The 125,056-nt window shown below is 39.5% G+C and overlaps 2 protein-coding genes across 6 annotated transcripts; one reads left to right on the forward strand and one right to left on the reverse strand.

Moving 5' to 3' along the window:
* The first annotated feature begins 29,821 nt into the window (after positions 1 to 29,821).
* Positions 29,822 to 45,946, forward strand: ACTA2 (actin alpha 2, smooth muscle). Its single transcript, XM_004464534.5, has 9 exons — positions 29,822 to 30,426; positions 34,533 to 34,687; positions 36,154 to 36,282; positions 38,124 to 38,234; positions 39,502 to 39,586; positions 39,976 to 40,137; positions 41,559 to 41,750; positions 42,938 to 43,119; positions 45,656 to 45,946. Exons 2-9 carry the CDS (start codon positions 34,559 to 34,561, stop codon positions 45,797 to 45,799), a joined length of 1,134 nt encoding a protein of 377 aa, XP_004464591.1. The 5' UTR covers positions 29,822 to 30,426; positions 34,533 to 34,558; the 3' UTR covers positions 45,800 to 45,946.
* A 13,434-nt stretch (positions 45,947 to 59,380) lies between these two features.
* Positions 59,381 to 101,149, reverse strand: STAMBPL1 (STAM binding protein like 1). Of its 5 annotated transcripts, XM_004464535.5 has the most exons (12): positions 100,498 to 100,902; positions 98,628 to 98,742; positions 79,569 to 79,650; positions 75,472 to 75,689; positions 73,119 to 73,194; positions 71,303 to 71,398; positions 68,962 to 69,319; positions 67,769 to 67,893; positions 65,734 to 65,871; positions 61,849 to 61,961; positions 60,406 to 60,505; positions 59,381 to 59,680 (listed from the first exon to the last, which is right to left on the reverse strand). In XM_004464535.5, exons 3-12 carry the CDS (start codon positions 79,596 to 79,598, stop codon positions 59,624 to 59,626), a joined length of 1,311 nt encoding a protein of 436 aa, XP_004464592.1. In that variant the 5' UTR covers positions 79,599 to 79,650; positions 98,628 to 98,742; positions 100,498 to 100,902; the 3' UTR covers positions 59,381 to 59,623. The 5 variants fall into 5 exon arrangements, with proteins under 5 accessions (XP_004464592.1, XP_071071889.1, XP_004464595.1 ...); XM_071215788.1 differs by lacking the exons at positions 98,628 to 98,742; positions 100,498 to 100,902 and adding an exon at positions 101,091 to 101,149; XM_004464538.5 differs by lacking the exon at positions 98,628 to 98,742.
* Between the last annotated feature and the right edge of the window lie 23,907 nt (positions 101,150 to 125,056).

Consider the following 125,056-nt stretch of genomic DNA (forward strand, 5'->3'; position numbering starts at 1 on the left):
ATTTACTCTGATACTAATGCATCCTGTCATAATTGTTAAATGCATTGAGTGCTAATTACATGCTAGGCATTCCATTAAACAATTTGCATCATTCCATATAATTTTCAAAAGTCTGATTATTTTCCCCATTTTAAAGATGAAATTGGAGAAACTAAGGTAATAGTCAGGGTCACAAAACCAGCAAGTAGCTTATCTGGGATTTGAATCCAGCTCAGAAAACTCCAGTCTGAACTCTAGACCGCCATACTTTCTGCTGCTTGTCCGGAATGACTGTGCCACTCACACCTCTCCCGCCCATCACGGAGAATGACATGGACTATTTTTTTTTAACCCCCCCTCTCATGGCTTTTTGCATGCCCTTTCACTGTGCATTCTTCTGTGTCTGTATTTATTTTATTTCCCCTCCCCCCTTGCAGCTTGCTTGCTGTCTGCTCTGTGTTCATTCTCTGCAGCACTCTTCTGTGTTTTTGCTTGTCTCCTTTTTTTTTGTTGCGTCACCTTGCTGAATTAGCTCTCCATGGCAGCTTGCAGACTGGGTGGAGCTCCACGGTGCTTGGGGGCTGGGGGGGGCGGGGCTCTCTGCAGCATGCAGGTGAGCCTGCCTTCACAAGGAGGCCCCAGGACGTGAACCCAGGGCTTCCCATATGGTAGACGGGAGCCCAACTGATTGAGCCACAGCCGCTTCCCATGTAGACTATTATTTAAAAGTAGGGGCCTCACTTCACATATGTGTTGCCCTTGCGTCCTTAAAGCACTAATCAGGTTCCCCAAAATGCTTCCTAATTAGAAGGAAAGATTTATTTTACTGAAACCTTAAGTGAGCTATGCCAAGGTCAATGGTCAGGTGGAATTTCATGAGAACACTTTTATTACATAATAACCATTAGCTGATCTGACTACCAGAAGAATTCATTTTGAAAAAGACTACCAACATTTAATAAATTGAGTGCTCTGACCATTGCATTTTCCCTATTTTCAAATTAATTGGGTAAGTCTACAGCTTTAATCTCCCTTTCAATATACAAAGTACTTGAATTAAAGTGCAAACTCTTTGAACATCTCTTTTGGGAAAAATACCAAGAATATCTATTTGCTGATGATTTCCTAAATAGAGGGCTTGAGAACCTGGCTTTTTTACCAGAAATTCAAGCCAATAACAATATCACTTTAGTCAGATTACATTTACGGGCTATCTCAATGTCTGGTTTAATCCCAGTTTTAAAATTTAATATCTATGACTCTAATGTATATATTTATGTAAATATACAAACCATAAAGGAAAATATGTATGTATGTGTATATATACCCACTTGGATTTGGCCTGGCCAAAACTAGTTTCTCAGGTAAATATTTGGAAAAGGCTTTGGTTTGGTTACAAAAATGAATATGAATTTTATTCAAGTGTGTGAAATGAATGAACTATTTGGGGTTCATTGAGTTTAAGTACTTTGTTCCTGAAAAAAGGATGATCCATGGTAAAGAGATTTTTGTAGGACTGGGGGGCAAGGCCAATAGTGCATCCCAAATAGGGCCTAGTTGACAGAGCCCCTGCCTCACATTCGTGAGTACTTGATAAATTGATTCATCAAGATAAAATAGTATTTTTCTATAGAAAGAGGAAGGAAGAGACAATTTCTAATAGGAAAGAGGCCTCTTCGTAGAGAACTCCAATGAAAGGTTTCACAATCATCCCCTGGTAATCTCTGGGTCTGTCTACTCACTTGCCCCACTAGGACATTCCTCTTCTAGTACCTGTCAGAGCTGTTCAGATGGTGATGATGACCTGGAGATCCCCAAGTGTGGAAATCCATTAGGTCTGTGGCAGGAATCCCCAGGGTCAGTCTTTATGGGCTCCATCTCCAAAGCAGTGCCAGGAATTATTCCCACAAGGAATTTCTGATTCAGTGGGTAATACTTAGGAAATGAGGTGGGAGTGGGGAAGGCCCAGCAAAGTGAAAATAGAAAACTGAAATTTAAAAGTTAAAATTATTTTTGGAAAGACTGAGGACATACAAGTGTAGCTTTTATAGTAAAATAAGATAAACACAAACTCCATACTTATGGATTTAATCTTGCTTTCATATTCTGCAGTGGCTCTTTCCACAGCTTGGCCCTCAGACAAACACACACATATACACATAAACAAAATCTTTGTATCTGCCATCTACAATAGAATGTTACAAACTGTCTTTAGGATTCTTACTTCAAATAGATATTAGGGAAATGGATTAGAAATAGATTCAAAGATAAATGGAGTGCTCGTTTTAATAGCAAAGACACTAGTAAAATAGAAATAGTACAGAATATATTAAAGCAATAATTATACTATTGTATGGGGTTTATAATGCACATTATAACAGCATGGGGGATACATGGATTTATTTATTTATTTTCCCTTTTCTTTTCTTTTTAAATTTGTTTTCTTTTTTTTAAAAAATACATAGATCACACAAAAAAAGGTTACAGTAAAAATTATAAGAAGCTCCCATATACCCCACACCCCACCCCACCCGACTTCTCCCACATCAACAACCTCTTTCATCATTGTGGCATGTTCATTGCATTTGGTGAATACATTTTGGAGCACTGCTGCACCACATGGATTCTAGTTTACATTGTAGAGTGCACTCTCCCCCAGTCCATTCAGTGGGTTATGGCAGGATATATAATGTCCTGCATCTGTCCCTGCAATATCATTCAGGACAACTCGAAGTCCTGAAAATGCCCCCACATCACACCTCTCCTTTCTTCTCCATGCCCTCAACAACTCCTGTGGCCACTGTCTCCACATTAATGATACAGTTTCTTCCATTGCTAGAGTCAAAACAGTTCTATGGTAGAATACCAGTAAGTCCACTCTAATCCATATTTTATTCCTCCATCCTGTGGACCGTGGGATGGTGATGTCCACTCCACCTCTAAATCTAGAGGGAGCTTAGATCCCATATGGCTGATGGATGCGATTTTCCTGCTTGCAGTTGTAGGCACTCTTGGTTCCCTGGTGTGGTGGTTGACCATTCTCACCTCCCTGTTAGCTGACATGGGTAAGTCCAATGAACCAGGGAGTAGGTGTTACAACTCTGCTGAGGCTCAGAGTCTAGCTGGCCCATGGCCAGTCCAGAGATTCAAGTCTCCTGAGTATACATCAACCCCAATGCCAACCACAGGTTCAGTAAAAGTGACAGAATAGGCACGTGTAGAAAGATCACATCTGAGTCCAACTCAATTACACTCAGGAGCACAAATTCCAAAGTAGGGCCCACTGGCAAGGCATTGAACTCCAGAGCCATCTGCCATGACCATAGAACCTGTGTGTCTCTGTAGCCTTGAGGAGCACCAGGGATACATGGATTTAAACGTTTGTAAGGTTTCTACATTTTCCTTGAAGTGGCACATTATTATCTTTAAGTGGAAAGAGTATATTTAATGCAAAAAGACATTGTTAAAAAGCCAACAGATAAATTAAAAATAAATTTAGAAAATATGTAATAATACAAAAGAAGGCAGGCAGGGAGAGAGATGAAAATCAGATGAGACAAACAAAAAATAAAACATAAAATGGTAGCCCCAAATCCAACCATATTGCATTAAATGTTAACAGGCTAACAAATGAATGAGGATCAATTGTTTCCCTGTTCCCCACATTCCTCTTGTGAGATCAGTCACTATTATAAATAATAGCTGACAATCTCTCATTTTTCTGCTGCCTGAAAATCAGCCAATAGCTGAACTTAAGCCCTTCTCCCCTTAGTTGCTAGCAATTTTAGAAGAATTTTTATTCATTTGAAATGGCCAATTTATGTGGTCCTATCGGGCAGCAGTTTTCTACTTCTCAGAAACTATAAATCTGCTTAAACTATTAGAGAGGCTATAGACAGACACATCAACTCACCAGGAGCATGCCCCATTCTTTGCTGCTTTCTAGGTAAAAATCATGCAACAAGAGCAAGAAGAGGTTTATGAAACAGAAAAATTGCTGAAGTGACTCTTGGTATGACCATGTCTGCATTATAGTCCCATTTGCAAATGTCCTATCAGTTAAAAAGAAATAGATTTCTTTAAATGTTTGGCTTTTGGACATTTCTCATGGCTTCTGACACATCCACAAAAAAAATATCAAACTGAAACGTTCTGGGAGGGAGGGAGTTAATCAAACACAGAGATTTGGACCTAAACCCTCAGCAGATGGGATTCAAGCAAACATATCTTAGCAACTTCTATTTGCCCAAACACTCATATTCTAATTTGAATTTAAATGGACTGTGTTGATAAATATTGAAACAGATTAATAAGACTCCATCCCATTGACACTGCTCACAAAACGTGTTGTATAGGGTTTCTCATTTTGTTTGTGTTTGCCCTTAACTGTGCTTATTTCATGAGGTTAATGCTTTGGGGGAAAAAAGCAAATATATCATCTATTATCCCATGCACTTGGAACTGAAATATCCTTTTTGGTGGCTGAATCTTTGAATTTCCAGCCAAGGTGCTCTGGAAATCCCTTTCTTGACTAAATCCTTAAATATTTGTACAGTGGTTAAAAATTGGATTCCATTATTTATGAAGATGTCCATTTGTGCCTTTTATGGATAAGGGCAAGAGAAGACAAGGTTTGTCATTATATCTTCTTTGCACATTTGCCTTTGGAAGGTGCAATCCCAATGTCAGACATAACCTTAGACAGGTCTCTGCCAAATTTTGGATTTGTAAATACAAAATGAAGAATTTTAGAGCTATGCAGACTTTCCAAATTTTGGACTATCCAAATGAAATTTTACTAGTTGTGTATAATTTCCTTCCTCCCAATCCCCAGCACTCCTTACTCATCTGAGTTGTGTTTACCTAGAACAAAACATATTCAGATGGTCAGCACCATAACCAATTGCCCTCCCTAACCAGCAAGTCTCAGAGCTCCAACAAAGCCTGGGCGTCTGGCTAGATAAAAGTGGTGTCAGGAGCCAAGAGAATGATGACTCATCAATAAGCTGCATTTGAACAGGACTCAGCAATGGGCTACATTTGAACAGAGCTCAGCCAAGAAAACAATCATGTCCAGCAAAACTTTGCTAGGGGCCTGGTAGGGAGTATCTAGAGGATAGAATAGGAGGCAGAGATTGGGAAGACACTTCTTGGAAAGACATGTACCTGAAGGGGGTGCTGACACTGCCTGTGAGTGGAGAAGAGCTGGTAGGTACCTTGATCCAGGTACATGAAAGTAACCATTATATCCTTCATTTTAACACCAAACGTAAGGGATTTACGGATTGTCTGAAAATTGGAATAACCTCTAGAAACTCATCCAAATCCATCTTTTTGTTTAGTAAACTTTTTATTTTGAAATAATTTCAAACTTACAAACAGTTGCAAAAATAATACAAAGCCCATATACAGAGCTCCAACTTACCCCTTCCCAACCCAGACAGTTATATCCACCAATTTTTAACATTTTTTCGTATTTGCCCTATCGTTCCATCTATCCATCTATCCATCCATCCATCATCAATCCATTCATCCATCCATTCCTCTTTTCCTCTATTCATCCATCCATCTTTATCTGTCTTCTTGTCTATTAGTGTATTTTCTAAATATTTGAGAATAGGTTGTATATGTCATGCTCCTTGAACACTTAATACTTCCATGTAACTTTCCTAAGAACAAAGATAATAACTTGTGCAACTACCTTAAATATGGTTATTGGGAGTGACTGTGGCTTAAGTGGTTGAGAACCTCTTCCCACAGGGAGGTCTTGGGTTTGGTCCACAGTACTTCCTAAAACAGAAACAACAAACAAACAAACAAATGAAAAAACAACTCAAGGGAGATGATGGGACTCAGTGGTTCAACCTTAGTCTCCCACATACGAGGTCCCATGTTCAAGCCCTGGCCCTGGTGTCTCAAAAAATAAAAATACAGTTATCAAGTTCAAGAAATTTAACATTGATATAAAGCTTGCAGTCTCTATTCCAATTATTTCATATGTCCCAATAATATCCTTTTGAGCCTTTTCTCCTCTGTTATTAAATCCAGTCGGAGATCATGTATTACATTTCATTGTTATTGTCTCTTAAGCTTCTCTTTAACTGTGAAAACACATATACAACATGAACTTTTGCACCTCAGCCACTCCCAGGTGTACAATTCAGTGGGATTAATCACATTCATAAAGTTGCACTACCCTCACCACCATACCTTATGAGAAGTATCCTGTCACCCCTAACAGAAACCCTATACCCATTACGCATTAACTCTTTATTCTCCCTTCCCTTTTCCCCTGGTAACCTATAGTCTATTTTCTGTCTCTGCATTGTCTTGCTCTTTCATGTAAGTGGAGTCATCCAATATCTGTTCTTTTATGTCTGACTTATTTCCCTCAACATGATGTTTTCAAGTTCATCCATGTAGTAGCATGTATCAGACCTTCATTTCTGTTTAGGGCTGAATAATATTCCATTGTGTGTTTATACCACATTTTCTTTATCCATTTATTTTCTGATGGACATTTGGACAGCTTCCACCTTTTGGCTATTATGAGTTGTACTGCTAAGAACATTGCTGTACAGATAGTTGTCCAAGTTCCTGATTTCAATTATTTTGTACATATATATGTAGCAGTGGAATTGCTGAGTCACATGGCAGTCCTATGTTTAACTTTGGAGGCGTTTCCAAACTCTTTTCTATGTGGCTGCCCCATTTTGCATTATACTAAGGTTCTTATTTCTCAGCATCTTCATCAGCATTGGCTAGTTTCCCTTTTTAAAAATACTATTCATTCTAGTGGAAGTGATTGGTATCTCTTTGTGGTTTTGATTTATATTTTCCTAATGGCTAATGATATTGAGCATCTTCTCATGTACTTATTAGACATTTATATAACTTCTTTGGGAAATGTCTTTTCAAGTCATTTACTCATTTTTATTGAGGTTATTTCTCTTTTTGTTGTTGAGTTGTAGGAGTTCTTTATATCCTACATATTAAACACTTATCAGATATATGGTTTCAAAATATTTTCTCCCATTTTATTTTATTTTTTTCACTTTCTTGGTAATGTCATTTGATGCACAAAAGTTTTTCATTTTGATGAAATTCCATTTATCTATTTTTTTCTTTTGTTACTTGTGCTTTCAGTATAAAGTCTAAGACTCCATTGCTTAATACAAGTTCCTAAAGATATTTTCCTGTCTTCTTCTAAGAGTTTTATAGTTTTAGTCCTTATATTTAGGTCACTTTCAGTTACTTTTTTAATATGATGTGAGGTAAGGATTTACTTTCTCTCTTTTACATGTACATATCCAAGCTTCCCAGGAAATTCATCTTTATTTCCAGTTATCAGTGCAGTTATATATGAAGTTTAACATCAGCATACTTTTCATAAAGTGCCACTTCATGATGGGTTAGATCCATTCATTCATTCATCCATTAATTTATTAATCATAAACAGCTGGGCAGAGTTCATAATTTACCAACATCCATGTAAAAAATATTTACTGAGCACTGTGATAGATATTGGAAATACCAGGATGAATAGTCATATGGAGTTCCTGCTCTAACCTAGTGAAGAAAGCAGATATTAATGAAATAAGCATATATAAATATATTATTACAAGCTATTATAAGTACCATGAAAGAAAAATGGAGTGATGTTAAAAAATATTTCAAGGTCTAGTTGGGAGGGTGGTCAGGGAAGTCTTCTTGAGAAAGTGGTCATCTGGAATGTCTGTAAAACCTGAACAGGAGTAAAGCAGCCCCAATATGATTGTGATAGATGAAGGCTAAAGCTTTGAAATATGCCCATTCTGGGCAAATTTTCTTGGACTTACAAGGTCTTTCAAATAGAGACATCAGAGGCACATTGAGACAGATCAGTTGCCAAGCCTACAGCATGGGTTTGGGCACAGCCACTGCTCCAAGACATACCAGAATGTGGAAAATTCATTTTATCCAACATAGTATTTTTCAGATGCAGTGTTGGCACTCAAGACCTTTTATGGGAGATAGGGAGATGACAAGGTGAGCAGGGCATTTGAAAAATCTATTTTAATCCTATGGAAACAGCAACATGCTCCAATTTTCTCCACCCCTACTATTTATCATTTGGGATTATACTTCTTAGCTCAACAATCAAGATCCTACTTATGAAAGTTAGAATTTGGTCTTCAGTACTATCCAGCAAGAGAGAGAGGAAAAAAAGATGAAGTCTTAATACAACACACATACAGCTTTCCAAAACCTCTTTATTTTATGTTTTCTGTGGTGCTTCTCTTTATTCAGAAAGCTCTTTTACCAAGATGGATTTTCCATCTGTATATGGTCTGGGAAAAAAATCAAACAAACTTTACAAGAATGCCAAACCCATATAGAGTTTGACAGATGAAACTTTTCCTTCTCAAAGTCTGGGAAATCCTCTCTCCACATCTTCTTTCCAAGAATGCAGCTTTAAAAGAGATGACTGAGGTCTAGGGACCTGTTGAAGTCAAAATATGTACACATTCTCTTACTAGAAAAGATTTCTAGACAGAAATCCCTAAATCAACAATTGCCTGAACCATTTTTAGTGAAGCCTCATTCCAGGCCAGCCAGTAAGAATGAACAAGGAAAAGACTCTGTGATTCAGAAGCTGCCTTCCCTTATAAAGTCAACATTCTCCGTAGTGGTATTTTGACTACTTTTGGAGGAGGGTTTGCCTTTATCCAGTTCTCTGAAGAAGGGAGAATTTTCTGCTCTTCTCTACCAAAAAAATTACTCCATCGACAAATGAGTGCACAAAATGCAGACCATAACTGCATTCTTTCAGGTCAGTAAAGTGCCTGTGTTACCAGTGTTCACAGCTGGTTTCTGGATAATGTTCTTGTTGTCATGGATTCAGGAAAACAAATACATTTTTAATTGTCTCATTATGAGTTTTAAACCCAAGGTAACCAGAGACTCTGCATGTAGATTTGCCAGGGCCTGTCCCTATAAGGAATTACCTATATATTTACATATTCTTGCTGAAAAATACAAAAGCACATTAAATGTATAGATCTGACCACAAAAACCATAATTAGATATTCTGGTTAGTCAAATGTTCTGAGAAAAATGAGGACTTCTCTGTCTAACATATCTGAGGTACCAGTTTTCAAAGATGTAATTAAATATACAAAATACAGGTTAAATACAAATAATTATGCATGCAAAAATGACTGAATTGAACACTTTACTTCTGAAGAAATGTCAGGACCATTAAATGCCTTAAGGTCACAACTAGAAAACCCCAATTATTGTTATAAGAGGTTCAAAAAAGCAGCTGTTATCTGAGCACTAGAGTTGTTTGAATCCAGGATAAAATACAAACTTTCAGTATGAAGTTCATACAGATAAATTCTTAAAATATCCCTTTGTAAAAAAAAAATCACATTTAATTTATTTCAAGTATTGTCCTGAGTAGGAAGACTGAATATGTAAACTGTCATTGCTGACTGAATTAATTCACAGAGATTGAGACTGTTTGCCCTTTAATGACTTTCACTAGAAACAGCTAATAGTAAGAAAATCATGAAACAAAATGTTCTATTTCATATGTTCATCTTTCAACTTTAAAAGTTTAAGAAGTAGGGATCTTTTTTTTTTTAAAGATTTATTTATTTATTTCTCTCCCTTCCCCGCCCCGCCCCCCCCCCCTGCAGTTGTCTGTTCTCTGTGTCTATTTGCTGCGTGTTCTTTTTTCTTTGTCCACTTCTGTTATTGTCAGCCGCACCAGGAATCTGTGTTTCTTTTTGTTGCATCATCTTGTTGTGTCAGCTCTCCATGTGTGCAGCACCATTCCTGGGCAGGCTGCGCTTTCTTTTGCACTGGGTGTCTCTCCTTACGGGGTGCACTCCTTGAGCGTGGGGCTCCCCTATGCAGGCACACCCCTGTGTGGTAGGGCACTCCTTGCGCGCATCAGCACTGCACGTGGGCCTGCTCCACACGGGTTAAGGAGGCCCGGGGTTTGAACTGTGGACCTCCCATGTGGTAGACGGATGCCATAACCATTGGGCCAAGTCTGCTTCCTGAGAATCATGGATCTTTAATCCTATTTTTGTCAGTGTTTGAAGGTTGCTAGGACATGCTGCATTTAGCAATTTAAGAAATGTGGATTGCAATGAAATGCACAAAGGAATGGATCAATGCTGAGAATATAATATTGAAAGTTACCAATACTAAATATTACACTGTGCTGTCTCCTCAGACCTCACAACGACCTGATGAAGTAGGTATTATATCATTCCCATTTTACAGATGAGAAAGCTGAGGTGTAGAGATGTTAGATGATTTGCCTGATGATTTAACGTAAGTTGGTGGAAAACAAGGGTTTGAATCCAGCCTGAATCCAAAGCCCATACTCTTGCCTCTACTTTATGATGTCCGTCATGACAGATAAAGAATCTTGGCCTGTTCCAAGTATCAAATTCCAATCGGGTTTTAAAGAAGTGGGAGGGCCTCAGAGTGAAATTACCCTATAGGGTCTCAATTTTGGTGGACAGGAAGTGAATGCCTTGAATTCCGTATTGCCTCTTTTAGAATTCTTTCAGTATCCAAAGATATCTCCTAGGGCCCTTCCTGTTTGCTTTCTTTCCTAGGAGCTAAAGTATGTCTGATTGCTAACATGAGTATTTGTGTAACCTCCTTGAAACTTCTTGATGCACAATCTGCCCTTACTTAGGCTGCTTTACTCTCTGTGGGATCTTCGCACTCAAGCCTCCGTATCTTCTAATGGAACCCTAAATCTCCATGCTTTCCACATCGCTCCGGACACCGAGCATTTAAGCAGCTCCCAACACCTGATACTTGCCTGAATTAATCCCAATTTGCTGATGACTGATAATGTGCCCCATTGGTAGGCATGTTAAAGTTTTCAAAACACTTGACTATTTTATAGCTTTGACCTGTTCAGCCTCTGCTTGAGCAGGTATCACTGCTGTTTTACAGATGAGGAAAATGAGGTTCAATTGACTTGCCCAAGTCACACAACCAATAGGTGATATTGCTACTGGCACCTGGGGCAGAGTTTTAGTCACTGTACCGGAGTCATACTTTCCTTTTATATGACTGATCAGCCTTTTCTGCCTATTACCTCACAGTTGTCAACTGGAAAGTTTCTACTTTCTATTAATATTTTCAAATTCAATATTTCAGTCAGATATTATTAGAGGTAGAAAGAACATTAAAACATATTAGTCTAGGAAGCGGCTGTGGCCCAATCAGTTGGCTCCCGTCTACCATATGGGAGGCCCTGGGTTTGCGTCCTGGGGCTTCCTTGTGAAGGTAGGTTTACCTGCACACTGCAGAGACACCACCCTGGGTGCAGCAGAGTGCCACCTGGCCCTCAAGCACCGCAGAGGGCCAGCTCAGCAAGGTGACACAACAAAGAAAGGGAGAGAAGTAAAACTGCAGAGGAGCGCTCAGCGAACGGACACAAGGAGCAGACAGCAAGCAAGCCGCGGGGCAGGGGGGCGGGGAATAAATAAAAATAATACAGACACAGAAGAACGCACAGCGAATGGACACAGAGAGCAGACAGCACGCAAAAAAAAAGCTGCAAAGGGGGCAATAAAACAAACAAACAAATGTTATCAGTCTATACTCGTATAGTTATGGATGACAAAAGTAAGCCAGTGGGGTTAGTGAACTGTTCCAAGCCGCACAGATAATTCACGGCAGAGTCTAAACTAGAATACGCACCCCCAGTCTAGTCCCATCTCCTTATTCATCCATATGTCTGTCACCCACTCTGTTTTCTGGGAGCATAGCCTGGGACCTGGAAGTCAACCAGAAGCAAATTCAATGCTAGCAACAATGAATCGCCCTTCATTACTTTTGTACAATTTTGTGAGCTCTGTGTCACATTATCATCCTGCCCTCTGTCCCAGTGGTTCTGATAGGCTGCTGTTTAAATGCAGAGCTCCAGGCCCTACTCCAGGAAGTTTGACTCAGCTGAAGCCCAGGAATGTACATTTTAAACAAACTCCCCGAGTGATTGCTCTGACTATGTTTATATGTTTAGGCTACCACTTTAAGAAACTCCACTCCCACTGTTTTAAAGGACTCAGGGGGGCAGTGGTTACATTTAAGGAACACTTTACTTTTCAGAAGGCTGTCCCAGAGACCAACCAAATTCTTATCAATACTCGATTAGCAGCAAATCAGCCAAAACAAAAGACTGTGAGTCATCTGATGAGGCTACTCTTCCTTTAGTAAAGGGCACCTTTGCTAAGAAATCCCTAGGAAAATCTGCACTTTATGGAAGGAGAAGGAGAAGCCTGACGGGGCATCCTTGTGTGCTTTGCCTAACACCTGACCTCCTGAACCACAGCCCAACCTACTTGGCTGAGGGACTTTTTTCTGTGCAGTGAGTTTCAAGTTGATGTATATTGGTACACCTAACGTACTTGACCTCCTAAGGCAGAACACTAGGCAGCCACACTCTGTTTACAGAAAATAGAGCAAAGCTGTCATGTTGTAATAATCCAGAAATGTGCTAAAGAAAGCCTAGAGCTACGGAACCTCTCTTATCTTATGCATCCTATCTGTTCTTAAAATAAACTGGGGAAACTTTCTGAAAATAACAATGTCTGAGATGATCATTGTAGCTCTTTTAAGGCTTGGGGAAAATAGGAAATTGCATAACTTCATTCCTGAGCTCCCACTATGTGTGCCAGGGCAGAGTGCCCTAAGAGAATGACCAGCACAACAGCTACCTCCAAAAGTGTGCAACCTAAAGGGGATGCAGGGCAAACGTGGGGAGATAGAAGAGTTTGCAACAAGTAACTATGCTGAAGGAATTACTGCAGTGATTAGAGTGTTATCCGCTTGGAAAAATGAGTCTACTATTTCCTGTAGATGAATTTGAACAGACTTTTAAAATAAAATGATTTAGCAGAATAAGAGGGGGAAGGCATCCCAGGCTCTGGAAATGGAATGCATGAGGGTTTAGAGGCTGGACTGTATGAATCTGTGAGCTGTGAGCAAAGGGGAAGCTTAGGACATTAAAAACATTTGTGAAGCTTGGAATGAAAATTGCAAGGGGGCAGAAAATGAAGGGAGAAGAAGGGAGCCTCCTGCGACGGCTTGCTCGGTCGGTAGAGGCGGGGTCTGGCTGCGGACGAGGGGTCGGTCTAGCTTGGGACGAGGGGTCGGTCCCGCTTGGGACGAGGGATCGGTCCCGCTTGGGACGAGGGGTCGGTCTGGCAGCAGACGAGGGGTCGGTCTCACAGGGGTTGCGCGGTTCGGCTGACGGGGTTGCCCGGAGAAGCCGGCGACGAGGGGGTCGCCCGGAGAAGCAGGGGACGAACTGGGGACAAGGGAGGCCAGGCCCTTGTCCGCGGCTCTCAGGACTGGAGGGCGCAGGGCAGAAGAACTACCGCGGAGACGAGGTAAACACGCAAGTCCAACTTAATTGAGGGAGAGGCAACAGTTTTATAGGGGCTGGGGAAGGCTGATTGGTCAAAGCCACGCCCTGTTCTGATTGGTTGCTGGAGAAAGGTCAGTGGGAGGTACTGGACGGGGGAGGGGTGGTGATTAGGGATTGGCTGTCGCTGTTGCTGGGGGAAGGGGCAGGGTTTAGGGATTGGTGGCTGCTGTTGCTGGGGTAGAGGGCAGACTTGAGTTTCCCGCCTTGCGCCTGGCTGTTGCTGCTGTGGGGGGGGGGGGCAGACTGGAATTTTCCGCCCTGCGCCTGCGCAGGGAGAAAGAAGAAGAAGGGTGTTGCCTCATAAGGCATCGTGTGGCGCTATCCGGGAGGAGGGGCGACCGCGGAAGCATGGCTGCCGAGAAGGGGAGACCCGAGGGCACTCTGCGCCCATGCCGAGCTCCCTTCAGGGGTGGCGGTGAGTCCAACCAGCCACCCTATTATGGGGGCAGTGGCTTGGAATTAGGCCTACCACGGCCGCTCCCCCGCCGGGCCAGCAAACCACACTTCAGCCCGAGGGGTGACCGCAGCCTCCTTTGAAGTCTTCCTTTCCTTATGGTTTAATTCTTGTAGCTACATATAGGGAAAGAGGCCAGCTGATTCAAAATACATAGATAAAACATGCAAAATACACAGATACATAGTCCAAATTTAGGTAGGGCCTGCTAGGAGCAGGAATCAGAAGTGAGATACCAGAGTCAGGAAATGTTTTCATTTATCCAGAAAGTAATTAGAGGCTGCAGCATTGTAATAAAATTATTTGCAATTTGGACACAAAGGAATAAGAATTTTAAGAAAATCTACAAGAACCAAATGTGTATTGTATATCTTCATTCTTTACAAGCCACACTTGGACATAACTCTGATTACTCCAGAATCTATGTCCTTTTTGACTAAAAATGGTAATAACCAAGCTTGTTCATTCACCTTTTTTTTTTCAATAAACCTTGAATGAGAATGACTCTTGGCTGCCGACAAAAGTCAAATCCACCCTCAAAGGACAGAGCCTTGCCAACACTTCAGTTATTCAAAAGAATTTGCAGATAGTTTGAACCATATTTCCAAAGTGCAAGGGCCCAGAAGATCTGAGCAATGGTGGGCATTGTTGAAATAGTTTAACTTCCCAAGATAACTTCGAAAAGAGGAGCAAAACTTATTTGGCTATATAAACTCAGGTGAAAGTTAAAAAATAAAAATTCTCATTAGATTCTAATCACACCTGATTCTAGCAAGTTAGATTTGCTATTTAATCCCTTACTCCCAAATGGTAAGAAACTATTTCATTCATTTTATTATCTATGTAATAAGCACCATGCTTGGACACATGCCAGGCACTCAATAAATGTAAGTTCTGTTTTCCTGTGAGTCTTTGGAATTAATTCCAATTAATAAGAAAATATCAGGCATCTGCTCCAAATCCTGTGCTCCTCAAAAACTGTCCAGAGAATTGGCATCCTGGAAATGTCCCTGGATTTAAGAAATATATTCCATTTCATGATAAGGACTTGGTGGTCTGATGGTTGTTTCTCCTTATTTTAGACATGAAATAGTATGTTGCATTTTTATGTTCACACACACAGGATTTAACACCATCTGTGGTATTATCTTCAAAGAGATTGGCCCCAAAACTCTATGTTACTACTTCCTTCCACGTGAAAGTTGGAAAAAACACATATAAAAAGCTGGTAATGAAAGTTGGAGGATGTATATCTCAAATATCCTAAATTGAGAGTGTCCCATTCTCTGGGCTTATTGCCCTTTTATCCCTATTCTAGTCTATTGTTTAAAACCTTTATTTACTAATCCTTGATAGTATTTCATACTCTGTCTCCATTTTAAAAAATCAAACATCCGTTGAAGTACTGTAGGGTGGACTGCCGAGCACTAGTGTCATGTTTGGATTCATTGTTCTTGCTGTTTTCAGATCAGAGTTTATAGACTGGAGGCCCACAGAAAGTTTTGACTTAAACCCAGTTTCATTTTTATGTGAATTAATGCCATCATTTAAAAATGAAAAACTTTTGCATAAATCACAAATTCTGGCTTCACTTAAAAAGTGGAAAATCTGGCAACATGTCAACAGTGAAGAGGAGCTGAGTGAGGGCTGACTCCTCCAAGGGGAACCCAGGGCCACTAGTCAGTGCAGGCCCCATTTGGCCTTTTTGGCCATTCCTGCCCCTTTCTACATTTGGATTTGCAAAACTTGTTCCTAGGTTTTAGAACATAGGTGACTAACACATGGCAAAAATGTCACATAGAGGTTGTGCATACTTGAATAAATTAAGAAACAGAAAGGCAAATCAACACAGCAGTAATAGCCCTGTTATTTATATTTGCTGGGGCACCCCCTGACCTCAAGACTTGTGAATGTCTTCAAATTGTAATGCCTAGTACTTTCATATGGAGGTTTAGCAAACACTGTCTGAGAACAATAGCAAAGGGAAGATGACATGGAATGCCAGGACTAGAAGAAAGCTAAGAGGTAAATTAGCCTGTCAAATTTTTCATTTTATGAGTACCTGAGATTCAGAGATGTGAGGCTCTTGTTCCAGATCCCAATAGCTTCTTGAAAGTAAATACAGAACTGTGGAATCCCTACATCTTGGGTCTTTCTCTTACACCGTGGCTATTCTTTGTCTGCCTGCACCAGGTAAGTTTTCCTCTGATGAGTGTAAATCACCCAAGCTGAGAAAGTATCATGCTCTCTTAAGGCTGTGTATTTTTAACTGTTGATATTTTCTCATTTTTTAAGAAACAGAAGTGGGCAGTAGCACTCATCCAGATCTGACACTTAACCATGTCACTCATACTGTATCAAAGGTCTAAAGAGTCACCAAGTTAAAATGTACTTTAAAGGTCTTTTCTAATTTCCCACACAGCACAGGAATCTTTTACAAAATAGCCCTGAAACCGTCTTGCTTCTGTTTAATTAATTCAGTGAACACAGCACTCACTACTGCATAAGGCAATTTGTCCTTAATGTTATTAGGCTGTTAGAAACTTTAACCTAAGTTTCTAGGTGAGAGTGAATGATATTGTCTCCTTGCAGACACAACCCATGGATCCTAGTTAGAATTTCACGAGGAACATGGAAGACACCCGTTCTCCTATCTCATATCACATGAGCATGTAATGGTAACCCTTATATCTCCCCCCAAAATCCTCATTTCTAAGCATGCGCAGTTACTCAGAGAATGTGTGATCAGTCTTCTAGGCCTTCAAATCCTTACCGCACATTCTGGTCATTTCTTTGATTATTAAAATTTAACTCTACTGATCAATGAGAAACCCAAAGGCTCTGGCTACAGCTTTTCTATGACCTAGCAGGTGTCCAGGGAACAGAAATTCTATAGTTTATAAACAACAATAATAGAACATTCTTCCCTTGGGAAGACAGCTTTATTACAAGTTCAAGGCATCTACTAAACCACAAGTGAGTTTCTGAAACTACCTCTAACACTCTACTATAAATGTTCTCAGTGGTTCATCTGCCAAAATTCTTGCTGATGGTTTCTTCTTCAGCTTGCCCTTTCTTATTGTTCTCTGACCTCTGTGATTTCAACTGGAGTAGTTCCTTATTCTTCCTTACTGAGAGGATGCCTGTTGCTCTTCTCCTATACTATTTTGTAACAAGTCCTTCAGATAGATTTGGGGATTCTCTGTTCTTCTAAGAATTGTAGCTAGACTTCTCTTTAACCTCAGGTCCTAAATTTGTACAGACCTAAGTGTAAACCTTAAATTCACCACTTAGTAATGTTTACCTTGGGTAAGTTACTTAAACTTCTTCAGCCTCAGTGTCATAATTTTTTCAACTTCCAAAAAAAGTAACTGCCAAAGGCAAAGCATTACTTTAAGAATTCCTGTCCAGGCCCATTATTTTACTTAATCCTAAAAACAGACTCAAATATTTCTCCCATGTTCCAAAAGATGAATAAATGAGCATAGATTGGTTAAATGACATGACCAAGGTCTTCTTGTTAATGAAGAAAGTAAAAAAAATGCTGATCATATTTACATCTCATAAAACTAAGTACCATATTCTTTTTTAACCTTTAGCATTGATATAGTACCTTCTTTATATTTGCTGCAAAAAAAATTACAACTGTTAACTATAGTCTATAAGTTACATGTATTTTTCCCATCTATCACCATATTTTAACATCTGCTAATAGAGAACATTCTTGTATTTGTATTATTAACCACAATTCTCATCTACCACTAAAATAACTATATTATACAGTCCCTAGATTATCCTCTAGCTGTTTTCAATTAACATTAACCTCCCTAGACTAACCCTTTTCAGCCACAATTACATTTATAAATCAACAGTGTTATACTCATCAACTCTACCCACTTTACCATATTTAAAATCCACCTTATTAAACATTGTACAGACGTTCAGAATCCACTTTTCCTTCTCAATCCATATCTTATATCCTAGTAAATTATACTCTATAGTTAACCGTGTAAGTTTACTCATCATATTTAGTTCACATCAGTGAGACCATATAATATTTATACTTTTGTGTCTGGCTTATTTCACTCAGCATAATGTCCTCAAGCCTCATCCATGTTGTCATTTGCAGCCCAGGTTATTAAGAAATATATTAATAGTGCCTACCTTATCAGGTATTTGTAAGGATTAAATGAGACAATTCCTGGTAAATGCTGAGGTAGTGTCTGGTACATGGTAACTGCCTAGTAAGCATTCATTGTGTATTTATATGACAATATTATAGATCTGAAGTCTCCTATAATGCTTACATATCAGATGACCCTCTTCACACTGCCTCATATAAATCAGGATCCTTTGCTATATCACAGCACCCAGTACTCTAGCTGACACAGCTGATACTTTCTCCTCTTTAGCTGACTGTTCAGGCTGTCTATGACATCAGTCCAAAATGCTAAATATATTCTCCTTTGTATGGCTTTTTCCCCCTCCTCTACTATGCTGAGATTCAACCCTGAAACACTCCATGGTGGTAATATCAACAATTCTATTTATTCATTGCTTTGTGTCCAGACGATATGCAATTTGGTTTCTAGACTAAATAAGTGACTGTCAGTCAGTCTCCACAGAAGTCTAGTGAATCCACCATCCACCATGTCATCCACACTCAGATCAGAGAGTCATCGAGCTGGAAGGAGCTCCAGGACATCACATGGTCCAACCTCTTTAGACCAGTGTCCCAGTGACTCCCAAATTTTGGTATGAATAAGAATCATTGGGGATCCTATTAAAATAGATTCTTATCCAGATAATTTATGTAGATATTCTGCCCTCAAGGAGGTGGAGCATAACTTAGTATATGGGCTATGCATAGTGACTTCCTTCCAAAGAGTCGAGTATGGAAGGGGGGTGGACGGAAGGAGAAAAGGTAATTATATGGTGGAGAAACCTGACCAACACTACTGTGGCCAGGTGATCAAGGTCAACATCAATGGTGATAAGTCATCCTGAGAGGATATACCCTTGATATGAGTGATGAGAGTGGCATTTTATCTCTGGGGTCTTTTTCCCCAAAACACAAAAACCCAGTATGACCATAAGAAAAGTATTAGACATATCTCAATTGAGGGACCTCCTTGCTTTCAATGGCAAGTCAAAGTCATCAAAAAGGACAAATATTCTATGAGCTCACTGATATGAAATAATTAGAATAAACAAACTCATAGTGTCAGAATCTAGAATATAGATTCTAGAATATAGGGATGAGATGGGGAAAGGGAATAGGTGGTTAAGGCTTAGAACATACAGAGTTCCTGTTTGGAATGATAGAAATGTTTTGGTGATGGATGGTAACAATGGTCGTACAACATTGTGAACAAAATGAACAACAAAGAAATGTATGTCTGAATGTGGTTAAAAGGGGGAATTTTTAGGTTGTATAAATGGTAAAAGAATAAAAAGAAATTTTAACAACGCTTGGGCAGCTCTGCCTTTTTTCCTCTACCTGGAACAACATGCAAGTAAAACCTGAGCATTTATAAACTGTAATAGGGAATTGTACTCTGCAAATAAGTCCTCTTTATCTCTTTTCAGCCCATTTCCTCTCTATCTGGGACCCATAACCTGTTATTTTCTCCCATTTCTCTTTCCTCCCTCCTTAATAAATTACTGGCCTAACTAAACTGGCTTGCACTTAATTCATATTTTGTAGCTTAGCCAAGAACTTAGAGAAAATATGGCAACATAGTTGGTGGTGCCACCCAGGAGAAAAAGTATTGCTGTTAAAGTTAAAGGAATTCCCAGCTTGGTGCACTTATCCTGAGTGAAGTCAGCTGCCCAAGGAAGTGCCAGCTCACCAGAAGCATCTGACCTACAAGTGCCAGTCTTTGGATGGCCTAAAATACCTCTTCAAGAGACAAAGCTAAGTAGTAATCAATATCTTGTTAGCCATATGGGGACTTCACTCAGCTTCACCCAAGATGCCAGATTCGTCTTCCTCCCCCATGAAAGAATAGCTGGAGGGTTTTACACCTTGTCAGGTAGGGCCTACTGCCCCTAAACAGCAGGAAGTAATTACAGAAGAATGACCACTGCCCTTTAACACCCCTTTAAGAATAAAGGTGTAAACCCTCTGAAGGAGGGATTGAGGCCGGCTAGTGAAATAAGGAATTAATAGACAGATCCAGAACTTGACAGGAAGCCCACATGGCCATGAATACCTCACAAGATGGCTGCTGGAAGACTGTTGCAAGAACTCCCATTTAGACGGAGATTTCCCCCAGAATCAAGGAGAAGCCCAAGATATTCTCCAGGGGGCCTTGTCATTGGGTCCTCCCAGGGAATTGTGGGGTAATCAATCAAAACAGCAACCATCTGGGATTTCTCCCCTATCATTAGCAAAGGGGTAGAATAATTAATGGTTTAAATGGCAAGCACCAAAGTCAAAAGTCTCCTGCTCTAGCTTTTTTCCCCTGCCTGGAACGGCATGCAAGTAAAACCTGGGCATTTGTAATCTGTAATGGGGAATTGTAGTCTGTAAATCAGCCCTCTTTATCTCTTTTCAGCCCCTTTCCTCTCTACCTGGAATCCATAATCTATTATTTTCTCCCATTTCTCTTCCCTCCCTTCCTTAATAAATTACTGGCCTAACTAAAAATAAAAAACAATAAAATAATAAAATAAAAAACCTATGGAACTAGTGGATGGTAATACATAGTTAGTAACAACTAGTTTATAAATGTGGATGTGGCTGAAAATGGTAGTCTAGGTATGTAAATGTCAATTGACAGAATGCTAGAGAACAATCTAGGAACTGAATAGCACAGTAAACTAAGAGGTGGATGAGAATTGTGGTTGATAGTACAGATGTAAGAGTGCCCTTTGTGAGCTAGAGCAAAGGTACATCACTACTGTAGGGTGTTGGGAATATGGAGAAGCATGGGAAAAATACAGTTGGAGTGACCTATGGACTCTGGTTAGCAATAATAACATAATATTCTTGCATCTATGCAAAAGATGTATTGTGTTGATAATGTGGCAGTATGGAAAATGCGAGCCAAATGTACACTATGGATGGGGTAACAATCAGATATATTATCTTATCTGTAGCAAATGTTCTGCCACATTGTGGTGTGTTGATGGAGGGATGTTGTTTGGGAATTCTGCTCATGTGCATGATTGTTTTATAAGTTTACAACTTCTGTAAAAAAATACATTTAAAAAATAATAATGGGGTGGGTTGGGAGAAAAATACTTTGGTTAGTAGTAATATTTTGACAATGCTCTTTAATCATCAGTTCAAAAGGTTTAACATCAGTGCAAATTATTGGTGGTAGGGGTGAGTTAGGAGAGTCCTGTATGATGTTATATATGTTTGTTTTGTAAGTTCACAACTATTATTATACACTTATTGTTTATGTATGTTTATGTATGAGCGATATACTTCAATAAATTAGTTTAAAAAAAAACCCCATGGAACTACACTACACAAAGAGGGATCCCTAAGTTAAACCATGGACTATGGTTGATAGTATAATTATTAAAATGTGCTATCATCAATTGTAACAAATGTACCATACCAATGCAAGGTGTTAATGACAGGGTAGTATATGGGAATCTTGTATTTTATACAGGATTGTTTTGTAAACCCACAACTTCCCTAATTTAAAAAAAAATAAGGGAAATCTGAGATACACCATACCATATTAATGTAAGATACTAATAATAGGATAAAATGGGTAAGAAGTATGTGGGAATTCTACCATCTTCACTTTTCTGTACATCTAAAACTATATTAAATTAAAAAACTTATTTTTAAAATTCCAGGGCTTTTTTCTGGGATTGTAATTCAGGAAGTTGTGTATGTGCGGTAGGGGGAAGGGGTTGTGCAGAGGGAATTAGGTTTGTGCATTGTTAACACACTCTCCTGTTGATTTGATGTGGTCAGTTCATAGACCATGCCTAAGGATCCTGGTCTATTCTACTGATTCTCATCCTTAGCTACACATTGGATGCCTCTGTCCTAAACCCATAATTTTATTTAATTGGTCTGGAGTGTGGCTTGGGTTTTGAGATTTTTAAAAGGCCCTTAGATGATGCCAGTTGCAGCTAAGTTTAAAACTCACTTTCTGTATCTATGCTGTCCAATATGGAAGCCACTAGTCACATGTGGCTATTTAAAGTTAAATTAATTAAATTAATTACATTTAATATTCCTATTTGGGACAATGGAAAAGTTTGGTAATGGATGGTAGTGATGATAGCACAACATTGTGAATGTAATTAACACTCTTGAATTGTATATTTGAATGTAGTTAAAAGGGGAAATTTTAGCTTATGCATATGTTATTAGCATAAATTTTTTAAAAATCCATGGAACTGCACAACATTGAACCCTAAGTTAAACCAGGGACTATAGTCAGTAGTACAATTATAAAAACATGCTGTCATCAATTGTAATAAAATTACCACACCAGGGAAGTGGATATGACTCAAATGATTGAGCTCCTGCTTACTACATGGGAGGTCTATGGTTCGGTTCCCACTGCCTCCTACAGAAGACAGCGAGCTGATGCTGGGTGGGTGCACCAAGCTGATGAAACAAGATGACACAACAAGAGAAACAGGAGGAAGAACATAATGAAAGACGAAACAAAGCATGGAATGGAGGTTGCTTAAGTGATTAAGCTCCTCCCTCCCACTTTGGAGGTCCCAGGTTCAGTTCCTGGTGCCTCCTAAAGAAACAAAGAAGACAAACAGACACAGCATGTGCAAACAACGAGGGGTGGGGTGAAATAAATAAAATAAATCTTTTTTAAAAATTATTATACCAATGCAAATTGGGTGGTATATGGAAATCCTGTATTTCATGCATAATTTTTCTGTGTTTTATGCATAATTTTTCTGTAAACCTACAACTTTTCTAATAAAAATAAATAAATAAAATTTAAAAATGAGTTCCTAGCCAAATTTCAGTGATTGGTAGTCATGTGTGGCAAGTTTCTACTGTGTTGGACAGTGCCGATCTTGAACATATTCACCATCACAGGAAGTTCTGTTGGACAGCACTCACCTAGATCATTGGTGTGAAGTGGATACTTGTGGCCTTTTCAAGACATCTGAGAGGAGTCCCCAAAGATTTTCTATGGGTAGTACATAGTATGAAACTTTCTTATCATTGGTGAAGATCTGGATGATCAACTTGTCTTGGTTTGCTGGGGACTTCCTTGTTTTAGCTCCGGAGGTCTGGGGGTTTTTGCATCCAGGAGAGCTTCAACCAGGAGGAAGGTAGGAGGGTTAGGGTTAGTCAGGGAAGGAAAGAAGAGTTTGGTGCTGGAGAAGAACCCTCTCACTTGAATCAGCTGGTGTCAATTTTATCCTGTGTGCCTAGGATTTCGCAAGGCAACGATGTTGTACAGTGAGGTCATTCTGCCTTTGCATAACAGTGTAATCCCTCGCTCCCCATTGCCTTGGTGGACCCCAGCACCCAGGCTACTACCTAAACCCCTGTGTGTGCTCAAACTCAATCTCGTGTCACACTGTCTGAATTCGAATCCCTGATCCACCACTTAACTAGCTATGAGATCTTTGGCAAGATATTTGGCTTATCTGAACCCCTGTTTTCTCATTTATAAAATGATAATAATAGTATCTCTTATGGTTACTGGGGAGGTTAAATGAACTGCTGCACTTAGATCAAATAGCTCACTGTATGTCTGGTGAGTATTAATTGGTGTTAATATTATTTTCCATCTTCTCAGAATGTACTTGCCCTTTATTGTTGAAAGCATCTGTTAAAAATGTCCTGTGTTTGATTTAGTTCAGTTCAAGAAACACTTATTCAGTGTTCCAAGTTCCAGATGACACCAATTTAGTCTTGCCCTCACCCTTTATTGTCTGGCCTGCAGTTAGAAATATTATTGCAGAACAATGTAGTGATGTGATCACAGTGTGGTATGGGAACACAAAGAAGGGTCACTTAACAAAACAAGTCAGGGAGGGGCAGAGAAGGTTTCCTGGGGGAAGGGATAAAAATAGAGTTGAAGAGGATGAGTAGAGCATGCCAGAAGAAGAAATGGGGTGTGTGGTGGGACGGGGGAGGAGCGAGAAGAGTGAATGGGGAAAGATTGTTCCAGGCAAGACAGCATGAGCAAAGAACATAAACTATGAACTGGTCTGAACTGTTAATGGGAAAATCCGTTGTTACGTATTATTGGGACACCGCTGGAACACACTGCTGCTGAACAGGGGTCTATAAGGCGGAGACGTGGGGAAAATGTAAGTGACGTAATTCTTTTTGTCAGAGAAGTTATAGGTTTACAGAAAAATCATACATAAAATACAGAGTTTTCATATACCACTCAATTATTAACACCTTGCATTAGTGTTTTACATTTGTTACAATTTATAAAAGAACATTTTTATAATTGTACTATTAACTATAGTACATTGACTACAACAGGGTTCATTTTGTATAGAGTCTTGGTTTTTTTCATTTTTTCATTCTAGTTACATATGTATAACCAAAAGTTTCCCTTTTTTACCACATTCAAATATATAATTCAGTGCTGTTAATTATGTTCATGATGTTATGCTACCATCACCACCATCTATTACCAAAACTTTTCTATCACCCCAAACAGAAACTTTGTACAATTTAAGCATTAACTCCCCATTCCCTACCCCACTCCAGCCCCTGGTAATGTATATTCTAGTGACCAACTCTATGAATTTGCTTATTCTAGTTATTATTTAGCAGTTAGATCATCCAATATTTGTCTTTTTGTGTTTGGCTTCTTTCATTCAACATGATATTTTGAAGGTTCATCCATGTTGTCAAATGTAGCAGTTTGATATGGTTCATGAGTTCCAAAAATAGATATTGGATTATGTTTGTAAACCCATCTGCACCTGGGCATGATTAAATTTTGATTAAGGCTTAGACTGGGCCACATCAGTAGGGTGTCGAATCCCCGTACCTCAGTGGGGGGGCCTCACAGATAGAAGACATAGCAAAGGACAGAGTTGGAGTTTTGAGCTGGAGCCTGGGAAGTGAACACACAGGAGAAGAACACAGAGGAATAGAGATGGCTCCTTAGACACAGCAGAAGCCCTGGGGAGAGAGACAGAGCTGGTCACCTGATAGTCTACAGCTGGTCTTGTGGAGAGAGACAAGGCCTTTGAGAACCTCATAGTCTATAGCTGACCTTGTGGAGAAAACAGAGGTGCTGAGCCCAGAGAGAAATGAGCCCTGGGAAGAGAAGAACCCAGGAAGCCTGAACCCTGGCAGACATTGGCAGCCATCTTTTTCCAACATGTGGCAAAAGACTTTGGTGAGGGAAGTAACTTACCCTTTATGGCCTGGTAACTGTAAATTTCTACCCCGAATAAATATCCTTTATAAAAACCAACTGATTTCTGATATTTTACATCAATACCCTTAGGCTAATACATCACATGTAACAGAACTTCATTCCTTTTCACTGCTGAATAATATTCTAGTGTGTGTGTGTGTGTGTGTGTGTGTGTACCACATTCATCAGTTAATGAATACTTGGATTGCTTCCATCTTTTGTGAATAATGTTGCTATGAACATTGGTGTGCAATATCTGTTTGAGTCCCTGCTTTCAAATCTTTGGGGTATATACATAGAAGTGGGATTGCTAGGTCATATGGTAATTCTATATTTAATTTTCTGTAACTCAGCTTTTAAGGCTTTCTGCTTTTAATGGTAAAGTGTAATTTCCTAAATTATCTTTTAGTTACCAAAAAAAATTGTTAAAATTTGTTCTGCCTCCAAAATTTATCAGTGTGTTATTTTTTAATCTACCATGCATTTTGCTCTTCTACAATAAAATGAATAAGGTACTTGAAGATTTCCTCTGTGTCTTATAATTATGTTACCTTTTTTAGACGCCACAAAAAACTTAAAGGAGTGATAAAGGGCTAAAAACTCTGCTTTCCTAGTTGGCCTTTTTTAGACACAACAAAAAGCTTAAAGGAGTGAAAAAGGGCTAAAAACTCTGCTTTCCTAGTTGGCCTTTTTGGGATCATGGACAGACAACTTTACAGTTCTCTGATTCTTTTCCTCAGGGCAAATTTGTACACTAGCTCTTAAGTTTCATTTAAATATTAGTAAGTATATCTAAGGTCAACACCATTGGTGATAATAGTTTTTTTTGAAACTGAAAACTGTTACAAATGCCTTGACATGCCACAGGAAACACAATTGTGTAGAGGATGGGATGGCAGCGTGTACTAGATGGAATAATGATACCCTAAAATAAATGTCCACGTCCAAGTCCCAAAACCTTTGAATATGTTACCTTACATGGAAAAGGGGACTTTGAAGATTAAGTTAAGGATCTTGGAATGGGAAGATTATCCTGGATTACCCAGGTTAGTCAATGTAATCACAAAGATCCTTATAAGAGGAAGGCAAGAGTGTCAGAGATTTGAAGACATGATGCTGCTAGCTTTGAAGATGGAGAAAGGAGCAGTAGACACACAATGCAGATGGCTTCTAACAATGGAAAAGGCAAAGGAAACACTCTCCCCCAGAGCTTCCTGAATTAACACAGCCTTGCTGACACCTTGTGCTCAACCTAGTAAAAAAACCATTTCAGACTTCTCCCCTCTGGAACTGTATGACAATATATTTGTGTTGTTTTAAGCCACTGTTTATGGTTACTTGTTACAGTAGCAATGGGAAATAAGCTGTCACATTCCTCTGGTTAAGAGTTGACCTCTGTACTTTTGTTATCAAAAACAGTGTCTCTGTCACCTCTAGACTTAGGTTCCTCTTACAGTACATTGATGACAATAGTGATGATTATAATAATAGCTGATAATTACATGATGCTCCACAAGTTAGGCAGTGTTCTGGGCATGTGACATTTATTACCTCATCACATCCCACTACCACATTGGGGTAAGATACTATAACCTTATTTTACATGCAAGAAAGTTAAGCAGAGAGAACCCAGCATTAGTAAGTGCTGTATCTATAGCTTGAACTCTGGATCATAATCTCTTATGTATCACTCCAAAAATTCATACCTTTATACAAAGACCAGTTCTCATGGCCAGGAGTCACCAAGTTGCTCCTTCACATAGCATGTCATTTCTCTCACATTTTGTTTGCCAAGTGTCATCTGTTATGGGAGATTTCTTTGGGGATCTCAGATTTTGAAATAACAGGAAATTATGAAAATAAATAAACAACACCTACTGAAATAAATATATCTCTGAGTTGACAGCCCTTTTACCCCATTAAATCAAATTTCCTGTAAAGATTTCTGATTTTGCTTAAGTGAAGATCAGAACAGGGCTGGAAAATCCCCTATAGATATCGCTAAGGTTTTAGGGTTGAAATGATGGTCATTGTGCCAGTTTGATGAGCTCATCTGCTTTGTTTTTCTTAGGAGAAGTCAACCTTTGTTTCCACCCTGGAGAATTCTAAGAAAGGGAGATAGAAATGGTACTTCACTCTCACTGTATCTTCTCAGGCAAAAGGAATTGGCTAAAAGAGCAAAATACCTAATGAGTGTGATTGGTCTAAAGAAAACAATTCCTGTCCAAGTTTTCAGCAGCAGCAGAGATATTTTTTCTTACCACACATCCATATTATATGGATATTTCTAAGTATAGACATAGACTAATTTAATTCTACAAGGTACTGGGAATAAAGAATAATCAGTCAGGGAAGTGGACTTGGCCCAATGAATAAGGCGTCCGCCTACCACATGGGAGGTCCACGGTTCAAATCTCTGGCCTCCTTGACCTGTGTGAAGCTGGCCCATGCTCAGTGCTGATGCGCACAAGGAGTGACTGCCACGCAGGGGTGTCCTCCGCATAGGGAGCCCCACGCACAAGGAGTGTGCCCCATAAGGAGAGTCGCCCAGCACTAAAGAAAGTGCAGCCTGCCCAAGAACGGCATCACACACATGGAGACCTGACACAACAAGATGACGCAACAAAAAGAAACACAGACTCCTGGTGCTGCTGATAAGGATAGAAGCGGTAACAGAAGCACACACAGCGAATGAACACAGAGAGCAGACAACTTGTTGGGGGGGGGGAGCAGGGAGAAGGGGAGAGAAATAAATAAATTTTTTTAAAAAAAAGAATAATCACTCAAGAAACTTAGGAATTAACAGCACTGAGATATATGTCTGAATATGATTAAAAGGGGAAATGTTAGGTTGTTTATATGATAACAGAATTTTTTTTTAAATCCATGTAATCATACTACACAAACAGTGAACCCTACATTAAACCATGGACTTTAATTAATAGTATGACTATAAGCACATGCTATCGTCGGTTGTAACAAATGTTCCACGCCAATGCAAGTTGTTGGTGATGGGGTGATGTATGGGAATCCAATATGTTATACATGAATGGTTTGTAAACCCACAACTTCTCTAATTAAAAAAAAGAAACCCTTAGGTAATTATTGAGCATATGTTGCCTCTTCAGCTCTGGACTGAGTCTCAAAAAAGGATTAAAATTATTTGATTGTCCCAGACTTTAAGGAATTTACAATAAATCATCACTAAATAATGTTATCAAGATGGTGCGTGATGATTATAGAATAATGTGTCTGGAGATGATTCTTGAATTTGTGCTCGTATTATAGTTTGGAATTTATCTTACGGTTTCCCTGATCTGCAACCAAGTCATCAGACACTGCTATTTTTCTAATTGCTCCATAGCTCCTTGGATACATGGCTAAAAACACCGAGATATCAGACCACTCGACTGTAGATTTCTTTGTACACACACATACTCATCCAGTTCTGCTTTCTTTCACTGAAGAGACTTGGATGGTGTATGGAAGTATAAATCTCAAACCCAGACAATGAGAACATTTAATCACTTGCTCAGAAATTTATTTTCAGTTACAGGTCCATCCTGGTTAGCATCATAGATTAAAAAAAAAAAAACAAAACCATCTTGTAAGTAAAACTAAACCGGTCTGTCTGTTTATGGCATCATGGTTAGTCTGATTACTCTCAGGGCTGTTGATGGACACTACTATTATCAAGGAAGAAAATGATGTAAAAATCATAAAGATGAGTATGAAAAACTCTTTGACGGAACATTCATTTCGTAAAGGTACCATGAACTATACAGTCCTTGCTTGAGACAGAAGTGGGGGCAGGAGGAGATCCTGCCTCTATTCGAAGGGTCCCTCTAATCAAGAAAAATAGGGATTTTTTTGCTTCAGGCAATCCCTGTAATGAAATCCCAAATGCAACTTTCTGTTGTACTGTGAGGTCTTGACCATTCAGAAAGGTATGTTTTCAAGTTGGTGAAAACTAGACATGGCTGACAAATTCCTGAGCAATCCTGAAAAATCAGAAATCTAGTTTTGATGCGGTGTTAGACCATTTACAATTTTCTAATAATCAATGGTGCAATTTCTCAAAGATAAATATGTGTTTGTGTGCCTACCATAAATCAAACAGATCTGAGACAGTAACATGAATCAACAAATGGGCATGGCAATAAAATAAAGCCATTCATTCTGGGACTTTTCTCACATGTCAGCAGCCCAGAAATACTCCTGGCATTCATAAAAATATTTCTGTCACGATATTAGTTAGAACCTTGGCTTGGAGGAGAGTTGACAAATAGAACACTCCTGAAGCTATCCAGCAGCCCTTGGGAGTAAGAGCGTTAGGCCAGATTGTTATTCATTCTCTGCCTATTTATTACCTGTCAAATGGGTTAGTGGGGAGAGAGAAGCACAAGAGAGGTTTCCTTTGAACACCCTCCTTTCTCTCTAGTCAGTAAGTGGCCTTAATCATGATGCTAAGTTTCTCAATGACAAATGAGTAGACCCATCTAATGTTCCAAAGCACTAGAGGCATTATGGTAATACAAGCTTTCAAGTTCCTCTTTCAGAAACACAGCTGCCCAACCCTGCCTCTGCTCTATTCCTGGTTCCATTAACACCACTCATGGACTTGATTTCTGAAAACACTGCGACAACTATAAAATCATCATTCGACCTCTATATTTATGGGCAATTGAAGCAATCTCTTCATTGCAGTCGACCTTGATAGGAGAATTTTTTAAAAATCTGGATTCCTCAGGGGCAGCCAGTCCCTTTCTGCTCTCAGCTCATTAGGAAATGTCCTCAGATGCAAAGCGTGACAGCAGTCTGGCATCTTCGGAGGAATGTGTGCATCTTGCTGCATCTGCCCCATTACACCAGCTCAGTGTCTCTGGGCATTTCAGCAGTTGTTCTGCAGACTTGGGGCGTTTATCTCCCAGAGGCAGCTGAGCTGCCTCCCATTTCATGAGCTGAGCAGTGGAATGCAGTGGAAGAGACCCAGGCCTTGGGCCACCCAGATTAGAGAGTTTTGTGCTGAGGTCCCTATATGGTCGTGTTGGACTGAACGGCAGGCTCAAGTCTGACTTTGCTCCTTGTTTGGGAAGCGAGTGGGAGGGGAGCAGGCCAAGGGGCTATATAACCCTTCAGCTCTTGGCTTCCCTGAACACCGCCCAGAGCAGAGAAACCCGGCGAGCGCTGTCAGGGTAAGTGGCACCGGCCCAGGGATGTGACTTACAGATTCCAGCGGCTCTCTTACTGCCAAGTATAATCAAATGCCAGCTGCAGGGATTTGCCTGGGCTCATGCACTCTTGTGTTTTTGAATGAGGATTGTACTATTAAATGATGTTAGCTTTTAGCTCAAATTGTCTTACTATTAAAGACAACGCTAATACGGAGCTTGGTGTGGGGAAGGAGGTGAAGGGGACAATGGAATGAAATTTTTTTGATGCATGTCATCTGTAGAATCTGTTTATACTAAGCCAACAGCCTGAATCTTGCAGCAAATCATTACAGGCATGCAGCCCAGCTGTTTGCCACAGCTTATACATGTATTTATATTTAGGGACTGGAAACTCAGTGATTTGTTTGTGGTTCAGATTTGTGGCAGTGGTAGTGTTCATTAGACTATTTTTGGTGCAGCTATGGTGTTTGGAAGTAGGCTTTAGAAGTGAATGGAGGGTAATGGTCCAGTCTTTGATTTTGGCTAGCTTTGTGTATTTGCTTCTGGCTTCCTCTGGCACCAATTGGTAGTGTCTTGGGTGGAAAGGTTGTGTTTCTCCAGGGTGTCTGTGAGCTTACGTTTTAGGATGTGCATTGTGTGCAGCTGAGCGCAATGGGCAGGAGGCCAGCGAAATCTTCCTCTGCAAAGAGGGAGGGTGTAGAATATACATCTGACAGCTGTGTGTGTCTCAACCTACGGGATGGGATGTCTGGTTTGCATTTCTCTCAGCCTCAAGTTCCCCTCAGAGTGGTGAAGCGGGCATGATTGTGGAACCACCTCTGCCACCCCACGCTGAATTTAGCTATCAACCAGGGACTGGCTGTACTTCAGCCCGAGCGTTTTCACGCTGAGATTTTTCCTTCCATTTTGTGATTCATGACTAAATATGGTTTGGGTTTCAAGTCCCACGAGCTGGGAACTGTAACTTTTTCCCCTCCACCCCCTCCCATTAACTACTCATTTTTGGCACAAGATGCACTCTCTTCCACTGGAGCAAACCCCCTGACCCGGGTGGAGTTCCAAAAGCAGACATTCGCGCGTGTTTTACCTAATTAGGAAATGCTTTGCTCCAAACTCCACTTCTCATTCAGGTTAGGTAAGAGTTGTGAACCACTGAGTCCTGCTCCTTTCTTCCTGGGACACAGATTTCTTCTTCAATGGCAGCATACTTTTTAGAGATTATAAAACTCCTGGACATTTTTTTTTTCCAAATGAAAATACATTTACTGAATTTTGTGATTTCTCTGCATGCTTAGTGATGCGGATGCTTTGTTTGCTGTAGATAAATCATACTTCCAAGCCGTTCTTGACCCCCAAAATGAGATATTAAGAATCTCCCTATATTTACAGTACCCATACTTCCTTTATTTTCAGAGACCATCCTAATCCCAAATCTTTCATCCTGTTTTCAGCTCTTATTTTTGGTTTGGAAAGTCTGCCTGGCACATTCACAAGGCCTGCTGATCTCTTTGATGCTGGCTGCCTCTACCACATACTCCAGTCTCCTGGTGCTTCCTCCAGCTTGTCGATCTTACAGCTTTCACCTCTCTTCTAGCATCTTAATCTGCTAGGGAAAAGGCCAAATCACATGAATGCTAAACAAAATTGAGGGTCTAGAAAGAGGAGAAAAGGGTGGGAAAGGAAAAGGCAAGCCATTTAGAAGTCCTGTTTTCCATTCGTGCCTGCGGGATCTGCAAGTGGAGGCTTTTCATTCTGCCTGGAGCTGGTGTGGAAAGGAAGGAAAGGCACTAGAAGCCCGGAGAGGAGACAAAGTATAAACATTTTTAAAAGATCAATAACAATAATTTTTTAATAATATTGATAGTAATAATGAAACACATTTATTGAGAACTCAGTGTGTGAGCCACGATAGTTTTCAATGTTTAAAAAAATTTTTAATTCCCCAAAGAACTCTAGGGGGTATATACCAATATTAATGCTACCCTGTAGATAAGGATACTGAGATTTAGAGAAGTTAAATAACTTTCCTAAGTCACAATGCTTGTTAGAGGTGGAGTCCTGATTCAAACACAGACAGTCTGATGCCAGCATTGTAGCCACGCTGCTCTGTAATCTCTGTTGCCCTTACTTTACCAGCCTGAGAAACAGATAAATCATTAACTCCATGAGCCTCAGTTTTCTTATCTGTCAGCTGGAGATACAAGGCACTGCTCCGGCAGATCCAAGCAATGGGAAAGAGGCTGGCCTCGTAGAAATGGTCTGGCAGAAAGCCAACTGCGATAGCTTTTTTCTTGTTCTACTTCCCAGAAATTTCCTTAGCAGAGTTGACTTTTATACCCATGTAGGTGTATACTGAGCTCACCTATATAAAAGAAGAATCTTCCTCACCTGAAATCCTAACCAAGATCTCAATGCCAGGCAGAGAAATCCAGGTGTCTCTCTCTTTGAAGGCTACTTCCCCTTCCTTTTGCTTGGAAAATGGAAGGGATCCTGGACTGGAAACCAAGAGGCACCTGATGGTCAAGGGGATCTGACCTCAGGTTTGAGTTTTGCCTTTTATGCTCTGTGAACCCTTGAGAAATTCACTGCCCCCTACTTTTCTCTGGTTTGTAAAAACAAAGTTATTGGGTAAAAATGTTCTGCAATAGGCTTTCAATTTCCCAAATATATAAGTATATATTTCTACTCCAGTCTTTCAAATTTTGTCAAAATATTCAAGCATAAGAATGAGCTATTTGAAATAAATTATTTTATAACTGAAGCAATGCAAGATCAATTCAGAAAGTTTAGAAAATACTAGAAAACCCAGAGAAGAAAAATTTAAGACACCTATAAAACCCACTACTCCAAGATAACACCAGGACTCAACACATGGGTAAATATGATTACATTTTTTTGGAAGGCAAATAAAATTTTAATACGATCATAAAATGTTTATTTTCACTAACCTATTATTCTTATGTAAGGATATATCTTTAGCTTATCCTTTAATTTTTTTCCTTTTAACAGCAGCACAATATTCTACTACAGGATGCATAGTTCATCAGACTCACTTTCACTTGTTGGACTTTCAGATTTTCTAGATAGTGGCTTTTATTTATGGAGAATAATTATGGCCTTTAAAACTGAAAGCATATTCCTAGAAAATTTTGAATCACTCTAATGTTTTTCTGAAGGTAAAATAACAGTTCCAAGAGGCCAAAAGAGTTTTTTTTTTTAAAGATTTATTTATTTCTCTCCCCTTCCCGGCCCCCCCCCCCCCCCGGTTGTCTGTTCTCTGTGTCTATTTGCTGTCTCTTCTTTGTCCGCTTCTGTTGTTGTCAGTGGCACAGGAATCTGTGTTTCTTTTTTTGTTGTGTCGTCTTGCTGTGTCAGCTCTCTGTGTGTGCCGCACCATTCCTGGGCAGGCTGTACTTTCTTTTGCGCTGGGCGGCTCTCTTTACGGGGTGCACTCCTTGCGCATGGGGCTCCCCTACGCAGGGGACACCCCTGCGTAGCACGGCACTCCTTGCGCGCATCAGCACTGCGCATGGGCCAGCTCCACACGGGTCAAGGAGGCCCAGGGTTTGAACCGCAGACCTCCCATGTGGTAGACGGATGCCCTAACCACTGGGCCAAGTCTGCCGCCAAAAGAGATTTTTTTAAAAAACATTTTACCTTTGACATTTTCAGCATTTCAAAATTTTCATATGCCCATCCCTCCGAATCTACCATTTCAAAAAAAATTTGTTATAAAATATCTAGAAAAATGTGTTTGGATGAATTCAGACAACAAAATCTAGTTACTTCCTTAACATATGACAAGCAGCTTGTCCCTGTGAAGACCTGGTCTCATAGCCTGCTCTGCCCATCTGCTCTCTCGAGTCCGTCAATTCAATTCATTCACTTAGTCCATCTTTAAGGGGCTGCACTAGGAGCCAGTCGTGCATCATATTTTCAACCCATAAGAAGTTTACAGTCTAATGAAAACACTTGAGATAAATGCTGTGTTAGATAGTGGACTGCAGAGGAGAGTGCTTTAGCAGGACAGAGGAAGGCCCCCAAACCAGCTGGGAAGGTGGCAGTGGTCAGGTAAGCACCAAGGCTGCTCAGTTACAGCTGGGCTGGCCGCCTCCCTGTTTCCGCAGGACCCTGTGAGGAAGCTCCAGCAGCGATGTGTGAAGAAGAGGACAGCACCGCCCTGGTGTGTGACAATGGCTCTGGGCTCTGTAAGGCCGGCTTTGCTGGGGATGATGCTCCCAGGGCTGTTTTCCCATCGATTGTGGGCCGTCCCAGGCATCAGGTGAGCAGAATTCTGATGGAACAGGGAGAATAGGACTATGGATTAGGTCTCTCCTCATCCATGCATCTCCATGGATTGCCCAGAGGTTGTGCAACCTTGTTAAAAATATGCTTCCTAGATTTGATGTCCCTGAGTAAGTGTCCATTTCATATATGCTATAGACAGACTCTCAGAAAAAGGCTGCCTCTTTTTCATGTCCTTTTGTTTTGTTGTATTAAGGCAGGGCTAGTGGTGATGCGGGTCATGGCAGCCTGTAGTCAAACAGGCTTTTTTTTTTTTAACTTTTTATTGTAGTGACATATATATATAACACAAAAGTTCCCATTTTAACTTCTTTCAAGTGTACAATTCAGTGGTATTAACTACATTTGCAATTTTGTGCTACCACCACCACCATCCATTACCCAAACTCATATGTCCTTTTTGTCTAACATAGTCATCATCACCATCATCATCGTCACCAGAAATACTTAAGCATTACTCTGATGTATATAACATAACTACCCTTTGGAAAGAAGCTACAATAAAAACCTAGGTCCTTTACCCTCACAGAGCATGACGTTAGTTGAAAATAAGCATTGTTCTCAAATACAATTTTATATAATGTTAGCTGTCAACAAATATGTATCTTGTTAGCCATATGGTATTTGAGCCAATCTGACTAATGCTACCAGCTCTCAGTTGGGCTTACATTCACAAGAATATCTAATAGAGGCTTCCATTCCCTAGTGAATGAAATCTGTCTCTTTGTTGAAATGAATGCAATGGAGTTCAACAAAAGCCGTTAGTTTGTGGCTCTAAAGAAACCATGGCAGTTTTGTAATTCTAAAATAGTCTGTCCAGTGCAATTTAAAATCCTGTTATGTGACTCCTCTTTCCTTGTTTTAGTTTGACCTTAATGATGAAAAAAAAGGAGCACCTGACCAGCTCAGGCAAATGTTTTAATAGCTGGCTGGTATGTACTTACCCATTAGAAACCAAGCCTCAAGTAGCCATTTGTAGATTTATGTTTAAAATATAATAGTTTTATATCTTGGGTAGGTAACAACTCTAACAGTACAGTTTGAAGGATTTATGAGGGGCAAAATGCCATCTGAATAATATGTACAAGGTTCATATATTCCTTCAACAAATAATGTAGTGAGTGCCAAATATGGGCCAGGTGATTTTCTAGAGTGGAGAACAAGATAAACATGATCTCTGCCCTAACAGAACTTATCTGGGAGCATAGAAGATAAAAAACACAATAGAAAGTTACCTTACCAACAAGGTCTCTGGTTATTTGAAGGCTGACTCGGGCCTGTTTCAAGTCACTTGTGAGGATATTTAAGATCATAGTGACAGTAAATCGCATTGTACTGTTGCTGATCCCAAAAGAGGACGCTTTCTAAACCCTTTGTAATTTGACTGCAATCGATTCAAAAGTTGGGGGAAAGGCTGACTCCTAATGTGTTGAACTTTTTTAGGGGGTGATGGTGGGAATGGGTCAAAAAGACAGCTACGTGGGAGATGAAGCACAAAGCAAAAGAGGAATCCTGACCTTGAAGTACCCGATAGAACATGGCATCATCACCAACTGGGACGACATGGAAAAGGTACTGGGAGGTTCTCTGTAGGTCATGGTTCCTGTGGCATGGTTCCTGTGGCTCCTGATTCAAAACCTCACGCAATGACCTCAAAACTTAGCTCACACAAAGAAAACAAAACAAAACAAAGCAATTAACTAGCTTGCATTGCTCCGTTGTGCTTTTACTCTTTAGTGTTTATTCTGGATTATTACTAACTGAAAAAAAAAAGTCTAAAATAGTTTTTAAACCCATGCTTGATAGGGATAATGAGCTAAATGGAGGGAAACCATTTTACATATTAGAGAAGTAGACTTCTGCCAATAGTGGGAATTAATAGTCTGTGCTCAGGCTAACTAGATTGCCCTCCTAAGACAAGCATCCTCCAAATAGCATCCTACAGAAACTCTCCCTTCCATTTTCATCAGAAGCTGTGTGGCTACCCTCTCAGTGCAACACTGCTCAAGAGGAGTTGAAGAGCTAGGAATACACTTAACCCACCCATTCTTGACTTTTCTTTAATTAGCCCAGAAAAAAATTTTAGTGGTTTTTAACTTTGACTATAGAAAGACTTGTAATCTTGGGAATTTAGTATGCTTCTGAATGCCCCTCAAATTATTGAAGCACAATAGCAGCTAACAAAAGTTTTCAAATAAGTATTTTTAAAATGATCTCTTCTGTATTGCATTAAGTGAGGTCTTTATCTCCCAGTCTGATGTAAAAGAGCTAATGAAGAGAGCTAAATTCTAGGATTCTGATGTTTGTAATTAAGCATCACAGAAATACCAGTGATAAGAGAAAAAGCAGAAGAAATGGTGATGAAAGGGAAATTCTAAATCTGACAAAATTTTGAAAATACAGCAAAATATATTAAAGTCTGCTTTAATTCTGGGTGAACCTAATATTTCTGGTGGAGATTTTTCAGGCTTTTAAAAATTCTTTTTAATTAATTCAGCCTTTTTTATTTTATAATGATTTATTCTTTCTGGCACTCAGGAATTAAGGAGGGCACTCGCCGATAAGGGAAACACATTTATGTCCAAAGTACATGAACACAAATACACTATATGTGGACTCTGACTTTTTTTGAAACCCCTGAAGTCCAAAGTCTGACCCATAATAATGAAAGATTCAGACAGTGCCAAGAGACAGGCTCCTCCCTGGAGAGCCAAGCAGGAATGGAGGCTAAAGGCAGGGAGACCTGTCCTCTTCTCACCTTATACAGCAGAGGGCAGTTTGCCTAGAAGCACTAAGAATAGCAAATAGGTTTTCAGTTCAGCATCAATCTTTTATTCATTTGATTGTATATTCATTTATTTGTCTGTTTAGCAAATTAAGTCGTTTTCCATAAATCTTCTCTAAAATGGAAGGAGAAAGTAAAGAAGGTGATTTGATTAATAATAGCATTCAGTTGGTGCCAGGAACTGGACTGAATAGTGACTCCAGGATCACTTCTTTAATTATCGCAAAAACCCAATAAGTTACACACTAATGATTTTTCATCCTCATATTACCGATGGTGAGACTGAAGCTAAGCAGGGTTAAAACTGGCCTAATGCTTTTATAACCAAGAAGTGGCAGAGCTGGGATTTCAAGCCAAGTTTGACTCCAGAGCCTGTGCCTTAACCACATGTCACCCTGCCTCATGGACCTGGGCTCAGGTTTTTGCTCAGGTTTCACTTGTTAGATGTGAATCCTTAGGTAATTCTTTGAGCTTCAGTCTCAGCATTCATAAAATGGGGTCACATAATGAGCACTTGTAACCTTTCATATGGCCTGGTTTCATTTCTCTCATTATGCTCCCTTTTGGGGGTCTGCCCAACAACACCACATCAGTGTGTTTCTCCTCTTTCCCCTCAATTTCCTGCTAGATCTGGCATCACTCTTTCTACAATGAGCTGCGTGTTGCTCCTGAAGAGCATCCAACCCTTCTCACTGAGGCTCCCCTGAACCCCAAGGCCAATCGGGAGAAAATGACTCAGGTAAATATCCACCCAGGACCCAGCCATGGAATGATGTAGATGGCTTCTCCTATTGGTTTGGGAAAGTCCTGATTGAAAGGGGTTCGGCAGGACACCAGCGATAAGACCCGAATAAGCAGTCTACCATCAGACTGATGACTCTCCAGGAACTCAGAGATTCCAAAGAATAGAAATATCTTGATGGCACGCAAATCCTCACTGCAGGAACTGGCTTGTGGCCTTCTAGGTTAATTGGAAATTTAGGAGATTTAATTGAGAAGATGACATGTTTGAGTTGAAAATTTCTAGGAAGTTATTTCAAAATGCATTATAATATATGGTGAGAAAATCTGGTTCTGGAGTTAGATTAGGTTTGAAAACTGAGTCAGTCAGTTATCAGCCATGTGAACTTAAAGAACCCATTTAATTTCTCAGAGCCTTGGTTTCCTTTTCTAGAGATTGGGGATAATAGCATAATCTGTCAAAAGATTGATGTGATGATTAATGAGACAAAGTGATCAATGTGTTTCATGGTGCCTGATATAATAAACATTCAATAAATCATAGATACTGTCAGTATTGTTACTTCTCTGAGGCTCAAAAGTCTTTGCTTCAGTGGACCATCTTGTCTGTCCACCAGCCAAGAAGGTTTCTAGTTTGGATGAACTATTAACTAATAGCACCTACTATCAATTTAATCTTTTCCATGGGCAAGCACTGAACTAAGTGTTTCTCATGCATTATCTCATTAAATCCTAACAAAAACTTTGGGAGGCAGGAATTATTATTATTCTGATTACATAGATTAAGAAATCCAGATCTGGATACATTAGTTGGTTTTTCCCAAGGTCACACAGTTAGAAGTAGCAGAGCTTGGGAATTGACCCATGATCTTCCAGTCTTGGAGAATACTAAATGTAAATACTGGAGGGCCTTTACCTCAAAAGAACTCTTGGTGCTTATACAAACACATAAGTATAATATGAAGTCCATACTAGTCAGCAATTAGTTTGGTGAATTCTCCCAGGTCATGTTCAGCCTGGCCAGCTCATGTGTGTACTGCCTCCTCCCCTCCCCATCCTGTCAGGTCACCAAGTGATGGACTTCCCACTCAGACCTCCGTTTCTCCTCTCTGTGTGACCAACGCTGCCCTGGCCCTCCTTACCTTTGTCTCCTCTGCCCAGAACCAGACTGGCACATCTGCATTCATCAACAAGGCATGCTCCCCAGAACATTCTTAGTAAGACTGGCAAACGTTACTAACTTAGCTCTTTGGATTGCATTGCAGATTATGTTTGAGACATTCAATGTTCCAGCCATGTATGTGGCTATTCAGGCTGTGCTGTCCCTCTATGCCTCTGGACGTACAACTGGTAGGTGGCTGTGAGGAGTGGGGAACCTTGACTGAGTACATTGCCAGGTATGGGATATATGGGTTGTGATGGACGGGGAGTTGGTTGGAATTGAGAGGTCTGATACCAGATAAAAGATCTTTTTTTCACCTATATAAATAAAGGCTGTTGACCTCATATTTCTAGCAGAACTTTCTCTATTATCCTCTTTTGGCTATCCTGTTTTTTCATCTTCCCCAAGCCCTGCCCTACCTCTCCTTGCCTATTAAATACCCTCTTTCTCCCCTTTCAAATAAGATGCTTAGAAATCCCCCTCTCCCAAGACTTCCTTCGGCTCAACCAGAAGTCCAGTTGGAGTGACTACACTCCAATTGCAGAGGTGACTTTTTTTATTTCCAATTGTCTCCCAGGCATTGTGCTGGACTCTGGGGATGGTGTCACCCACAACGTGCCCATCTATGAGGGCTATGCCCTGCCCCATGCCATCATGCGTCTAGACCTGGCTGGCCGAGATCTCACGGACTACCTCATGAAGATCCTGACTGAGCGGGGCTATTCCTTCGTGACTACTGGTGAGACCTATGAGAGATAAAAGGAAGTGGGTGTCAGGGCAGCAAACTCCTCAGAGTAAGTTACAGGACCACGGGGACTCTGGAAGAAGAAGACAGGAGCCTTGCAATGGCAAGGCCTGACTCTAATGTGACACAGGACAAAACACATCCTTTCTTGCTATGTGAAATTACAAAATGATTATGTTATTTCCTTGAGGAGACAGTTATAGCCATTTAATATTATGAGACAGCTAGAGTCATATTATTTTATGATTTTTAATCCCCTCTGTTCACAAATAGAAAAGAGCACAGGGACCAAAGATAATGTGGTGTGTTGCTTACAGTCTTTGGGGACATCTAGATAGGGCTTGGGCCCAACTCTCCATTCACTAGCTATGTAACCTTGGACAAGTTACCCCACCTCACTAAGCCATAGTCTCTTCATGTGTAAGATAAGCATAATAATAGATGCTATCTCATGTAACTGTTGTGAGAATTAAATGAGAAAATACATGTAAAGTACATGGCACAAAGTATTCAATAATTTCACCTATTGTTAACACCAACCCAGCAGGCAGTGATAAATGTGTCTAAGCTCCTTCCATGAGGGGGCAGTGTCAACATTACTGGAAACATTGGTTGGTCCTCAGTGTCCATGGTTCTAGCTGCCCTCTCCTCACTATTTTGGTATTGCCCAGATGTTTGGGTTTCTGGATATGCCCGAGGCTTACTGTAGACTCCTTTTTGATCCCTGAAGATGTTAAAGTCTCCTTTTAAGGTTGAGAGTTGAATTAATTCCATTCTTCCTCTACTCTCCACAAAGAATCCCAAGACACCCCAAAAAGGTTCTCAGGGACTCAGAAGTAACCCATAGCTTAGCTCTTCAGAGGGCAAGGTATCTGCCTGCCCACTTCCTCTATCCCTCCTTCAATGTACATCCCTGGAGCCTTCTGGAATAGAACTGGTCCTGAGCCAGGGCGGGTCTCTTCCTAGAAGGTAATGAATGTGTCAAATGTTTGAGTTGGAATTTACCAATGCCAGGCAACAGGCTCTGAGGCTTTTTTAAAACTGTGAGACCTTATGACGAGCTGATGCAAAGACTTCCTCAGCAACTGAATCCAATATAACAATAAAACAATTAGAGCAGAGGTTGATTCATTACAAAAAGTTATTGTACAAGAGGACTTCTTGCTCTGTTTTCTCTGGTTAGCTTATTTTAATACCGTGCTTTGCATTTCCCAGCACTATTCATTAAGGACCTACTGTATGTGAGGCACTTTGCTAGGGACAGATGTGGTTCCATAGTGAACTTACAATTTAATTACCACCATGGATTTTAGAAGGCAGACTTACACACTTCTTTGAAGGAACATGTCATGTGGAATTGAAGCAAGGAGGTACAAAGGCTAACGTTTGCTGTGATATTTGCATCTCATTGATAGCTGAGCGTGAGATTGTCCGGGACATCAAGGAGAAACTGTGCTATGTAGCTCTGGACTTTGAAAATGAGATGGCCACTGCTGCGTCTTCCTCCTCCCTTGAGAAGAGCTACGAGCTGCCTGATGGGCAGGTGATTACCATCGGAAATGAGCGCTTCCGCTGTCCAGAGACTCTGTTCCAGCCATCTTTCATCGGTAGGCAACACATGTCCCTCCCCTGGGATGGGAGAGCTGCCTATTCTGCATCCAGCCAGCAGGATGCATCTTTAGCAGCCTGCACCGTTCTGCAGGTTGGGCATGTGACAGTGGTTTCTAAACCAGGCCAAGGGAGAAAAACTATCTAGTTTTTAAGGTGCAAGCTCTTAAGGAGGCCTGGAAAGGGTGTTTCCTCTCTAGGAAAACACTAATTATAAATATTATAGTCAAGTCAAAAGCTTTCTTAGTGCATGGTGAATGAATCAAATATTGTCTCTACTTAGGACATGGTGAAGCCACTGGTATGGGGTGTGGAGGGCATACTGAGAGTTTGGGAATGGTAGGAGAGAGCAAAATGGAAGAGCACCTAATGTGCCTGCCACCTCATTAATTTGATCTTGGGAGGCAGGTTAGCATAGTTCACAGAGGGCAGGCTCTGGGAGGTGGGGAGTCTGGGTTTTAATCTTATTCCACCACGTTTTACTTTTGTGATTTGGGGAATGCCACTTAATGGGAATTATAATGGTACCTATGTCATAGGGTGACTCTGAGAATGACATGGGAAGTGTAGAGCACTTAGCCCAGTGCCTGGCAAACAATAAGAAGTAGATATTGTTAGTAATTAATAATTAAATATTATTATTACTATAGTTTCTATTATTGTTATATCACATTTTGCAAAAGATGGAGGGCCAACTAGAGGTTCTTCTCAAAAGCGATGAGTAATTTTTAAAAAGTTCAGACAAATATAATTATCAGAATTGAAGAAAAATGAGGTTTTATCCAATTAGAATGAAACACTTTTCTGAAGGTTCAATACCATTTAGCTCTTAGTGGTACATACAAGGCAGTAGCTAAAGAGAGGATTGGGAGAATTCTGACCAATGCCAGTGATGTTATTGTAGAACCTTCTACTGGGATTTGGAAGGCTTTCACCTTTATTCAAACCATACACACTCGTGAGTGTATTAAAAAATGAGTGGTATTTTATTGTTGCCCCATCCTGGAGATGCTGCGGCAGGGCTCCCTCATTAGGCAGGAAGACTCTAGCATGAGTATTCCTGGATTGTCCCACCTGCCTAGCTTTCAGTCCATAGTAAGGTCACCCATTCGTTCAAGTATGGTCTTGCAGGTCTAACCTGGGTTTTAACCCCACCCAAAGACCATGACCTGGGTTTCTTTTCCAGGGATGGAATCTGCTGGCATCCATGAAACCACCTACAACAGCATCATGAAGTGTGATATCGACATCAGGAAGGACCTCTATGCTAACAATGTCCTCTCAGGGGGCACCACCATGTACCCTGGCATTGCTGACCGGATGCAGAAGGAGATCACGGCCCTAGCGCCCAGCACCATGAAGATCAAGGTACGGATCAGTAATGAGCCCCCAGCTGTGCCATTGTGGTGCCAGCTCTGTCACCAGATGTGAATGACTCTTCAGAGGCCACATCTTGGCCACGTGTTCACGGGTTCTTGGGCTAGGCTGTGGGTAAAAAATTAACATGTGTTATAATTTACATGTCAGTCTAGTTCATAAGAGAAGCTGAATTATTTTGCACTTAATTTGATATAACCAACCTTCTCCATCAACTACTTTCAGCAGCTGCAAAAAATGGTCAACAGAGCTTGCCACACATCCACATCTTTTTTTTTTTTGTCTTTTTTAATATAATTTTTTATTAGAGAAATTGTGGGTTTACAGAAAAATTATGCAGATAGTAGAGTTCCCATATATGTTCCACATCCTTTAAATATATATATATACATATATATATGTGAGGAGTTGTTTCTCCTCATTACAAATATAGTTCATCTCTCATCTGGAACATTTTAAAAATACAGATGAACCATACTTATTTCTGAAGCAATCTAAACACCATGGATTGAGTGGATTTAGTAGCATATCCTCCTTTTCCACTACTACCATGACCACATCGCAGTGGCCAGGAATTTGAATTTTATCTTTTGATATAGGTCCTTGAAAACACATAGTGACTCCAATGACCCAGCTCAGTTCCTGAGCCACCCAGCACTCTATCCTGTGGGAGTTTTGAGTCCAAGTGAAGAGACCTCAGAGATGAAATGGGAATCATTCCTTGGGGCAACCTGTGTGAGGACATCACAGAGCTAGTTCCACTATCTGAAATCAGAAGGCCATACTGAGATCCATTGACCCATATCACAGGGAGCAGGGGAAGGGGTCATTCTAGGTCAGCTTGCATACAGAAGAGCTTGCCACACAAGTTCTCTGTGATTCACACTCTCTTCTTTTTGTTTTTATTATTAATTTTGGGAAGGGTGTGCAGCAATCATAATTACAGGCAGTGAGCTAGACTGACATATGCACTCTCCCCAGTATAGGATGTGAAAGACTACAGGGTGAGTTGAGAGGGACTGATTTTGGAAGGATCTGTTTCTTGGACACGCCTCCAATCAGCTTTTACCTTCTCATCTCCCAAAACTGGAGGGAGAGAGGTGAAACCAGATGACATAGATGCCAGCCAATCTAGGTTAGGGGTAAATTACAGAGAGAGGTCGTAGAGAGAGCTGGGCAGTTCCTAGTTCTTCTAACTTGGCTTCTTACATAGAAATGAATGTGGAACTTCAGGTCACAGTGCAGTGAGGAAGTATAGAGAATGGTTATAAAAAGTAAGATGATAACATTAAGATGAAAAGATTAGGGAAAATTGAAATTGGAGAGGGGTGTATGGGAACTTTCTGCTCTCTCTTTGTAAAATTTCTGTAAATCTAAAAATATCCCCCAATAAAAAGTTTATCCCTAAAAATAAAAACAAAACACCTGAGACAGACTGGGTTTGAACATTGGCTCTGACACTTACTGGTACTTACAATTGGTGTGACCTGGACAAGTGATTTAGACATCTCTCAGCCTCCATTTCCTCATCTGTGTAATGGAAGCAATTTAATACTTACTTTTCCAGGTGGTTGTGAGAATTAAATGAGATAATACGTGTAAAATGCTTAGCCCTGTGCCTGGCACATAGTAAGAGCTCAATAAATGCCAACAATATTTATTAAAAAGAAATGCTTGATCAGAGTTCAAGGGACAAAAAGAAATTAAACCCTCCAACCACTGTTTCAGAGGCACCTTGTTTGTTGGCCCAGAGAGTCTACATTCATTTCTACCCTAAATTTCAAGTCTGGAGTAGAACCTCAAAGTGCCCAACTCTGGTGCTTTCTTGAGATGCCGCAGTGGATGAGCCCTCTGTCTGATTCACAGCTCTAGCTCCCAGGGCAGTCGTGAGTCTCTGTACCTAAACTATTGGTTCATGTAAGAAATGCCAGCATGCCCTTGCATGTCAGGCTTGTGCTGTAAGTCAGTGTGGCTCCCCGGAGACCACGCTCAGGGGGAACATTCATCCCCATGGGGGACCTAAACCCCTCAGTGCATCTCAGTGGGAGTTCAGAGAGCGGCAGTTGACTTAAGCAAGTGGACGAGCCCCAGTCCAGTAAGTGCTGGCAGGAATGAAAATTTCTGAAATTTCCATTCATGCCAGCACTTAGACAAGGTGTCTGTTTCTACAGAAAGGGTGTGTCGCGCTTAGTTCTGGGGTGGAGCTTATGTAAGAGACATGTCAGAACTCTTAAGTGGAGATCAGGGCAGATTTGGGGGCCCATTTCCAGTTTACCCAATAGTAGAGTGAATGTGGTAGAGGTGTTACAGCTGATGTGGAAGAGATCGTGGTGAAGGAGGCCAGAAACAAAGTATGTGCTCATTGAAAAATCTGTAAATCAGTGGCCTCTTTGCACCCCTCTGGCACCTACCAACCAACCGTGTCGCTGCTTTACATGGGACTACAGCCAAATCATGCAACTCAGACCAGGGTAGAACCTTGCTCCCAGGGCTCTAGATGACCTCGCTTTCTCTTCTTGACCAACAGATCATCGCCCCTCCGGAGCGCAAGTACTCTGTCTGGATCGGAGGCTCCATCCTGGCCTCTCTGTCCACCTTCCAACAGATGTGGATCAGCAAACAGGAGTACGACGAAGCCGGGCCCTCTATTGTCCACCGCAAATGCTTCTAAAACACTTCCCTGCGCTCTGTTTCTAGCACACAACTGTGAATGTTTTGTGGAATAACACATTCAGTTCCTTTCCAAGTCATTCCTAGCCAAAGCTTTGACTGGTTACCTATGTGTTTTTTAAATAAATCTGAAATATGTTACCGGTAACTTGCGGTGCGGGCCTCTGAATACCGCCCGGCTGGCTGCTCCTTTGTGTTAGGTCGAGCGCGCCTGCTTTAGGCGGCTCCCTCTAATGGCCCAATCGGAAATGACACAGAGGGGCTGGCTTCCCAGGCACATCCTCACAGTAGCACCGCAGGCTGCTACTGAGTGAAGTAAGCGGGAAAAATGCAAGAACATGTTGGAGACTGAAAAAAATAAATATGGGCTAAAGTGTTACCAATACCATAATATACACTGACTTCACAATTTTCCAAATGATTATATTACTTGGCAAACTGAATAACCCCAATACTGGTAGCCTGATTGGTTAAACCAAAAACATCTCTCTCTTTCTCTCACATCTCTCAATGTATATATGTATGTATATACATATATATGTATATACTTAAACAAGCACACATACTAAAAGAAGGTATGACTTTTAAATAAGGGGGAAAACGTGGTATTTTCAAAACATTGAGAAACACTGCCCTAAAATCTCACTACACACCTGGAACAGCTGTTTCCCATCTCCTGATCACTATCTGTCTCTGAAAAGGATTCTATGGATATATTCGTATCAGATGGGATGGAATGATAACAGTACTACCAAGGACATTATACTAAGGGCTTGGCACATTTATCTTATTTGCTTTTCAGAACTATGTAGGGGAAAACATAACCACTTTTATAGATGAGGAAACAAAGTTGCTCCAGAAATGCAATTAACTGGGGGAGCTGCCAACTTCAGCTGTTCCTTCGCCCATCTGGGCTAGGGCGGGACAAAGATAGAACACTATACCCTCCCAGTCCTGAAGGGTGTTAGTCTCAAAGCGCTTTTCTGCCCAGACTATTTGCCGTCCTCAACAGCTCTCCAGCAGGACACTGCTTGTCCTCCAGTGTGTAGATAACTGAGTGAAGCCAGAACACACTGGATGTTCCAGGGAGTGAGGGGTCTCTGTCTATAGCAGCGCCTTGTTGTGGAGACCCTGGAGCCCAGGATTCAGCTTTGTGTGGGACAGAAAACCCAAGCTTCTGGTATTTTCTGTGCCTGTCCACTTGTGGCTAGCTAACCAGGAGCAATACCACAAATAAGAACAGTTGACTTATACTGCTGCCTGCCACGTGCCATTTTGGTCTCATATTCACTACAGTCTTATGAATTTGGTGGTGTTACTGCCTTTTCACAGATGGGGAAACCAAGGCTTCAAGTGATTAAGGAATAGACCTGATACCACTCTACTGACACAGGTGGAACTTGAAGTTGGATCCAAACCTGTACTCATAGCCATTAGGCCAGCGTTTCTCAAAGGAGAGGCCACATAGATCAGCCTCATCTGGGGCTCATTGTAAATGGGCGGATTCCTGGGCCACACCTAAAGCCTGCCAAACCAGAATTTCTGGAGCTGAGGGCTGGGAACTTGAGCTTTAAACAGATTTCCTGGTGATTCTTATGCACGAGAATATTTGAGAACCATTGTAGCATGCTATTGAAGGAAATTTTCCAGTTGCAAATTAATACTTTCCAGGTAATGGTATTCCATACCTCAAGTCTTAAACTTAAGGATTAGCATAGAGATACCTGAGAATGGATCACTTTCTTAATTTAGGCAAATATCACCAAATATTTCCATCAACAGTTTACTTAAAACAGGAAGTCTGTTGTACTGTTGTACTTTACGTTAACCACCAGAGGGCATGCGCTCTTTGATAAACAGGGGCTTGGACTAGTTTCTCAAGAATTTGAAGCAGGCATGCCCAAATGTCAAAAATCAGGAAATCCAGAAGCACCCCTTGGATGTACATTAATGAAATACTTCTTACTTGTGCACCACCCAGCTGCAGTGCCCAGGCAGACGCTGAACCCTCTTCTCATAGATTTAGAATTCTTCCTCCTGATGCTCCAAGGTGCCCGGTTATTTAAAGTGGCAGACTCTGTTGGTGAGCTTCATAGGAATCTTCAGAGGTGATAAAACCACAACAAATAGGCTTTGCTATCTCCTGAATTGTCTTCTCTCCCCTAACGATAACAAATGAGACTAAAACTTCAGGAGCCTCCTTCCTCCTCTGTGACTGTCAGCTTTCCCGTGACAGGCTTAAGTAAAAGCCATTCCTGAAGGCCACGTGGGTTTCTAACACGAATCCACATTAAATAGCCTTTATGCTGTGGGTGGACGCATGAAAGGAGACATTATTTATTTTTAAAAAACAAATAATTCTCTATCGCCAGTGTGGCATCATTTGTGCAGCCAGGCTGAGCTCGAGTCTCCTTGGTAGAATTTCCAGCATAGAACAGCCTGAAGAAGGATTTCTGATTGTATTAAGGGAGGAGGCTGTCGGGACAACACACACTCGCAGGCTGACCGGAAGCCATTGTATGGTTCAGACTATTTTAAAAGATACGATTAGCCTGGGATGTGGTTCTTTCACACCAGAGTATTATTTGCGTACATTGTTAGCATCAAGTAAATGTTTATTCACAGGAGAGCCAAGTCGATTCAAGTAATACGAAGAGCACTTACTATGAGCTAAGACAGGGATAGGTGTGCAATTTGTTAAGAGTTCTACCTAGAAGGAGCTTACAGTCTAGCGAGGAAGACAGACAAGCAGATAAGGCACGTAGTAAGGGTTACAAAAGGGGAAATATATGAGGTAAGGAATCTTATCTCTACTGAGGACTTTAAACTGGGCCAGAGGCTCAGAGAAGGCCTCCCTAAGGAGGTCAGTGGAAGCTTAAAGAATGGGTAAGAGCTGGGAAACGGACTTTGGCCCAGTGGTTAGGGCGTCCGTCTACCATATGGGAGGTCCACGGTTCAAACCCCGGGCCTCCTTGACCCGTGTGGAGCTGGCCATGTGCAGTGCTGATATGCGCAAGGAGTGCCGTGCCACGCAAGGGTGTCCCCCGCGTGGGGGAGCCCCACGTGCAAGGAGTGCACCCGTGAGGAAAGCCGCCCAGCGTGAAAAGAAAGAGCAGCCTGCCCAGGAATGGCGCCGCCCACACTTCCCGTGCCGCTGACGACAACAGAAGCCGACAAAGAAACAAGACGCAGCAAATAGACACAAAGAACAGACAATCGGGGGAGGGGGGGAAATTAAATAAATAAATAAATCTTTAAAAAAAAAAAAAAAAAAAAAGAATAGGTAAGAGTTAGTTAGGCAAAAAACAGAACAAAAAACAGTGGGGCGAGTTTGCTTTTGGTGAGTTTGCGTTTGGGGAAGGGGAATTAGAGCACACAGGGGACATGCTCCAGACAGAGACTTTAGAAGTATGACTATGACCTGACTACAATTTTCCAAGGTAAAATACATAACATTTTCTCTGTGAAATGTCTGTCTTGAAATTAGACACCAATTACAAGCAATTAAGGCAATTCTGAGCTAGAAATTTGGTTTCTCTGATTTATTTGCCATTCTTGAGTATTTCTTCTCATCTTGCAGGTTAATTAAATTCTTTATCTCATTTTCAGAAATGTATCTCGGAAATGAAAACCCAAACACTACCACTGCTCGTGCTAATTTGTGATGGCTGCAGCTATTCCAGAATGTTCTTCTCATAGGAATTTCATGCCCTTTAAGGACTGAAGGGAATATAAATGGTGGGGTTTGCCTGATTGGGTTTGAAATATATCCTATCCTTAAGGAAAACAGATTCATACATAGTGTAGTGTATTGACATCTTTCAAAGCAGCCTAAAGGTTAAGTGTCCTTAAACAAATGTCCTACCTTGGAGAGAAATATGTGGTATTATAGACACTTCAAATCAAAAGTTCTTTCATATTCTGCTTTGATCATGTCCTTCTATTTCTTTGACTCCATATTTAGGTTTGTGTGTTTGTATATTTTGCCATGTTTACTATTTTCAAATGTATAATTCAGTGTCATTAATTACATTTACAACATTCTGCTACTATCAACACCATCCATTACCAAAACGTTTTCATCACCTAAAACAGAAACTCTACACCCATTAAACAGCATCTCCTTATTCCCACCCCCACCCTCCAGACTCTGGAATCTGAATTTGCTTGTTCTTGATATTTCATCTAAGTGGAATCATATAATAATTTTACAATAGTGCCAGGCATATTTCACTTAGCGTAATGTTTTCAAGGTTTGTCCCTGTTATAGCATGTATCAGGATTTCATTCTTTTTTTATAACTGAATATTATCCATTGTATAGCTACACCACATTTTATCCGTTTATCTGTCAATGAACACTTGGGTTGCTTCCACCACATTTAGTTTTAAGCCTTATTTCTTCTGTCTTTTCATCGAAACAATTACTTCCTCCTCCTTTAGATCTCTCTGCATATGCTACAAGCCAAGACTCCTTAAAAAATGGCCTGAGGGAAGCGGACTTGGCCCAGTGGTTAGGGCGTCCATCTACCACATGGGAGGTCCGCGGTTCAAACCCCAGGTCTCCTTGACCCGTGTGGAGCTGGCCCATGCGCAGTGCTGATGCGTGCAAGAAGTGCCGTGCCACGCTAGGGGAGTGCACCCATAAGGAGAGCTGCCCAGCGGGAAAGAAAGTGCAGCCTGCCCAGGAGTGGCACCGCCCACACTTCCCATGCCGCTGACGACAACAGAAGCAGACAAAGAAACAAGACGCAGCAAAAAGACACAGAGAACAGACAACCAGGGGAGGGGAGGGGAATTAAAAAAATAAATAAATCTTAAAAAAAAAAAAATAATGGCCTGAAATCACTTAGCTTTGGGCCTTCCTTTATAAAAGGCCATCATCTACTCACAAAATTATATCAAGCAGGTAAATCTTACCCCTCTAATTAGAATAAGCCCTTGTTCTTAAAAAAAAAAGTTATTTCACATGGATACTCCATTGTCATCTTTTCTTTTATGAATGCATTAACCATTGAATTTAATGGATAGCAAAGGTAGAATTTGAAAATTTTGTTACTGGTGGCTCTTGTTGCTTGTTCTCTCATTTGTATTTCTAATTCTATCCCTAAAATGTGCTGGCTGACTATTCCTGATCTTGACAAAGGCCTGGGATTGGTTTCTACAACAATAAGCATGATGAGAGTAAGTTTTAGAAGTCATCTGTATCTTAGTCAAACCTGATTTCATCATTCAAAATTTGACTTTAAAAGAAATTATAATGCATGACTTTGGGAAAAAATTCTATAAGCATTTTTTTTGCTTAAAGTAACCTGCTTAATTATTTAATCTGCATACATCCTTTCTGACAATCCCGAAAGTGAGATAACCTGTCCACAGCCTCATCCAAAGACAGCAATAGAGGGATGTTGTCATTTACTTTGCTCTCTTTGTATATCAGCCTTTATCTTAGAAGGAAGCATAATGGAGCTTATTCATTGAACAATCTGTAAATGCTTTTTCTCCTGAAAAACTACAGAGTAGAAATTTTAAACATCCTATTTAGACCCAAGAAAATGGATATAGCACTCATTCCATGGGTACTTCCTGGACCCCCACCTTCACCCTGAGAATGGCTAATTCTAGTAACCAATTTTGATTTTTCACAGTCAACTCGTTTATCTAATGCAGAGGCAAACCACTAGTAATCATCCTTGACTGACCAAAAAAAAAAAATCTAATTATTTCCATGTGCTTTTAGGATGTGTTTTGATACGGATAATAACCAAAGCAATTTACTTCAAAGAAACAAATTAAATAAAATCCGTCTGCAATTCTTTTAATCCACCCTCCTTCCCCCCAGGGTTCATCTCTGTTTTCTCTGCCTCATCCTCTGCATATCCCTACCTCCCTCACCCCAACACCATCCCATCCAAATTCTGACAAACCACAGTGACAGACCTTAAGAATATAAAGAGCTTCCTTTCTAGATAATGTTCTTTCCCCATGATTCTCTTGATCTTTTCCATTTTTAAAATATCTCCGTTGGTTATTCAAACATGCATTGTGGTAGTTTGTGACAGTGTTTTCCACAGAGAATATGTTCTTCAAGTGTCCATTTCTCTGGGTGTGGCCCCATTGTGGGTGGGATATTTTGATTAGGTTACTTCAGTTCAGGGCCTTTTGATGAGGTCACTTCAGTAAGCATGGCCCAGGGTGGGTCTTAATCCTCTTCCTGGAGTCCTTTATAAGAGAATGAAATTCAAAAGAAGAGAGAGAACCATGGACACAGGAAGCTGAAGGCAAGGAAGTCTGAAGAAGGGAGAGCCCAGTAAACACCACCACATGCCTTGTCTTGTGACAAGAGAGTCCAGAATCTCTGGCGCTGGTCTCTGGGGGGAAAGCATCACCTGCTGATACCTTGATTTGGACATTTTTCTCAGACTCAGAACTGTAAGCTTGTAGGCTAAAAAATCCCCATTGTAAAGGCAACCATAACTGGTATATTGCTTTTGACAGCACAGTAGACTAAAAGATACATGGATAGGGATTTTATTAAATTCCCATAATTATAAAAACATTATAAAATTAAAAGGACTATAATTATAAGATAATATTATAAAAATATATTATTTTAATTTTTTTAAACTTGCTTTTCAAGAAGTTTGTTCTTCCGTAAATTTGATTCCAATACCTAGTACAACTAAATCAATTTGGCTGTTCTTCTTAAAAACTATCTTTTAATGAGTAATTCCTTAAATCTATTTGAAGGCATTTTAACCCCAGATCAGAAGAAATATAAAATTAGCCATATACATTCTCCTGTGAATATTACTCTTTAATACAATAACTATGGGATCTAAGCAGATTTATAGCAGAGCCTCCAAATGGACTGCAAATAAACCAAAAATTAGCTTTTTGGCACTTGCCTTTTGATAATTTAAAAAAATAACCTTTTTAGCCATCAGAATTATGAATCTCTAACACCCACTATATGATGTTTTTGCCAGTGTACCAAAGGAAAATATATTCTTGCCTCATGAATAGCCAACATATTAGAAAAGGAAACAAATTTCTTAAAGGAACAGACACAAATTCTTTGCATATTTATTGTCTTCACAATAAATAACAAGTCCAATTTTTCTAAGAATAAGAAGCTGAAAACTGTATATTTTAATGAAATCACATGTGAAATATGAATATGGGTAAAACTGCATATATAAGACCATTTCTCTTTGAAGTGGAAAAATGTATATTAATACTACAAAATGATAACATCACACAAAAACATGCTAAGTGAAAGAACCTAGACATAAAGTACTATAAATTTTATGATTCCATTTATATAAAATGTCAATATAAATCAATTTATAAAGGATGAAATTGGACTAGTGGTTATGTAGGACTGGGGAAGGAATGCTAAGGGGTATAAAGTTTTTCATTTTGGAGTAAGGAAATTGTTTAAAAAATTTTGGGGGTGATGATGCACAACATTGTGATTACAATAAAAGCCATTGACAATACACTTCAGATAGATCATATGGTAAGTAAATATATCTCAATAAAACTGCTTAATATATTTTAAAGAAAGAAGCTGAAAGTGAGCCTTTCTTTTTTATTCCTTTATTATTGCCAAACACATGACATTTTTCAAGTGTCCTCTTCACAGAAGCCATTTTCTTGCTAGATAATTCTGCAAGAGATGCCTTAAGAGAAATATTTGCTTTTCACATTTTGGACTGCTTAACTGGTTTCTCAACAGAAACCTCACTCTAAGGCCAAAGCCTTTAATAATGCAGTCTTTGAAATTATTAATTTAGCTAGAACATGGAATGGAATGGGGGTAAATGAGGAAACTCTGAGTCAACTCTATGATGTGGCCTTAACTGACTTAAATTTGTTCCTTATGTTTCAACTTAGATAAAACACCAATTTCTCACAAGCAAAGTCCTAATAAAAAGAAACCAGGAACAATTTCAGTGACTGAGAATAATCCATACACATTCTGCATTTGCTTTTAAATGACTGACAAGGTCTACAGAGGAGAGAATGATTCCTATCAGAGCAGTAAGTATCCCCAGGAGAACAAAGAAAATCATTTCTAATTCAGCTGAGGAGGGGAGAGAAAGGGAGAGGAGGGGAGGAGAGGAAACAGTAAATGTTTATTGATTGCTTATTAGGTGCCAGACACTGTATACAAACAGACTAGCATGAAAAACCAAAGGAAATGCAGGCTAAATTGGTTCATTCTGTACAGAAACACACATTTGAAATGAACTTGAGAACTATCTCTGCTTTAAGAGGTAAGTAAGTAGCAGATAGCGCTCTGGAAATGACTTACATTCAAAAGAGGAAACTGTGCTCACATACTGTACTGTGAATGGAATCTTCCAAAGAACTTTCCTGGTCCATCACTCCTTGTGGGCCCAGGCTGACTCGCGTGCTATCTCCTTCCTGGCCAAACCACTGCCCAGTGGTGCGGGGACACTTCTGATGGTTCTTCTTTCAGACAGAGCCCCATGGGCCTTGGGGACTCATTCTTCCAGGCAAGGGCAGACGTCAAGCCTCTTTTGGCTCTGTGACAAGGTCCTTCGGGGAAGTCTGGTTAATTGGTTTGTACTTGGCAGTAAGAAAACCACACCCTCTTCAACAATATTTCAAACTTCACTTCAAGCCTGAGGTTTAGCTTCTCACTGCAAGGAAATGAAAGTGAGAAAAAATGCCCCCTCTCCTTTAGGGGACACAATATAACCTTGAGTGAAAAATGGGTTTTCTTCTAATTAGCTTTGCACACCCAGCCTCTCTGTTCTCTCCAGAAATCTAAGAAGTGAAATGCTCTTAGGCTTTCAAGTCAGTCTTCTGTCTCTAGGCACTGTTCATTGTCCATGTTCTTTTTCATCAGACACCTTTCTTTTTACCATTTTACACACTCTTGGTCTATGAATTTTTTTTTTTTTTTAAGATTATTTATTTCTGGGCCTCCACCCTCCCCACCCCCGTTGTTTTGCATTCACTGTCTGCTTTCTTTGTCCATTTACTATATGTTCTTCTGTGTCGACTTGTCTTCTCTTTAGGCAGCACCAGGAACCAATCCTGGGATCTTCTGGAGTGGGAGAGAGGCACTCAATCTATTGTGCTACCTCAGCTTGCTACACGGGCCAGCACTCCTGCACAGGCCAGCACTCCATGTGGGCCAGCTGTGTGGGCCAGCTCTCTGCTCAGGCCAGCTTGCCATATGGACCAACTTGCCTTCACCAGGTGGCCCCAGGAATCGAACCCTGGACTTCCTATATGGTAGACGGGAGCCCAATCCCTTGAGCCACTTCTGCTTCCCTAATGTATCTTTGATTTCTGCACTGAGGATATTACTCATCTCTCAGTGCTCTCTAGTCCCAGCAATCATTTTCACTTGAACAAATGATATAATCTCTTACTTTTCTCAAGAGTATAATAATATGTTGTCTCTATGGGCTAAGAAGTTGTGAATAGCAACTTTTTGGAAAAAGTTGATTGTGAAGTGAGCCTTGCAGAGTTAATTTGCCCTTAGCTGGCAGTGGCAATAAACTCCAGGTCCATTCATAGGATAAGCCAAGCTCTACTTCTGGAGGTTGGGACCTGAACTTTCCCAGGCTACAAGATGTCAACAGGCAGAAACAAGCCACTGAGCTGCCCACAGTAGGCTCTTCATGAAGAGAATTAGAGCAGAATTTGGGTGGCATGATGCCAGTATTCAGGAATAGACAGATGGGAAGAAAGGTTAACTCATCCATGCACAGAATACAGGGCACACTCCTCTTGGGAATACAGAAATCACAAACTAAAAAGTAGATACTAGTACATGCACACAGGGCTTTTTAGGCAATTCAGATTTAATCCTGTGAGAAAAGCAAAGCTTGGGAAAGCTGTGGTTGGTATAAGTCATTGGAGAGAGAGAGGGTTAGCTGGGGGCTATATTTGGCCCTCTTGGGAAAAACACTGGAGATCCAGGAGCAGTAATGTTTTAGTTTGCTAAAAGCTGCTGGGAGAAATATACCAGAAATGGGTTGGCTTTTATAATGGGTATTTATTAGGTTAAAAGTTTACAGTTCTGAGGCTGTGGAAGTGTCCACATCAAGGCATCATCAAGAGATGCCGTCTCACCTAGTTGCAACTGTGGGCCATCAGGTACCTGGCAGAGCATAATGGCGGCTTTGCCAGGCTAACTTCCTCCTGGAGCTCAGCTTTGGGGAATCAGGCATATGGCTCATCCCATACCTCCCCTCTCCTCTGGGCAGTCTCTTTTGGCCTCTCAGGGGCCTCTTTCTGTGCCTCTGTGCTCTGCTGATTCTGGCTTCTGGGACCTCTGACTCAGCCACTCTGTCTCTGCAGCTTCTTCCTGTGTCTGCTGCTCTTAGTCCTCCATTTAAAAAGGACTCCAGCAAGAGCATTAAGATCTACCCTGGTCCCACTATCTAATCAAAGGTCCTTAACTGAAGCCATCTAATCAAGGGTGATCTAATCAGAAATCCCATCTACAGTTGGTTTACAGGCACAGGAATGGATTAGCTCTAAAGACAGGATCTTTCCTGGGATCCACAAAAATCCTCAAACTGTCATAGATATGTAGAGAAGAAAATGGAAAAGCTGGAAAGAAAAGGGAGAGAGAAGAAAGCTAGGCTAGAGTAAGGTAAGACCCCAAAGGCTGAGCAGGAAGGCTGAGAGGTGATGGGAAGACTACTGATCCAGGAAAATGCAGGTAGATTTTCTGAGGTAGCTAGGTGCATTTCCAGTGAGATTAAGGTTGTGTCCAGAGAACTAGCTTAAAATAGTCCTGAAAAATATTTAATAGTCTTAAAATGTCTCCCCACAAAGTATTTATTACAAAGGGAAATGGTAACTTTATAGAGGAGAAATATGGTAGATTCCATTTTAAGCAGTAATCTAAATGAAAACCAACAATATTGGGACAAACAAGATTATGTGCCTCCTGTATGACACGCTGAGAAGGACACAGCATCATTTCTGTGATATTCCTGCCAAAATATATTAACTAGACTCTGAGAAAAACATGACCCAACTCCCTATTGAGAAACAGTCTACAAAATAAATGGCCTGTACTCTTCAAAAATGTCAAGGTAAAGAAAAAAAATGGCTTCACATTAAAGAAGACTCAACTATTCCAAGACTAAAGGTTTATGATAAGTAAATGTTACACATGATTCCAGATTGGATCTTTGCTGGAAAGAAAACACCACAATGGATATTACTGAGATAACTGATGAAAATTATATATGGACTATAGATAATAGTACTGTATCTATATTACATTTCCTGACTTTGATTATTGTACTGTAGTTAAAAGGTGGGTTTTTTTTTCCTTTGAAAACATACACTGAAGTACTTAGTGGTGAAAGGAGTCCATAGATCAATCTTATTCAAAAGGTTTAGAAAAAAAGTTGTACCTAGATGTGTGTATAATGATAAAGGAAATGGAATAAAACAGAAACAGGTGATCTGAGTAAAGTTTACATGATTGTTCCTTGTACTACTCTCACAACCCTTCTACTTGTTTAAAGTTATATCAAAATAAAAAGTAACCCCCCAAAATGTCCTGTTTAGTAGATCCTAAGATCTGCTAAGCAGATCCTTAGCTTGGATAAGAACTGGAAAACGGTGACGTGAGGCAGAGCAATTACCAAGGTAAGCCTGACACCTTGAAGCTAGGCAAGATGGGCTCTGAGCTGCCCTTTTCCCTGAAATTGCACTGCCTACAAGCTTCTTATATTTTGGTCTTCACAGTCATAAAGCATTGTCTTGTGTGTGGCAGCAGCCCAGGTGTGCTGGTTTCAGAGTATAAGATTTTAATCTCTCTGCTGTCCTGTTTCTACGCATGTCTGTCCCATCTTCCCAATCTGTAGAGTAATAAGCCTACCTACGTTAACATGAAATAGATCTGTGGGGTATAATTGGTTCCTAGAAAAGTTATGGTGACTCCTAATTAATCCGAGCTGCCAATTTTTATTCACCTCTTTCAAAATTGTTCTTGGGCTTTGGGTACCAGCTTTTTTATTTAGGGTCCTTTGAAACTGGAGCAGATCAGTAAGCTTGTGTGGCTACCACTCTGGTTTCTCTGTTGCATTTCCTAAATTCAACTTACCTAGAATATCTATTGTACCACAGCAAGCATTTGGATTTCTTACTAACTTCCCTACAAAATTTAGTCATTAGTCTCTTTTAAAGTTACTCACTATAGGGTCATTAGAAATATATTCCCAAAACAAAATTCTGTGGTGCTTCAGGGACAATTACTGGACATTGCAGATCCTCCCAGGGCCCACTGGATAGAATGTGGGAGAGTATGGGCTATGATGTGGACCACTGACCAAGAGGTGCAGCGATGCCCAGAGATGTACTTACCAAATGCAATGGATGTGTCATGATGATGGGAGAGAGTGTTGCTGTGGGGGGAGTGGTGAGGTGGGGGTGGTGGGGTTGAATGGGACCTCATATTTTTTGAATGTAATATTTTTAAAAAATGAATAATAAAAAAAAATGTACAAATAATAAGAATTAGTATTTAATACCCCTAAATACAATTGAAAAAAAAAGACAACTCTCACTCAATGTGTTCACTTCCCTCTAAAGTTTCTGTCAATGCAGCATCCATTTGTTTTTCCTTTCTGGTTAACATTCATATCCTCTACAAAGAAATAAAACAATCAGTAAGTTTAGTGAATACTTTATCATGACTCGCTTTTTGTTGAACGTGATGTCCAGCACTGTTTCACATTGCTTCACTGTCAGCTTATACGAGTCCCCCAGGAAGAAGATATAAGCCATACCGTCCTTCTAGATGTAAAGGCTAGACTTGGCGCCTTCAACAATATCATTTCCATTCTTCCTCCAGTGTATCTGTAGCTAAATTTTCTCCACAATGTTTCCACCCTCAGGTTTTTCCTACCTATTCAACTTGCTAAAATAGTTCATGCATCTCCAAATCCTCCTATTGAATTTTGATCCAGGTAAAAGCTTTTATTATCTATCAGTTATAAAATTCCATTCTACCAAGCCTTAGTTACTATATAACATGGATTTATATTACCCTATTAAATTCCAAAATTATTTTTTCTCTTACTCCCTGTGCATTATTTTATATAGAGATATATTTATTCATAAGCACTCTTCAAATTATTTCTTTATTATTTGTGGCTGAGAATTAGCAGTTATTTCCTATGCCATATTATTTTCCTCCCTGTCACCCGTGTTGACTTTCATAGTAGCAGAGTTTACATTTTTATTAAAGCCTTTTTCAGTCCTATTTCAAGCTTTTCTGCTTTTAGTCTTCCAAATTAAGTTGAGTTGTCACTACCCCAATCCCTGATACCTCGAACCCAAGAAGAAGCTGGTTTTTCTGGAATCCCACACATCACTGAATACAAACATAGTTTTGAACCTGGCACTTGAGAAAATGGCCACGTTTCTTCTCACATGCAGAAACCATTCATCTTCTCCTACCACAGGAAATGTTGCAGAAAGTGATGACCTGTCTTGAAGACCACCTACTCAGTTTTCTTGTGCAAATACATTTTACATGAATGGGGAAAAATAAATATAAAATCTGAATGTATCGTTGTTTGCAGCACAATTTATTATCAGGTCATGGTATCTGGGTACATTGATAGGTACTTAACATCACTGTGACCTCCCTTGCAAAAGAGCAACCCCCAAAAGAAAACTCTAAAATGTGCAAAAGCAATAAATATCAAACCTTCTGATCTAAAATGTATAAATATAAAATATCAGTCATCTCTGGAAACTTAAGAAAATGCACATGTCCACGGGTAGGTGTCTGGTATCTTCAGAACATATCACCTCAGATCCAGCACAATTATTTTTATGTCTTTTATGAGTACATGTTTGCATATCTAGAAAATAAAAAAAAATTAGTTTTACACCATATGTCTAACACAGGATTCCATTTAGGGAGGGAATATGAATTTCCTAATTTAAAAAAATTTCTTAACTTTAAACATATTTCCAATCAGAACAAATAAAATCAGGTGTGTTCATTTTCAACAACAAAATATATACAGAAGTTGCAAAGCAATGCTCATTTTAAATGAATTATAAATTCAAAATAATGCTTCTCTGGTATTGCAACCACAGATCAAGCAAACATTTTGAAGGAAAAGATGTAGTCAAATAATGTTTCCTTTGGGCTATAAAATCTAATCAGGAAGAAGGATGGCAGTTTTCATTGAATGGCTCTGAAAATATTCATTTGGTTATATCAAGCAGAAATAATTCATAAGACATTTAAAATCATTTTCTTTAATAATAATTTGTTTACTTGGACTCTGACAAAAACTTTAAGTATCATGCAGATACATATATGGAAAAGTAAGTTTTAAAGTAAGCAATTCTGCAACAAAATACTATCATTTCCTTATAAATCTTTTTTTAAAAAGGTGAGAAGAAATCAGAAGGTAAGAAAGTACAAAGACTTAGTAATTTCTTGAGATGAGAAAATGCCATACTAAGCAATACAGTGTTTTATCCCATATCATACAGCTACTCGGTCCCTTCTTAAAATAAAAAAAAGGTTTGAAAAATAATTATCTACATAAAATAGCCACAGTCTTCTACTCACACTGAACAGCCTGGGGTCCTTGGTGTGTGGGTGAAAGCCCTTCTTTTTACAAGCAGAAACCTCGAGCATGCCAGCACTGGTGAGCCTAAAGACGCCAGTGCTAAATTTCAGGATGACAAAAAAGGTATAAAAGTTAATCATCATTCAGGCTTTCCAGATGCTTTACTGACAGGCACAAGCCTACATGTTCCTCAAATGGAGAGAGAAAAAGGCTGCCAACTAGGAAATGCACAGTGTTTTGAACCACACCTGCAATGGCTGGCCTTGAGGAGAGACGCCCAGGCAGGAGTGAAGCTGTCGCCCACACACCTGCAGGGCTGTGATGGGCAAGAGGCAACAGAGCTGTGGTGGAGGCCCACTGAGGAAAAGACAGGCTGCCGAGGACAAAACCACAGGTGGCAGGTATCTCCTCATTATGAGGGGAACTTTTCTAATAATGCTGATAATATTTATAGCAACAGCAAACATTTACTGAATGCTTGCTGTGACACCAGCACTTTCCATAAACTTTTTTTTTTCATTAGAGAAGTTGTGGGTTTACATAACAATCATACATAAAATACAGGGTATCTATATACCACCCTATTATTAACACCTGGCATTGGTATATTACAATTGATGAAAGCAAATATTTATAACTGTACTCTTTTTAAATATATATATATTTAAAGATACTTAGATTACATAAATGTTACATAAAAAACACAGGGATTCCCATATGCCCTGTTCCCCATACCTCCCACATTTTCCCATATAAACAATATCCTTCATTAGTGTGGTACTTTTATTGCAATTGATAAACGCATTTTGGGGCATTGCCACTGAGCCTGGACTGTACTCTTAATTGTATTGTACAGTTCCATGGATTTTTAAAAAAAAAATTTATTCTAGTAACACATATACAACCTAAAATTTCCATACTCTTTTATCATATGATTTCATCCTCACATCAACCCATGATGGGCACTATTAGGGATAAAGAAGCTGAGGGTCACAGTGGCCAGGTGTCCTGTTACAGAATATATCACCTAAGGACGACACCAGGATTCCAAAAGAAGTTTTGTGACTCCTTTGTTCATAACCACTCTACAATTATCATTGTTTTCCAAAACAAAGAGAGCCTTGGAGGTAATTAAACTGAGACTGGAAAATTTCTTACAACAGAAACAACACAGTAAAACTAAGATCTCAAAAGGCGAACTGGAATAACATTCCTTCTAAATTAATCCATTTAAGGTCATGCTAACTGAAGAGAACCAGTAATTTTATCACTGAAAAGACCCCAAAAAACAAATGAGCTGCAGGTACGTGAGACCCAGCTGGCATGGATCCTTTACCCAAAGGCAGTGTCTGCCTCTACGAGTTCCAGGTGTGTGGACACACTTGAACCTACCAGCCGCAGACAAAGCTTCCCCTTGTGCTGGTCATGAAAGTAATACTTACTCCTTATGCTTTGGTGAACAAACAATGGCAACAGCCTCTGGCAACATGAGCTGATAGGAACAGTGAGTGTGAAGATCCACGCTGGATAAGAATGCAGTTTGGGTTGGATGTGTCTATAAGAAGAAAAGAAGACACTTTTTGGCTAAGACTTAGCCAAGGACACAGTCCATTCTAAGAGAAAGCTTAGTTGCTTTTTTTTTTTTAAGTCATCATTAATCACATAGGAATTTTTCTTTTTTTTAAATGCTTTGCTGGCATAATCTTTCCCTCTGCAAATTCCCATTATTTGCTTCTTTGGAATAACTATAACTCTAAGAAGAGGCTCCTGGGATTGTTAAGAGAAATGTAGATTATTACTAGGAAAAAAAGAGCTGGAAATTAATTTGCCAGAGGCAAGTTTAAGTAACTAGCTCCTGGTCATTTAGCTGATAGGTATCAGAGCTGTGATAAGAAACCCTGGACAAAAATACTTATTTCCCAAACCCTGTGGACATGAAAGGAAATTTTTTCACAAAATATGCTCCATGTTGCTATGTATCCTTTTGGGAATCACCATTCTCTATAAATGGGAGAACAAAAATCTCTAAGTTGTTGAAGAAGGGTTTCCTCTTGTAACAAAATTAAATACCCATGTGATATGAAAGAAGAGAGAATTGTAAATAAAAAGAAATATATTCCAGGTTTTTGATCATATACAAACAAGTGTATATGAAAGACTGGAGACCAGAGGTTCATTTTTGAGCATGAAAAAAATGCATGCATACATAAATTTAAAATGTGCATTAAAGGCCAATTACCCTTGACAAAGGATATGACCATTTTCACCATGAAACAAAGGTCCTTGCCTTGCACTACCTGGGCCTGAAGTCCAGCTCCAATCCCCACCAGCTGATGACACTGTGAACATCACATATGCACATTTCATCATTTGTAAAATGGGGGTAATAATCATTTCCTTTGTGAGACTATTATGAAGATTAAATGGGATGATCCACGTAAAGTTCTTAGAACAGTGCCTGGCACATAGAAAGGAATGGAAATCATTAGCTGTTACTATTACTGCTGTGTCATTGTGGTTGTTGCTTTTATTTTATTTTTTTATGGAGGGACTGGGGATTGAACCCAGGACCTTGCATATGGGAAGCAGGTGTTCAACCAATTAGAGCTGGTTTTATCGTTTGTTTATTTTGTTATTAGGAGGTACCAGGGATCGAACCAGCAATCAAATCCAGGACCTTGTACATGGGAATGAAGTGCTTAACCACTTGAGCTACATCTGCTCCCCACTGTTGCTATTTTAACATTGCTATTATTAACTAAAGAACACAGGCCCAGAGAGAGCGAAATACCTCTGAACAACTATGGTCTCTTGAAGGAATACCCTATTTAAAACTCTTTATGCTTTATTTAATAGAATAAAGCTAAAATGAGCTGATTTGTATTTACAGAAAGCTATGTTCCACAAGGAAAAAATAATTTGGTCCGTAAACACTTAGATCAACTGAGAAATGAAAATTATCTTAATTTTTAAAGCCCAAATCTCTAGTGAGGGCATGAGTGGGGAGGGTCTGACTTCCTGGTATCTGATTTAGTAGAAAACCTTCTCTTTACAGCCTTCCATGGACATGTCTTGGTGATAAAGTACTGAGTGCTCAAAGAGATCATATAGCTGTGGTGGTAGCAAGCAACCTGTCCACGCAAATAGACAAATCACTAGGCCCCATCAATTTATTTCCAATCACATGAGATTCTGAGCCCTTCTTTTCTGCTAAGAGGAATCATTTCTGCTCTAGTGATAGGCCTCCCATGGGAGAACAGGGCTCCCACTCCATTATTACTCTTTGGATATAAAAATAAGAGGAAGATGAGAATAACAGCAGCAGATTTCATTTTTTATAACTGAATAGTGTGCAAGGCACCGAATGAACGACTTTCCATGAATTATGTCATTTAATTCTTGCAATGCCCCAATGAGGTAAGAACTATCATTATCCCTATTTTACAGAAGAGGAAAATGAGGTAAGCAGGAGACTAAGTAACTTGCAAAGGTCATTTAGCTCAAGTTGAGAAGTCTATATATAAACCTAGGTCTGCCTGATTCCATGCCCTTCTTTCTAATAACTATATGTGGGGAAAAAAAGTCACCTCTGGAATTTCTTGCTATTATTATACTCAATAAAAACCATCACAAAAGGTCATTTCAACCATTGAGGTTTAGAAGTGTAACATATTAGGATTTTTCATCAAACCACAACAATTTAATATGGTGAAATAAATTACACAAAAACAAAACCCTGGAATTTTATAATTATGCTAAATTCATTATTTAAATGACTCAACTTCATTATTGCATACATTCTATTATACAGAAGGTCACAAGGGGGAAAACTTTTGTTTCTATATTTGGGAAAAATTTTTTGTTAGATAAACTAACATTGACAGTACAACATGAGTTTGTAATTAAATGTACTGTCGTTTTCTCTTGGTTTATGTTACAACTACTTTGCTATGATTTGTTTTACTTTAAAATGTATTTTTGTTCAGAAAATCGTGGTTAAACTAAACAACTACTTCAAAATTCACCAATATCTAAGCAAAGAGTAAGGCACATTAGCAAACAGACATCTGGAAAGTTCTGCAAACTCTTCAGTTATAATGAATATTCTCTCACATTTGAGAGGCAGTTACATTTTTAAAAGGGTTTTCACACCTGATATCTTGTTGGTGGTGCACATAAATCTTGTGAGGGAGAGAAGACATTCATCAGCCCCACTTAGTCAATGAGGGAACCTGGAAACAAGGAAGTTAGGGGTCCTGACTGCAGTCACATAGTAACTGATAGGTGGAACTGGGCCTAGTGCCTCCTCTACACTCCTAAATTACATCACACCTATCCTTGGTGAGTGTGCATATGTGTGCACTCACACCTGTGTGTGTGTGTCCTGCCTCCCACCCAATGCCTCTCTATGAAGTAAATAAAACAGGGTCACTGCTCCGTTTTTAGGGGATCTTGGAGGTCCCTAGGATGGGCCCTGGATCCAGGATGGGCCCTGACTTGTTCCTACCCAGCTGTGCAAAGATGAACAGAAACCAGCAGCCCCCTAATGGTCAGATAAAGTATCATCACCAATAATAACAGCTACAACGTTCCGAGTCCCTAGAAAAATGTGCTAAGATAGTACATTCTCTTATTTAAATCTCATTATTTTTATGAAGTCAATTATTATGATTCCCATTTTAGGGATGCTAAAGCTGATGATCAGATGGCTTGAATAATTTGCTTACATTCTTACAGTGATTTCTTAGCAGACCTGAGATTTGAACTCACCTCTATTTAACTCGTAAGCCCTTCCATGCTCCTATGGTAAGTTGGAACCCAGTGCCTTTGCCTCATCCTCTTAATCCTACTTGTGGCTATTTATACAGTGATACACATACCTGTGGCCTGTAGCGCAGGCAGGGGTAGAGTGTATGGTCCCTATTCCATATATACAAATACCTATTTCAAAGAAATATTTTCAGGAATTTTCTAAAACTAATCTAATTTAGACTCACAGCAAAGGTAAAGAGAATATTAATAATTGTCTAGTTAATCAGTTAAAAATCTAGCTAGGCCTATATCAGATGGTCTAAATTAATCAAAACAAGCCACCTAATTTCCAAATATTTCTTTCTGTTTTTGTAACTATGGTAGAAAAAGCCTCTGATAACCACTCCAAATCCAGATTTCATAGCCTTAGACAAGTGTAACACTGAAGAAAATGCTTTAATATGATGAAACTATTTATATTCAGCTAAATTTTCTCAGGGAGGAAAAGAGTACATTGTAAAACAAACAAACAACCCCCCTCCCCTCCCAAAAAAAAACCAAAAGGTGAAACGTACATGGATCCATCCCAGAGTGAGGAGATCATGTTGGTCCTGGACACTGAATAATTCCTCTACATTTTCCATGTCACAGTAGTCTGGTCCTGCAGACTGCTTTGGCACGATTACATGGGTAATGGTAAATTCATTATGTGTCTAAAAAAACAATTAGCATAAGAATAACAAGCATCTGGCTGAAAAACCTGAACAGGAAATGCAAACTTTTGTTACAAGACTAGAGAAGGCCCTACCACTTGCATGATCACCTCCCATGCCAAAATCACAATTCAAAAACAAGTCCCAAACTCGAAAATGAATTCTTTGTGAAAAGTTTTAGAGTCAGGTGTCTGGAACTTGAAATGGATTTTTTTGCAATAGAAGCATATCATAAAATAGGAATTAGTCTCCCAGGCTGGCCCAAGGAAGTTCAGCTAATAAATAATGTCTACAAAGGAAACATTAGAACAAAACAACAGCAGTTTTCAATTGGAGAGGGAGATAGCAGTTAATTTTGTGGTATTACTAAAGAACATTTCTAAGGGTTGTAACAGACAATGGTCTTGCTTTTTGGTTCATGATATTTAATTTCACTTCAAGACTTAGGACAATCTTTTCTTCTAATATTGAGGAGTTTTACTAGAACCCTCCATAAATAAGGCAATGTTTTTTGGTTTACAGTTAGATAAAGAGAATGGAAAAAATCATGTCCCCGCTCAGGTAAAAGATAAGAGTTGAAAGGAAGAGGGTTCTGAAGAGGTGGTTGGGTCACAGGTCAGGGGTGTTGAGCTGTGAGCAGCTGTCTTTCCACAGGCAGGCACAATTCTCTCTCTGCAGCCTGAACACCTTCCTGCAAGCTGGGCTCTACTCCTTTGGCCTTGATCGCAACTCTTCCTTCCATCCCACCCCTCCTTTCATGGCTAACTTTCACGTAGTCTTCAGGCCTCAACTTAAACATCACTTCTCAGGCTGTCCTTATAGACCTGCACAGACAGAGTGAGGTTTCCAGTTGCACATTCCCATGATACCCTGTACTTCCACTGTGAGCCCTCGACCCCACTTAGAATTACTCAGCTGCATGTTGCTTCACAAGCATCATGCAGGCATCCCATGCCAGGGGCTGTGGCCATTTCAGGTTACTCAATTCTAACACCCCACACAGTACACAGAAGATGTTTTTCTGACGAATGAATGAATCAAACTAACTACAATACATGGTGTGTGTGAGGAAACATCAATGCATACTGCCCCCTGATGGGCGAGGCAGGTGGCTGGGGGGAGGAGATGTTGGGTTATCCTCCTGGGCTTGTCATGTGTGGCTTTCTCTCTCCTGGAGAAAAGTGATGGCACAACACTGGAGTACAGTGGAAGAATGTGTATTTAATAAAGCATTCCAATTAAACAAGAGTTTATGACTGAAAACGTCCCCTGGACCCAGAAATATCAACTGATAACCAAAAGAGATTACAAAAGGACACCTCCAAAGAAACATTTTACATCTTTGTTGAAGGTAGGGAAATTAAATGCATCCTCCCTTTTAATTCCTTCTGTTTTGACATTTCACCACATATTCCTGATAAAAATCTTCCATACTTAAATATGACCTATGCTAACGGATTTCAGTTTGCTGAAATATTGCCTTAAACTAAAGAGCACACAAAAATCCTAGTTTTCTTCTAAACAGATTGGAAAAAGGCAGGCAAAATGACACCTGCCACAGGTAAAAGCAGGTAGAAAAGTAATTATATGAATGCATGTGAAAACAATTGTAATGGAAGTTAGATTTAACAAACTAGACGGATTTGGAAACATGTAATATACCATTTTTCTACATAAGGATTTAATTTATGGTTTGATTCTTTAAACCAAACTTTTATAGAATCCCTGAAATTTTAGGATCCATTTTCTAGAATAACTCCATTAATTATTAATCTATGTAATATTGATTTCACAATATTTACAACTCTTAACACGCTTTTATTCTGCTATGTTTATCACAATACAACAAGTACCCTTAAAGGATCTTGTCAAAAGAGATGTGAAACAAGGATCGTACCAGTTTTCCACAGAGTATTCCACAGGTTTCTATTCCTCTCACTGTATTAGATTCTGCCAGCAGCAGAAATCTGTGGCAAAGATCTCTTGGTAAAACCACGCACCTCAGTCCTTCAACCACTAAATCTAAAAAACAGAAAAAAGAAAAAAGCAACACTCAAATCTTATACCCTGTTCTTCAAAATTGTTTTTAGCAAGCAATCGCAGCTCAATATGAATTTCAAAAATGAAATTTAGTGTTCCCCCACTTTTCATATTTTATTTTAAAACTCTTAAAGTTTAACATTGAATAGAAGGAAGGTAAAATTATATTTTACATATAAATTCTTACATAAACAAGGAGGGAAGGAGCAAGCAATTTACATCTTTGTGCCAAATCTACTATTTTTGTGTATGTGTTTTCTTTCAGCACCAAGGAACTATACTGTTAAATACATAAGATTTACAGAAAATGTCTCATAACCTATAAGACACAGAACAAACATTCTTTTATTGTACTGGCGATCACCTAATGGTCAGTAGGTAAAATCACCATCTTCCAAATTAAATAACAATAGAACAACTTATTAAAAAGTGGTTGCCTATCACAACTCTTTTAAAATAAACGGGAAGACAAACATCATCTGATAGTATCTGCCAGGAAGAATTACCCATTTGATTTTGGAAATTTGTTGGCAATAAGCTAGTATTATACCAAGCAGCACTTAATAACTGTTGGCAGAAACACATCCTCCATTTGGAGTTTAACTACCTATGTGTGAGATCCTCCAGAGATAAAGCTAAACATACTGAGCATAAACATTTAATTGCTGAGCAAAAGTCTGCACCAACAATTTTCTCAACATCTTTCCTCTCCAGTATTAAGTGTTTACCCTTAAGTACCATGTGATTTCTGGTTAAAATACATAGAAGAAAAAAGGCTCGGAATTCTTTTATCTCTGCACAATGACAAAACACAGGCCTGTTACACTGTCTCTGCTTTATCAGAGGGCAAGTTATGGTTCCTGAATTTGAAGGTTACATATAGTAAAAGCCAGAGAATACTTTGAAAGGTTAGCTCTGTTCTTCACAGCACATCATACAGGGGTCCTACCACAATCAATAATGAAATGAGGAGAAACCTCCCAGATGGTACAGAAATGTGGCCCATTAGGAAAGCCTCAAGATCTGGCAGGGGTGCATTTCATCACTTACTCTGAACAGCACTTAGAGTAGCAGCTGGCTTTAAAGCCCTGTTGACAGGAGGAGAGTGGCTAGCGTAATTGGTTGCATCACTTTTATTAGGTTGATCTGCAAATACATTCAGCAAGGAGTTGTTCTGGTGTGTGGAAAAGCAGGACAAAGCACTCCCATCAATCTGTTCGGATAGTGCTGGGCTTTCCTGACTTCGCATCTGACCTCGGGCTAATTCTTGCTTCTTGAGTTGATCTTCGAAAAACAGAAACTGCTCCGACTCTAGCTGCTGCTGGCGCATCTGAGCAATCCGCTTCCTTTCTGCCTCTATCAATTTCTGATGCTCCAGTTTTTTGAGAATTTCAGCTTTATATTTATTCTAAAAAAGTGTGGTTGCCAGAGGAAAAGATTAGTGTCCAAGGCAAGAACATCACATCAAGCTGGAATTCGACAATTTCAATATTCTAGCAGAGAGATATCGCTTGAATTGCTGTGCTATGCCCACAAGGACACTCAAACAGTGAGGAAAATACACCTCACAGCAAAAGTCCCTTTACCTGATTAAGACAGCAGTTCTAAAGCCACTCATATTTTACCAAGCCATGACAATCAAGTTCCCCTAAGCTTCAAACTCTTGGAAAATCAGGGTCAGGAATGTCTGTTCAGCTTGGTCAGGCTCTATGGAACAAAATATCTTAAAAATGGTTATTATCAGTCTAGACTATACTGACCAATATAGTAACTGCTAGCTATAAATTTAAATTAATTTAAATTATATTAAATTCGAAATTCAGATCCTTACATTTTAAGTGCCTAATAGCCAGGTGTGGCTAGTGGCTAATAAATTAGATAGCACCAAATCATCATAGAAAGTTCTATTAAACATTAAACATCTGACCCTACAACTCTTACTGCTGGAGTTTTATGAGGAAGGGGGAAATCTGCACTGAATCATTAAAAAATGGCTCTCAAAGTGTAGTCCAACAATCTCTATCAGAACCAACTAGGAGTTTTGTTAAAACATGCACCTTCCTGAGTTACCCAGTCCTACAAAATATTCATGGATTATGTCAGAGAATATAAATTTTTAATAAGCTCCCCAAGTGATTTTGATGGAAACTAAATTCGGGAGCCACTGTAAAGTGGGGCTTGGCGGGGACACAGCCTACACAGCTTCAGGTGCACAGGAATGCCCTCGGATCTTGTTACAATGCAGATTGAGCAGGTCTGGGCTGGACCCCGAGATTCTGCCTTTCTCACAAGTTCCCAGATGATGTAGGTGCTACCTGTAGCAACTCCACTCATCTCTCCTAGGCACAGATGCTGCCGTGTATACAGAGGACTGGGACGGAAGTAGGATCACCAGAGGCAGCCTGGCCGAGTGCAGAACGTGGAACAGCGGCCAATTTTTTCCTCTCAGGGTGACAGTGAAGGTCAGGATGCACATGGCTGAGTGTGGAAGGGACACTGGGACTGGGCTTTCTTCTCCCTTGCTGTTGCTTGTCTTAGCCTACAAGATCCTTGTTATCTTCCATATTTCAAAAAATTGTCAATATCCACACTTGAGGGAAACTTCTGACTTAAACCTTCCCTCTGCCACTTAGTTAAAACACACCTCACTCAAACCAGTCTTCCAGCTATGCCAGAGAAAACAGAGAAGCTGTGACCATTTTTAGAGCTAATAAAACTGAATTGAAATAACAGTCGTTGAAAAATCACAATCTCCAAAAGCAAATAAACCAAGAAACAAACAAACAAAAAAAGGCAAAACAAACTTTATAATAAGACCATAAAAATGAAAAAGAATTCATGTTTGATCCAGTCGCTCATAGACTGGTCTTCCAATGCCTTTCTGTCTCTTATAGATCATTATTATTTATGCCCTGTATTTAATAACAGCCCCTTGGTGGTACAATCAAGGACAACAATATGGATAGTTGTTCTTCTATCCCGATGGAATTCAAAAATTTAATGCACATTTTCAATGCCAACATAATTAGATACATCAGAAACTATATACAGCTCTCTCTACTGCCTCTGTTCATCCGGGAAAGAGCAGCCATCTGGCTCAAGGTTACATTGGCAAGAGTTGAATAAAAAGCTCTATTTAAATCACTGTAGGAAATCTATTTCCTAATGCATTGCTTTATTAGATGTTGTAAGGAAATGAAAAGACCACATCTTTGGTGCAACTGCTTAAGCTGGATGCCAACATAAATTTTTTATTGGTTTTACATCACTGAATCTTTAATTTTTAATTTAAATTCATATGACATTTGGAAAACTCTGCATATAAAAATGAAATTTTAAAAAATATTTGCACAGAAAACAGTCATGAAATAAATGTATCAATTGAACTTACTTTGCTTTGCAAATATTCTTGGTATTCTACGTTATATTTCTTCAAAAGGTCCTTTTTCAATTCATCTGTCCTTGGGAATGCAATCTCCTTCAATTTCTTTAAAAATATATATATATACACACATTGATTAGTGTGGATTTTCAGTATACTCTTTCAGATCATCAGCTGAGAAAGAAAGACAGCTGGTATGTGTATTAGAAATCAAGTCACAAGTAACTAAAGATGAGGGCAGAAAAAAAATCTCTCTTGTCTAGGGCTCTAAGATATAACTTTTCTGCAGGGGAGGGAAAAAATGATCCCTTTTGCAAACATTTATTGGATCCACTGGTTAGATAAGCATTTTCTTTAGGCAGGTGCCCCATTTTTAGATAGTGAGTTTATAATTGCACATTCCACAGCACATAAATCACACAGCATCAGAGTCCAAAGAGACATTAAAGAACACGGTGGATAGTGTTTCCTAAATTTGCCCCGCTGTTGTCCTTTTTATAAAAATACAGATTCCCAGGCCTAAATCTAGATCCACTGAATCAACATCTCTAGGGTCAGGAATCTGTATTTCGATGAACTTCCCCAGTGATACTGAATGGCAGGAAAATCTGGGAAATCTGATGTAGTCCAACCATTACCATCTCCCCTTTAAGAAATGAGGAATCAAGTCCCTTGAGAACTAGAACCCAAGTCTCCTGATACCAGCCAAGGCTCTTCAACTAATATTTCTATTCTCTTAATTCTTTGCCTCATTCCTTTATCAATTTATTCAATAAGCATAAGGGAAATGTATGCTTATAAGGGAAAAAGGGAGATTTTTGCCCTACAAATAAAAATAAAAAACTCTAAACTAGAGGAAAAAAGCAACTTAGGCAACCTGGGGCCTTTAATTTCCATGCAGTTAACTGAAGTTAAACTAGTGAAAACATTTAGGAGATATACTAGGAAAGGCCCCACAGTGAATGAAACTTCATAAAGCACGTGCAAAAATTGTTTTTAAAATGTAGATAATCATTTGACAAAATCTGAGTTCTGCCAACAGGCAGCCTCGGGCCTGACACAGCTGGGAGGAGAGTCTTTATTCCATTATATGGTAAAGAATCTTTCAAGAGTCATTTACAATTTCTGGCTGTAATTGGCTTTGCATACGTTGTTTAAGTTTCCTTCATATAAGATCAGGCTAAACTTTTAAAACAAATAAAAGAAAAATGTTCCGAAAACGTTTATTTGAAAGGTTATTTATTCTCATGCTATAGATATTTGAACTACATATATATAATAATTAATAAACACTTCAACAATCTTTTCTTTGGGAATATTTCAGGCCACCTCCCAAACAACTTTATTATCTATTAGGCTATCAATATAAGAGGAAAATAACTAGAACTTGTGACCATCTGAATAATCAACACTGGTTTTCAAAGAGTTATTGGATTCGGGTCTTTATGGAATTATCAAAACCAACCAAAATGACTACCTCAAACGAGTATGAGAAAATAAATAATCATTCTCTCAATCTCTGAAAGGGACTGTGAAATAATTCTTTCTTCACAACATAAAGGTGATTGAGCAATTGAGCACCTTCCTGACCTTTCTCTTTTCTCCACTCCCCTTTCCCCCAGGTTCAATTACACACACCATAGTCATTCAATACTGATGATTAAATGGCTAAGAAGAAATGGAAACGTCATGGCTAACGTAATGAATTTCTTGTGCTTAAACTCTCAAGAGGATGAGCTAGAGGAGGAAAGGAAGAGGGAGAGTGGACCAGTAATGGGTACTTGTGGAGCATCTGATCCCACAGGGAGAACCAGCCCCACAATACCTTCATGATGTCCTGCTTTTCGGGCACCGCACATTGCTGGTAATCTCGGTGACTGGGAAGCTTTTCCACAAACAAGCTGGAGAAAGAGAAAACACACCTTAGCAATGTATGAAAGAAAAAAAAAATCAACAATGGTTTCTAATGTGGGAATGAGCACTCTATTCAAAAATGATGTGTCTAAAGACAAATGATTTAACCTATATTCTTCCCATCTACCTTTTCACCAGAGGTTGACATGAGCATTAGTTTGGTATTACAGGCTAGTCAAATTCAACTAACTAAACACTGATGTTAACGTGATGAAGATCTGGGATACTCATTAAATAGACCAAGTTGGCACATGTCCTGGGCTTTTTCTAAGTCTTACCAGCTTGCCATCTTATGTATGTGCACTGATGGCCAAAAGAGGGTCATGGAAAAAATGTAAGAGTTTGGAAAGATCAATATTGTCTTCTCTCACCACTGAAAAAGACTAAGTCACTAATGAATTAGCAGTGTCATCCTTGTATATATCAAAAACTCTTCACTGAAAATTCAAAGCTAAAGGAAATGACTACCAATACCTCTAGTGGATAAGGAGGCGCTCATAGTCAATACTGGATATTTTTAAATTTTTCATCACCTTTGTGAGGAACACTAGATAGCAGAAGTTGAGGGAAGTCCCTACAGCAAAAAAGGCATATCAATTCCAGGTAAACTGAAGATACTGATCCCACAAAGGCAAGGGAATATCTGCCTTTTTTTTTTTTCCCAACTGAGCACCCCACCCCCCACTTCTTCATCCCCCATAGAACATGCCCAGATCATAATAGGTGCTCAGTAAATATTTGTTAAATGAAGGAACAGTCCCCTTCCTTGGTGGAAGATAATTTAATCAACTGATATGTGAGGCCTTGTAATTACTTGATATTCTGCTGTTTACAAATCTCACATGTGTTCATCATCTCATTTAGCCCAAAGGACAAGGTAGACAGGAATGGAATCTTAACTCTCATCTCAAATGAGAAAATTAAGGCTTAGACAACTACATAAATTGTTAGTTGCCTAAGGGCCTAAGGATTTATAAGTAGAAGGGACCTCAGAGAGTATCTCCCACAAGTCTTTCATTTGTAGATGAGGGGCTGATAACAGAAGAGAATTCAAATATTCAGAGTGTACAGTGGCCTTTGCCCTTCGCCACACTTATGACACCCCAGATGTGAGTGCAAAACTCAAACAGAAGCTAAAAACAAATATTATTAATTGGTAACTCAGAGTTCAGAAATCTAAAAATTTTGGAAAATTTCTGTGTTCAATGGTGATTGATAATCTCCAATTTCATATTTATTGCTTAACTTTCTGGAAACAATGTTTTTTCCAGGTACGGTGAAGTTATCAACCAGTCTCTAAATTTCCAAGAAGTCAATTACCTAGAATAAAATGCAGACCTCAATTCGGATACCATGCATACTTCTATTAATTTCACCCTTGGTAGGATCAGAGAATGCAGTTCAAGAGATTATCTTTTCAGCTTCTCAAAGAATGTTCTCATGTTAAGTCTCCAAATGAAGTAGTGAAATTAATCAACATGTTACTTTCAATTTTTAAAAAAGGGGGAAGGTTGAACTTAGATTAAGTAATTACTGGTAGTAAGAGATCCCTCCTACCCATTAGATGGTAAATTGGCAAGGAAAACCCAGATTCTATTTCTGTTACTTCTTAAACTAAGACATATTACAAATGAATATCTACCTAATGGAAAGTATGATATTTTCATATGGCTGTTCTGATGTAACCACTATTATTCAACATTTAGAAAACTCTTTTGTACATATTCTTATAAATACATTCTTTTTAAAAAATTACTATGTATTATATGAAACTGACTCCTACAGTCTAGCATTAATCAGATCCTTTTGATAATTCCCAACTTGTCCATTGGTCTCACTCCATCAATTCAAATTTGAAAGATGTTGACTGTATGTTCCAGGTGCTGCAGATGGAACCAGAATATGGCTCCTGCTCTTATAAAGCTTACATTCCTGTGGGAGAAGAAAGGCATTAAACAAGAAATTATATAAAGAGAAAGGGGCATGCAGGTTACCATGTTGTCTGGCCTACTGTGAGGTTCCATATCCCCAAGTCTCGTGCCACTCCTGACCTTCTTGCCATTCCGAAGTCTTAGAGATATTGTGGGAATGCCTTCAAGCACTCTACTTGGTCATTTAAAAATCTGAACTTCTAATGCTTTTGGAAGATTGTGAAATTGGTCTGAATGTCAAAATGTTCCTGGCATGCAACAACCACATCAAAATATCACACAAATATTTTTCCAATTTTCTCATGTCAAAGACCTCGAAAACAAAAGACTTACGTTATAAATTTATTATAAAGAACAAAGGCGTTTTCTAAGTTTCCTTCTTGCAAATACACAGATGCCATTCGTTCCATTTCTACTCCAGATCTAAAATAGCGGCGTGGAGTGATATCTTCATTGATTGTAATATTACAACCAAGCTTGCTTAGGGCCCGGACTCGCTCTTCTGGGCTTAAGGAGATATCTGTATGGTCAGGCATAGCAGCTAGCTTTTTCTGTAAAGCAAAATTGGAATCTCTGATTACAATAAGATAAGTATATGAGTGAAATTATGGATTCATTTTCTGTATTAAATACCTGACACCAATACCTAAGGAAATATTTTCATAAGAGTTAATGATATAATGAAAGTGAAATTCTTTTGGTTAAACCCATGGTTAAACACCAAAAAGATACACATGTCCACTGTAGATAGGAAGACATGCACTTTTATCAGGGTAGGATCTCTTTTAGGTTACAGGGTACAATTATGTGGCAGTTCCTCGGGATGCAAATGTTTTGGGTCATTTAAGGTAAAATTTATATCTCTGTGGATATTTCTGCTCTGGTCATGTGGAGGAGGTCCTCCTGCCAGGGTAGGGCTCATGTCATTCTACTCTGAAGGGTCTCCAAGAGGTCGCCTGGCTTCAAAGTAACTTTAAGGATTCAGTCTATACTAGAATATGCCTAAGAGTAATAAAAAGCTTCCTAGGCCTCCCTGCATATTCACTGAATGAATAAAACCCCACCAGTAAACCCTGGAGATGCTTTTTCAAGCATAAGGGCACTTCCCTCCCCTCTATTTTTTAACATAAAATGACTCTTAGAATTGATGGTGTTGATGATAGAACAATATTGTAAATGTAATTAATTCCACTGAATTGTACACTTAAAATGTTTAAAAAGGCAAATTTTATGTTATATATATATGAAACCACAACTTAAAAAAAAGTGTTTAGCCATTAGAAAAAACATGACTAAGACCTACACATAATAGTAATTACTATTTAATTAGTAATTAAATCATCTTTCATTAGTCCCTGAAAGAAAATTAAGTTACAATGAAAAAGTCAGTGATAATAAATGTATACTTTATTCATAAAAGTAGAATCTATACACATTTAGAAAAGCACAAAATTTACAAATTCAGGATAATTATTCAATTAGTCAATAAAAAGCCAGTGCTTCAGACCAGAAGCTGGCAAATATTTCCTATAAAGAGCTAAATACTAAATAATTTTAGGTGTTGCAGGACATTTAGTCTCTGTTGCAACTACTCAGCTCGGCCGATATGAAAGCAGCCATAAACCAAATGTAAGCAAATAAGCATGGCTGTGTTCCAAAAATTGTCATACACAAAAGCAAGGAAATTAATTTGGCTATAGTTTGCTGACACCTGCTTTAGACTAGAGTCTCTCAAAGTGTAGTTCACGTGCTAGCAGTATCAGCATCACCAGGGAGTTTCTTAAATAGACACCTAACAGACCCTACCTCAGAGCTACAGAATCAGAATGGCTGGTGGTGGGCCTTGGTATCTATGCTTGAATTTGTGCTTATGGAGATACTTATGCAAGCTAAGGCTGGAGAAGCACGACTTTAGACCACTCTATTGTTATCTGATCTCCAAGAATGGAGTTAGTCCAGAGCTAATTTAGTGTCCTGAGTACTCCTCAGTCACTGCAGGGTAGGTCACACTATAGGGTGAGCAATTACTTGATTGAGAGCTGCAGAAAGCTATCAAAGAAATCATGGTAGATATAATTTTAGTCTGGCCATGAGTTACTCTTTCAGGGGCGAGGTATAGTGAATTAGATATGTGGGATTTTTTTTCCAATGCCATTCAGTCTACTCTGATAGTAATTTTTATATTAGATAGAATCCCAGAGACCAGAAACAATTCCCCTAAAAGCTTAATATGTAACCAGGGTGCAATAAACTTATTTCTCAAGGTCCCTTTAAGTCAGAAGCAGGCCATGCCTCCTGTACCTTCTCTTTCTCTTTTTACCTGGCCCGAAGGAAAATGCTTGAGTCTTCCTCCCTATTTCTTCTCCCTAAAGAAGCTCACAGAGCCTGGCCTTCCTCCAGCTATCCCACCTGTGACTAAGAGGGAAGCCTCCAGCTATCCCACCTGTGACTGAGTTCAATTTAGAGAAGAAGACCAAGTGACCAGGAATGAAGGACACACTTGACTTCAATCTTCACCTGGCATCTTACATCCATTCTCTATTGGTCCAGAAACTTGAGAGCAGAGAGGTGTGACTTGGAGCATCTCTAACACAGGCCCTTCCTAAGTGACTTCAACTCAAATTAAAGTACACGCTTTTCTATCCATACACTGTTCTGCTGTTCTTCCAATTCTGTGACTTTCCAAATCCAGAGATACTGTTAGAGGCTTTCTGCCTTCGGAGACAGCAATCAGAGCTAATCGGAGCACTCTGAGCCTCAGGTTTGAGTCTACAGGATAGTTTCCAACTGAGATATTTAAAAAACCACAGCACTCTATCCATTTTTCCCTAGTCTCAGTCACTTGCAGAACTCAGCAGAACTAATGAAAATAGTGTTATTCAACCACAGATCAATGCCCTGATGGCAAAAGAAAATAGCTGAAAAAATTTTATGGAATTAGGGCATTTTCTAAAGGCTTCCAACTTCCTGTATGGACAAAAGGAACTTTTCCAAACTTTGATTACTATCCAGCCCACAATGAATTGAAATTATCTTTTTACAAGGCTTCCCACCCCTTATGAACTCTTTGAGAGAAAGGAATCATTTTCCATTCTTGTCTGTTCTCTAGGATTTAGCATATCCCCTGCAATATAGATGATAATAAATGTTTATTAAATAAATGAGAGAAATAAACAAGTGAGGAAGAGAGGAAAGGAGCCAAATGACTATAATTAGGTTGTCTGTATCTTTTTAATTTGGAAATAAAAACAAGATTTATTTTTCTTTTACTGAATAGTTATCCTTCCCAAATTTAACACTGATTTCAGAGATTAATTGGGCAACATTCAAAATCCTCATCAATCTATATGTTCCATTTGAATGTGAGTTTCTTGGATGAAAACACAAAGCTTCCAGATGAAAAAGCTTTGGAGCTCATTCTCACATTGACATTACACTAAAATGTTAACTATTCCTATATAATGTTCTAGAAAAACACACTAGGCCCTCCATAAGGATGATTCCTTCCTTTGCAGAGATGGGCATGGGTTCAGAAAGTGATAAAATTCTTTGCTCCTCAAATGTATTCTCAAGCCAACAGAGCTCCTGTGAAGGACTTTCTTGGAACAGAGAAATCATAACTTATTTCAGAGTGAGAACCAGACCCTCCATTTCTTTACATTCTGGTGTTGTGCTCTGTGGTTTGGGCGGGGGGGGGGGGGGGGGGGGGGGGGGGGGGAGGCAGAAGAGCAGAATAGTATGACAGCTTCCATTTATTGAGCCCCCATAATTGGCTGGAAACATTAGAATATTGTTTCCAGTTGCCTTAAATCACAAGGCAAAAAACAGGACCATGGAGGTTACAGAATGTCTCTATTCACACTCAGACTGTGGGGGACACAGAATAAGCCCATCTGATCCCAAGGCCCCTATTATTTCCTCCTTTTCCTCTTCTAAGATGTAGCTAGACAAAGCATTCAGTGTTAATAAGAGGAAAACTGAGAAAAGCACAAGGCTCTAGTATACAGACACTACATTTACCACAGAGGTCTCAAAGCAGTATCTATACTTAAATACATACTTTTCCATCAGTCATTACCACACAAGGTAAGCCTCCAATTTTTACCTATAGAGAAACTGAGGCACAGATTATGTACCTCCTATGATGTAAGCAATGAAATTCTTTTCTCCAGTGTTCTACCAAAGGACTACACTCCTGGAATCCAGTGAGACAAATTAAAATTTCATACTTTTGTGGAAAAATAAACCTTATTTTTAATTCTAATGAAGATGGCTTTATTAGTCACTTCCTTAAAGGAGATAATCACAGATGGATGAAAAACTATAAATACTAAACATCTTGGAGTAATTCTGACTCATTTCACATTTGGTATGTTTCTGTTCTTCTTATGGGGTTTTCAACCACATGGAAATCAGTTGGTTATACCTACCAGAGAATTCACAGTAAATGGCTGATCCATATTGTTCTGTCTGCAAATGAAGGTGTTTGCTCTTTCTTCGCAATCACTTCATCTGTTTCAAAGACAAAAAAAGCAGATCTAGGGTGAGAACCCAATCCCCAACACGTAGGTCATTCCTGCCTCAGAAGCATATAAACAAATAGAATATCTATCTATCTATCTATCTATCTATCTATCTACACACACACACACACACACATAGATATACACCTGAATTTCTAAAGAGACTGTTGGAAATCTCTTCCTGCAAACATAAAATTGCAGGTGGATATGGTTAGAAAGTGGAGGTAGGAATGGAATTAATATTTGACTAGCATTCATTATGACTTTGCTGGGGTATTATCCAACTTGGAACACTACACAAAGGTTATCAAGGATGTTTTCCATTTCCAAAGGGTGAAAGAATACTACAGTGGGTAAGAGCATGGACTCTGAGCCAGATAAGCTGCATTTAAACCAAGCCTTCCCACATATTAGCTGTGGTAGGCAAAATCTAAGATGGTTCCCGTGACTCCAGTTCCTTAACACCAGGGGTTTGTGTAATCCCCTTCCCTTGAGTGTGAGTGGGACCTGTAACTTGCTTCTTAAAAAGCAATTACCTATGCCAAAGGTGACAAGCTATCACTCCCATTTTATGTAATATGGTAAAGATGAGAAGATTTTTCAGAGGTATTTAGGCTCCTAATCAGTTGACTTTAATCACAGGGGCGATTCTCCTGGGTGGGCAGACCTAATTAGGCTAGCCCTTTAAAAGAGGGAGACACTCTCAGGCTGGCCTTGAAGAAGCAAGCCAGCATGAGTTCTACAGCTGCCAATAACTGTAGAGTTGGACAAGGGCCCTGAGCCCCAGGATGACAGCTCTGATTGACTCCTTGACTGCAGCCTGGTAAGATCATGAGCAAGGACGCAGCTAAACTGTGCCTGGACTCCAGGCCCAGCTGTGAGATAATAAAGGTATATTGTTGTTTTAAGCCATTAAGCATTTGGTAATTTGTAACATAGCAACAGAAAACTAATACACTAGCTGTGACTGCAGGTGAGTTACATAACCTTTCTGTGCATCTGAAAAATGGGGAAATAATGGTTCCCATGCCCTATTTGTGGCTGTGGTAAGGACTGAATGGGTTATAATATTAGGTGCTTAGAAAAGTTCCTAGAACTCAGTCACTATTTCATAAGTGTTAGCTACTAAGTTAAGGTAACTGAGGCTCAGAGAGGTTAAGTGAATTACCTGACATGTAGCAGTCACTCAATAAATGTTAGTCCCCTTCCTTTTATGCTAGTTTAGGCCACCCTCTGCATCACCACATCCACTTCTAAATTTATTTTGGCCTTTTCATCCCACTAATGACTTATGTGATTTTGGAGACATATCTTCTCCTTATTTCTTAATTTGTGACATTTTTCAAGACATTCCATGATTCTACAAATCTCAGAAGGATTTTGGTCAACCCTTCTTTGCCATTTTCTGGCCTGAATCCATGGCTGAGAAACGCTTCAAGCAGTTTGTATTTTTGTCTTTTCCCCTTTATTCTCTCCCACGATCCCTGGAATAAACCTGCAAGCAGATTTGCAGAAATGTCCAAGAAAGAAATGACCTAGAGAGAACCAAAAATGCAGTGGTTTAAAACCTAAGGGAACACTTCTGCCACTATAAAATGTAGGTGATTCCATTTGGGGAATTACTATTTCTCAGCGAGAATAAATAAACCAAGGGGAAAAAAAGAAGACTTTAAAGCAGTTCAAGAAACAGAACAAAGACTTATGGAGTGTGTAGGAGGGAGAAGATAAGGAAATACCAGTTAGCTATTAGTTAGGGCCTTGCAAAAGCTTGGAATTATTTCTTTTAGTGGTTATTCAGATCCCTAGGCAGATAACAAATAATTATGAAAGTTGGAAACATTATCACAGTGGTTCTTAAATTGGCCTGAACCTAAAAATCATACAAACCAGAGACTGTTTAAAATGCAGATTCCTGCGATTCAACCACAAGGATTCGTAGTCACTGGCTTTCAGTCCACGAACAGGCATTTTTAGGAAGTGGCCCGGGTGATTTGGGTACGTGAGATTTCCAAAGGATACTCTAAAAGACACTTGTATTGAGAATCTATCAAGCAGGATTCTTAGGTGCAAGCAAAGGTACTGACTCCTGAAATCACGGAAAGATCAAAAATTTCTAGGAGGGCCAGAGAAATCAGGTTTGGAGACGACATATGCAGTAACATCATTCAAAATCACCCTATGGGACTGCATTTTATGCATGATTTTTCTGTAAACCTACAACACTCTAATGTTTTTAAAAAAAGCAATGACTTAAAAAAAAGAAATCACCCTGTGGCACTAGCTTTTGTCACTGCCAGGCAAGGGAATCTGCAATTCCACCACCACCCCAGATGCTGCTCTGGAATCTGCATGCAGCTGCCTCTTTTTTTTTTGAGGTACGGGTGGGGGTTGAATCCAGGACCTCGTACGTGGGAAGCTGGTGCTCAATCACTGAACCACATTGGCTTCCCTAAGTTATTTTTCTGTCTGTTTGTTTTGCTTGTTGTTTGCTTTTGTTTTTTTCAGGAGGCGCTGTGAAACGAACCCAGGCCCTCCCATATGAGAGGCAGGAGCTGAACACTTGAGCTGCATCCACTCCCCTCAGCTCCCTCTTTTTTTGTAATGTCACTAGCTTCGAGGTCATAGTATGAGATGGTGACTCACTGGTAGATCCCAGGCCTCATGCCTGCGACCTGGCCATGAAGGAGGCTGAAATAGCAAATATCTAGCCTTTTACACTTCTAGAGAAGACACTGGGCTCTGCCTTAGAAGTATGGAATTGCCAAGTGAGAAAAGGGAGATTTGGGGCTTTCTGATATAAAAATATATTTTTTAGCTGATACAAAGCCACCCAGCTAAAAGCAACCTGTCCCTGCATTTCTGGGTGTTAGATGTGGCGAGGTGACCAAGTTCTGGCCCGTGGGTTGTAAGCAGAAGGGACACGGTCAATCCGGACCTGCCCTTAGAGGAAAAGGACATGGCCTTCCCCACCGCGTCCCTTCCCACCAGCTGGAGTGCCGACACAGGTGATTCACGAGGACAAGTGACCGCAGTGCAAGAGAAAAGGCACATCCTAGTTTGCTTACCCTCAGACCATTTAAGAAACAAATTTCTTTTGTGTCTAATCCTTTGTCTTTGTTTAGGCAGCTGGACCTATATCCCGACTAATGCAGTGAGTTCAGCCTCGTAAGGAAGAGTCGGTGTAGCCTGTGGGAGACTGCTGCCAGTCTCAGCACTCCTCCGCAGCCTCAGCACCTGTCTGTCCAGCCTCAGCATCCTGTCTATCCCACCGCCACCCCACCCCCCCTTACCCCAGATACAGGAAGTAGCAGACATATGCCCTTTCCTCCCCTCAGCTCATGGAAATCTTGAGAATATTAGATACCACTTAACCTTCTAGAAATTTCATACTCCTTCAGGGTCGGTGCCACACAATCCCTCAGACTAGAATGTAAGCCAGATATTATAAACTATAGCCCCACAGACATTTGGCTGTCACATGTATTTAATTTAGTCATTACAGCAAACTTTAACTTTTAAATTAGTTACCAAAACATGAAAATTGGGAGATTTTATATAAAATTTCAAATACCCAGCTTCTCTTAAAAAAAAATCAGAATATCTGGCACCACTGGGACCAGGAATTGGAATATTTATTATTTGCCTTCTATCGTGAGTTTACTACAGTACCCACTATATAATAGGTACTAGATATTTTGGAATGAATGAACGAAGCGGCAATCTCCTTAAAGCCTACCCCATGAATACAGCAGAAGTTTGGTAAATATGTGTCTCTAAATCTGTGCTGACACGTGTCCCCCAAATGCATCAGTCATCAAGACCTTACAGGTAGCTCATTAAATTCTCTTAACTCAGGTCCATTCATTAATTGAATCATATATTCATTCAACAAATATGAACTGAGAACCAAGAATGTGCCGGGCACTGTTCAAGGTCCTATCAGTGAACAAAACAGGCAAAGATCACAGCCTTTGTGGGGTTTACATTTATAAACAGTAGCCCTAATAAATAACTACACAGTAAATTAGAAGGCAATGGGTGCTATTGAAAAAAGAAGCAGAGTGAGGAGGATTGGGAATGGTGCAGGGTGGGCAGCAGGTTTCAGTGTTAAAAGGTCTGACTTGGAAATAAAAAATGAAGCAGGGGATTGGAGGAGGTGAGGCGAGGGGGTTAGGAAAGAGCAAGTGCAGATGCCCTAAGGTGGAAGGACGTCTGGCAGGTTTTAGCAAAAGCAAGAAGGGCAGCGTGGGTGCCTGAGAGCTCAGGAAGGGTGAGACCTCATGGCCTTTGTAGACCACAGTATGGACTTTCGCTTTTACATGGAGTGAAATGGGGAGCTATTTAGGGCGTTAAGCAAAGGCGTGGCATGTTTTGCTCTACATTTTCAAAAAATAACTCTGGGGGAATGAAGTTCTGATACATACTACAGCCTTGAGAACCTTATGCTGAGTGAAATATGCCAGACGCTAAAGGACAAACACTGTATGATTCCATTTAGGGGATTATTTAGAATAAGCGAATTGAGAGAGAATGTAGACTAGAGATCACCCAGACCTGGGGGAGGGGTATGGGGAGTTAGTAATTAATAGGTACAGAATTTCTGTTTGGGGTGATGGAAAAGTTTTGATAATGGACGGTGGCACAAAACTGTAAATGTAATGAATGACAGTGAATTGTAAAAATAAAAATGGTTAAATGGCAATTTCCATGTCTTTTATATGTTACTACAATTTAAAATAGCCTATACAAGGGAAGAGGTAGAGAGATCTGCTAACAGGTTATCACAAGAATCCAGAGGACAGGGGACTGTGTCTGGGGTGGTACAGGGAGGTGATGACAGCAGTGGATCAAGCAAACTGAATGGTTAGTCTCTGAATGAAGAAATCAAAGCCATTTTAATTTAAGTTCTCCATTTCCAACAGGAGGAAAGGCAAACAACATAAGTGCCCTGATTAAAAGCAAATGGTACTTGAAGGAAGGAAGCAATTCATGTAATACCAACTACACAGGAAAGCTGGAGTGAAGCTGGCAAGTTATCTTCTCTAATTCCTTACACATCAGCAATTTCTGTGAAGACAAGTTGAAGATGTCTTCAAGTGCGAAAGATAAGATAAACATTGCGATTTGCGAAACCAGAAATATCCTGAAGCAAGACACCCAGAGAATGCCTGAGGTAGATGGAAAGTATTCAACCTCATGCCCTAATAAAATGCAAATTCCAAGTTCTGAGTAAAAGCCCTTTGTGCAGCTCTTTGTGCCATGGAGTACACACTGTGCAGGCATGTCCTTTGGACTCAGATAGCCTTGGTGTGAGTCCTGGCACTGTCATCTACTTGCTAGGGACCCTAACCAGGCCCCCTACCCCCCACCTTCCTTCTTCACAATGGGGCTCATCACAGCCCAATTTCATTGCTCTAAGAGTAGCTTACAACAAATTAAAACGTTCATCAGGAATACCGGGTTGAATTTCAACTTCCTCCTTACTCTCCCACATAGGGCCTACATTTCTATTGCTTGATAACATCTGAACTATAGCCTTGTGCTATATTTAACTTGTAAATATACCCCATGAGAGTTCTTTTCGTTTCAGACTTCCTTCCTTCTTGCCTTCATCTCTAGCCTCTTTTCCTCACTGTGGCCTCTCCTTGAAACAGACCTTTGAACAAGTAGAACTGTCCGCTTTCAGTTAATCCTGGCACCATCAATGACTTGGGAATCTGGGGCATGGAAGAGGTGCTGGCACCTAAATATTCACAATGAGCCCATGGAGGCCAACCACTGTCCCAGCTGTTCAGTTAAGAAGTAGCTCCTGGGACCACCCAAGCAGCTCCCCATGTGTCCAAGAATGTTGTGGCAAAAAGCCGAGTCTCATCCATGAGGGGCCTGGCAGGGGCAGGAACGCTCTGCAAGCTGACATCCCACAGCTGGCCTTGTTAAGAGTTTACTCTCATAGCTTGGCTGAGTTCACTCCCAAACTCTTGGCTTTGGGGTCCCAACTCAGTGTCTCCAAGACACAATGCACACCCAAAGAAGTTAGCCAGGAATAAACACTTAATTTCCTTAACTTTTTTCCCCCATTATTTACTTATTTATTTGTGTGGCTAAGTTCAGAATGCTGGCACCTTTTCATGTATAAAGAAGTATTTTCCAGCATACAGAAAGGAGAATCCCAGGCAGCTCACAGACCCCTTAGAAGTTTGAATAACAAAACTAGAGAAGAGCCAGTGAGTTCATCACACAAACCTGTCATTTTCTCCCTGGTGCTTCTGTCCACCTGAGTGGTACAGCAACCTGTATAAACAGGTGTGACTGCTGGCAGCTGAGAGAAGTCTGAATACCTTATGCCACCTCTTGAAGTCTTATACCTCATTGGCCAAAACTGATAGTCTTTCTTTTCCCTACTGGGTTAGAGTTCAGGTTTTCCAGGATGACCAGAGAGGGCTTTAATTGGTGGGAGATGCATAAACCTGGACTGTGGGCTACAGTGACCCAAACTGATTTAGATAAAGGCAGGTAAAGCGTCATTCCCAGGCCTTAAAGGACAGATAGATGCACACATACAAAAAGGATCTCCTGAGTCACACTCTTACAGCTTGGGACCTGCTCTAGGAAAAGACAAACGGAAGTAAGCCTATCTTGGCTGTTCATTTTGAAGGATTTTTAAACTCAGGCATCAAAACCAAAGACTATGTTGAGTTTTAAAATACTCATGAGTAATATCAACAAATCTGAAATATGCTGTGACCCAGCTGTTACCTTATCTGCATCAGAATATAGATAAAAATGAAATGATCACAATATTAGAAAAAGTTTTTATTGCATATTTTCCTATACTTGTAAGTATCATAACTGAGTACCTAGTAAGGGCCGAGTGCTTGTCTCAGATCCCTGGAGGTGTATTCCGGGTTAAACATGTTTTCAATTACACTGAAGTTTAGTCTACCCTGAGAGCAAGAAGTCATGCTTCTAGCCATAAAAGTATTTATTTCATATAGTGCAATACAATTTTTATCATAACAGCAGAAGAAAGTGGTTGGCCACCCTTAGTGCCAAGAATTCAGGCTTTAGGGCCATACACACCTGTATGAGAATCCAGCTTCCACTATCTATGAGTTGTGAGTGCTACAGTATCTTATTTAACAGTTTGGTGCACATTATCTTCATCTATTAAACAGGGACAATAACACCTTTTCAGAAGAATTCAAATGAAGATTAAATGAGATAATAAATATTCTATCACAGTTCTTGGCTTGCAGTGGGAAACTCAACAAAAGATAATCGCTTCTAATATCAAATGGTTAGAGAAGTGAGATTAATTACCTCTGTCCTAAATACCTTATAGATATCAGAGATGGTTGATGTTTAACTACTTGCCTCTTTGCAATTATTTTTTGACAGACACTGCTGGTCACCTGTTGAACAGTCACCCACTCCCCCCACCATTGCTTCTCTCCTGCCAGCAGTGCCCAGTCCCATCAGAGTTATCCACATTCCCAATCTCACTTGCAGCCAGGATCCAGCAAGTTGGCAAGTAACCAAATCTTGACCCATGGGAGATGAGAGGAAATCTGTTGGGAAGATTCTGGGAGAGATTTTCATTTCTAATATAAAGACATCCTAGAAAATCTGTACCTTCTCATCAGTTGGACATTGTGTCTTCATGTAAGACTTGAAATGTGTCAGCCACCTTGCAACCAGAAAGGTCAAGCCTAAGAAGCAGGCCAGTGTGCCCAGGACAACAGAGTCAAAAGGTGGAAGGGGCCTGGTTCCTTTCTGATATTGGTGGGTTGTGAACTGATCCTGTAACCATTTGCCTAGCCTATTATGTAAGATAATAAATGCCATTATTTAAACCTCTCATTCTGTACCATGTAACCTAACTGATACAGGGTTCCTCTGGAAATCTTTAGCTTCTATGACAAAGGTGGTGATTCTGAGTAGATTTTAAAAATTAAAATAAAGTTTTGACATTTTGGAAAGAAATATTACTAAAATATATTACATTCTTACTTAACATATGAACATTATTTCACCCTTTCTTGATGAATAGGTCTATTTCAACGTACCTCCCTAAAGCAATACTTTCTCCATTTCTAATTTTCCTCTTTTTAATCTGTCCTGAGTCTAGAAAATCATTAAATAGCAACTTCTTTACTGAAATTTTCTGCCTTCAGTCTTTCTCTGTCCCCTCTTAAGCTATCTTATATCTATAATTTAACTTAGTCAAACTGAAGTGCAGACTAGGAACGGACCTGAAGGGCTCTCCTGTGATTAAACAACAAGCTGATTACAATGAATGTGTACATGAGTTCTAACTTTGTTGCTCAAAAAGCATTTTCTTATCTTTTTTCTTTCTTTGCTCCACTCTCTTCTAGATAATTAAGAGCTGAGTTCTGGGTAAGTGAGGCATTATTGCAGGGCTATGTATAATTTTTAACATAGCAAAAGATGGCAAAAGAGTTATCACAACAGTAATAGCTCCCACTTTCAGAAAGATTTCCTTCCCTGGTTACATGAAAGAAAGTGTTAACACACACTATCTCAGCACTCACTATAGCTTTAACAAATAGCAGGCAGTTGAACCTGGAAATTAAACATGCAACATCCAAAGCCGAAAGACTGGTTTCAAATTCTGACTCCACCAACCATTAATCAAAGAATAACAGTTTCCCACCCTGCAAAATGGGGCTGCTAATAATAACTAATGAATTGGGTTGTTGAGAAGGTGAAGTGAGATTATACCTGTGAAACATACAGTGCAACGGCTGGTGTTGGTGAACGCTCAATAAATGTTCCCTACTGCTATCTCCACTTTACTGCTGAGAAAACTAGAGACTCTAAGAGTTAAGGAAATCGAGCAAATAATGGGGCAGGGATGTAAAACTTAGGTGATTGCAACCCATAGCTCAAGCTCTTAGTAACACAGTGACACTAGCAATTAAACTTTAATATTTAATGGTGGGATCCTAGGGAAGGACAAATCCTTGGGCTTTGGACAAGAATGACAATCTACTCCAGAAATGAAGATTTCAGTTCAGCGTTACAAAACCTGATTCATAATCTCCCTGCCAAAGAAATGAAAGAACATTCTGTCATTTACTTCTTGAGCAGAATGATTGTGTTGGTGGACTGACCATCTGGAATTTGCAGTTAAGAAATTTAAACACATAATTATTCTACTAAGAGACAGTTCAGTTTAAAGTATTTGCTGGTTTTTAATATACATTCTAAGTTTTAGGGTATTCAAAAAGGCATTTCAGATGCTCATAAACATAGGAATCATGGGATTTCTTTATTCTTTGAATGAGATGATACAATTAATACTCATCATGAAAACATTTGGTGTCATTGGGTTAAATGAATTTGGGGAGTGAAGCAGAAATTCAAATTTGTCCACAGACATTTCTGCATCATAAGTTGAAATGAATTTGTTCGTTTTTACTCTCCTATGTTGAAACAGTAAAAAATACCTGGAAATTATGCATTCCAAAGATAAGCAACCCATAAGCCACTCAAATTTTTATATATATTTTAACATGCTTCCCATTTTATTTCAATTTGCTTTTAAGAAAATTATATCAAGAGGATACCCAATTCAATGAAGTGTATTGAATGAAGTGTAACAAGACAGAAAGTCATTTTTAAAATAACAGCATTTTCCTGCCTGCCAGTTCTCTGAAGTTCAGAATTAGGATCAGTCCTGGGGCATGTTTAATCAGTTCTATTTAATCTTCACACGTTTCCTAAGGACAGTACTTCAACAAGATGAATTTAGTCCAGCACTACTATTCACAAGCAAAAGACAACTTTCCTGCAATACTTCTCCAGTTTCTCCAATTTTCTTAACACAGTATGATTAACTGTTCAGACTGTTACATTCACATATTAGTTTTTGCACTAGACAACCTCCTCAATTCAGTAGACAAAAGCACGAAAGGCGGTACCCCTGTGTAACTTCCTGTGGCAGCCCTTCAGAAAGGCTCCAAGAGCTCCTTCTACTGCCGGAGATGTTAGCAAAGGGTCTATCTGCTGTCCCCATCTGCTCATCATTCATTCCCTTCCCACCTTCCTGCCTTTTAGTTAACATCTCCACATTTCTGAGGTATTATTTCCTCAGAGTGTGGTTTCTGTATCACCTGCACCATAATTACTTTGTGGGGAGTGGGGTACCGATTAAAAAAAAGAAAAACAAACAAACCAACCCAGATTTCTAGGCCCCCACTGAGGCAAAATTTCTGGGAAGGGTGCCCCAGTGTCTCTACTTCTATCAAGCAGCCCATGAAGTCTTTTATGCACATTAAAGCTTGACAATCATTGCTGTCAAGTAAAACTGCTGTAAGACAGCTCTAACCTCCTAAATGATGAGCAAAAATATTCCTTATTTTAGCACAAACTCCTGTCTTGGTCTCTGGACACTAGAAAGATTTTTTCTTTCAATCTCTTCCTTCTCTCTTCATCTCAATTATTAATTTTGTCTTTTCTCTTACCATACCTTTATGCCATAGGACACTTTTCTTTTCACGGTTTAAAGGAGCACTTCACCTGAACTTCAGCACTGAGCCTTCAAATATCCTCCCATCCATTTCTGCCAGGACATCCGAACATAATTTCTCACCCAATATTTTCCACAAATATTGCTAGCTAGAAACAAATTCACTCACTCATTTATTCAACACTATTTATTTAGCTCCTACTTTGTGCAAGAGCTGGTGATACAATGGTGAGCAATGGGACCAATATATGTGGTCTTTTGGAACTTACATTCTGCTAGTGGTGAGTGGCTGGAGTAGAGAGGTATAAGCAGACATTAAACACTAACCTACATAATTATACCATTAAAAGCATGGCAACTGCTACAAAGAAGTAATACAGGAAACAGTGAGAGTTAGGCATTTTTGGCAAAAGAATGATGGTGTGGAGCACATGTCTTCAATATGTCCCATTACTCATGATGTTAACTTTGCTCACTTGATTATAAGTTATGTCTACTAGGTTTCTCTACTGCAAAGATACTATTTGTCCCATCATAATTAAAAAGTATCTTGTAAGGAGTTACTTTGAGACTATGCAAATATTTTTGCCCAGTAATTTTAGCATCCAAAGATAATTCTTATCTGAAACAATTACTACTGTGCTGTTGAAAAATGGTGATTTTCAACTTCCATCATGCCTTCTACATTTATTAGGTTAGGTAGAACTCTTGGTTGAAGGTTTTCTGTTGTCATACAAAATTTTAAAACTTTAGGTTGACAATGGACCTATTTTTTACTTTATTGCATGTGGGTTTCCTATCATGGTTTATTTCAAAGGTCACCAAACTCACTGATTATAAAAAAGTTTTAATTCTATTTACCTATCTTCCCTTCGGGCAATTCTATGTTTACATATTTTTGTATAAATATCTTCAATCCATGTGGAACTTATTTTTATGGAAGGAGTGAGACAAGTATAATTTCTTTTACTATTAATCAAAATGGCCTTCTTTCATTCTGCCTGAAATTTTAATTGGGAAGTGATCCCTGAGTCTGCTTAAGCAAGTTTAGCTGCTTAAACATGACCTGCCCAGCGAGGCATTTAGGATGTGCTCATTAAATTGGAATAGGCTGACAGTGGTGTATAAAGTTATGAGTGGAAAGGAATCAGTAGCCTAGAGAAGCTCACAACTCTGGAATAAGGTACCCGGGTCTAGAATGAAGAGTGTTAAAAAGAATGCAGGGGCGGGGGGGAAACAGTTATTGAGGGAAGATTCTCAGGAAAATCCACAGAACTTGGAAGCTAAGTGAATATATTCAGATACAGGAGCATAAACAGGCAAAGACATTTTAAATGTTGGCACCTAAAGGAATTGGAAATGAAAATACTTCTAACTATGATGAATAAAACACTTCCACTATCTCAAAATGAATGGTACAAACATCCACCTGATTTCTAAAAACCCAACAAAACCTGGGGACACCTACCTTGCATTCTGCCCTCTCTCTCAACTCCATATCCATTCTACCACCTACATCTGCTGATTCTCCCTTCAAAATCTCTCTCAAATCATCTCACCAACTTTGCTCACAGCACCCTAATCTATGCCACCTTGCATTATCAGAATAGCTTTCTAACTGGCCTCTTTGCTTCCATCTCACTCCCCTTTAATTCTATATACCACAGATACCATGACCATTAAAACACCTGATCCATACCTTGTCACTCGTTTGCTTAAAACCCTTTTGTGGCTTCCCATCGCTCTCCATAATAGAGCCCACGAGCTCAGTCTGATCCGCTGCCTCCTCATCAGTCTCCTCATGCACACCTTCCTCCACACACTGGCACCTTTCTGAGCTGCACCAAGCAAGGTCTAGGCAAATGCGCTCCACCCTCATTTCACACTTCTACATCCTACTCATCTCTCCGGCATCAGCTGCAGCCTCTCTTCCTCAGGGAAGACATTTTTGACCATCTCCAGCCTAGGTCACACCCTGGATTATATACTCATGAAGAAACATCAGACAACCCAAACAGGAAGGGATTTTCTACAAAATATCTGTGCAGTGCCCTTTAATGTGTCAAAATCATGAAAGACTGAGGAACTGTGCCAGATTAAGAGACTAAGGAGACCTGACAACTAAATGCAATGTGTGATCCTGGATGGGTTCTATAGCAGAAAAAAGAATGTGAATAAGATCTGTAGATTAGATAACAGTATTATATCAGTGTTAATTTCCTGATTTTGATAAATACTGTGGGTATGTAAGATGTTAACATTAAGGGATTCTGGGCAAAGGATGCATAGATATTATTTGAACCATTTTTGTAATTTGGGGGATGGATGTCTGAAGTTATTTTAAAATGAAACAATAAAAGATTTTAAATCATACCTTAATATCCCATCAACAAGGGTCATCAAAGAAAACATTATAGAGTCTATTATCTCAAATATACAAAGCATTCACAAAACAGTACGAAAAAGATAAAGATTTCAATGAAAATGAGTGAATGACATGAATGAGTCATAAGAGAAATATAAATGGCTAAGTAACATGTGAAAAAAGTTCTCAAGTAATCAAGAAACAGCAACTTTAAACAAGGTATTTCCCTTTTATCTGATTAATAAAATTTACATGCCTAATCAAAATCAAACTCATTGTTAATGAGGACTGGAAGAAAAATTGCCAAATTTTAAAAAATAATAATGCATTTTTGTTAAGCAAGCAAGTCCAATTCTAGGAATTTCCCTACACACTGTCCTACCCACATAGTATATACATATATAGAAATATGCATATGTGTATACATATGACTGCAACATGTTTTTAAAATATTAATATTTTGGAAATAAAATAGCCATCAAATGGGAATTATTGAAAATAAAGAATGGATCATCTCCATAGCAATGAAGCCATTAGAAAGAATCTACATATGCACTGACCTAGGAAGTTGTCCAAGTCACACCACTAAGTGAAAAAACAAACAAACTGTAGAATAACAAAAAAAGTATGACCCCATCCTTGTAATATGAATGTATATGTATTTAATGTTTATTGTCATTTGCACAAAAAAGGCTGAACAACATACACTGAATGTTTCCTTGGCTGATCTCTCCTGGTTTGGGATAATGAGGGGCTTTCACTATCTAACTCATTCATTTCTCTACATTTATTATAAATCTGTATCACTTTATAATTGGACAACTTATGCTTTTTTTAAGGCCTAGAACTTTACAGTAGGTAGGCCTAGATTTGAATCCCAGCCCTGCCAGTTTCTAAATGTGTGAATTTTGATAAATGACTTAACTTTTTGTTTCTCCTCTGTAAAGTGAAATTAATACTTAGTAACAGTGCCCACTTTGCCTCATAATCATATTAAAGTAGTGAAAGTGTACTAAGATCGAAGGGCTTCTAAGTCCACAGGGGCTGGTCGGGCTTGATGGTTTAGCTGGGAGGCTTAGTGTTTCATACCTTAAAATGCAGTTCCTGGAAAGAGTTCTTTATAGATTACAGACCTTCCAGAACATAAGGTTGGTGAACTCTGCTGCATAAACCCTTCAAAGTGTGTCCTACCAGATTCTGATAGGCCCAGCCCAGACTGCTTTGCTCAGCCTCTCCCTGAGTCTTTGTTTCTGGATCAGGTATGGTGTGTCCAAATTCAGATGGCTGGTAACTAACTCCTGTTTTCATCAGGTTAGTTCCCTGCTCAAAAACGTACAGTGGTAACCTAGCACATACCAGATGAGGTTTAAACACCTTGCCGGATCCTGCAGGGCCCTTGTGAGCTGACCTCTTTCCCTTCTTTTGCATTATTAGACTTTGTTTCACGACTCCCCAACACAAGCCTCCCCTAACATCTCTTTGCCCAAGGCCTTCACAGCCCTGTCCAAATACCTGCCACTAGGAAGGATCTATGGCATTATCTCTAAATAATTCTACTAACCCGTGTGGCTTTCTGATTCCATCCATCACAAAAGCAGAAAACGAAACACAGTATACAATGCCATTATAACCCCAAGGGAGCACTGATGGATATGTTCATACATGAAAACGTTTATCAAAATCAGGAGGAAAAGATGCCCAAAAGATAGAAATAAAAGCAAGAATCCAAATATAAAATTAGACTTAGCTCTTAAACAGGTTTTATTCTCAAAGTGTTGATCCCCTGCATCAGAATCTTCTAAGAAGGTTGTTAAAATGAAGACCCCCAGGCTCCACCCAAACCTACTGAAAAACAATCTCTGGGGGTGGGTAGAGACATTTTTTTTTAACCACTAGTTTGAAAAGTACTGTCTTAGTCACTTTCCTAAGTGTTTGAATATTATACCATGACAAAAGAAAAATAACTATCTATGCCCTAAGATTATGAGGGTCACTTGAATTTTGTTCAGGATACAAGTTTTAATTTCTTGAATTTTTCATTAATTGGAAAAGCAAAGTTCCACACCCACCAACGATTCCAAGTGATTTTATTCTTTTTTGCTTAATGTGCGATAGCCTTTCAATAAGCAGTTTCTCTGCCCCTTTGAACAGACACATTAACATATGATGGTCCTATTCCACATCTCTCCAAATCCTACTCTACCAGTTTGTTCCTACTGTTGAAGAAAATATATCTTGTGGACCAACTAATAAACCAACCTTTCAAAAACAAAATAAGTTGGGGCAGGGGGAGGGGGCAACAACCTAGAGTCAATCCAGCAGAAGACTGAAGGATGAACCTATAGGCACAAAGCATCTCTATATTTTCAGCTGTAGAAATGAACATTTCCAGTGTTTAAAAAAAAAAAAAGCTCCAGTGATAAAGGAAATTTAAAAAATAGGGTCCTTAGATGACCCAAATATACCCTTAAGCACCACTCCTGATTGCAGTTTTCCTTCTGCCTTTGATTATTAAATGGTGCACATTAGATTTATTACCCAAGCCATTCAATTTTAAATGGAGCATTTTCAAAAGAGGCTATAAGGCAACTTCATTTCTGAGGACAAGCAAATGCAAAACAGGCAGGCCAAGTTCACATGGAGCCAAGCAGGTTAAAAATGAGACCTCATCACTGGCTTTGTGTTCTCCCAACCCCCAACCCCACAAAAAGAAACACAAAAAACAAAACTCAAGAGAGTCATCAAGTCAGATGATCAAGGTAGATAATTCCAGGTGGGTCTCTTAACAGTTATCTCTTGTATAAGCCTCTGCTGAATCTTTAGTTCAGTTACTGTAATGCCCTTGAAATATAAGCACAGCAAAACTTTAAAATAAAAAAAACATCAAATTAACTAAACCTCAAATTCTGTCATACTTAATCAAGTTTAAACCACTGAAATTAAGAAATTCTTTCTATAAAAATAAATTTAACTTGAGTTAAATAATTAAATGTGTAATTTACATAAAAAGGTAAACCAGAGGATTCAGAATATATATATTTCTAATTAAACTTTTTTAACATTTTGCCACATTTACTTTATCATTCTATCTATCTGATCTATTCACCTGTTTTCTAAACATTTGAGAGTAGACTGCATAAATCTTCCTCCTTGAGTACCTAGTACTTCCACTTCCATCTGTTTCCTAAAATCAAAGATTAGAATATATATTTAAAGATGAGAGTTCAATTTTTTTACTCAAATATGCATGTTTTACTTATGAACCTTATTCGAGATGAAGAAAAAACTTTGCTTCCTTAAAAAAAACAAAACAATTGTAGTTATTGGTTTCTGAAAGTTATTTATGAGAACAAAGAATTATAAGGATTAATGTAATAATGTTACAATATGAAATCAGTTATGGTATTTTCCCCCCTAAAGAAGCTCTGGAAGAATTACGAATTTTTTATTCTTTGCTGCTACAGTAGTCTTCCCACATATGATTAAAATCCATCCTCTTATAATTAAACTTAATTACTTCAACAAGTCAAAGAACAGCTAAATTTATCCTGCTGTTACTCTATAAAACACTGTGAATAAGCTGAATAAAAAAGTTTAGAAATGTCATCACTCACAGCTCATGGATCTAGTAGCATGGAGAGAGGTGGATGACATAGTTTTTTCAGACTACTCATACCTTCCCCAGAGTCTGATACATTATATTAGGGAAATATAGCTTCCCTGTCTCCAATATAAAGTAAAGATATAAAGGATATAAGGAAAGATATCAAATTAGAACTACAAAGGAACATCATTTACAAACTACTAAAACATCAAGGAATAGTAGCAAAAATTTTATAATTCTTTTATTAGAGGCAGCAAATTCTATATTGGAGATGATGGGAGTCCTGAAGCTACATAAGAAAGAGCCCCCTAATTTTTGCTTCCCTTAGTGTCCTCAGCACCTCGTAGGTAGTAGATACTTAGGAGGCTAGGACATGCGCAAGTCAGGACAGCAAGTGTTGGAGTTGGATTATCTGGGTTTGGCTCCCAGCTCTATCATTTACCAGTCTAAGACCCTGAGCAATTTACCTAGCTACTTTATACATCATTTTTTTAAGCTGCAAATGGTACCTATTACATAAGGTCATTTTATTAATAACAATAATAGTAAACACATATATAACACTTACTTTGCAATAATATAGAAACCAATATCCCAGTTGAAAGATGAGGAAACTGACACTCAGAGGAGTTAGGAATTGCTTCAAAACACACAATTATTACAAGGCAAAAACCAACTGGTCATCCTTGAGATAATGGGCTAAGGCTTAGCCCAGTTCCTGCCAGCTAGCATATGTTCAAATATGTTCAAATAATTTTGCTAATAAGTATTTCTCAAACCATTCCAAGATTCTGAGTTTGTACCAGGGCTCAGCAGGAAAGAAGGCTCTGATCCACTGGTGATGTCTGCCGTGGATGTGGAACACAGCAGTGACCACTCTTGTGTTGCAGGTTTGCAATCCCTTTTCCACATAAAACAAAGAATCCTGACGTCTGACTGCCTGAAGTTTTCCCTTCTTCACCTCAGGGTCCCTAGAGTCTTATATATGAGGTCATCGCCACTTCACACCAGATGACTGCTTTCCACTCCCTCCTTCTGTCAATCCACTCTCCACTCAGTTGCCAAAGGAGTCTTCCCCCCAAAATGCTTTCATCACGTACTCCCTTTCAATCCCATCTCCTGGCTTCAAGGGCCTTAAAAAGACACTTTAACTTTCATTCAAGGGCCCAAGTGCCTACTTATCAAATACCATACCTGATAAGAATGGCCATGATTCATTATGCAGAGAATAGCAGTGTTTGCTTTTTTTTTTTTTTTTTGGACATAGTTTAATAGAGAAAATGTTTACAAATATCATTGTACTTTCATTCAGAATGAAACAAGCTTTATGGACCCCAGTGAAGAATTACAAAAAGAAAATGTGCACTAATAATGCAAAACAATGTTAAGATCCAGGCATATTTCAGACAGCTTTCTAATCTTTCCTCCTGGATTTAGATCATGGATCACTGGGAGAGACTCTAGTGCCTGGGATGGAAAGTCAGAACTAAAATGATAAAGAAGGCATAAACACCCTTAAGATTCAAAACCATACAATGCACCATTTCCAAAAGATTACCCTAAATGGCTTAACTAGAACAAATCAAAGCATAGGAAATGCTGATGCCTATATAAATGGTCTGCTTTTAATAAACATAACTTACTAAGTAACTGTCAGTCTGAATTAACGTCTCTAGGTCAACTACATCAATGGACAAAAATAGCATAGATATATTTTAATATTTAGAAAGAAAACCAAACATCCATTCTTTGAAGACTAAGCAAGTGCTGAATGTTTAATTAGCCTCTCCACTTGGCATGAAGAGATACAGGATTGTACTAGAAGTTCATTTGACTTGCTTAACAGTGCAAATAATTTCTGACAATAGCCACAACTAGATGTAGCTACATCCAGATTATTCCTGAGTTGAACCTTCTGATGTCAACTCAGGTTTTCTAAATGTACACTCAAACATCCAATTGGACAGTTCACATATTCAGATGGTTGAATTAAGCAAATCAACAGGTGCAAGTACTATCTTTTTTATTTTTATTTTTTTTCCTTTCATTTGAGGAAGTTGGTGTTCTTAGTTGACTATATCTACTAGGTTTCAATTTGATGAACTGTTTGATGATTCATATAAAGTTACAGTTAAAAAATCAATATTAGAAGAAATGACATAGGTTGGGAAGGTGGAAACAGGCATTCTCAAATTGTTAGCCATTAAACAAATATTTATTGAGCATCTGCTATCTATCAACCTCAGGAGATGATAAGCTGACTGTAATGTTTTCAGGGATTAATATGAGTAATTTTTCATAATTTCAACTGAAGTCACCTATAAATCTTTTTCAGGGTCAAGAAAAAATGCTATTATAGTTTTAGAGGGGATTACAAAATCCAGTTGATTCATTAAAATGTTTCTAATCGGTAAATGTATCTGTCAAGGCAGGCAGGTGGCATTTCCTGAGCAACAGCTATATATTTCCTCTCACATTTCTTTAATATTTTTGAGCAAGAATTACCAGGCTTTTCTTCTCTGTAAAATCCAACCCCACTCTCTGGATTGGATCTGTAAGTAGGTCTGGGAAAGCGTCCTTGAAGGAGGAGGATGATCAAACTGAGTTTAAGTCCTATGTGCTGAAAGCAAGAAAAGGTTGGTAACTGTTATTAATAATTCATCAACTGTTCTTACCAGTTCTTCTCAGGAGCCAACCACAAGAGACAGCTATGATCACTCCTCCCATCTAAGAGGATGAGGACAGCACTGACCATGCATATCATTCCTGAGGGCCCCTTACCACACTGTCTCTCTCACGTCTCCCTCTGGCCTCCAATGGGCAATGACAGTCCTATGAAACAGGACTAGCTACGCAAGAAAGAGGCCCAGATAGGGCATGAGGATTTGATTTTCTGTCTAATGATTTAAATGATTCTAGTTCTAAAAATGTTTTTAAGAAAACCAGTTTCTTCTCAAAACCTCCAAGAACCAGCTGTTACGTAAATTACAGCTGAAGTGTATTCAAGAGGAGATTCCCAAGTGGCAAATAATTTACTACCTATATGCTTGAACAGAAAACAAGTGGCCAGTTCATTTTCCAGACAGATCCCAATAACATGTTATGCCTTTGAAAGAAAGAAGCTGGAATGGAGCAAATGGTAAACAAGAACAGCCTTCTGCCCAAAGATATTAACTTGTATTAAAAAGTAAACAGATATTAATACTGTAGCTACAAAACGCCCACCACAATCTAGCTGCTGAGTATATTTTTCAAGGGCAATTTAGCATCTATTCTGCCAGCATAAAATTGATGATTGAAACAAGGTCTGGAAAAAAACAGAAGACAGGGTCTTTAAATTGGTAAAACAGCCACAAAAAAAAAACACTCAAAGACTTTGAACAGGAAATCAAACATTCAGGTGCAATTTACCTGCTGGAAGAGATCTGCCATGTTGACTTTGACAGGGCCTTGTATCATGAGACCATAAACTAATATCCCAGTGATAGCTATTATATTTTTGGAAACATCTTAAAACCTAGGACTTCACTTTCTTCTCAGTGACAGCAGGATGTTTGGAAAGTAGAGTGTTCACTGGGGCTTGTTTTGAAAAATGTCAGTTTCACTTACTACTAAATATTGCTTCCCAGAAACCCCCTCCTTTCTTTCCTCCAAAATCCAACAAACACAAGAATTTTTTTTTATTCTGTAGGTCAGGTTCTCTCTCGAATTATTTATTCCTTGTGTAATTTTTTTTTTTAAATTTCAGTAACTATAGCACCTTAGGTTCTTGGCTATTGGCAGTATGGGTTGTTTTAGAGAAAGTTCTGGTAAATCACATATTTTGGGGACCTTTCACTTCTCTGTGCATTTCACTGGAAGCCTTCAGTGTAGGGCACAGATCTCAGAGTCGCTCATAAACGACATAAAAGTAAAGGTCATAAAAAGCCATGCCACACATCCTCCTGGGTTAAAAGGTCTGTTTTTCAAAACACTCCTGCCCCTATATCACGCACCGCCGAAGAACGTGCAGTGGCCCCGCTGACTGCCGACCTTATCTCCAAGGCTGTATCTCAAATCTGAACCGTAAATGCACGTCTGGGTCACCTCCAGAGTCCCGCCCGGCCACCAGAAGCCACAGCTTCCTTCCTTCCTTCCCCACCAAGGTGAAACTATCCCCCCAAGGCCGGCTGGGGGGCGCGTGGAACAAGAGCTGGAAGAAAGCCACGGAAGCGCCTTTTCTTCCGACTCAGCCAGCGCGCGAGCGGACGCCGTCCGCGGAAGAGGGGCCGCCGTGCACAGGGCCACCCGCCTCGCGCGCCGGGCACACGCACCGGGGGACACACTCGCCCGCGCCGCGGCACGCTCACACACGCGCGCGCGCGCACCCGCTCACCAGCAACCCCTGACATCCGGAGCCCTCGCGGGACGGCGACTGCGGCGGCTGCCCCTGCGCCTGCCGGGCGGCCTTTGCATCCGTCTGGCCGCTGCAGCCCCGGCCGCGGGCGGCTTTGGCTAGAAGGCACTGCAGCCAGGGGATGCCGGCACCCGGCGCGGACGCGTCCGCTCGCTAGCGCGGCCGAGCCTCCTCCCCCTTCTCCTCTGCGGACCGAAGGAGCGTGGCTGGTTCCACTCGCTCGAGCCACGCGCGTTGCTCTGCTCTTTCTCTTCCTTTCTGCGGTGGCTTCCCAGGGCCTGGGACAAACAGCGCCCTCCGCAAACCCACGCGCAGGCTGCCGGACCCGGGGACTGCAGCAGCCGTCTCTGCTGCCGCTGCCGCCGGAAAATAATTTGTCACTGCGAAGGTCCGGGCCTCGCCTGCCTCGGCCTCTAGGTGCCGCCTCCGCCTCTCCTCCGCCCTCTCTTCCCTCGCGGCGCTGGCCTCCCGCATTCTGCGGAAACGGCGCGCGGTGGGAAGCAGGTTCCTGGGCATGGCCTAGCGCTAGAGTAAATGGGTTGGGTGCGACTTTCCTCTTTGAAACGGCATACCTCACGCGTAGCCCACGGAACCACGTGGGTTCTCTCTTTTCTCTACCATCACGTTCACCGATATGGACTGGACAGGGTGCCTTTAAGACTGCAGAGTACACATGCAGTGATGCAACTGGATTTGACCGTGAACTTGGCATTGGAGTGGGGGGAGGGCGGGGGACAGTAGAGTTTTGGTGAAAATCGCACTTACACCTAACAATAAAAATTATATTTTGAGATTTATCCACAACCTACCCCCACCATTAAACGCCCCCAACCTTCGTGAACTTAAGAAATCCAAATAATTATATCTTCATAATACTATGATATTACTATCATATGCATTATGATGTGCCTACACTGGGCAGACACCCCATACACGTAATCCCATATCATCCCCTCTGAAACCTATAAAAGTTACTCTTATTAATAAGTCCCATGACAGAAAAAAGAAGAAATTTGCCCCGGAATACCAATCTAGAAGATAGAGGAAGTTGGATTTGAACCCAGAATCTAGTACCTAAAACTGTTTCTATTGGCTGGATAAATTATATTAATTTATAACTATTTTTGCATACCGTGTTGCTGCTGAATGAATCACAGGCACTTTTCCTGAGTTTATTTGGGTGATTACCTCCAAGTGAGAAGTAACTGCAGAGTGGAGTGGTGAAAGTGAGCTTTTGCTGGTTGAATTTCCCACCAGACATTTAGCCTTGGCTCTGCCACTAACTGAGCTGTTTGACTGAGGCATTTCACCTTCCTAGAACTCATCCATCATGAGTTTTTAAAATGCGGGGGTTTGACTTGTGGAGGTCACAATCTGGCAGGCTACAATCTTGATTTTTAAGAAGCAAAAGCTTTATTGTTTTTCTAATTTTAAGTATGATTCCAAATTTTTAAATCAGGAAATTGAAATTCAGACTTTTGGCATCATCCGAAAAATGGGAAGATTTGGCAACATTTGGTCCATGGTAGATTCTAGGAGCCCTCAGCTGGAGCCAATTAATAGGTGCCACTTTTGACTGGAAAGATGTTCTTTGGTTTTCCATAGTCCCCACCACTCCTATATACCCCACCACACTGACACTTGAGGCTACTGTTGACATTTGAGTCTGCAATTATGAACTAGTTACTCTTATTTCCTACTGGACAATCTAACATTCAGTGACAATAAGGTTAACCAGGTTTTTAAAAAGTATTATGAAACAAAATTTTCTGTATAAATATTTATAGTGGTCATTAATCAGTGCCTGACTAGGTAGCATCCAAAACCTCATAAAAGCCAAAATGGCTCAAAACTCACTATCCTGCCCCCTAGCAACTAGGGCACAGTCATGGGACCAAAGTTCAGCCAATCAAAGGCTTCTTTCCAGGTTTTTAAATCTGGAGTATTTGATGCAAAGGGTCATTTTAAGGCTAATTCCATTACCTCTGAAGTACCTTCTCTGTCCAAGGACAGCAGTGCCTGGGTTGATAGGTGGATGTGTCCTGTGGCAATGCCGGTGTGTCCTAAGTGGGCAGTTTGGGTGGTGCAAGTGTTGTTCAGATTCAAACCTCCTTGCCTCTTTGATAAGCCTGGTTCCCCAGCCTTCCTATTTCTTCGGTATTTACTATCTCATGGCCTTCCAATAAGTTCCTCCTCTGATTAGGTTAGTCAGAACTGGTTTTAGTGTTTGCCTCCAAGAACTCTCATAGTGACTTCTGGGGTGCCTCTCTTTCAGTAACTGAGTTAATAAAGAGCTCGCGCAAATGTATTTATATAACTTTTATTGTAGAGAATTTCAAAGTGGTCTATAATTTTACTTGCACTTTTAAAGACTCAATCTCAATATTGATAAAAAATGAAAAGCTTGAGAGAAAGATAGGAGTTGTTCCCCTTACCAATCATATTAGGAAAGATTGCTTATAAATAAGCAATGAGGGTACTGATGAGAGTACAAGCAAATGGGCCCTCTGATCTAGAGGTATAATCTGGATACACTATTGGGAAAGTAATGGAAAGTAATTTGCAATTATGTTAACAAAAGCTATACAATGTACAACACCCCCTTTTTTTCAAATAGCAATTCTACTTCTAGGAAGGAATTTATCCTAAGAAAATCTGAAATGAAGAAAAAAATTTCTCTATTGAGATAGGTATCACACTGTTATTTATAATAACTAAAATACCAGCTTTGACCACTAAAATGATGCTTAGGATGATTTTTAATGGCATTAAAATTACTTACATTACAATGTTAAGCCAAAAAGGATACAAAATGCATATACATAAAACCTCAAGTAGTAAAACTATAGGAAAAAAAATCGAGAAGAATTTATTTATTTATTTTTAAATTTCTCTCCCCTTCTCTCCCCCCCCACCCCCCGTTGTCTGTTCTCTGTGTCTATTTGCTGTATGTTATTCTTTGTCCACTTCTGTTGTTGTCAGTGGCATGGGAATCTGTGTATCTTTTTGTCGCGTCATCTTGTGTCAGCTCTCTGTGTGTGCAGTGCCATTCCTGGGCAGGCTGCACTTCCTTTCACACTGGGCGGCTCTTCTTTACAGGGCACACTCCTTGAGCGTGAGACTCCCCTATGCAAGGCCCCCTGTGTGGCAGGACACTCCTTGCACGCATCAGCACTGCACGTGGGCCAACTCCACACGGGTCAAGGAAGCCCGGGGTTTGAACCGTGGACCTCCCAAGTGGTAGACGGATGCCCTAACCACTGGGCCAAGTTCGCTTCCTAGAAGAACTTATTAACATTATCTCCTGATGGTTGTTTATAGACACTAATACAGTTCTCCGTTCCACATTGTAGGGGTTAGGGGTGCAGTGCCACCATGATCTGGAAAATCTGAGTAAAATTTTTTGGCCCTCCCTTCAAACCAGAGAAGTCTGAATTTTTTCTTTTTCTTTTACAGACTATTTACAGTACTATTGTAAAAATTGGGTTAAGTATTATACAGTACTGTGGCAGTTTGAGATTATTTTATAAATCCCCAAAAGAGAAAGATTAGGTTTGTAAACTAATCTATTCCTCTGGTGTGAAACCCTTTGATTGCATTAAATTCAGGTAAGGGGCCTTTGGTTAGATAACCTGTTAAGATTGTAGTAGAGTTTCTGATTGAACTAGGTCAGGAGGGCATGACTGATGTTGAGTCCCCACCCTTTCCCTGGGTCTGATATAAAAGAACTCACAGGGACCGGCAGACATTTTTGATCCTGCCATGTGACAGAAAGGAGAAGGCTCAAACAGCTGAGGTCCCGGGGGGAGATGAGCCATTTGCCTGATTGCTTATGACTGAAATCAGGAAGGGAGCAGAACAGCCAAGACTGCTACAGGAGGACCCGGAAGAAAAAAGCCCTGTGCCAGGAGAGAGAGGACTACAAAGACTCAAGAACTGGGCCCACAGAGCTCAAGAGGAAAGGTTGAGCCCAGAGGAGAAGGCTGAAACCTGGGCAGACTTCAGTGGCCATCTTGCTTCAACACGTGGCAGCAGAGTCTGCTTAAGCACCTGTTATGGTACCTTGAGCTGGATTTTTCTCAGCCTTGGAACTGTAAGCTTTTACCCCAAATAACCTCCTGATAAAAGCCAGCACATCTCTGGTACTTTGCATCAGCAGCCCTTTGGTAAACTAATACAAATACAATCCATATGTTTTATGCATTCCTGAATTTCTAAACTTTTTCTGTGTCATCTGTGGCTTCCGCAAAACTCCCTCAAAATTCCCATTTAAGTTCTTATGCCGACCAGCAATGTATCGAAACCATGGTGGAGAAAGTCCTGACGTGGAAGGGATAGCTGTAGTTGCCATCCTTATACTTCACTCTATTGTTCTAATTTTCTAGAATGGATATGCTTTGCTTTTAGTTAGGAAAAATGTTTAATAATTAAATGTTTAATAATTAAAATTGATAGCCAGATAAAAATGAAGTTGTAGCTATCACAGGGCCTCATCAATACTAGGTACATTATAAATGTTGTGGAAGATGTGAAGGTAGATCACACTATTTCATAAGACAGACTGATGAATTAAGGGATTGTCGCTCCCGTCATTTGTTTAGTTGACGACATACGTAGAAACAGGGCATTATATTCTCAATTGCTCTCATTAGGTAATGCTGCATTCCAGTGTTTCCCAGTCGATGACAAGTGACAAAACATGAATACCTTTCCCACTGGATGACATGGGTGACATGGAGCCAGCCCTCAGGTGTTTTCCAGTCCCACAATATCAGAGATGAATCTGTTCTGGGAAGCTAAAATATCCCAGGCAGTTGGTATCCAAGACAAAGAGGCCCTTTTTGTTTCTGGCCATAATATGGAGATTTGTCACCCTCTTAGGGTCACCCAAGAGCCCTAAACCCAGAGCAATCTCTAATCTCCCCATATGTCAACATTCTGTTCAGATCTTATTTTTTGGAACTAACCATACAGAGAGAAAATATTCAGCATTGAATTTACATTAACCAGGAAATCAAAATTTCATTCATGTACTCCTCTAATTTTTTGGTGTAAGCATGTAAGGTAGTGGTCCCTGGGGGTAAATAACCACTCTCATTGGGGTTTTATGCTGTGGCCAGGTGGGCAGGAGTCATCGTTATTAGTTTCACAGATTTAAGTTTTTCTGCCTCTGGATTATCTCTAGAGTTAATGTCTCCAGGGAAAGACAAGAACTGAAGTATACAATTGATTCTGTTGGAAAAAATATCCATTTCAGATATTATTATGTACTTAAAAGCATGTATCTGTTGGGGGTGATGACCAAACCTTAGGAGTGGATGGTGGTCATAGTAGCACAACATTGTGAATGTATTTAACAGTACAGAATTGTATGCTTGACAGTGGTTAAATATTAATTCTAGATTGTATGTATGTTACCAGAACAATTTTAAAAACCCAGAGACTTGTACAATACAAAGAGTGAACCCTAATGCGAACTATGGACTGTAATTAATAATTGAATTATAGTAATATTGGTACATCATTTGTAATCAAGTTACCACACTAATGCAAAATGTTCATAAACAGGGACAACTGTATGTGGGAGGGTGGGTATATAGGAACTGTACGTTCTGCACGATTGTTCTGTAATCCAACAACTGCTCTAATAAAAAAAAATGTATAAGCAGGTAACTCAGAAATTATTATATCCTTATCGAGATGTATTCTTAAATTCTAGGTTCTGTTGTAATTTCTAGCTGTTTTCCAGGTGTGGTCTCGGGACCCCTGAACCCTTGCAGAGAGACTGCAAGGTCAGCTATTTACATAACAATGAGAAGACACTATCTGCCTTTTTCATGTTCATTCTCCCATGGGTTTACAGCACAGTTTTCCCGAGCTACATGATATGTGATATTGCAGCAGCAGATATGAGAATACAGTTTTCTTCTATTAAGTCAAACATTAAAATGATTTGTAAAAATTTAAATAATACAAATCTTCCTGCCAATTTTATTTTTGTTTTGGTAAATATAGTTGTATTGTAATAAAAATTTGATACTTAAGTGAATGTGTGGTTGTTTTATTACTACTTATTTTGTTGTTGTTTGGTGCTAAAACTGGGATATTATTGCTTTTAATAAATTAGTAAAATATTTCTTAAGGTCCTGTTTATTTTCTAATATTGTAAAAATCGATCTAACCCACATTAACAAAAGCTCTCTGGAGTTCTTGATAGTTTTTAAAAGCATAAAGTCATCCTAAGACTAAAAAGTCTGAGAACCACTGACAAATGCTATTAAGGAGAGAGCAAAATCGAGATAATCTGTTTTTCACTTGAGGAATTATACAACAGTGGTAAATTAGCCTGTGTCATAAATCCAGGAAGTAACTGCTTCATAAGTGGGAACTCAGGCACATTTGACTGACTTCTACTTACGTGATTTATTTTGGCATTCCCTTCATATTTGTTACTTAAGACTTAAAAATATATCTTTTATGTCCCTGTATCCAATACACTGGAAGAGGATTCAGAATGCCTGAAATTTTGTTCTCTACTGCGATTTATAACTTGCCTGAGCCCTGGAAACAAAAGAACAATGCCTCCAGATACCTTTGAGGGTAGTTATTAAGCCAAATGAGCTAAGGTAGACATATGAAAGCATTGTGAAAACTAAAATGTGCTTTGCAGGTCTTAGTATGCAAGAAATATAACCAATAGGCTTTTGATGAAAAATAATCTGTCCTTGATTTTACTTGAACTCTTAGAAATTGGTAAATATAGAACAGACTATTAATAGTCTTTGGGGCGGTTTTTTTTTAAGAGATCTTTTTTGCAGGTTTATTCTCAGATAACAAGCACATGTGTGGAAGGAGAGAAAAATGAGGGGTAGCAGAGGGGGTCATAGAAAAGTGTCTGCTCCTTACACTCAACATATCCTGTAACAGTCACATGTCCCCAGGGGCTGCTCTGATGAAACCAAAATCCGTTCACACGGGCTTTTGCTGTAATTTAGCAGCTATTGAATGGGTTTGAGGGGTTTCCTTATAAAAGAGAAAATGCAAAACACACAAAATGGACTTATACCGGTTGTTTAAATTTAAAATTACTTTGGTCAGCAGGAAAAGAATGTCTTCTGCTTATAGAAAAACATGACCATGGCAGTTTTTACTGGTGTGAATATTATTGTCTTAAAATACAACTCTTAAATGTGTACCTGGCTAATAAGCAAAGACATGACTTTTTCCAAGAATAAATATTGAAGATAACAGATATTTAAATATGTATTTAGGCTTGTGCTTCTGGGTTTAATGCAAAGCCTCCTAACGTAGGTAATGCCTATTTGTCATTTGAATTACTTATAGAATAGACCTTGAAAGAAACCACCCACATAGTTTCATACCAGGAAACAAGATTCTTTGTATTCTAGAGGGTCCATTAATCTTGAAACTGCATTTTATATATTGATTTCTTCAATCTCTCTGATTAAACCTTAAACATTGCCATCATAATTCACTCTGCCCTATTATGTCATTCATTTTTAGGGACTTGAGTTAACACAAAAAAAACCTCCCAACGCCCACCCCTCAAAAAGAGATGAGGACATTCTGAGAGGTTGTTGATGTTGCCTTTCTCTGACTTAGTGTTTTTGTTTTTCCTATCAGATGAATCTTTACCATTTCTTGAGGTGGAAATAGAGTATGTTCTGAATAAGCAGAAGTCTCAATTTTTAGAATCAGAAATACCACAGATAGCATCTAGTTCAACTTTCTTACTTTACGGAAGAGGAAACAGTTCTTGAGAGTGATGGTGACCTGTGAAGTTCACGAAAGACTGCACTACCATCAAGTCTTGTGCCTGTGCCATTATGTTCAGTGGGAGGCAGGAAACTCCATTAGCTCAGCGCTAGCTGGCTTTATTAGATTTTAGCTTTACTGATTGTGTATTAGTTTCCCAGGCAGTATGCCAAATGGTTCCCTTAATGGCCCCATATTGTGGGAAAGACATATATTAGACCAAAGGATGAAAGATGATGTTTGTAGAAATGGTGCTCAGAAAGAAACAGCGGGGAAAAAACTGCAAATTTGCAAGGCATGGGACAATAAGGGTCAGAATTAAGTGGAACTCAAAGGTCACATAGAAAAGAATGGACGTATATCTTCTAAAGGCATAAGTGACAGAAATTTGTGAAAGTTGGTATTATGTAGCAAACTGTCATTCAAATGTAAGTTGATTAATTTATCTAAGCCTCAGTTCCTTTTTAAAAATTCATAATAAACTTTAATTTTAGAGAAGTTTTACAGAAAATTTACATCAAAAGTACAGGGGATTCCCATATAACCCTCCCACCCACTCACATACACGTTTTCCCCTATTATTCACATCTTACATTAGTGTGGTACCTTCATTAGAATTGGTGAATCAATATAGAGCATTGCTATTTATTATGGTTTATGGTTTACACTTTGTACTGTATATTTTATAGGCTTTGACAGGTGTATAATGCCATGTATCTATCATTCCAGTATCTTAAAGAACAATTCCAATGCCCTAAAAATGCCCTGTGTTGTGTCTATTCATCCCTCTCCACCCCCCTCTGGCAACCACTATCTTTATACCTATGTTACAAGTTCTTCCATTACCACAGGAAAATACCTACAATAACAATAAATGTGCATTGGTCCATGATTACCTTCCCTCACTTATGTTTGTTCATTCTTCTGTCTTGAGGAATTTGGGAAGATGTCCACACTGCTTCAGATTGAAAGTAGACTTAGATAGTACAGGGCAGATGGAAGGAACTGTAGAAATGCCTTGTTTTTGGGGGATGGGACTTGTCCATTGTCTTCATTTTGTTAGTTGCTCTGGGCAAGTCTGAAGACCTGGAGAGTAAGTGTTGGCCACAACTCTGCAGGGATCCAGGGCTCAACCACCCTATGAACAATCCAAAGGTTTAAGTCTCTGAGACATATATTTAATGAGTATAGTGATAATTATAGGTTTAAAAAGTAGGGAATTTATAAATGAGTCAATTTCTTTTATATTGGGAAAAGAGATTATCATATTTTCCCAAATAGGGCCTGCTAAAGGGGTGGTGGTTTCATGCAGCTGCATGCCTTTCCCGTAGGTCCAGTTGTCCCTAGAGCCCTTGGAGCACTTGTGTTTGAGGTTTTTCACTGTGTAAGCCTTGGTTCCTTAGCGAGTAAATATAACTAAACCCCTCTGAAGATTAATTAAAATAATTTCTATGCAGCTTCTAAAATGATTTCTAGGCCAAGAAGGGATCCAAAGAGGTTTTTGAACCTGACCAATAAAAAGAGTGGTGTTATCGTTGCTAGAAATGAAAAAAATATCAAGCAATAGCAAAGACCATAGTAAGGTGAGATAACTGCAGACCATTCAAATAGAAATGCCTAGTCACCCTGAGAAACCAATTTAGCAGTACCAAGTTGAGGGTCATCTGAGTAGTGATGGGTAAAACCCAGAAAATGGATGAAATCCTCAGGGGGAATGAATGGGGATGGCCCGAACACTAAGGCATGAACCTGGACAGTGTCCACATGGACTGGGCAGCAAAAGGGAGAGGGGCCAGGAAAAGACAAGCTTTGTTGTAAGGCCAGCATAAAAAGAGTGTGGGTATATTAATTACTGCTGCTGACCTTTACTGACCCTTACTCTGTGCCAGCCACTGTGTCAAGTGATTTGCTTGGATCATCTCCCTTAGTCCCCACAACCCTGTGAGGTAGGTCATATTATCACCATTTTACAAATGAGGACCTGAGTGGTGGAGCCATGATGAAGCTGATGGTCTAAGCCCTAGGGAGGGAGAATCTCAAGAAGGGGGTGCGGGTGGGCAGTGCCGTATACGGCAGTGATCACCAGGAAAATATGACCTGAGAGAAAGTACTCTGGACACTTGAAATCTTCTGGTCATTGAAAGTACATTTTCAGATGAGAAGGGGGCATATAATATAAGGCAGTTTACCAGAAATTGAAGAGTGAATGACAGGAAGGAAATGGGGACAACGACCATGGGTCAGTTATCCAAAAGGAAAAGGAAAACTAAATTGCTACTCAGAGGGACATTAGCCTCCAGATAGGGAAGCCTGTGCAGAGGGAAGGACTTGGTACAGAAAAGGAGATGGAGGACTGTGGAGACAGATAATGAAGATGGTAATGCTCAAGGAGGCAGAACAGGGTGGGATTAAGAGTGCAGTAGGAGGATGAGATTTCAGAAGGAAGAAGAATGCCTGAAATGACTCACACAATATCTTCAGCACCCAGACTTTAGAGAGCAAGTCAAATCTTCAGTGTTTGTCCTAAAGATGCCAAAGGGAAGTGCTTTTATAATGTTAAAAATTTTCTCTCATTTTCAGTATCTCATAAAAGGCAGCTGCTCTGAGGCTTTTCTCCTGTTCCTTCCCTACTCCAAGTTCTACAAATATCTCTCAAACACAGACTGTACAGTTGTTTGTTTGTGTTGTTTTTGTCTCCTGTGTCCTTCTCTGGCTCAGGTCTTTTTTATGTAGATCAATATAACTCCTTAGTCTTTTTCTAATTTTCTGTTCTTGCATTACCCAGATTAACCTAGCAAACAAGAAGCTTCACATCTCCCCCTCCTACCTCTCCAAGTTCAAGAAGAGAGAGGATGACAAAACACACATGATTGTATTCCTGCCACACTCCTTTCACGTGAGGCAAAAGGAAAGGATGTAAGGAAAAGTGTAGAGTCAAAGATATTTAGGCGGCATCTGTCCCCACATAAATTTCTTTTATATGAAATTCCATCAGATAAAGGTGCCTCTGGAAGTCAAGCTCTCTTACCAAAGTGGTGATTTAAAAATTTGGTAGAATTATGTGCTTAATCAAATTGCAATTATTGATCTCCAGAAAGTTGAACTCTGGGTGTCAAGGTGGAATCTTTAGGGAGTCAAGCTTTGAGTGGATGACACTTTGCACTATCTTGGTCTAGAATACTCCTCTGTCTGTGGATCCTTTGAATCTCGAATGAGCCATGTTGGCAAGTGGGAAGCTATTTAATACAATTATTAAGAGAATACACTCCAGAATAGACAGACCTGGGTTTGAATCTTAGTTCTTTCTCTTTTCAACTGAGTGAATTTGAGCCAGATTTACTTCTCTAAATTTCAGTTTCCTTACCTTGAAAATACTTCTCAAAGGGAGTTGGTGTACTAAAGTTTTTAGCACAGTGATGGGCATGTGGTAGACACTGAAGAGTAATCATTACTATTAGTAATAAAAGAGAATTTCCAATTAACATATAGTAGTAAGGACAGAGGCAGATGAGGGAAATATCCCTGAGCTATCCTGCAAGGGCATTAGCTACAGAAGAATAAAAAGTTGAAGGGGTGGTGGTGGTAGGGAAATAAAATCTGTCTATGCTTAAAACCATTTAGCATGCAAATATCCAAGCTTATTTTATGGGATAATGGTGTGCTGAATTTGGCTTATTCTTTTAACCCTTGTGTCAGAGCTAAAAAGAAGACTTTAGTAATATAGGTTCTACAAAGGAGACAAAAATGTATCTATCAGCAGGTGTTTCATTAAATCTGATTTAGTGTGATTAAAATCTACACTGGTTTAGTCCATGGAAACTGTTGCAATAGAAATGACTATTCCAGCATTATCTCGGTACCTGGGGAGTGATTTGGATTCTAGAAGCTCTAGGATGATGGGAGATGGAATTAGGCATGATCATTATTTCTTCTTTTTTCTTTATTTTTCTAATTTTATTATTTTTTATTTTTCCAACCTTTCTGAAAAGAATATCTTTTTTATAATAATGAAAATAATAAAAAATTATAAAAGAAATACATCTCCTTTTCAGTAACACTCCAGTGTATAAAGACATTTTGAAACAGGAATTGGGCCACTATGTTCAAGATGATTTGAAGAGGAGAGGGTCTAAAGGCAAGCATGTGAAGACTTCTGGGAAAACGGCCATGAAGTAGCAGGCCCAGGTGTTTTTGAAAGCCGGGCTTGCTTTGCTCCTCATGTTCCTGCTGCCGGGACTTAGCCTTCTCGACCGTCCACTATGTCTGCTAAGAAAACTACATAGACTATGCTTTTTCCACTCAGCTTAAGTTACTTTTATTACAATGTTACTAAAATGTGTACAAATATAAAATTAGCTAAAAACTCCTTCTAAAATGATGACATGTAAACCAGATATATACCTTGAAAACTTATAAAAACTTAACTATAAGAACAAAAAATTTCATAATAGAAACATTAATTCAATATGATTAGGATGTTGTACTGCTGAAACTAGATCGTCAGTGTTGGAGAAAGATGAGATTTATGCCAGGTTTTCTATTTAATAACTTTTTGCATGCATGTTGGCTTCAGTAATTCAGAGAATGCCTGTTAGCAAAAGTATGTAATTAATTATGTCAAGGCTTTACTTACTGGTTCACAATAAATAGACCTCACATTTAAAAAGTAATAAATAAATAAAGGCAAGCATCTGAAGCAGGCTAGTTAGGGAATCAATAGACAAATCTGGAACCTGGCAGAGAAACTGCCAGCATTAAACACGTGGCCATCAGCACCCCACAAGATGGCCGCAGGCAGACCTTTAGGAGAACTCCCATTCAGATCGAGATTTCCTCCAGAAACCAGGAGAACCACTGGATATTCTCCAGGGGCCTTATCATTGGGCCCTCCCAGGGGATTGATGGGTGGCATAATGGATCAAAATTAAACAGCTGGGACTCCTCCCCTGTCTTTAGCAAAAGGGCAAAGTAATGAATAGTTCAAAAAGCAAGTGCAAAGTCTGAACCCACCCCTGGCCTTGCCTTTTTCCCCCTGCCTGGAACAACAGGCAAGTAAAACCTGGGCATTTGTAATCTGTAATTAGGGAATTGTAATCTGTAAATCAGCCCTCTTTATCTCTTTTCAGCTCCTTCCTGTCTACCTGGGACTCTTAATCTGTTATTTTCTCCCATTTCTCTTCCCTCCAATTCTTAATAAATTACTGGTCTAACTAACTTGGCTTGTTCTTTTTTTCATTTCTCTGCCCGCCCCGCCCCCCGGCCATTGTCTGCTCTCTGTGTCCATTTGCTGTGTATTCTTTCTGTGACTCCTTGTATCCTTATCAGTGGCACCGGAAATCTGTGTTTCTTTTTGTTGCGTCATCTTGCTGTGTCAGCTCTCCGTGTGTGTGGTGCCATTCCTGGGCAGGCTGAACTTTCTTTCGCACTGGGTGGCTCTCCTTACGGGGCGCACTCCTTGTGCATGGGGTTCCCCTACTTGGGACACCGCTGCGTGGCTCAGCACTCCTTGCGAGCATCAGCACTGCGCATGGGCCAGCTCCACACGGGTCAAGGAGGCCTGGGGTTTGAACCACAGACCTCCCATGTGGTAGGCGGAAGCCCTAACCACTGGGCCAAGTCTGCTTCCCTGCTACTTCTTTATTTAAATCCAAAATATTCCTAAAATAGAGATCCATATCTGTGAGGAAGAAAATAAAAATCATCCATGATCTTACCACTCAGAAAAAAAACAACTTCTTGGCATATTTGCTCTTAGATACATTTATATATACAAACATAATTTTTTAAAAAGATTTATTTTTCCCCCACCCCTTCATTGTTTTTGTGCTGCTGCCTGCTTTCTGTATCTGTTCATTGTGTGGTAGTCTTCATTTTTTAGGAGGCACTGGAAACTGAACCTGGGACCTCCCATGTGGAGGGAGGTACCCAATGGCTTGAGCCACCTCTGCTTCCACTCATTGTGTCTCTCATTGCATTATCTTGTTGTGTCTCTTCGTTGTGTTATCTTGTTGCATCAGCTCCTCTGGCCAGCCCATTGTGTCAGCTTGTTTTCTTTAGGAGGCACCAGGAACCAAACCCAGATCTCCCATGTGGTAGACAGGCCTCCAACTGTTTGAGCCACATCTGTTTCCCAAATGTAATTTCAAACCTGACATTAGCTCCTAACTAATTTGGCCTTCTTCTTGATTGACCATTTGCAAATGATTCTGCCTCATGCTGTTTGGCTTGGGGTTAAGGTCGGGAGGACTTTGCCCTGAGACAGAAATGTTCTAAGATTTATGGATTTCCTTCCAGTGCCCTTTATTGGGTCAGAGTTCATTAAATGCCAGACTTGTAAATCAACAGGACAAAAGTTGGTCACGTTGGATTTTAAAAACTAAAGTCAAAAGAAATAAAAGTAAAAGAGTCTGTATTTGCTTCCTAGGGCTAGCACACAAATTACCATAAACTCACTGGCTTAAAGAACAAATTTATTCTTACAGCTCTGGAGGCTGGAAGTCCAAAATCAAGGTGTTGGCAGGACTAGGCTCCCTCTGCAGGTTCTAGAGAAGAATTGCTCCTTGCCTCTCTCCTAGCTTCGGGTGGCTCTTAGCAATCCTTGGCATTCTTTGGCTTCATCCTTATAGTCTTTGTCTCCATCGTCACATGGCATTTTCTGTGTGTGTTTCTCTTTGTGCCCTCTCTTTTTCTTATAAGGACACCAGGTATGGATTTAGAGCCCACCCTAATCCAGTATGACCTCATTTTAGCTTAATTATTTCTGCAAATACCTTATTTCCAAATAAGGTCACTTTCATGAGTACCATGGTTCTGGGCTTGAACTATCTTTTTGGAGGACACAGTTCAAACCACATAGAGCCCAAAATCACAACTGGCACTATAGGGTGCAAGAGGACTGAGGGGGTGAGGCAAAGTAGCCAAGAATTAGAAACCAAGAAACCATCATGCTGGCAAGAAGTCTACTTTCTGCTAAGGACTAAAGCAAACTGGGATTAAACAAACAATGGTCTCTGAGGTAACAAGTGTGTACAGTAGTTCACAGGTGAATTTGGAGGCAGCCCTATCTAGGTTTGGGTCTAGGTTCTGCTGCTTACTGACTACTGATCTTGAGTAGGTTATTCTATAGCTCAGAGCCTTCATGTCCTCATCAGTAAAGTGAGGATAACAATAGTATGTACCTCGTAGGTATATTGTGAAAGAGCATTAAGTGAGGGAATGTAGATGAGGTTCTTAAGATGTGTCTCGTGAATGATGAGCACCCAGTTAATGCTAGGTACTCTTTTTTATTATTATCTCAAGGAATTACTATTACGATTAAACTAGACAACATGTGTTAAGCACCTGGCAGAGGGCTTGGCACATGCTAACTGCTAAATAAATGAAAGCTGTCGCATAAGGGAATCCCTTATATATTTTTTGTGTAACATTTTGTATAATCTAAGTATCTTTTTAAAAAATAAAAAATATATTTAAAAAAAAAGGAAGCTGTCACCACCCATGAAAAGGAAATGCTAGGTAACCACAAAAATGATCCTGAAGACTATTTTCTAATATGGAAAAGACTGAGTATATGAGTCTTTGCTATTAAAGGGCAAATGCAGGAAGCAAAGATTGTGCACAAAATCTCATTTTTTGCAAGTGAGTAAATTATTAATAATAAGTGAATTGTGCTTTTATATCCATCAGAAAAGGATAGGAAGAATACATACCAAAAGAGAAGCCATAAGTTCTAATGGTTAAAATCATGGGAAGCTAAATATCTGGGTTTTAACCCTGGTATCATCATTTTTTAACTCTGTGACCCTGGTCAAGTTACTTAATATCTCTGTGTCTCAGTTTCATCATCTGTAAAATAGGGGTGATAATTATACCTACCTCATAGATTTGTTGACCCTATTAAAGGAGATATTACATGTAAAGTGCTTGGATTACTCCCTGGCACATATAAGTACTGTCTATATTGTTGACATTATTATGTGTGAGTGTTTTATATACATGATGGATCCTTGGGAATTTTTTTCTTTTCTGTGTTCCAAATGTTCCATAACGACTATCAGTTATTCTTTTTAACAAGTCAAAAAAGCCAATAAGAATTTCTTAATTTAAAGATGAAAAAATCAAGACTGAAGCCTTGATTTTATTTTATTTTATTCATTGTCAACCCCTGAGGAAACTTTGCAGAAATATTTTTTCCTAATAGCCATTCCTCTATAAAATTTTAATACCATACATATATTGAATATGTTTATGTACTATATTTATGTCTATGCTGTGTTCATAAAAGTAGTAAGTTTTTTTGCCTCACAAGAATCAGTATTTCTCCTTGTGGGTGGTAGTTCCTCTGTTGCAAACACATGAGTTAAAATTAAAAAAAAAAAAAATCAAATAATGATGATTGAGGAAGAAAGATTTAGTGTCCAGGAAATTAAGTTGGTCAAATTCATGATACCAGCAAATCAGACACATGCATGAACCTGTTCCTAGTGCATGAGTTATTTACAATAAATACCTTTTTAGGCTTTATGCCTAGAATAGGTATGAGCAGGCAGCTTTGGCCCCAAAAAATGCCCGTAGGGAAATGAGTATAGCTGGTAAGAGCAGCTTACAGATGTCTTACGGTTACAATTGTGTTGTATTCTAGCTGGGGCATGTGTAAGGGCACTGAAAGACAGGCAAAATGTGATTCTTCCAAGAATCAAGCACAGTATTTTGCAAAATATAAGTACTTAATGTTTGTTTAATGAATGAATGAGCAATCCTAGGAATTATTTTAACTTTTTTCCCTCTGCACACTAGACCCACTAAGCCTATGAAAGGAATGGTGCATAAGGGAACTGATTCTGGCCTCCACACTCTTGACCCAGGTGAACAAGGAAAAGGCTCTTAAACAACTGCTGTCTGCCTTGGAGTAGACACCAGCGCCTTTTAGGCAGGATCAGAGAGATGATGCCAGCCACGCCCAGTGTGGAATGAGAGGCAAGCAGGGGTTCAATGGGGAGAAAAATCACCCTTAAATATAAGTGAAAAACTGGATAGAATGCTACATTTGTCCCAGTGCTACTTCCTCTCCAGGCTTTTATGTTTGAAAGATGAAAAATGGCCATTTCTCAAAATGGCCTCAGCACCCTGGGTTCAGACCCATCTGGGAATGCTTATTAAAATGCAGGTTCCCAGGCCCTCACCTAGATATTTGGATTCATTATTCATCAGCTCTGGTGTGGTGTGGGGAATTTACATTTTAGAGCTCCCTAGTTATTCTTAGGCACATTACAGATACAGAAGACGCTAGTGACAGTGATAGCTAAAATGTGTGGTGATTACTGTATGCCAGACCCTAAAGGGTACCTGTGTATCCCAAGGAAGAGGAAAGCCCAAGGAATTTTACCAATACCAGATTTTTCCAGAGACTTGGAAAGTAAGGTTTGAGCCACCATATAGTTTGATTTTAAAAATAAACGTGTGATGTGTTTTATGCCTCGAATGTCATAGAGAATTCCTATCTGCCACAATTTGATTATTCTCTTTAACAGGACATTGCACAGCTGGCAGTGAGAAATGTAAAACCGGGAGGAGAAGAGTGGCTGAGAACATGGGGAGAACCTTCTATCATCTGGCACGCTATGTGTCTTGGAAACGGCTGGGCATGAATGAAGTACAGACTTACAGTTTTTAAGCTTTTCGATGTTGCTATTCTTAATACTCGCTAAGCAGTTCGAAAAAGTCAACGTAGTGGAATGTTTTATTTCAGGCCAGTAATGAGGTCTGTTCACCTATTTGGGGGGATTTGTTATTGAGAGAGGAAAAGAAAGGCTGTATTTCATAGAGGGGTACATGAAATTACTCCCTTAGGACAATGCTTTATTCTATGATAAATGGTTGGGTGTAATGTCTGGGCACTGCTAGGAGCTGGGAAAATAGGTCAGCTTCTAAAGAGAAAGGGTAGAATTCTGGTCAACCAGAGGCTGACAGCCTTGCCCCTAACAACAGTTTAATTAAAACAAACAAAAAGCCCTTATTATAAAATAGAACAAAACAAACAAACCCCATAAAAACTTGAGGTTATAGTTCACAGGCCAGGAATGAAATGTAATACAAAGATTAGGGTCCCCAAAGGGAGCAGGCATACCTCATCTCTTTTTTAAGCTCTAAAAGGTACCAGAGGTAAGAGAAGATTATAGTTTATAGTTTAAAAGTGGGCAGCGCCCTCCCTCTAGGTCAGAGTAATAAACGTTTTAGTTTACACCCTCAAGAGTAAAGCTGGTCTTACACTGTGAAACTTGTTCTACTAGAAGAAAATAAATCACACAATTTAAATTGCCCAGCTGATTCCTGAGTCACTAGAGGGTCATGGGCAGTTTGCAGAACTAGGCTACTATATCTACAGTCATCCAATGAAAAAGGATTTGCCAAGAATATAGTCACTTCCTCATTTTCTGTGTTTACCAAGAAATACAAGTAAACTCCCTTTTCTCAAATATGTGAAAATACTGCAAAAGACTAGGACACACAAATCACACATTCCATTGACTATGGAAGCTCGAGCATGATATTTACCCTTTGTGTTTCCATTAAAGCAGTATAATGACTAATGCTGAAAGTATATAGTAGAGGATGACACAGAAATAGAATCCACCATGGAATTAAGAGTTGCATGAGTGCTAAACAATCTGACTTAGCAACTAAATGACCTATTTTAAATTTAAACTCACAAGGCCAATTATTTTCTAAAGGCTGGCTGACCCCATTTCCTCCTCCATTATCATAAATTTCTTATTTACTGGAAAATTTGAAATTGATTTCAAGTATGATAAGATTATTTATGGCTTAGGAATAAAGACCCTATATTAGTGTAAAGCAAAATTATCATTGCAGTTTGGCCTCTGAATTCTGGACTTCATTTTAAGTAATGAAACTCTATATAAAGCATTCACTGGCTGGGGAATTATAGAAAGAAGTGGCAGGGCTGCAGAGTATACAACTTAGAAACACAAACATTCTAAATAGCAAAAGTACTTATTTTATTCGATAACAATTGTTAACATTAATAGGTGCTAAAATGAAAAAAGAAAAAGTCCTTATGTTATTTAAAGAAGAAATAACCCTTTGTAATCAAGAACTTTATACTGATTGTAGGAAAAAACCCCAGACTTTAATAAGAGATCTAAACTTGTGCATTTCTTTAAGCTAAGGATCACTGGTCCATATGCTAATGACTCTCAAAATCTTTACTTATAGCTCAAATCTCACTCTAAAATTCCAGAACAAACACAAACTTAATGTTGGATATCTCCACATAGATTTGCTTCAAGTCACTTAAACCCACTGGTATAAAACTAAACTGACCCTTTCTCCTTCTCCTCCCAATTTGCTCCTTTTCTAGTGTTTTACGTTTTGGTGAAAGAGAACAAAGTCTGCCAAATCTCCCAAGCCAGAAATATGCATGTCATCCTTGACCTGCCATTTCCCATATATTTTATATCAGATTAATTGAGAAGTCCTGTGATTTCCAGCTTCTAACTCTCTCTAGAGTATTTTATCTGTCAAGAAAAGCACAATAGTTATTTTACCATAAAGAAATTAATACAGAGAATTTGTTAAAGTAGATATTGGAAGAATGTTAGGTAAGACAAAGAGGAAACACTGAGGTAATAGAGGTAGAACTGCAGGAGAAGCTACCATTCCTAGGGTTGGGGAAACAGAAGAGGTTGGGGTTATGAGAATTTAGATGTTTGGGGGAAGATCCTAAAAATCTGGAATCCAGGCCTTGAGCATGGACAGTTGCCTGGCTGCTTGCTGTGGCTGCTCGAAGGAGGAGCTCCATGACGTTGGCTTGGGGGTGAGGGTGGGAGGTGATCAGCTGGAACCTGTATCTCTGAAGGGTTTGGCTAGGCTGGTCTTGGGAATGTGGAAAAAAGCTCAATCAATTGCTGTTTGGGGATGAAGAGCTATTGCTGGATGATTCGGAAAGATACGTAGTAATGAGGACATCTCTTTCTTCCTCCTTCAGGCTTAGAATCTCACCAGAGCACTCTGCTGGAAGGACCTAACAGGAGGCTAGCTGTAAACAAAGAAATGTGACTTGCAGAGACCCAGGTGTCTTAGTTCCCTATTGCTGTGTAATGAAGTGCCCCACACGAGGTGGCTTAAAACAACAGGAGTGTATCTTCTCACAGTTCTGGAGACCAGAAGTCTGAAATCAAGGGGTCAGAAGAGCCATGATCCTTCTGACAACTTCCTTGCCTCTGCTAGCTTCTGGCATTTGCCAGTAATCCTTGGTGTTTTTTAGCATGTTGATACATCTGCCTCCATCTGCCTCCATCTCTCTCCTTCTTGTAAGGACACCAGTCATATTGCATTAGGACCCAGCCTAATCCAGCTTGACCTTATTTTAACTAGTCACATCTTCAAAGACCATACTTCCAAATAAGGGCACATTCCCAGGAACTTGGGGTTAGAACTTGAACGTATCTTTTGGGGGGACACAATTCAATCCTTAGTAGCCAGGGTCAGTATCACAGAGCAAAGAGTAGAAAAGTTTTGGAGATGGGAGACAAGAGCCTAGTAACTCAAACTTATCAAATCCTGTTCTTTCTTCCTCTGAAATGCTTCTCTCCATCCCCACTGCTGCTCTCCTGGTTTAGGCAGAATTATCTCTCAGATGATCCGATGTAGTAGCCTCCTAACTGGCCTTGCTGTTTCCTTTCTTGCTTGCCTCAAAGCCACTGTCCACAAAAGAGCCATAGTGAGCTTTATTATATAAATAAAACTCTGGTCATGACACTCCCTTACTTAAAACCCTCCAGTGGGAACAGTTAGAGAATAGTAGAGGGTCAAGATCTCAGTGGGAAACGCTGAGGTTCTGTGGACAGCTCCCTAGTTATGCTCTTGGAGGGAGGGCTTTGGGCTGTGTCTTGCAGAAGCCTCTTTCCTCACAAGGCAGTAGATTCTGGTCAGCTGAGGCGAGCCACTTCTACAACCATCAAATGGACACATGTAATTTTGAGCCTTCAGTGTCTGACTCAGACATTATTTCTTGACAGGAGACATTCATGTGTGAAAGTTGTTTCTTAGAACTTCTTCTCTATCTGTCTTTGTAATTATAGACTCAGTTTGTCAGAGTGTTAATCTTAAATGCTTCTTTAGAAATTATCTGTTTATCAGATCTCATTCAGACAGTGTTTCATCATATTCCATTCTAACATTATAATTTTTAAGTCCACTTCCTTCACTTTTAATTCTCCTGTTGGCTTAGACCAGGACGTTTCAACCTCAGCTCTCTTTTGGTTCAGATAATTATTTGTTGAGAGGCTATCCATGGACTATAGAATGTTCAGCAGCATCTCTGACTTCTACCCACTAGATGCCACTTATGAAAATGAAAAATGTCTCCCAGACATTATCACATGGTCTCTGGGTGTGGGTTTTCCAAATAAAATACAGGACTCCCAGTTTAATTTGAATTTTGGCTAAACGACAAGTATTTCATTGTTATAAGTCTGTTCCACTCAATATATTGAAAATATATCTGAAATTCGAGTTTAACTGGGCATCCTGTGTTTTTATTTGCTAAATCTGGCAACCTTATCTGGGAGGGGTCAAATCACCCCTGGTAGAGAACCACTTGAACAGAGTTAAATGCAAGTGTTTTGCCAAAATGGCAGTGAGTTGGTTGCATTTTTATTTGTATTTTTTTTAGTCAATCCTATACTGAAATAATCTTTAACAATTATAATGTATCCTGCCTTTAGAACCAGATAGTCAAGAGAGAGGTAAAATTGTAGTCCTGAAAGAAAATTAAAGAAATTTTCAGAGGTCCGTCAGAAAGGAAAGGGCTTGGAGAAGAAAGCTAGTAGCAGCAACCTTAGCAGAAAGGCAGTGGGATTGAAGAGTTCGGTCCACATGAATAAGTTAGAAGAGATTTGCATAAGATAGTGAAGTACCCAAAGGAAGTGACATTATTTTTTATTTCAAGTCAGTAGGGAAACACTAAAATGTCTCAGGAAACTAACAAAATGCAAAATCAAGCCAACCCAAAAAGGAAGTCATCTACAATCTTCATGTGTATTGCAGGCATCCATTTCCTCCAACAGAAAAATTAGCCGATTCTTCACCCTCTGGGAGATTGGCGACAAAGCCAACTCCATAGTGAAATATGGTATCCTTGTTGTTACAGCAATTATAGAAATAGCTCAGTATGCCTAACAGTGAAGTGTAGGAAGAGTTTCTCTGAATAAGCACAGGCACAAGCCTCAGACCCTGGCCTCTAATCTCTGGCCACTAAAGAACCTCAAGTCATTGGGACAATAAATGACACAATTTTCCTTTGGGTGGTTGAACTTCTTTAACAGATATGTGTGAGGGGGTGCTTTCATTGGAGCAGGCTTTGTAGAAGATGGTTTGGCAGTTCCTCAGGAAATTAAATATAGAACTGCGCTATGATCCAGCAATCCCGTAACTAGGAGTATATTCAGAAGAACTGAAAGCAAGGCCATGAACTTCCATTTGCATACTAACACTATTCACAATTGCTAAAATATGGAAACAACACAAGTGTCCATCACCTGATGAGAGGGTAAACAAAATGTGATACATATGAAGGAATACTATTCAGCTGTAAGAAGAAATGAAATCGGGGTGCATATAAACAACAACCTGGATGAACCCTGAGGACATTAAGTTGAGTGAAATAAGTCAGACACAAAAGGATAAATATTGTATAGTCTCAATAATATGAACTAAAATGATGAGTAAACTCGTGGAGGTAAACCCTAAGTATAGGTTACTAGGAAATTGAATGTGGGTTGAGAATGGAAACTGATGCTTAATGTATGTGGAATTCTTAATAAGGTTTATTGTAAATGTGTGGACATGAATAGAGTGGAGGGCAATATAATACATTATAGTGAATGTAACAATACAATACATTATAGTGAATATAACAACTAATATAACTGTTGATTTATAAATGTGATTGTGGCTGAAAGAAGTAGTCTGTTGATATAATATTTCAATTGAAAGGAAGCTAGAGAATAACGTAGGGACTGTATAACAATGATTTGGGTGGTAGATGAAGACTGTGGTTATGGTGGTACATGGGAAAATTACAACTAATGTAACCTATGGATTATAATTAACAGCAATATTGTAATATTTTTTGCAGCAATGGCAAAGAAGATATAATATCAATTCTCGGGGACAAAAATGGGGGGGTGTAAGAAGGTGTATTAGTCAGCCAAAGTGGTGCTGATGCAAAGTACCAGAAATCTGTTGGCTTTTATAAAGGGTGTTTATTTGGGGTAATAGCGTATAGTTACAAGGTCCTAAAGAGTCCACATCAAGGTTACTTCCTTATCACTCTGTTGCCACGTGTTGAAGAAAAATGGCAGGTGACCCCTGTGAGGGTTCAGCCTTCCTCTTCCCTTTTAAGGCTCGGTGGGTCCCGCTTCTTCTGATCTCGACTATAGGCTGGCATAGGGCTCGTCTCTCTTCCTGGGGCTCATTTCTTTCCAGGCTCAGCTGCTCTGTTCTCTTCACAAGGTCAACTGTAAATTATCAGGCAAATGGCTCATCTATCTTCCAGGTATATCTACTCTATGTGAGAGTATCTATGTATCTACTGTGTGAGAGTCTGTTTTGTCAGCCCACCAAGGGGGTGGAGACTCAACCCTGCACATCTTAATGATGTGGTCAAATCAAACCCTAATCTTAACATAATTTAATCAGAGACATCTCAGCTGAATCTAATACAATCAAAGGGTACCACACCTAGTGGAACAGACCAGTTTATAAGCATAATCTATATCTCTTTTCGGATTCATAAATAATATCAAACTGCCACGTTACTCCTTTTGGAGTAATGAAAACATTCTAAAATTGACTGGGGTGATGACAGCACAACTCTGTGATGAATATAAGAGGCATTGAGTATACACATTGAGTGGATTGTACAAAGCATGGAACTGTGTAACAATGAATCCTGTGGCAGAAGATGAACTGTGGTTAACAGAATATGAGAACATCCTTTCATGAACTATAACAAGTGTATAATACTAATGCAGGGTATCATTAATGGTGTGGGTAGGGGAAAATATACCAAATGTAAGATCTTGGCTATAGTTAGCAATAATGTTTTGACCATGTTCTTTTATGGTTTTGTAAGAATTGTTTCACAACAATGTAAGGAGGTAGTGGTAGGGTAACGTATGGGAGTCCTGTATGATGATACACATGTTTGTTTTGTAAGTTCACAACTTTACTATACACTAATTGTTTATGGATGTTCATGAATGAATGATAAACTTCAATAAAATGTTAAAAGATATTAATATGATTGTGTTAAGTTCAGAGATAATGTGTGGAAATTTGGTATTATATTTAATATATAAAATGTTTGCAATGTTTAAGACAATTTGGCATATTAGCATGTTTGGCCAAGTTAGTCTGGTGATTTGACTTAAAATGGGTAGTAGAGGAATTGAGTTTAGACTTATGATTTTTAAATGGAATGTTATAATTTGGCTAAATTTGCAAACAAGTTAAGATTTATTATGTTGGTAAATCTAATTTATTAGGTTTACAAGATGCTTTAAGTAGCCGGGAAAATGTTGCTTATTAGGCTGGCAATTGAAGTGCTTAAAAAGGAAAATTAAATATACTGTATTAACCTTATAAGTGTTGTTTAAACATTTTAAGTGAATTTAATTAGGATGTAAATGAGACTGATTTCTTTAAAGAGTTTATCTATTTTCCATTTGAGTTGCTC

Source organism: Dasypus novemcinctus, chromosome 6 (genome assembly GCF_030445035.2).
Source record: "Dasypus novemcinctus isolate mDasNov1 chromosome 6, mDasNov1.1.hap2, whole genome shotgun sequence".
NCBI classification, from domain to species: domain Eukaryota; kingdom Metazoa; phylum Chordata; class Mammalia; order Cingulata; family Dasypodidae; genus Dasypus; species Dasypus novemcinctus.

Excerpts from the sequence above, each read along its gene's own strand:
- ACTA2 (XM_004464534.5), top strand. The coding sequence starts at position 34,559 with ATGTGTGAAGAAGAGGACAGCACCGCCCTGGTGTGTGACAATGGCTCT. Across the intron at positions 38,235-39,501 it reads ATCGGGAGAAAATGACTCAG|ATTATGTTTGAGACATTCAA; the intron begins GTAAATATCCAC and ends ATTGCATTGCAG. Across the intron at positions 43,120-45,655 it reads CCAGCACCATGAAGATCAAG|ATCATCGCCCCTCCGGAGCG; the intron begins GTACGGATCAGT and ends CTTGACCAACAG.
- STAMBPL1 (XM_071215788.1), bottom strand. The coding sequence starts at position 79,598 with ATGGATCAGCCATTTACTGTGAATTCTCTG. Across the intron at positions 67,894-68,961 it reads TACTCTAAGTGCTGTTCAGA|ATTTAGTGGTTGAAGGACTG; the intron begins GTAAGTGATGAA and ends TCTGTTTTTTAG. Across the intron at positions 61,962-65,733 it reads TCACTCTGGGATGGATCCAT|ACACATCCAACCCAAACTGC; the intron begins GTACGTTTCACC and ends TTCTTCTTATAG.